Genomic DNA, 141083 nt, shown 5'->3' on the forward strand with positions numbered 1-141083 from the left:
CCAATTTTTAATTGCTATATATACTCAGGCCCTGTACAGTCCAAGGGCAACTATAAAGCAATTTTTAACTACTAAGGTATGTATAGTGATTATTTACAAAAAGAACTATTAAATAGATTTGGCAATTTTTGTTTCAATGAACCATTGACCAAACTATAGTGGAATTTTTCCTAAATAACTGGTAAATAGTTTCACAATATTTCATGGTTATTTACAAAAAATATTAAATAGTTTTGCCCAATTTTAATCAATTTTCACACCTGGTTGTCCAAAAACTATTTCATGATTTTTTTAAAATAATCGTTAAACAGTTGTGTCTATATTAGGATTGAAATAGTCGCTATATAATTCAATTTTTTTTAATAGGGACTTGTATTCAAGTAGTTCCTGTGAAACAAATTATAGACATCCCATAAATGCACTAGTAATAGAATATTCCAATTTCAACTAAAATTCGTATACAATTGAATCCAAAAATATTCAATCCTATAATAACTTTTAAAATTTATTAAAAATATTTTAAAATTCTCAAACAATGCCTATACACTAATGTAATTACAAAGAAAAATTTGTCAAGTAAAATCTATTGCAAGTTTATAAGGCTAGAGTTAATTGAAAAATCATCAGACCCTAGGTCTTCTGCCTTTTCTTTATAATATTTGAAAAAAAAATTTAAACTCATGCAAAACCAATAATTTTAATAAAAATTTGATAGTATAATGATATAAAAATAAATTTTATCAGGTATAACAATGGCCTATTTTCTACAACACAAAACAGAGCAATACACTACAACACATTTTTCAGATAATAAAATCAAAGGCAGCAACAAATAGAGGAATTAAATTCAAAAAAGCAAGTAAATTTAACAAATAAAACAAGAGTATTCAACAAAGTATAATCAGATTCATGTGTGTATGTGTGTAACATTTTTTATAAAGATTCAACAAAGAAATAAAGAAACATAAACAGAGGCATAAATAAAGCACAATGGAAGACATACACAATGCACAAGCATAGAGTCACAAAATAATCAAAATGGAGACACTCAATATGCAAATGGTGAAAGACGATAATCAAACCATCCAACAAATAAGAGTGGACGAGAGAAGGGAGAGAAATATCAATCTAAGAGAAGAGAACCACAATGAAGGCAAGAGCTGTGACTAAACAAGCAAAAATGACCACAGCGACAACCAACAAATGATGGTAACAATGTTTTCCAAACATTCAATGGCCAAAAAAAGGGATTTGAGATGATTGGGAGTGGTTCCATGGAGAACGGGAGAGGTTTTGTGGGAGAGAAGGGTGTTTTTCAATTTTCCAAAATAAACTACTTATGAAAGCTAGAGACATTCAAAAAGTTTTTAAATGAGACTATTTAATTGTTATTTACACAAATAACTGCTAAATAGTCTCAGACTATATAATGGTTAATTCATATATAGTTTTAAAAATATTTAATGGTTTTTTACCATTTAAAAATAACTATTAAATAGTCTCTTGAAAAGAAAAATTTTAGAAAGATATAGGATTGTATAGCGAGTTTTCATTTTGACCGCTATATAGACCTGGTGATTATATAACGATTATATATATTGTAAATAACCTTTAACTGTTATGTAGCCCCTAAAATAATATCCCCCCTGCTTTATATAAATAACCATTGTATAAAAGATGCCATATATTTTAGGTGGCGCCTGTGAGTAGTGTTGTGTTAATACATTGCTAGATTAGAGCTCCAATGAAACAATCATAAGGCCAAAAATAAAAGCCCAAAATCTTCTGCTTTGGGCTTAATCTCAATTGCTGCTTTTGTGGACAGAGAATAAAAACTTGGCAAGCTAGTTTTTGTGAATAGGGATATATTTATATTTTATATATTTAAGGTTTTCATTTTTAATTAAATGAAGATATTTTGAATTTTTATATATTATTTATTTCATAATAAATTATTTTTATCAATATTATTAATACGTTGAAATCTACTTTTTTTTTGATTTGATTGAATAAGTGTACATTAATATATAAAAGTAACTATGTAAGTCTTACCTGTATAAATATTATTACATGGGCATTTCTCTGAACGCTACACCTTTGGATTTACATTAATTAATTAATTAATATAAGGAGAAGAAAGAACTCGAAAAAATTAGAGTACCAAATTATGCGACCCACTTAAAAAAAAGTTCGCACTTAAGATATTATTAAATAACACATCTGAAAGATCTGCCAATAAAGACGGGTCCTTTGGCAAAGAAAAAGGTCATGATTTATTTTATAACTTACCAGTTTATGGGTTTAAATCTCTCGTTACTGAAATGAAAATCTTGTTGGTAGATAATAAGATTTGGAAAAAATGAATGGCATAAATCTATTCACACAATAAGTATCTCACATAATATGATAGAAATTTTAATATATGATATTCAGAAAGTTTTCAATCTGAAATTTTTTGAGATTGTATGAGTGAGAAGTGTTGATTATGAAAGTTGTTTTGATTTTTGAAGGAAAATATATTTTGAAAATTTTTAAATGTTGATTCAAATTAATAGCTATAATTGATACACTCATTAAACGTATGGATTTAAAACATACATTATTTATAGATACGTATAAGTACTTGTCATACTTCTGAGTTGAGCCACCACACACCTAACTCTCCAAATTTTGTTAATAAAACTGAAAAAGATGTTGTTAAATATGTTTGTAAAATTCCATACTCAGCTTCTTTGCCATCTGGAGGCAGCCAAAGTGAATGAACACAAATAACGTTTAAGAATTTAGAAGAGAATGGAAACCTCATGACAGTTGGATGTGAATTATTCAAAGAAATTTAATGTACTGCTTAATGGGTATCTATTATCTAACTTTTGATGCCTAAGAGTGGTTTAAGTAATTGTGATTAGATAAAAGTATGCAGTAATGCAAGCGCCTTTTTGGGCTGGGTTGGGAGTGTTTTCCCCACCCTACACAATATGAACAAGTTCAAGAAACTGCCTGACTTTGATATATTTCTTTTCATGTTGCCCAGTCTACTAATATAATTGGCCTCAAAAATCAAGTGCCATTAATATTATATTATAATGTGCCATGATTACTTCAAGGAATCTGACAGCCTGTTTGGTTTAATAGGAAAAAGGAGAATGGAAAGAAAAAAAATTGTCGCCTTCATAAAGATGCCCTTGTCTGGTTTAAATGAAACTTATTCCCTTGCCCATCTCTTCTCTCTTTGACTTGGCTTTAACCATTCCGTTGTTAGTTAAATTGGGCAAGTAAAAAATAAGTATGAAACTAATGGACTAGGTGACTAACGGGTGTTGATGGGTATCTTAAAAGGGTTATACTCCCTCTTATTTTTTTATATAAAACAAAGTGAAAAATTTTTTTAGTCTTGAATATAAGATAAAGTTAGAGTAATTGATTTTTTTTTTTAAATTTTATCCCTTGTATATTTATTACCATTTTAATTCATGAACAATTTATTACAATTATTAATTACTAAGAAGGGTAAGAATAGAAAGTTACAATTTTTTAAATTTTAAGATTATAACTAATATTTCTCAATATACGTGAAGCTTTAAAATTATACTTCCTATGTGGATATACCGGTTTTTTAACAATAACTTTTGGAAAAAAATTTATTTATATGTTTATTTTAAAATTTTAAAAAATATTAATTACTATTTTCCAAATATACTGATATTCCAAAGCAGCGTTGATAATAAATAATGGTTATTACTTATTATGAAAGTTTAGAAAATTGACATATTAATTATATTTCCAAACTTAAATTCTGAAATGTTAAATGATAAACAAAAAGAAACAAGGGAAGTGTTATTAACCATCAACTTTAAGCACATATTACAAGCACTTTACGTTCAATTTTAGGAGTTGTGTCAACTTTGTTTATAATAGGATGTATTTCACTGAGACTAACAATCAAAATTTCTATCTCATGAATCTTGAAAAAACCATAAGATAACTATGTTTAATACTTTCATTTCATTGATTGATTCAAGGGTTTATATACTTTTTATTCCTTCCATTAAAATGTAAAGCATTTTTAATTTTTTGATGTATAATCATTGCTTTTTTTTATAAATGCCTTTATTGATGAATGACTTTATATTTATTGTAGGATGTTTGATAGAAGTAAATATAAAAAGATAATGCTAGTTTGAAAGTAGTCAATTACTTCATTGGGAGGTGAAATTCGATTAAAATATCTTATATTTGTAAATGTGGAGAGTACATATTTACATCCTTAATTGTTTATTACATGATATTAATTGGAGTGATAATTGAGTGGTTTCAATACATTGGTAATTCATAATGGAATATCAGATAGCCAATTTTAGAGGATTTTAATCCATTTACCGAAGAGCAAATAACCCTTTTTGTAAAGCTAAACCTCCGCTAATATATGTTCAGTGTAAAAAACAGTTGAATACTAGTGAATTTTGGGATGTTTTATTGAAAAAAATTAGGATATTTTCTTTTGAAGGGTCCGATCAATCTATGATATTTCAATATAAGAAGATCTCATCATTTTATTTGCAAGATCATAGCTTCATTCCTACCTTAAGATATGTTTAGAAATACGTTTCTCAAAGCAAAACTATAACCATTATGATTTTTTTTTTTTTTGCCAAACGTATTAATTTCCTGGTATTTATAATCAAATTTCAATTGGAAATGTGCGACTGAGATCGTTTGTGGATTGTAACTTGGAAGATGGGAGGATCATCTGTCACCTAATCTAGCAAGTTATCCTAACAACATCGTTCATTGTATATGAAGCAGTAAAATTCTCAATGTTGTTTAACGACATGCATGGTATTTTTTTTTTTTTTGGTAAAGTATCTAATTTTATGTTTCTTACATCTGAACAAGACTATTTTATGCAAAGAATAATTCTTTTAAAGTAACAGGAACGACAATTATAATTTATCAATATCAATACCCGTATATTATTGCTATAAAATATACAGTATTTTTACCTTATTAATGATATTACTTCTTGTTTTTTTGCAAATAATATATGGGTGCAGATTCGCTTTTACCTCTTATACTTCATACGAAAACCCATCCAATTTATATTTAAGAAGTGATCTGAAGAATTTGGTGTCTTTGCAAGTTTTTCATTTTATTTCAAAAAGAGCTCATCAAATCAAACATTTAATTTTTTTATTGAAACATATATGCAACTTTAGTCTTTTAATTTTATATCAAATTTTAATTTAATATTTTAATTTTATAAAATATTTTTTTAGTTGTTTAACTCTAATACCATTAAAACATTAATGTCAAACAATGATTTTTTTTTTTTGTCTGGCAACGACTGCTACTTTAAAAAATTCACCTTATCATGACAACATTCAAGTTCAATGATGACATTTTTTTTTCTATTAACGAAACTAACAATATAAGGATTTGAAGATTGAAAGGACATAAAGGATTGACATGAAAATTGGTGTAAAATTAAAGGATCAAAATATACTTTTACCTTTTTATTTTAATAATGAAAATTAAGCACACCATTCATCCATGACTCGCTTTAAGAACAAAGTTTGTCACCATGGTTTGTATGTCAGATCAGAACAAGATGTTTTGGCACATTTTCCTCACTAAAAAAGTGTGCGTGTGTGTGAGAGTAAATGAGAATATTTATTGTTCAGGAATGGCTTGAGATCTAAGACAATGAACAGTTATCCCCGGAAGAACGTAATAAATGAGCACTTTAATTTGATCCACAATCCGTCTTTAACTGTACGGCCTCCCTCCTCCTCCCTCGACCTAATAGTCTAATACCCAACCCTATCACACGTGGCTTGCATAGATTTTTTGGGTCAATGCCTTCTTCATTGACAATATGCATCCCTCGTGGCGTTTATGTTTGGTATGTAGAAAATAGACTACAAGGGAATGAGAGTGGGAATGCGAACAGAAGTAGAAATAAGGATGTTAATAAGATGGAATGCTATTGCTATTCACCTTGTTTGGCAATTGGTAGGTTGGGGTAAGAGTAGATATGATTATATATGATACACAATATAATATAACAACTAACCATTCTCATAATCTAGTGAAAGGGATTAATTTCTCTGACAAACTTATATTTTAATTTTTATTAGGAGAGATGTCTTAATTATATTTAATACTTGATTTTACTTTGAACGATATTATTTTCAATAGGAAATACTCATGACAAGCAAAAAAAATAATAAAAATAAGATTAGTTTTAATGGGAGGATGCACATACGCAATAAAGAATATAATAAAAACAGAAAAATATAGAATGAAAAATTATGAATGACAAAATTGCCCTTAATGTGAAAATAAGAGCTTCAATAAAATTGCTTTTGAAGGGTAAATCTAACATTTCATATTTATTTTTTATTATAACATGTACCATTTATTAGATGTAATTATTTTCAAGATACAAACAGACACTAATATAAAATGTTTAAGAGCCTACAATCTTTTTTTTATTTTTGTACTTTTAATGCTTGTTTTGTGCTTTGTTTATTTCCTGTTCTGTCATTCCTTTTCTCATTTGAACCCTGTATCTTTGTTCGCCTCTGCTTAATATATTGAGCATTTTCGCTGGTTGAACAAAAAAAAAAAAGGGTTTTTTTTTTGGATGAAAACGGAAATTAAAGGCAAAACCAAAGCAAAACTGAGAGCCTACAATCTACGTTACTAATTAACTGCTCCAATTCATCGATAGCTAGAGTTTTGACAATTTAATATTTTTGAAAGTCAAATTAATTATGGAAATTCAATGGATAATTAATCCTACATGATAGTGTCAATCACAATATTGATTGGGAAGTTTTGTAAAATAAATCGTTATTTGAGATGTGAAAAAAGAACTTAATGTGATATTGAATTTCTGCCTCTTTATCTTGGTGTTGGAAAATGAAAATTGTGAATGGGAGATGACCTCATATTTTCAGTTTTATGTTTTTAATTGTAGACGTCTGTATATATATAATTTAATAATTAATAATTAATCCCTTCATTAGATATTTTTTGATAAGTTAGATATTCAAAAATATAAAATATTTTTAATCTTTTAAGGTATAATTATTACTTTTTTTTTCAAAGTACTTCTATTGATAATGATTTTATATTTATTGTAAGGTATATAATATGAGTAAATAAAAAAGATAAATTAATTTGAAAGTAGATAATTATTTTATAAGGGTAAAATTTAATTAAAAATATTTTATATTTTTAAATGAAGGGAGTAAATACAAAATATGTGGATTGCAAGTTGTATTAAGCTGTCTAGATGGAAATATGTATAGTTAAAAGTTTTCCAAATATGTATGTGCCCTGTGGAGTTGGCTGTACATATTAACATTTTCCCCAAGGAAAAAAAAATTTCCAAAAAAATAAAATTCGAAAAAAACAAGTCACCTGTTCCCAGATTCCTATGTGCCTAAAATTTTTTTTTTGAACAAATTCACGATAAAAAAGTTTTTGCTCAATGTCGTTATGGTTTTATCTATATTCTGAAATTTTTAGAATTTTTAAACTACTTCCCTCACATTTCGAACTCATAGTTTGCTGGCCAAAGTAAGTCGGCATGAATTAATAAGTCGCGCGTTCGATTCAGCATAACCGAAAATTTCTAATATGTACAATTTTGGTACCTATGTCAATTTTTTAAATTATTCGTTTGAAAAATTTCTCCAATTATATTTCATCTGTTTCAGTGATAAATTTCAAATCTTCCAGCAAAAAAAAAAAGATAATTTTAAAATGTTCTATATTTGATTATAGGTAAAATAAAATAAAATAAATAATTTATTATGACCTGATTAGGTTGGTTATCTTTTTTTAGTTGGGAAGCATATTCTAATTATATTATTATCTCTTTTTGTCTAATTGCCAAAGAAAAAGGTAAATAGCCTCCTTCCTAGAGTAAAAATTTTATGATGTACCCAAACAAGAAATCAATTTAATACCACGAATGAAATTAAAGAGGGCTGGGCAAAAGACATTGTACTGCTAAAATATGAACAATTGATAAATCCTCTGGTTAAACAAATACACACGCAAGGATGTTTGCACACGAGTTTGTTTAATGTCAGGACACAAAAAATTGAAGCATAATGTGATAGATATTTTTTCACAAAAGTTTAGATGATCAGTTAGATTCAAAAGCTTACGCAGAATTGCTTTTCAATTTTTTTTTTCTAAATTTACCAAAACAAGTCCTACTCCAAATGTTCCCAAAAGATGAGTTTGTTTAATTTCTTAAAAGATTAAAAATGACATTAAAAATTTGGAAAATACTAACTATCTTTTTCATTTAAACGAGTAAATTAAGCTCTCATTTTTTCCCTTTCTTATTTCATGTCTTAATCATTTTTTAATATCTATGGGATTTTCTGGCTCAAAGTAATATCTGGTAATTGATTTTCAAATTTAAATTAAAACTCCATTAAATGAGTTGTACTGCAGGCACCCGTGTATTATGAGTTTCTGACTTGTGAAGCAAAACGTACGTTCTCCCACAACTTTCACTTGTTCCACTATTTGGTGTTTATGTGTGCCAGTCCATATATATATATATATATGAGATGAACATTTTGTTTATTGTCATCATTCTTTTTGAACCTCGTCTCCACTTTCCCTTCCTATTCAAAAAAATGTCTTCTTCCACAGCTCAAAATCCTCTGAAAGTATGGAAATCCCTCGTCTTCTTCCCCACCACCATCAAACTCAGCGATATACTCTCTCTCCTCCTCAAAGCCGGTCTCGGCGTTTGCTCTTTTGGCATCGTCTTCTTCTTCTTTTACCTCTCTTCCTCCTACCACCCCCCTCACTACGGCCATAAAACCCTCACGCGTTACTTCCTTCAACGTGATGTCCTTGCCATCGCCGGCGACGACCCCACCAATATATCTCATATTCTGTTTGGAATCGGTGGCTCCGTCCAGACCTGGCGCACTCGCCGTCAGTACTCCAAGCTATGGTGGCAGCCGAATGTCGCCAGGGGTTTGTTTGGCTGGAACGGAATCCTCTGGAAAACGAGACATGGCCCGAGCCGGAGACAACGCCGCCGTATAAGGTATCAGAGGATACGTCGTCTTTCAAGTACACTTGCTGGTACGGTTCACGGTCGGCGATTCGGATTGCTCGCATTGTGAAGGAGAGCTTCGAATTGGGGTTGAACAATGTAAGGTGGTTCGTGTTGGGAGATGATGATACGGTGTTCTTCACGGAGAATCTAGTGACGGTATTGCAGAAGTACGATCACAATCAAATGTATTATATCGGCGGGAATTCTGAGAGTGTAGAACAGAATATGATCCACTCTTACGCCATGGCCTACGGCGGCGGCGGGTTTGCCATCAGCTACCCACTAGCAGCAGAACTTGTAAAGATTCTCGACAGTTGTATTGATCGGTACTCTCAATTTTACGGTTCCGATCAGAAAATTCAGGGTTGCATCAGTGAAATAGGAGTTCAAATTACCAAAGAGCCTGGTTTTCATCAGGTCGCTCCCTGCTCTTCCCCTGTTTCTCACTTTCTCTCTTTGCCTTATTTAGCTCTGAAACGTTGCCGTTTAACATCTCTATTCAAAATTGCCTGTTCACCTGTAACTAAGACATTTCATCTCTGCATCTCAACCCCAACTTCTGTTCATATTGTCATTTAATAATGGAGGCATTCTGATTATCTACGAATGTCATTTCAAGTTTAAATTTTCATGGTATTCCAGGTCGATATTCGGGGGAGCCCGTATGGGTTACTGGCGGCGCACCCGGTGGCGCCGCTGGTGTCGTTGCACCACCTAGACTACGTGGAGCCGATATTTCCGAACATAGACCGGGTCGAAGCGGTGGCAAAACTGGTTGAGGCCTACAAAATGGATCCGGGTCGAACACTGCAACACAGTTTCTGCTACGACCTACGTCGGAATTGGTCCGTATCGGTGGCGTGGGGTTACAGCTTACAGCTATATCCTTGGATGCCGACGGCGAAGGAGCTGGAAACGGCTTTCAGAACGTTCCTGACATGGAGGAGCTGGAACGAGGAACCGTTCCTGATGAACACCCGACCCATGAGCAACGAGCCTTGTGAGCGGCCGTTGGTGTATTTCCTGAATCGGGTCGACAATGTGGTGGGCGAGGGACATACCCGATCCACGTACGTAAGACACGTGGAAGATGATGAGAAAAGATGCGACCGGGTTGACTACTTGGCCGCTCAAGGCGTTCAGTTGGTCAACGTCACTGCAGCGCACCTCTTGCCAGACTTGTGGAAAAAGGTGAGAGAATAGTCCCATCATGTTCATCTGTTTGTTGATTTTCAGCCGTTGGATTTTTTGTTCTTTTGAGAATTTTGATTTCCAATATTTCATCCGCAATATGCGCTTCTGAATATGCTGGGCCGCGATTTTGATTTGAACTCATATAAAATTGGTGGTTTTTCTTTTCGCCAGTATCTAAAACAAAAGTAGTTGTGCGGAATCAATGCGAAATTTGAAAAACTAATCATTTTTGTTTGGGAAATTAAGTAAATTTTAATTTTGTGGGATGTTGTAAATTTAAAATTTAAATGATGAAATGTTGTAAATTTGTTGGGAACGTTAGTTATCCATTATTTAATTTTGTGGAATTATTTATGGTAGTTCAAAATTTAAAAATGCTGTTCGAGAGCACGGCATTTTTTGGATTTGTTGTCGATGTAACAAAATTGAGGATGTGATTGAATGAGCAGGCGCCACGTAGACAATGCTGCGATGTTATCAGCGGCGATGATGAAGTGGGTGGGGTCCGAGTGAAGATCAGAGGGTGTCATCCATTTGAGAGCGTGACCCCTCCGTAGGTCAGGCGTGATATGATGAGTTTCAGAATCTACGCGGCAAGCCACGATACGATAGTCGATGAAACTTCAGAGATGATGACCGTGTCAAACGGGGTGCCGTTTTGCATTATTTCAAATTCTTCCAGACTTGCCTAGAATGGAGAGAAAAAAAATACTTGTTATTTGTACAAAGTATTTTTTTTCCTTTTTTAATTTAATCAAATGATTTGATCCCCGGCATGGACCGATCCTTTAAATTTTATTAACCATTAATTTTATAGCGATGAATAAGGACTTTCATATTGCAAATAATAGTGATACTAAATAAGTGTGAGAAACTGACATATTAAAAAAAAATTACGTATTCATTATATTATTTGATGCTATGGGCAGTTTGGCACAATGGCACTTCGGAAGCAGGAAAGGCATAATAAACAATCTGAAAGGGGAAAATATTTTATTTTAAAAAAATGTTGTAGGGTTAAAAAGTTGATAGGAGGGGTTGGCCTAAACAAGAAGGTGGACACGCGGCATTTAGGAGTGGAATGGTTCAACAACAAAAGATAACATGTCCTCCTTTATTAATTGTAATCTCACCAAACACAGTACAATTGTTCATTCATGTCATGTGCTCTCCATGCGGGGCGCACCTTCATAATTAAATTTGACAGCATTATTTCCATTCCTTTTTAATCTGTCTTCTTGTTTATAATTACAAGGGACATTTTAAACAATGACCATCCCTTATTATAAATCAATTAATAAGATATTAAATGTTTTAATATTATTTATTATTTTAAATAAGAATGTAATATAAATTTAAGGTTTTTAGTAAATTTAAAAAATTATTCTATTTGATATTCTATAACAAAATTAAACTTAGTATGGAATGAAGTATGCTTTTAGTTGTCATTTTTTTCGTTATCTCTGCCCTAAAAAAGAAATTTTATTTAAAGAAAAAGTTCCGGTGTCTATTTGCAATTATATGTGTAATTTGTGTATGTTGCTAATTCATCTTTAAATGGATGCGCCAATGCCTGACCACTTACCATAACTTCTTTCGTTTACAGTTGTCCAGGATTTAAGAAAATAATTTATTTTTAAACTGACTCAAGTCATAAGGTCCTAAAGATGCTGGTAAGAAAAAAAATAAGTCATAAGGATGATCTAAGGGAGAATGATAAGGACCTTGTAAAAAAATTAATGCCAAATCAAGAATTTTAGTACTGAAACAAAGGAGAAAAGGTACTGATTTTGAAAATGTTAGTGTTAAAAAATATTAATTGGATATTAATATTTTTGTGGGGCCCTTACTTGTCATTCTCCCATATAAGGGATCAATGTATAATTTATATATGTATTAGGGATTAAGGATTTAGATTCATCTGATGCAGGAAAAAAAAAACAGAGAGAAAGCGAAATATTTTTATAATTGGTGCAGATTTATAATTGGAAAATATGATTTCTTTGCAAAATAATTATTTTGGGTACACTTCTAATTAAAAGTCTCTTGGACCTCTTAACGGCCCTTGGTCTTGGACAATTTTATGTAATCCACTTACTACCTTCATTCTTAACTTTTATTGTTAGGCCCAAATTCAATCGAAATAAATTAGATTCATAATCATACTATTGACCCCTTGTTTTTTTATTTTACTTCCTTTGGTTATCAATATTAGTTATATATTTTGAAGGATTTTTGGGTCCCAACCATAAATCACTTTGGGAAATATTGAAATAGACAAATTTAATGATTTAACCCACTTTTTTTGGTTAAAAACTATGTATTGTTAAAAGTGACTCATATTAAAAATCTGAGTAGTGTACAAGATGGCCTGAAGTGACTTTAATATCCTGACTGATCATTTTATATTTATTTTTCCCCAATCAACCCATACTCTCCTGTCGCATTTATGAGACCCTGCCTTTTAGCCCTCATCCTTAATACAAGACCTCTTACAAAATTTAGTGAACATCAGTGGCATAAAAAAACTTTCACTGGCTTCAGTTTAATTACGGGTAATTTTGAAAAACAATAAACATGTTTAACATTTAAGTAACTTTAATTAATTCTGTTGATCTTAGGAAGACAGTTTAACAAGGCCTTGTAAAAAGAATGACAGGAAGTAATATGAATCCAAAGTTCACATACATGTCCCTTATCCCCACCCCAACTCGCCGGTAAATTTGTATTCGACATTAATTAAACATTGTTTTATCGACTAATTCCGTTCTTTCTTTTTTACTCGCGCGTATTATCAGTAATTATTTGATAAGTTATTTAATTACATGCAGTTTTAATTTCCGTTATCCAAGAGTAATTCCTGTCAGTGATCTGATATGGAGGGACCATTTTCTTTAAACACTATAGTACTTCAAGTCAGATAATTAAAACAAAACAAAGTATATTAAGATAAACAGTTAAACACACACGGAGTCTGGTCGATGAATCCGCCACGAGTTTGTTTGGTGGATATCATTGATAAAAGGCCTCAACTGCGTCTCTTACAAATAATCACAAAGTCGTCCTAATCCCATTGCTCTGCTTCATCTCATACATTATTATTATTAATGGAAAATGACACTACCCCACGTGAATATATTATATAAAGCTCAGTACTTCAATGATACCAGGGATGAATTGGTCCACATACTGCACTAAGACCTCTTTGACCGTTTATTGTACGCTCCTATGCCAACTCATCAGACTCTTCTTCCCCTTTCTCTACGCTTGCCAATGGGATCCACAATTCACCCAAGCCGCAAATATGTGATGAGAACTATCTCAAGTCTTCAGATGCTCCTGTTTTAGCGAAGATCAATGAATATGCTTCAGTGCTGCATATCCAATACTTTGTCATCAGAGTCATTCGACTCCACACACATTAATGTCAAACTCTAGTTTTCATCCTCCAATCCAAACACTTTCTCATCCCAGCGACTGCATTGTCTTCATTCCCATTTCCCATGTCTTCTTCCACAGTTCTGCAACGTCTCAAATCATGGAAACTTCCTCCATCTCTTTGCCTCAAAATCTGTCTGTCCCTTTCCACCTTCGTCATCGTCTTCTTCCTCGTCCACAAAGCTAATCTTTACAATCCTACTGCAGAATTCAACTTCAGCCATGCCGTTCGGCACTATACCACGACCACCGCTTCTGTCGTGGGCGATGGAGAACCCACCAATATCTCTCATATTCTATTCGGCCTTGGTGGCTCCGGCAAGACCTGGCCCAAGCGACGGCCCTACGTCGAGCTTTATTGGCAGCCTAATGTTACCAGAGGCTTCGTGTGGATGGACCAGAAGCCTCCAGAAAATGAGACATGGCCGGAGACTTCGCCGCCCTACAAAGTCTCCGCCGATACATCGTCCTTCAACTACACCTGCTGGTACGGTGACCGCTCCGCGATTCGTCTCACGCGCATCATTAAGGAGAGCTTCGAACTTGGCTTGAAAAACGTGAGGTGGTTTGTCATGGGTGATGACGACACTTTGTTTTTCCCCGAGAATTTAGTGACGGTATTGGCCAAGTATGACCACAACGATTTGTACTATATAGGAGTCGATTCGGAGAGTGTGGAGCAAGATGTTACATTCTCTTACAAGACCGCGTTCGGCGCCGGCGGATACGCCATCAGCTATCCCCTGGCGGAGGAGCTTGTGCAGATTCTAGACGGCTGCGTCAACCGGTACGCTCAGTTGTACGGAGGTGATCAGAAGATCCAAGCCTGCGTCAGTGAGATTGGGGTTCAAACGACGAAAGAGCGTGGTTTTCATCAGGTCATCCTCCTCTTCCTTCATTTCATGAAACACTACTTGAATTTGAACACTAATACATTACATGTAATTTTGTTCCAGGTTGATATAAGAGGAAGTTCATACGGCTTGCTCGCGGCGCACCCGGTGGCGCCGCTGGTGTCACTGCACCACATCGAAGCAGTGGACCAACTGTTTCCGAGCTCGACCCGGGTTGAGTCATACAAGAAGCTAGTGAAGGCGTATAAAATGGATTCGGGTCGGATCCTGCAACAGAGCATCTGTTATGACCTGCGACGGAACTGGTCCATATCGGTGTCGTGGGGCTACAGTGTACAGTTGTATCCTTCATTGTTGACGGCCAAAGAACTGGAAACGGCGTTGGGGACGTTTCAGACATGGAACAGTTGGAGTGATCAGCCATTCGTGTTCAACATCCGATCCGTGAGCGACCCGTGCCGGAGGCCGGTGGTGTATTTCATGGATCGGGTCGAGAGCGTGAGCAGAGAGGAGACCCGATCCACGTACGTCAGATATGGGGACGTATTGGAAAAGAAATGTAATGGAGATAACTACACGGCGACCATGCGGGTTGACTTTGTCAACATCACTGCACCTCAGTTTTCTCAAGACCTGTGGAATAAGGTAAGGGAGGTTGAATATTCAGATCCTGCTTTTATTCACACGAAGCGCATATATAATGTATATTTGAGGGAAAATAATTTTAATAATGTTTTTGGTTGGTATGCTTTGGACATGACGACATTGAAAACGTGGGGGAATGAGAAGGCGCCACGTAGACAATTTTGCGAGGTGATGAGTAACAGTAACGTTGGGGAGAGTACAGTAGAGATCAAAGTCAGAGGTTGTCATCGATTCGAGAGTGTGACTCCACCAAAGTGAAAGTGGGAGGCATCAATGTCGGCCAAGAAAATCGATCAATGAGGTAATATAAAAAAAATAAAATAATTATTATTTCTAGTCATTCAGACTGAAGACTGTCAATTCAATGACTCACGTGGCATGGTAGAATAGGCATGATGAACAAATATTTTAAAACTGAAGCAAGTGCACACTGGGCTATGAATGTTAGACACGTATCTTATTGCGTGCGAGTATTCTGTTATGAGTGTGAATACTTGCATGCAAGTGGCTGAGGGCTATATATATCCAGCCCAAACATTATTGTATTGGACTCTTTGGTTTCAATATTTTTTGACTTTTCCATGGGATTGTGACGATGTTCACATGGTGCCAGAGCATTGGTTCACTTTCCTTCGGCCCATGATGCCAATTGAATCCATCTTTTTATTGAAGTCCTATCAATGTCTTGTGTGGCTTCGTTCGTTCAAAGATTAATCATGACACAGCTCTATGTTCATCAAGAACAGTCGAAGACCAAAGATTCTGCTTGTGCGTCTTTTTTTTTTTTTCCTTGATTTAACGCCATGTCTTTAACTACTTTCTAGATTCTAGAACCTTGTGTTCCTTTGCCCTAGCTCTTCTATGTCAATCACATCCACTCACCCAAAGCTCATCACCATCGTCTTCCATCTAGACAACAATTCCGATTAGCCACCTCAATGACAAGTGATGAAAAAGGTACGTCGTCATCTTCCCTTTTTATCGATTTCAATCATTCCCTCTATCTTCATCCATCCGATACGCGAATTTCAACCCTAGTCTCGGAAGTTTTGACGGGTTCAAGCACTACATTGTTTGGAGTCGCATCATTCATCTTGCAATTCATGGAAAGAATAAGTTAGGATTTCCAGATGGGTCTTGCACTAGGAAACGACAAGATCCCAAGCTACGTGACCAATGGGGTCGATATAATGCTGTGGTGATCTCTTGGCTCCTAAACTCAGTGGATAAGCAGATAGCCAATGGGATTTTTTTTTTTTTTTTGAGATTGCTCATCTTGTCTCAGTCAACTTGCAATAATGTTTTCGCAAGGTTGATGGTACGCAAATCTACCCTCTGCATCAGGCTTTATCTTCTTGCACACAAGGTTTGCTTAGTTTTTTTGAGTATTTCACCAAATGAAAGGAGATATGGGATGAATAGAGTCTACTCGTACCACTTCCATCTCGTCAATGTGTCATATCTAAGGAGTCTGTCACCGTCGTCCAACAATGATGCCTATTCCAAATTATCGGCGTATTTTTGACAAAAAAATTTCAACATATTTTGTTTAAATAAAAAAATGTATAATTTTATTTATATTATTATATTTTTGTCTAATGTAATTGATTTTAAAAAGTTAGAATATTATTTGTTTAATTGTTAATTTTTAAATTATATCATCCTGCACTCCTCACTTAATTTCCTGACTTCGCCATTAAGTGTGCATATTTGACAGTGGCTAAAGTATATATTCAACCCAAACAGTATTGCATTTGACTCTTTTGGTTTATAATTTTTTTTTTATTCTTTTCACGGGATTGTGACGATGTTCACGATGAGTTTGGTCATAAATTTATGTCCTTCATCGTTGGGCTGTAATATGAATAGTCCTAACCATAACAACTCACAAGTCACAACTGCCTAATTAATTTTTGTAATGTACTACTTTTTAAAAAAGTAAAATATAAATAAAGAAAGGTATAGTTAAAAAAAAATTAATAAAAACTATTTAATATTTTATATTGTGAGCCAAACAAAACTTTAAAAAAATGTTTATATTTTACTATGAAAAAGAAGTAATATAAATAGAAGGATTAATATGTAAAATGGACCTTGAAGTATGGCACAAAAAGTGCTTTAAACCCTAAATTTTTAAAATATACAAAATAGATCCTAAATTTTTAAATTCATAATAAATTAAACCATATCATTAACTCACCATTAACACTGTTATCATTCACTTAGTGGCGCCCAGTCAAAATGCTGATGTGACAGTCTCTTGTTGATGTGCCATTTTTAATTAATACCACAGACCTTAAATTATTGTGCGAGTAACATCCTGGACCTTAAACTTTAAAATTTAAAGCAAATTATCCATACCGTTTATGTATAGAATGTTAATTATTATATAGATAAGATTAGCCTTAGTATGGTTCGCCACAATAATTTCATCGTTGGTCGTGGTGAATGACTCATAATTTTGTGAAATAATATTTTTTACTCCTTTTTTGCAATATTTTTCAAACAATTAGTATTTGATGCTTTCATATATTCTATAACTTTGATTTAGTCTTATTTTGAATAATGTTTATTTATTTAATGGTGAAAACTTAGGATTTCATTTGAAAAGAAGTTTAATATTTTAATTAGCCAGCTAATTTGAGTTTGAAATTCGTTCATAAAATTATTGGCTTTTACATCCATCATCTGTAAAATCTTCTAATACTTAAACTTCTTTTCAAATGGGATCCCAAATTTTTACCATTAAATAAATAAATACTATTTAAAATAAAATTAAATCAGAGTTATAGAATATATGAAAATATTAGATACCAATCTTTTAAAAAATATTGTAAAAAAAGGGACAGAAAATGTCATTTCATAAAATCATGGGTTCACTATGGCCAACAATGTATTCACAACGGTGAACACATTGAAGCTAATTTGGTCTATATAATAGTCATCATTTTGCATATAAATGATAGAGGTAATTTGTTCTGAATTTCATTAAAGGTCCATGATGCTGCTTGCGCAATAATTTAGGGTTTATGGTGCTAATTAAAAATGATATATGAACAAGGAACTACCATATCATCATTTTGACCAGGCCCCATTAAGTGAATGGTAATAGCATTAATAGTGAGTTAACAGTAAGGTTTAATTTGCTATGAATTTAAAAATTTAGAGTCTATTTTACATATTTTAAAAGTTTAGAGTTTAAAACACTTTTCGAGCCATGCTTCAGGTTCTTTTTACACGTTAACCCTAAATAGAATTATTGTGACAAATTTTTCAGAACAATTTGTTTTATGAATTGTATTTATGTAGAAAAAGGAGATAAAAAGCAATCAAACGTATATTCAAAGCCCATAATGTTTATAGGAACTATATATGGAAATTAGGTTAAAATTGTGCTTTCAATTAAATTAACACTAACGTGCATGAGTTTGAATCTGAAAGAGGAAAGAGGAAATAGGAATAGGGGTGTTCATGGGACAGAATGAGATCGAGACATCCTTATCCCAAAAAAAATATCAAGGCTGAATTTTGATCTCATGTCCTGTCTCGTCCTGTTAGGATTCAGGATGGGACCAGGATATCCCGTCGTCTTGATAAATCGGATAATATCATAAAAGATTTAGATAATAACATTCATTAAAATTTTAAATTATATAATTTATTAAGTTTAAAATCAAAACAACACAAGTACATAAATCACAATAATTTAAAGTCAATTATTAAATTACATTAATTACAACTACACATTATAATAGTAAATACAAGTGATCTTTAAGTTATAAGAGTAGCAATAACAGGCAAGTTAAGCACAATATCAAATCATTTTTTTTTACTTTAATTGAAATATGCTAAGCTAATTACTTTTCTGAAAATAAAATAAAAAATACAATATAAATAAAAGTTATTAAATAGATAGATATGAGAATAAATTATATTAATATAATTAACGTATTATAAAAAAAGATATCGCTATGTTTACTCCATGTTATTAAAATTATAAATATAAAAAAATTTTAGTTTTAAATAATAATTACAAATATTAAAATTATAATTGATATAATTAATATAAATATAAATTATATTAATATATTTAATATATTTAAAATAAAAATAATACATAATAATATTTGGGATGAGACGGGATGATAATCTCATGTCCTGTCCTGATTATTTTCAAGATGGGATAAAACTCATTATGAGATGATTGGAATGATACTAAATTAATTGAGATAGATTCAAATTGAATACCCCTAGGTCATGTTTGGTATATTAGAATTGGATCCAAGAGAAATGAAATTAGAATTGGAATCATGCTTTCAATTGTTTGGTATGCATGAATCTAATTCCTTATGGATTCCAATTCTACCAAAATACCTAGAATTCAATTCCATCTCCATCATGATGGAATTGCCACAATTCCATGGAATTGTCATAAGTGCTCCACATACACACTCCATCATGATGGCTAAGTTTTTTTTTAATAAGGGCATTTTGGTCTTTATTTATTTTAAATATATATATTTATTAATATTATATTCAGATTCCATCTTCATACCAAACATACATTTATAACTCAATTCTATTCTGATTCTAATTCCGATTTCAATTTCAATTTCGATTCCGATTCTATCAAAAACTCTTTCATCATACCAAACGAAGCCCTAAATAAAAATAGCTAATAAGGTTTGGTGATTGTTTATTTATATTTGATAGGTCATGGTGTCGTCATCAACTCATCGTGAGTGGCCGCAAATTGCTTACCCCTCGCCGTTACAAAATGTACAGAAAAAATAACACTTAAGTCCTGATTAATAAAATTAATATTAAGACTTGCAAATTTCATTAATTTCAAAAATATCTTAACAGTAACTTTTTTAATATTTACATCTCCTCTCCCCCTCACAAATATATAAAGCTCTTTTAAAAGTTAAAAGTTAAAACAACATTGATATTATGAATGATATATCATATATTCATATATCTCCGTTCTTTTCTTAAATTTATGTATATATTCTATGCAATTCACTTGAATAAAAGTTTTAATATTTTCTATAATGCGTTTATAGCTAGGAAAGGGGTCAGCTAAAACCATGTGAACTTTCATAATATTTTTTTTTTTGACCTAATATGAACTTTTATAATATGGGCTTAGCCATTTAGGGCATGTTCGTAAGTACATATTTATTGTATAGGCTCACTTCAATGAATCTAGTTTTAGAAATTTGTTAAAAAAATTTTTAAATATAAAATTAATAATAAAAGGATAGCACATAAATTATAAATTGTAACATCAAAGGTATAATGGTCTGAATCTCAATTATACATGTAATGATCTTTTACAAATATAAAATTATAAGAATAAATATTCAAGAAAAAAAAAATTACAGACAGACTTGTGTCATGGAGCCCCCCAACCACATAGGCTTATGTAGCGCTTTACAAAAATCCTCCAATCCAATTTGATTTAATCCAACTCGAGACAAACTCGATACTGTCTAGTCTAAATAAAATTGGTCTTTTAAAACCAAAAAGACTAGACTCGTCCTTCGAGTTAAACTGGACAAGTGATCGAGCATCTATACCATTTGATATTGTCCGATCCTATAAATTTAATTGATTAATTAATTATTATTATTATAATAAGTTAATTTATAATAATAATTAGTACTTTTTATGTTTTATATTTGTGAATTTATAAATATTAAATAAAATTTCAGCATTGACCAATATCAATCTTCTCATTTTATTGGTGAAATTTATTGTTAACTTGATGTAATGAATTTTAAATATGTTAAAGGTTGTTTAATATTGTTTTAATTTGAATCATTTATATTGCAACTAAAATATTTTTTGTTATTGTTAGATATTGCTGTGAATTTATAATTGTTATTGTTGTGATAAATTTTATGTGACTGTAAGTAATTTTATTATGTAAATTGAATTTATTATGTTAAAATAAATTACTATCTCTCGTAAATGAAAAAGAAAAAAAAATAAAGTGAGATGTTAGATAAGATCAGAATCAATTTCTTAATCCTACTAAACTAATCCAATTTTGTTCAGTTTCGGATTATACTAAAATCAGATCAACTCATGGATTACTTAACTTATCCTTTTCATGGTTTTTGTTCCGCTCATGGCCTCGTTTCTTTATTTGGGAATTGGGATAGATTTTTTCAAGCCTGGCCTTTTATAATTTCATGGACTCTAAATGGATCTCATATACACACCTATGTGCTTGATCCGTGCCCCAAAAAAAAAAAAAAGCAAAAACAATATATATATGATTATATATATTATAAAGTGTTATGGACGGAAAAAGCATGGTAGTATTATGCATAGTTTTGCATGCTATGCAATGTATTCAATTATTCAACCAATATTAAGATTATTGGCCGAAAAAGGTCAATTTCTTTTTTCTTTTTATCCAAAAGGTCATTTTCTTAAGAGAAGCTTCCCGACATAAGAAGAGGTACCACAAATTTGATTAGCTAATTAAAATTAGCTTATTTGAAAAAAAAATACTATCGGAAAATTATACTGAATATCTTTAAAATATTATATTATATTTGTTGTTGGAGATCATAAAATTATAACGAGTCATGAGGATCTAAAGACTAAACACGATATACAACTTGACACAAAACACCTATAAATTCCTTAATATTATATAACCATGATCAGTGTTAAAAATCAATTGATTTGAACCGAAAAAAATATTTCAAACTTAACAAAGTCAAACAAAATGGATTAAAAAAGAAGTTCAAGTTATAGTATATACAAGTTAATTAAAAAACGTTTATACAAGTTTTCATAGAGAAATTATATATCTAACATTAACTCATTATTATATCTTATTATCTTTATTTGCGTAATAATTTGTAGGGAAATAAAAAAATAAAATTTTTGAGTGGTGAAGGTTGAAGCTTAGACAAAAACCTCTAATGAGCACAGTTCCGAGAAGCCTCGATTTTGTTTGTAAATGAAGTTTGGTCCGTCCTCAAAGTGAACGTTCAAAGGCCAAAACAAAAACCAAGGGCCACGTTTGAAGGCAGCCAAATCCACTGCTATTTTGTGTGGCTGTTAGTTTTTCTCTCCCCAAATATCCCATCTCTTGTTCTCTACTCTTTAGCTTTCGCTTTCGCTTCTCTCTATCCATCCCAGTCCAAGTATAAAGTTGTCCCTCTCACCTCTCTCTTTCCTTCACACCAAACACTTTGAAACTCTTCTCTATTTCGTCTTCTTCATCTTCCCTTCAATTCAACTCTCCTACCTGATACCACCTTTTTTGATTTGTATACAAAAATGGCAGCTTCAGTGTCCACCGTCGGAGCTGTTAACAGAGCACCGGTATTATGTTTTTTCCGCCTTTTTCTCTTAGCACATCAACTGTTTGAGCTGTTGTTGCATCCGTTCAATGTGTTTTCTTTCACACTTCGTTTCATACTGTTGGTTGTGCTCTGTTTTTTTTATGCTCTACGTTGAAATTTGGCTTGTTTTATTCTCTCTGTCTGCTCAAGTTTTGCTGGTAAAGATGGGATCATGCAATTCAACTAGTGAAGCTCTTGTTTCCATTAATGTGTTAAAAATTATGCTAAAGTAATACATGTTTCTTCACTTTGTGGTTTAACCTTATCAGCCTCTTTGATATTTGTCACTCTCTGTTCTATTAATTAAAATCAACCACAAACATTTTCTGTATTTGGATGTTCTGACTTCTGAGTTGAGACTTGAGATCTTGGGTTTTTCTCTCAGCTATCTAGACTGTTCGGATTTGTTGTGAAAAAACGTGTCTTTAGCTATCCAATTAATAGCTTCTGAGTTTTAAAAAAGTATAGCGCCTCTTTGACCACGTGATTAGTAATACCATTCTGGATCCCACTCTCTTAATTAAAATGAACCCTTGTTGTTATCTTGGATGTTGTGAGTTGGGATTTTGGCTTCTTGCAGTCTGGGTGTCTTCACATTTGTTCTTAAAAATGTATCTTGGTATTCATTTGGAAGCTATTGATGCAGTTGAACTTGAGCGGCTCCGCTGGAGCTCCGGTGACAAGCTCAGCGTTCTTTGGAACTAGCTTGAGGAAGATCAGCTCTAGGGTTACCAGCCAGAAGAATTTGTGTGGGAATTTAAGGTTTCTGCAGCAATAGAGTATGATGAAGAGAAGCAGACAGACAAGGACAGATGGGGAGGGCTTGCCCATGACACTTCAGATGACCAGCAAGATATCACTAGAGGAAAGGGAATGGTGGACACTCTCTTCCAAGCTCCCATGGGTACTGGTACTCACTATGCTGTCATGAGTTCCTACGATTACATCAGTGCTGGTCTTCGCCAGTAAGTAAATATGATGATCCGTAGTTTAGAAGTTTTGTAACATAGATACTCTTGGATAGGCCTCGATTTTTTTCATTCTAAGAACTTGTAAGAGCATAATGCTAATGTCTAATGTCGAACTTGAAAATGATGTAAGGTACAATCTGGATAACACTATGGATGGCTTCTATATTGCTCCTGCATTTATGGACAAGGTGGTTGTTCACATCACCAAGAACTTCCTGACTTTGCCAAACATCAAGGTTCCTCTTATTTTGGGTATCTGGGGAGGAAAAGGTCAGGGAAAGTCATTCCAGTGTGAGCTTGTCTTTGCCAAGATGGGAATCAAGTAAGTTCAATTCTTTTTGCTGTAAGGAATTCTTCGTTCTTGGAACAAAATAGTTTTCAAGTCATAGGAACAAAGTGTTGATGTTTTAGACTTGGGAACATATAAGAAAAGAATTGCTTGATTGCTACTCAACTGTTTGATCTGATACCCTTAATGAATTCTTTCAGCCCCATAATGATGAGTGCTGGAGAATTGGAAAGTGGAAATGCTGGAGAGCCGGCGAAATTGATCAGGCAAAGGTACCGAGAGGCAGCCGACATCATCAGGAAAGGGAAAATGTGCTGCCTCTTCATCAATGATCTTGATGCAGGGGCTGGTAGGCTTGGTGGAACCACACAGTACACGGTGAACAACCAGATGGTTAATGCAACCCTCATGAACATAGCTGACAACCCAACCAGTGTCCAGCTTCCTGGCATGTACAACAAAGAAGAGAATCCTCGTGTGCCAATCATTGTTACCGGTAACGATTTCTCAACTCTGTATGCACCTCTCATTCGTGATGGTCGAATGGAGAAGTTCTACTGGGCGCCCACTAGGGAAGACCGTATTGGTGTCTGCCAAGGCATCTTCAGAACAGACAATGTTCCCAAGGAAGATATTGTCAAGCTTGTCGACACCTTCCCTGGCCAATCAATTGGTGTGTTTCTATTCCCCTCTGCTAGTCACTTATCATCACAATTCAGAAATCTGAAAAGCACTGAAATGTAAACAAGATCAGATGTCAGGCTATACGTATGAAATGCAAATGATGACTTTTTGTATACAATTTTGTGCAGACTTCTTTGGTGCGTTGAGGGCTAGAGTGTATGATGATGAAGTAAGGAACTGGATTGCTGGTGTCGGGGTAGAGAATGTTGGGAAAAGGCTTGTGAACTCAAAAGAAGGTCCTCCAACATTTGAGCAGCCAAAGATGAGTCTGGATAAGCTGCTTGAGTATGGAAACATGCTTGTGCAAGAGCAGGAGAATGTGAAGAGGGTTCAATTGTCTGACAAGTACCTCAAAGAGGCAGCCCTAGGAGACGCGAACGAAGATGCCATCAAGTCCGGAAACTTCTACGGTAAGATCCTTCATCCTAATGTCCTTTGAAGCAGAGTTATAAGATGCAGACCAGCTTAACTGGTTTGTTTAACCTGCGGTTCAGGATTGAGACAGGATTAAGATTTGGACCAAATATGACGTAGAATAGGGTTGCCTAAATGTTTGTGGATGCAGGACAAGGAGCTCAACAGGTTCATGTTCCTGTCCCTGAAGGTTGCACAGATCCTTCTGCTGAAAACTATGATCCAACAGCTGGGAGTGACGATGGAAGCTGCACTTACAAATTTTAAGTGATTCCTTTTGTATTTCTGGGAAGGTATAAAAAATTTTTTTTGGGGGGGGGGGGGGATGGTGGAGGGACAGTGATAATAGCAACAAGTTTCTCACAATTGTCACTGTGTGTGCCAATATTCTACAGGCTTGTACATTTAAGGTGGCATCTATCTGAACTGGCACGACGTGTCTGTTTGCCGCTGCTGTAACTGGAACTAATGTCTATTGGACAAGTGAACATATATTATCTAATTGGTTGCATGGCGACAGACTAACTAATTGGTCCTTATAAACCCTACAAATGTATAAAATAGTATAACATTATAATAAAATATAGTTTTTTGAAATCATATAGATGATTTATTTCTTAAATTCATGTACAATGCGGATTATAAATAGTTTGCAAAAAAGAAAATTGCGATTATATGTAAGTACATAAGCGGATAAATGGTTTTTTTTTTTAAAAATTGATGTTACAGTGTTAGACTATGTTTGGTAGGTTAAAATTTTAAAGGTGGAAATAAGAAGAATTTGAATAACAGGAAAGAATGGATTCCGGGGAGGCATTTGTGGCCCCACGGTCAATGTGTGTTGTAAAGTCTGGTTGCACCGTTAAGCATTTAATGTTATTGTTTCTTTTCCATATTTATACACTGGCTGTATGTTCAGAATGAGCAAAAAATCCTTGATTTCACGTGACACAGAGCCCATCGCCACTTGGAAGAATTGTGACAATAACATAAACTCAAACCAAACGCAACTTTATAAACAGATATGTAATAATAGCCTTGATACTTGAACTTCATTTGCAAATGGCGGAAGCCAACCCTTAACTTTGTCACCCAAAAGTATTATATTTGTATAACATATGAAATTTACAGAATGCGGGACAGTTACTTGGTTTAAATTTAATTGTAATATTTTGCATAAACTACAGTTTGCAAACTAAAGTTAGACTAAAATTCAGTTATTATAATGTAATTTATGTTTTAAATATTTTTTTTAAAAAAGTTAATTTAAAATTGAAAATTGTGTAGATAATATAATTAAAAAGATAATTTTAATATAGGAAGAATCACATTCAAGGACCCTTTGAGAAAATTATTCAAAGATAATGACTAAAAATAAATCTCATTCGAGAATAGTCAATGTAATTAAGGTAAAAATTTTAAAATATGGCTTTTGGTCTAACCATAATTAAAAAAAAATCATTTACCAGCTACTTTTATCTAAAGATATTTTTTTTTACTCCTAATTAATTTTTAAACTTTCAAATTATAGTTTAAGCCAATTAAATCTTTAAAAAAGGGACCCCGTGGTCCGTGGCGCTGTGGAGGCGAATCCAAATATGATGAGTTATTTTCAAGGCTGAAGGTTGAGGATAGATAGGAAATAGAATAACGATGGAGGGAGGGATAAGATTGAAAGGCATCGTTAATGGGTTGCTTTTTTTTTTTTTTTGTTTTTTTGTTTGAGCCAAAGATCGTCAGTGGGTTGAAACTCTGGAGACAGAATTTATTCTAATTTTCAAGAATTTAAGAATGAGGCGTCTCTGTGTGAAGGCACATGGTATTAATATTTAAAACATGCGGCTGCGTTGCGTTCATTGTGTCTAAAAATTCTAGCTGATGAGCCGCAGGCTAGCAGCCACCAAATCTTCCAATTTTCTTCTTGTCAAATTTTTTTAAAAAAGATATTTCTTTCATTTTAAATTATAAAATATTTTTAAATAAAATCTCACATATTAATAAATATCATTAAATATACTTAATAATTTTATCTTTTAAGAATAAAGATATAAAATTTTAAAAGTACCTATTATTTTATATATTACAAAAAGATAAAAATTAATTATAGAGAGAAAGGATAATATTAAAATTGATGCATTTAATAAAACTTTAATCTATCATAAATATTTTATATTTTAGGACAGAAAAACTCTTTTAAAAATATCATATAATTTAAGATGAAGGTAACATTAATCATGCACTGTTATAGCGATTTATCACAGTCTCTCAATTCTTGCCTGATATTAATCTTAAAATAATTAAATTATTCATAAAATATAAAATAAAAATAAAAGCCATCCTCATTGTCAATTCTGTTGGACACACGACCATCGCCAGAGGGGTCATCGGCCACTAAGCTAATGTGATCATTTAATAGTATACAGTAAATATATATATATATATATATAGTCACAAAGTTTGTAAATTACTTTTATATTATAAATATAAAACGGTGTATTGTTAATTTTAAAATAGTAATTATTATTCTACTAATATTATTTTTTGATCTGACATAATTAATTATAAATTAAAAATTTTAAAATTTCATGTATTTTATTTATTAAAATCTGAATGCATTATTGTTAATCACAAAATAATTATTGTCAAAATATGAATAAATATTTAATAATAAATGATTAACACTTTTATAATTATGCCCATTTTATTATCTTTTTTATTAAAATTTAAATTAATATTTATTGATAAAAGATCGATAATAAAATTTTTTAAAATTTTTGATAATAAAAATAATTTTTTCCATAGTAAAATTTTATTTCAAGTCATCTTTATTAATTTAAAATTTATTTTTACCTAAAATTTAAGATTTATTTAATCTTTTCCATTGAAATAAATAAATATAATAAATATTCCCCCACCAAAAATATAATAATATTTTATTAATATATTTAATGTACATGAAATTGAAATGATAGCACCTACTAGACTACCGCTAGGTTGTTCTCGACCGTCACGTGCTCTAATCTTTAAACAAAATTAAAATCTCACTTGTAAATCCCCTCAATCCTCGCCAAGCAGCTGAAGCATTAATTTTAAAATTTGTAAGACCCCATTCCATCTTCTCTGTATTTTCCCCGCCGTCGTGGCTCACAAGATCCTGCCTCCTCATTCTCTTTGTGCTTCGTTCATTCCCGTGTTCCAATCCCTATCATAATTGTTTCCTCACACACACACACACACACATTTGTTGCTGTCTTTCCCACTTCCTCTCCATCTTTTCTGTTCATGTTTTTTTTTTTTAACAAACCAGCTGAACCATTCAAACCGCCTGTTCAGCTGGGTTTTACCGGTTCAGTACCGGTTTAGGCAGTTTGCCACCAGTTCTTACATTTTTTATTTTTTGTTTATCTCCAGACCAGACACCAAGTCAGTTCCAGTTGAACTGACCGGTCCAATTCAATTCTGATGACCTTGCCAAAAATAATATTTCATATCCAATAAGAACAATAATTAAATCGTGTCCGTTTAATTAAATAGTTTGATGAATATTTCACTGTTGATTCTTTCCTTATGCACACTGGAATCCTATTAGACTATATTCTTGTTTGGTATGATTAAATAGTTTTTATAAAATAATTTTAAAATTAAAATTAAAATCAAAATAGAATTAAGTTTTAAAATATATTTGATATGGTTAAAAAAATAGATGTAATTCTTATATTACTTTTGTTTGGTGTGTAAGATATGAAAATAAAATTATACTTCAAAGACAAAATTACTCATAAAAATAAAAGTAAAAATATATTAAAAGTTTGATTGTGTTTTAATTTCCTTATTTATTTAATATATAAATAAAATATTACATATAAGTAAAGAATTTTATAAAACAAATATTTAAATATATAAATATATACAATACTATATTGTCTATATATACTCCCCTCATTTAAAATGTAAGATATTTTTTTAGGAATTAGATGTTAAAAAATATAAAATATTTTTAGTCTTTCAAGATGTAATTATTGTCTTTTTTTTTTAAAGTGCCTCTATTAATGAATAACTTTATATTTATTGAAGGGTGTTTAATAGGAATACATATGAGAGGATATAATTAATTTAAAAGTATGTAACAACTTTATTAAAATAAAATTTGGTTAAAATATTTTATATTTTTAATAGAGAAAATATATAATAATAATTTATATAAAGATTTCTGTGCCTATAATGACCCCAAAATAGAGAAGAACATAGACGGCAGGTTAAAAAAAAAAAAAAGCTAAAAAGAAAAACTCAACTACCATCATTTGAAAGACTAGAAGTTTCTAAAGGCACAAGACTTACGCTTATATGATTTATAGGGTAAAATTATCTTTTTAATTTTTTTATAAAGATAAAATTGTCTTGAAAAATAAAATTCTTGAAATTAAATTTCATAGTTTTAAACAAAAAATTTAATTCAGGATTTTTTAATGAAATTACCATTCATGAAAATTCTAATTCATATATACCAAAGGTCAAGATTTCTATCCCAATTTTATTTTTATCTTTAAAATTTAGCTCTATCAAATAAGGTTTTAGTGATTTTACAATTTTTCAAGTCTTTGATGTAGCTGGCTTTTGCCTCTACACTGTACAGTTTCCTTCAATGAAATTTCACTTTCCATTTCAAAAACAAAAAAAAATTGGTCCTTTTTCTTTTTACTAAACAAGGATAGGTATAACTACTTACTGTCCGTTTGGATTGAGGATTTAATCGATTTTAGGGGCAAAAAAAATTGATTAAGCCATAATTTACCCAACATCCACTTTTTTTCAAAATCGATTTTTTTCTAAAAAATTGATTTTTTCCCAACGCTCCAAATCTCAGCTTCTCCGCTTTTGCATTTTTTTGTTACAAAGTTATATGAGCAAATTACATAAAAAGTCCAAAAAAAATCACAAAAAAAGCACAAAATTTAATAAAACTAAAACAAAATTTTTTCTCTTCTTTTTTTTCTTAATAAAATTTGAATCTTTAAAAAAATTACTAACATGAGTATCCAAACAGATTGCGTTATAACATGATCAATTATGATTAAAATCTACCACTTAATCATTATTTTCATAATCTATTATACCCAACTATCAAACGGACCTTAAAAGACAAAACAAAGCAAGGCTGCTTGACTCATAGGCTGACAGCTGGATTTCTCCCTAAAGTAAATATCCTCATAAATGTTGGGAACTTCAAAACAAATATGCAAAGAGTCATCTCCAGCATGCGCCCCTCTTGCCATCTGATCAGTACAGAAAGTGGCTTCACACAAAGCACGCAACACTGCATAATTAGTCTTACTAAATAATGTAGACCGCACATGGAGAATCTCTTCCATAAAAGGATGATCGGGTGATGTCCCTCTTGCAATTAGATTAATTGCTTCCAGTGAATTCGAGTGTATTTAGACCTTATCAAGATTAAGCATAGCAAACACTTGGATGCCTTTTCGTATAGCCATAAGTTCCGCAATTGTAACAGGGATTTGCCCAAGCTTCATCCTGAAACCAGCTAACCATTCACCTTTGGAGTCCCTTAATAACACCCCCACATGTAGCTTGGGAGTTCTGTAAGACCGATGCATCCACATCTACATGAAAGACTCCTTACTCATGACTAATCTTCCTGATCTAACGAGCTTTGAGACCCACAATCCTCAAGGAGCCCAAATTCTTTTCTTCCAACAGTTGTTGTTGGCACAAGAAAATAGTATTACTAACAAAAGGGTAATAACCCCAAAAAATTCTTCAACTGCCACCTGTCCACAAAAGCTAGCATATATGGCAAAAAACTTTAATTCATAGAAAGCCAATCCATCGATTTGAACCTGCTTTGTGGAAAGCAATCTAGTAGATCTAATCTTGCAACTTGCAAGAAAAAAAGGAATCATAATATAAAGGGTTAATATTGGCCTCCCAAATCTCTCTAGCTATTTTACAGTCTCTTAGAATATCTATAATAGTCTCATCTCTCACATTCAAAAAGACATGATTCACTCAGCACAAGACCTCTATGGGCTCTAATGCTTTGTTTGGATGGGAAGAAAATATGAGAGAAAAGAAAATATATAAAAAAAAAATTTTTCCCTATTTATATGAGGAGGAAAAAGTCAGAGAAAAAAAAATTGGAAAAAAAATGAGGTGTGGCTCATTACATTTTGCCCCAATTTTTTTTTTTTATAAGTGAAGAGATTTTAAAAGTAAAATATTTTTTTCATCGTCTACCCTCCCATCCGCCTCTTTGTTTTTGCGCTAGACCCCATCTTCTACCAAGCAGTGGCTCGTCTTCAGCAGCTTTGACCTCAATGAAGAAGACGATGAATGGCGAGCTTGTTTATTATATTTTCATTTTGTTTATCTAAATATATGATAATATATACTTTTATGTTATTATATTTAATTTTAAAGAGTGCCCACTTTTGATTTTAAAAATATAAAATGACATATTTTTACTAATTATTTGATTTTAAATATAATATGAAATAAATTTTTAAATATAATTTTTGCTTTTATTTTATTTTTTAAAGATAATGAAACATGTGGTAAAAAAAAAAGATAATGAAACATGATATGTAGAGGCATATAGACATTATGATATCCATTCATTATTTTTTACTCTCTATTTTCTCTTATCCATTCAAATAAAAAGAGTGATAATATTTTTTTTGTTTTATCTTCTTTTCATTTTTTTCCTTTCAACTTTTTTTTGAAGAATCTAAATGAAGCCTCTCATGTAATACTTACCAAAAGAAGCATCTTAATGTCTCAGGAATGTGCCACTTCCATAGGCCTTTCCAAAGGCTACTCGTTTGCTGGTTATTTCTTGTGTGAAGGAATTTGTAAACTGAACTCACCATGAATCATCCATCATTAGATGATTTCCACCAAAAGGTATCGTCTACAAGCATATTTAGTGGTTTCATCATGATGATAGTATCAACAATCTCCATTGGGAGGAAGCTAGCCAACTTAACAACATCCCAATTCCCATCCGAAAGAATAAACTCATTCACCTTGGCTTGAGAGTTGAACGAGTCAACACCAGTTTTACCAAAAGATTATGAGAGGTTGGTTAGTTGGAGACCTAATATCCTACCAAAATGTTGTTGTCATACCATTATTCACTTTCCTACTAACTCCTTGAAGGAATAAATCCCATAATTTAGTACCAGTCTCACCTTCGGCTTTCGGACATGTTTTCGTCTTGAACATTCCATGATGTCGTAGATTCTGGACTGCGTATTCGCAGATATATAAATCCCACAATTTAGTAACACTGTTCCAGATATGGGAATTCCTTCTTCTTTTGATGACCGTGGGTGACATGATATCACCACATTTATATTTACAACTGAGGCATTTAATCCAGAGTGCTTCTTTGCTGGACCGGATCCCCTGAAAGCCTTGCTCTGATTATGAAGATCCTTAAAACCTAAAATCTGCCCTCATTCTCACATCTCTTCACCTTATCCCAAGCACTAAATGCATATTTTTCCCCTCACCGTAGATTCATTTCCCATCGGAGTCAGACCCCCTGAAAGTGACAGCACAGGGAAAGAGCACCACAGGGAGCGAAACAATCCAAATCTATCAAAATAGGACCAAAAACAGTTCAGATCAAATAAGAACAGTAATTAAGTTCCTTACCCCCCCCGCCCCAAAAAAAAGTAATTAAATTGTTCAACTTAGATAGTATCCCGAGTCGTGTTAATATTTTTTGGGAGAGCTTTATTGTTAATATGATTTTACCCGAATAATGAGTAATTATGTCTTAAGAAAACCTTGATCCTCATTTAACATTTTAAAAATTAATTAACTAAAATGCCCGAATTTGTATCAAGAAGATTTTTTTTTTTGTAAAACTTTCAAATCATGACTCATAATCCAATTGAAAATCCTTAAAAAAGGGTCTTGCTGGAAATGATTTCGTACTTGTTTTTCATGTTCTAATTGTTATGTCTAGAATAGAAGATTGAATAAAAAATATGGAAAAACACTGGTTCCAGTTCCCACACTTTACTTAAATTTTAATATATATTTTAATACTTTATTTTCGATGTTCTAATTTCATATAAGCTTTAAAAAACAATTTTTATTAAAAATTTTATGTTAACATCAGTTTAATATATAAATATAAAATTAATATTCTCAATTGATATGTTGGTATTTATTAATACCATTTGTGACATATTAATGTCCCTTTAAAAATGTAGAGATATTTATTAATACCATTTGTGACATGTTAATGCTCTTTTAAAAATGTAGAGATTATTGTTGTAGACAGAAAAAAGTGTATGAACCTGACACATTGAAAATAAAAATATAAGAACTTATATCAAAATTTGAGTAAAGTGTAGAGATACAAAATATTTAGCTGAAAATGATTCAAACCAAGGTTCTATAAATTCAACTTTTATTTGGCCAAAAATAAATAAATTTTAACTTGCATGCATTGTGTTTTCAATTTATTTTTTGAAATTTTTATTTTATAAAATTTTTGCCGGTGAATTGGATTGAGGAGAATTTTTGGCATTTTTAAAATTAAAGAAGAAATTTAAAAAAATACTTAATTGAAAATCATACTAATTAAGCTTTCAAGATCTCTAACTTTTATATATTGTCTTCCACTTTAACTATTGTTAGTTTTAAAATTCAAGATTGAATATTAAAAAAATATTGCATTAAAAATAGTTTCTACTAATTTTAAAGATTTTCCACATATGATTTGTCCAGCTTAGTTTCTGGAATTTTAAAATTGGTATAAAAAATAATTAAACATAACATTTTAAGTTTTTTCAACTTTTATATTAGTTTTTCAATTAAACTATATAATATAAATAAAAAAAATTTAAAGCAGCTTTTCTCTGTTATAAACGTGAGGATATTTTAGTCAAATATTTAATATTAGATTAATATTAGATTGTATATTGAATATATAATTACCTTTATTAAAAGCACATCTATGCATGATGAAAAAAATGTCTTTGACAGAAAAAGCTCCGAGTTTGAGATTGTACACTGAAAACGCACGTCATTCATTGATCGCCCTTCTTTCCATCGGTCCTCATGAAAGTCAAGCAAAACCATTATCATCATTATTTTCTATTAAGGGCTGCTTCTCTTTCTCATCTCTCTGGCTCTTCACCGTCACAGGCAAGCACGAGCTCATAGCGAAGCTCCTTCTCTTATTCTCACGGGCACCAAACGCCACTTTTACCCTCGCCACCTTTCCCTTTCTTGCTTATCTACTTCATGTAACCCCCTATTCCTTTTCTTCATATTCCTTAATTCATTCGTATTATAATGGCCACCCTGTTTCTCTTACTCTCCTCTGTTTTCCTCTTCCTTCTGATTCCTTCGTCTTCCCAGCTCGACGAAGTTTTCTTCCCGGGATTTAAGGGCGCCGGAGCCAACATAACCCTGAACGGAGTAGCAGCAATCGAGAAAAACGGAATCTTGCGGTTGACGAACCAGACAAATAGGTTGATGGGTCATGCTTTTTATTCGTCTCCATTCCAGCTCAGGAACTCCTCTACTGGTCAAGCTTTCTCCTTCTCTGCTTCCTTTGCTCTCGTCACTGTCCCTGTGTTCTTCAAGCTCGGTGGCCATGGCCTGGCTTTCACGATAGCAACTTCCAAAGATCTCAAAGCCTTGCCAAGTCAGTATCTTGGCCTCCTTAATTCCTCCGATATCGGAAATTTCTCCAACCATTTACTCGCCGTCGAGTTCGACACTGTCCAGGACTTCGAGTTCGGGGACAAGAACGATAACCATGTTGGAATCGACATCAACAGCTTGGTCTCTAACGCATCTGAGACTGCTGGGTATTACACCGACGATTCGGGCTTGAAGAAGCAAGATCTCAATATCTCCGGTGGGACGCCGATTATGGCTTGGGTAGATTACGATTCGGCTGCAAATCTCTTGAGCGTTACTCTTTCTCCTTTCTCGACAAAACCCAGAAAGCCGCTCTTGTCGTTCCCTGTGGATCTCTCACCGATTCTTAAAGATTATATGTATGTTGGGTTCTCTGCTTCCACGGGACTTCTCGCTAGCTCCCACTACATCTTGGGTTGGAGCTTCAAAATCAATGGTCCAGCTCGATCCCTCGATCTCTCTTCTCTCCCACATCTTCCTGGTCCGAAGAAGCAACCGACAAAGCTCATCATCGGCGTGACGGTGCCGGTTATATTTATTGCGTTATCCGCGATAGTAATCGGTGTTTATTTGTTCAGGAAAATAAAAAACGCCGACATAATAGAAGCGTGGGAGCTAGAAATCGGACCCCATCGATATTCCTACCAAGAGCTCAAGAAAGCGACAAGAGGTTTCAAGGACAAGGAGCTTCTCGGACAAGGTGGGTTTGGTCGAGTGTACAAAGGAACACTCCCGAGTTCGAAAACCCTGGTGGCAGTCAAACGAGTTTCCCACGAATCCAAACAGGGCCTTAGGGAGTTCGTCTCTGAAATCGCCAGCATTGGGCGTCTCCGTCACCGGAATCTCGTTCAACTCCTGGGCTGGTGTCGCCGGCGAGGCGACCTCCTCCTCGTGTACGATTACATGGCCAATGGTAGCTTAGACAAGTACCTATTCGACCAGCCGCAAATATTCTCACTTGGGAACAAAGGTTCAAGATCATAAAAGGTGTTGCTTCGGGTCTCCTATATCTCCACGAAGGATACGAACAAGTCGTTATTCACAGAGACGTTTAAAGCAAGCAACGTCTTGCTAGACAACGAGCTCAACGGGAGGTTAGGAGATTTCGGTTTGGCTAGATTATACGAGCACGGGGCCAACCCAAGCACGACCAGAGTGGTGGGCACATTGGGCTATTTAGCTCCTGAGCTACCTCGAACTGGTCGAGCCACCACGAGCTCCGATGTTTATGCTTTTGGTGCTCTGATGCTGGAAGTGGTCTGCGGAAGAAGACCTATTGAACCAAAAGCTTTACCAGAAGAGCTGGTTTTAGTGGATTGGGTGTGGGACAATTACAGAGAAGGGAAGTTGCTGGACGTGGTGGATCCAAAGTTGAACGGTGAATATGATGAGACGGAGGTAGTGATGGTGTTGAAACTGGGTTTGATTTGTTCCAACGATGTTCCTAATAACAGGCCAAGTATGAAGCAATTGATGATGTTTTTGGATGGAGAAGTGGAAGTGCCAGAGAGTTTGAGAGAAGCCAGGTGGAGGAGGGAATCATAGCCGTGAAGGGTTCGATGAGTTCTTGTTCAATTCGTTTGCGTCTTCTTCGTTTGGTGATAAGATGAGTGCGAGTTCTTATACTGGACACAGGGAGACATATGGTACTCATTTTGCTTCTTTTAATACTACTTCAGCTCTGTCTCTTCTCTGTGCCAGAGGAGAAACAAGGTGATGATTGATGATATATTGATACATACAATTTGTCATGTACTCAGATTTCTGGTTTTGATTTGAATTCGTTTGTTGTACAATTGTATCACGTCTCATTGTAGAGAGAAAATTTTGATGCTGCTGCTGATTGGACCAGAGTTGCATACAGTGACTCTGTTAGATTTTAGCCTGGATTCTTGAGGCTGGCAGATGTTTTGCTTATTGGATGAAGAATTTTGTTCATTTGCTTATATGTGCTTTTGGTCACATGATTCTGTTTATGAAGAGAAAAGAAAGACAGACCAATTCTGCAATTATGCTGCTTGAGTTCTGTATTAGATTGTCCCAGGAGCTCGATGAAAACTGCTAAATGAGAAATGGTTTTGTGTGCAGTTCCATTCCCATAATCAAAAAGTCCATTAATCGTTTCTCATTTTGGTAGACCCGCACTACAATTAACGGGCTTTTTTACTAACATGCTATAAACAGTAAACAAAATTACTTAAAATGTTGTACCATCAGAAATATTTACCAAAATATTATATCAAAATGTGTTCACAGTAAATGAGTTTTCGTATGTGAAAAACCATTCACACACACAACAATTTTATAGTAAAAAAATTTGACATCTACTTTTTTTCTAATGAATATTGAAGTTGTTTACTGAGTGAATGAGTTCAATTTTTTTATTGATAAGATATAATGTTCACTGTGAAGTTGTGACTTGTCTCTGCAAGAATTATTCTACATGCTTTTCTTTCCCTATTCTCCTTGTAATATTCCCTATAATTTAATTTTATTGAAGTGTTAATTATATAATGTAATATTTGAAAAGTAGAATGAATTATAAGAGTTTGTGTGTATATTTGCAAATGGACAAATTTGTCATGGTTTAGCCGGTGCAACATTTGAGTGAAATATTGTTTAAATAATGAAAGTTGATCCAAATATTATCTTAGATAGATTAAAGCAATTTAATGGACAAAAGCTACTGTTTCTTCCTAATTAAATGGTGACAGATCTAGCATACAGATGTTCTACAAGCATAGATATACCACGTTACCAAGCATGCAATTTAAAGGATGATTCATATATGGACGATCTATCCATTTATAAATGTACAAATGAATTCTACTTTTTAAATATTACGTTATATAATTAACATCACAATAAAATTAAATTATAGGGAATATTAAAAAGATAAGAGGGAGAGAAAACATGCAAAAAGATTCTCGCAAAGGGAGGGGGCATTTTCAAAATGAATATTATGTGTTATCCATAAAAAAAAAGTTGAACTTGTAAGTGAACACTTCTACTTTTCATAACAAAAATCAAATGTCAGATTTTCCGACAACAAAATTATTCTCTATGTAAATGAGCTTTTCACAAATGTAACATCATTTTTTGTCACATCCCAAGATTTGATTATTGAGTATTAACTGGGGAGGTATCTAATTAATTTTCTAAAAAAATAAATAATAAAGAAATTATCCCAAAAAAAAACTAAGAACATGTTTTGTATAATATTATGATCATTTTTTAAATCCATTGGAGCATATTTAAAATTAATTAGCAATGGGGTCTATTAATGTAATTTTAACCCACTAACTTATTATATTTTTTTTATTGTAATTCATAAAAAACCTTGACTCTTCCATTACCTTTTGCATATTAGAGGCGGAGGTGAAAATGGATTGTGGCTTTCATTTCCTTTCCCTTTCCCTCGCATGGCGTGGCATTCGGGGCTGAAATATTTTTAAGTATGTTTTTCGAAATTTTGCCTTATCACCTTCCCTACTATTTCCGTAACGCACAAGGGGGAAAAATTGATTCAAGGCTTTTTAGGATTTTCAAAATTCTGGACAGTACTTTGCCTTTGTTCTTAGTAGGAAATGAAGGGTTCTAAGGTTTCTATTTAAAATTATTTTTTAAAAAATAAAATGCTTAGATTTTGGGGTGAAGGGTCTTGCATTTTTCCCCTTTTTACTTTGTCTGGAGTTACTTTAAAATTATATTGAAGAATGAAAGAGCGAAATCATAATTGGAAATATAGGTGGATAGAATATTAGATTGAGTGCTTATATTAAGTGATTTTTAACTTGGAATTTCGGTAGAAAAAAAGCTATATATTTTGTGCTTGTTTGTTTTGTTACTTGTGAGATTATTTCCTTAGGATGTTTTTTTTTAATTATTGTTTTTTCCTTCTTTACTGTGTTAGCTAATAGCAAAGTAAATGGGCAAGAAATAGTGCCATGTGTTGCCCATAATGTTTGCATGTAAAATTTCTCGTTTGCTTTCTATACTTGAGGTTTTGCTGTATCTAGGAATTGATAATTTTCTCTTATAGTTGGTATTATGTTGTGGTAAATTTAAAAAACACTAAAGTATGAGCATTAATTGGTTAATCAAGGTGGCTAATATTGATATATTTGAGTGGCTATATTGAGGAATGCAAGAAGAAATTTGGCAGGTAATAAAAAATTTGGGGAGGCATTACTATCACAATAAATCCGGATGATATTTCAAATATGATAAGGTTTTTAAATGATTTTGCAAAATTCTGTCTTAGGAATTGAACATCATAAAAACTTGGTTATTTACTTTTATCATTTTTGCTGTCATTGCTCTAGTTCTTGATCAGGTGCTAACATTAATATTGTTTCAACTTGAAATTTTAAAGCTCTCTCAATTAAGTAATAGTAGACATTTTCTTATATATTTTTAAAGTTATTAATATCTTAAATGATTCCTTGTTTATTTATGCGTTACCAAACTCATTTTCTAAGATAGCAAGATTAGTGGATTGCTGGGAAGGTGATAAAGTATTTAAAAAAAAGATAATAAGCTTTATTATTGAATCTTTTAATTTTGATGATTGTTTACCAAACTTATTGCAACAGTATATGTTTACATTATATTCATGAGAATTGCTTGCATTCATTGAATGTGAAGTTATAAATATATGTATTTAGTTTATAATAAATAGTTAGATAATGTTAATATATGGGACTTATCTAGTAATAAGAACCTTTGTTTGATGTTAGGTTGTAGAAATAGTTTATGTGATTTAGTTGAATCATTGATTTGATTCTATTAGCAAGATTGTTGATACAATCCATTTTATATATAAATAGTTTTTCTTTTGTACTTGCTTACTTATTTCTTATAAGTAACTGTGTTATAATGTTAGTTATATGTGAACAATTCAATTTATTAAAATATTAAAATTTTCATCTCACTTATATTTTGTTTTTAATAATTTCATGTTACAGGTTAAATAGTAGACTGTCAAGGAAAGGAAAAGCAAAGAATAAGATTATATATATATAAATATATATATATATATATATTTATATATTTATATATATAATCCTTGTATGTTTTCTTTTGATGGAATGTAAATATTAGTTATCAAATAATAATGTAAGAGTTTTTCTTTTATTTAAGTTATACACACACACTCACTTATATACTTTCAATATTATTTTTCCTTCATTTTAAGGTGATTGCACTAGCTAATAACTCCCTAATGAAAACTCTATAGAATTTGGGTGTTTTACATTTCTTGTCTGAACAATTTCTGATATAGTATTTGAATAAATACATATCACAGTGTAAATTTAGATAATTTTGTTTACTATTTATAACATATTGGTAAAAAGCCGCAATTAACATGTTCAGACCACACCTCAATCAAATCTTTCTAGTGAATGACAGTTACGTAATCTTGAATTAGAAAATGAATTACAATTAAATAACCAATAAAATTTAAAAATAATATTTTGTAAATATTAATTTAAGTGGTTGTAAATTCTTTATTTTTAATTATAAATAAGATATTTAAATTTTAAATATTATAGTTAATATTCTTGTATGCAATTTACAATTAGTATTTTTGTTTGCAATGATCCAAATTAGTATTTGTAATTTGTTTTTCTAAATATTTTGATGATATCATGAATTCCATCTCCTGACTTTATTGTCATTCTTGCAATTTTATTGTCATAAAATTTGGCTCGTTTTCTGGTAAAATTAATATTTATTTATTTATTTAAAAGAAAAGAGTCTTGGTAGTGGTCTAATATGGTTGAAATAATTTAATTTTATATGGTCAATTTTTTTGAAGAATTATCTTAATTTATAGAGTAAAGTATACTTTTAATCTTCTAACTTTATATAAAATTTTAATTTAATCATTTAATTTTAAAAAATATTTTTTTAATCTTTTATCCCTAATATCATTAGTTTAAATGATTATTTTAAAAAAATTAAATTTAGTATATTAACATTTAAAAATAATTTATTAATATTTAAAAATTTAATGTAAAAAATTGTTTGGATAAAGTTAATCATATTATAATTAAAAAATACTTTATAAAATTAAGAAGTTAAAATAAAACGTCATATGAAATTAAAAAAATTAAATATATATTTTAACCTAATTTTTACGCTTTTTAGTTGTTACTTCACTTTTTCGCCCCGCTCATGATCGCAGAGACGAGAGATGATAGCTTAAAAGATTTTTTTTCCCCTTTCTATAAAGATCGTAACTATCTGTCTAGCATTAAATTCTATTTAACAAATAAAATAATTGCATGATTTATGGTTAGTAAACAGAATTCTGTACAGGTTTTTATTTTACATAGGTATTGACTTTTTTTGTTCAAATAATCATGTGGTCTTGTTAAAATAATTTTGATGATAATAATTAAAAGAATAATTTTTTGTCTTTTTTTAACAAAAAGACAAATATATTAACAAATAAGAAGAAAATGCAACTACAAAGATAATATTAAAGCAGAATTAATAATACTACTAGGTAAAGTAAAAGCAGAAAAAACAAAGGTCTCAAAGCCACACTTCTGAGTTCTATAGTTGGTAAAGTTTTGCAAGATTCTGAGGATATCCTGATCAAAGAGATTGTTTCATGCAGAGTAGAAGCAGGTTCCCTTGTTATGCCAAGCATGCAAGATTTCTAGATTTGGTCAATCTGGGAATCATTATCTATACAGATTTGGTTCAACTTTGTTTTAATAAGGAATCATAATAAATCAGACAAACGTAAAATTTTTTTGAGGTCATCAAACTTTAATTTCCAACATAATCTATACAGCTTAACGGTAACTCCTGATTTGAAACAAAGCCACTTTCTATAGAAAAGATTGTTATATAGTGATGCACAGGTGTTTCTTATAATTTTATGTATGATTAACATTAAAAATGAGAAAACAAAGAGATATGTTATTCGATACATATAAAATAATTATACCATAGTTGCTACGTTGATGATATGTTGCATATAAAACAATATGACTAATAAACCTTGGTGATGAAAATTAATCAGGGGTAGTCAACCACGTATGAGGAGTGTTTTCTTGGGCATCTTATATTTCTCCAACTATGAGCATCCTTGTGCCCGAATTATAAGAATATTAAAAAAAGGGAGATATAATTAATTAATTAATAACAATGAAGCTTGGAAATGACGATAATAGAATATAGCTAGGCACTGACGGACACAGTATATATGTTGTGCTCTTAGCACGCCACTCCGTTTTCTTCGCTGCTCATGTAATTGATTATTGAATGTTATGCTTGGTAAGTCTTAAGTTTTGTGGACCCGTGTGCCCAATATTTTAATATTTTATATAACTTTCCCCTTCCACCCACTGATTTTTTATTTTATTTTTTCCTTTCCCCTGTTGGGTGAGCATGAAGATTCTCACGCGTTGCACTGTCCTTGTCAGGTTGACATACTTTGTGTTTGTGTCTAACTAGATTTTAACTCAATTATTGATGATTATTGATCATATCAGATAGTTAAATATGATAAGAATAGCATCCTTGAAGGTCAGGCTTGCCCTAGTGATGGAACTTTTACTTTTCACTATTTTCATAAAATATATATCGATGATGTTTATGCATAATATGTTTGAAGAATGAACATTAATGTCCCGCATGTACATTAAATTAAATAAAATAAAAAAACTTCCTAATGTGCATATAGAGAACAATTTAGATTGAATCTTTCATAGAGTTGATTAAAATTATAATTGAAGTTGATTAAATCTACCTAAGAACAATAACAACTTGATTGGATTTGATGATTGGAATTAAAACAAGCTAAGGTTAAAAAGTACTTCATCCGTTTAAAAATATAAGACATTTTTTGAGGAGTTAAATGTTCAAAAATGTAAGATATTTTTAATTTTTTGAGATGTAATCATTAATTTTTTTTTAAAAATGTTCCTATTAATTAATGATTTTATATTTATTATAGAGTGTTTCATAGGGATAAATATAAAAAGATAGGGATAGTTAGAAAGTAAGTAATTACTTTATTGGGGGGTAAAATTCAGTTAAAAATATCTTTTATTTTTTAACGAATGGAGTACTAATTTCTTTTTTTTTGGTATTTTTCAAGATTAGATAGATTTGGAATTGGTTGGTTTATGTAAGGAAGATGCAATGTGATGATCTTCCTAGATACATGAACTCCCTCTACTGCATTTGCTTTTTAAAGACATCTCAGTAACCATTAGAAATTAACGCTCTTAGATTTTTTAGATTAACTATAACCCTAAATTAAAGCTTAGAACTAATTGTGCTTAAAGATGGTCAAGTGATTATGTAGTTAATTACTAAGTACTCCAACACTTACCCTAATCAATTGAGACCTCAAATTAATTAAGAAAAATGATTAGTCAAGCTCAAGTGTGCCTAATGCACAACTATATCTTACAAGCTCACAATAGATGACTAGCAAGCAATGTAACAAGGGATAGAATAAAATATAAATTTAGATTGCACTGAATTCAAAATGACAACACTTCAATTGACGAATAAACAATATAACAACCTAATATAATACTTAACCAAGAATCACAAACTCTATTTCTAACAACTATTGTTACTACAATATCATAGTCATTCAAATTCAAAGAATTAAATAAGAGGTAAAATATAAGAAAAACTCTTAAAATCTAAGAGCTCATCCATGCATCCTAGGAAGGTTGAGCATGTCTAGCCACTCTTCATTAGCATTCCGATAGTTCCTCCTTGAAGACCATCAAAGGAAAACTCTATGGAAGAGTGATAATGCTGTTATTTAGGGTTTTATGCGGACATTAGAGAGAAGGGAATGTTGTGATTGATCTAAGGTGGAGGAAAGGTGGAATAGAGGCTAAGGTTTAAGGGTATTTTTTAGAGAAAAAGATGAAGATAAATTGATGAAGAAGATATTGAAATTCAGCCAATTGGTATGTGATTGATCTGTCCAGCTACGAAATCAAATTATTTAAGGGTGTATGAGGCTCATTTAGATTAATCTAATGACTAGGAATCATGATCACCAAGTGTCCTAAAGTGATGTGAGAGTTATGTGCATCTAAGGGTCCTTTTAAATGGTATTTTATATATGACCATGAGTTTTAGGAATTAATTATTTAAATGATAGTAAATAAAAATTAAAGGCATCTAATAATATGAAAATGGATAGAGAGATTTGAAACCAACATGATGGAAATGATGAAAAAATGTATAACAAAAAATAAAAAAAAGGAAATTAAAATTGAAAAGTGAAATTATTACAGCTATCCTTATTTGAAATTTCATCTATCATTTGTGACTTTTTAACCATCAAAATAGCTCATCCAAGGACTTCAATTTCTCACAAGGGATTGCCATCATCATCCAATAGCTTCTCATGGTCTAAAACACACATGGAACCAATTAATAAAAGTTGTGCACAATTAATTTAATGTGTCTTATGAATTTATTTAACTTAGGTGCGAATTATGAAAATATATGAGATGAAAAATTAGGAGATGTAATTAGTTGTTGGAAGTTTCCTAGAAGTTCTTGGTTATAAAAACTAAACATATAACACTTTAAAAGTGCCATTAAAATACAAAAAGTTTGTTCTTTAAATAATATTTTAGTAAATAATTCATAATCTAAGTTGAATTAAGTTAAATTAAACCCATGGGATTAATGAAGAACTCAAAATTAGCAAGTGATGAAATTTTTTAATTTTCAGAAATTATTTTCAAAAATTACAGTTTTGCCCATCAAATTTCAGAATTTTCATTTTGGCCCCAAATTTTTTTGAAATTAAAAAATAACCTAAAAATCTTAAAGGCTTTTAATATGTATGAAATAGCCATATAAGTGTTAAAAGTTAGGAAAAATGACATGTACAAATGGTAATTATCAAATATATGTGTGCGCGCTCGCGTAAAAATAAAAAGTCCAGATATCAATGGACAAAGTAAATTATTCCACCCTCTCTCTCTGTTTTTTTCTTTTACAAAAAAAAAAATTTATGATGTTTTTAAACAGCCTTAAATGGCAAAAACACCATGTTATAGTCACTAGATGTATATGTGATAATTATAAAAGAAAGAGTAAAAAGTACTCGAGAAGTGATTTTTGGTTTTTGTTTTAATGTAAACCATTAACCTCTTTATGTATCATCCTATGCTCCTGCAATCCTAATTATATGGCAAAGTTAATTAATTTTATAATTTTTAAAGAGTGACGGTCAATATTTAAAGCAAAAAGTTGCATGACTTTTTAATATTACTCTTCATTGAAACTAATGCGTAAAAGTGTTGCATAGAAATTACGCCAAAATTTTTTGCAATTGCAATTGGACAAAAAAAAAAAAACCGCCTCATCATTAGATTTAGGACCAAAGTAGGGTACGGTTTGAAAACTTTGCTTTATAAATTATAGTTAAGGCCGGAGAATACTTTCTCTAGAATTAAGAGTGTCATTTGCCAAAAATATAAAATGATTTTCCTTGAGATACAAAGGACAAATAATAGATTCCTCCCAACTAGATTTGTTTTGTGTTCAAGAGTTGCATTCAAACTCCTAATTAATTTCTCAAGGAACGAAAATCTCTGGTGATTCATGCATCACCCATCAATACTTCAATTATTTGAATTCTTGTTGCAGATATTTTTGTGGAAGAGACTTAAAAGAGAAGGTATATAGGCGGAGAATTGTTAATTGATGATCATTAGAATGAGATTAGGTTTAATTAATGAGGCAGGGAGGGAGCTAGCTAGGTCGTTATCATGGAATGTTTGATAGATGAATATGATTGTATGCCATTCATCAGCTGTATTTAAAGTCAAATATGTAATGCCGTATTACGGTCCATAGCTTATGGAATTAATCTGAAGTCAAAGATGTGATACAAGAGTCTTGTTTCTTGCATTTACTTGGGAAAGAAAACAAATTGCAGAAGCCGATGGAAGATAATGCAGTTCATGAAGGGTTTGACCCTTTTGTGACCAAACCGTATGACATGACGAAATGGCACTATTGACAATTTGCCATTCGTGTCGGCCAATACATATCTTTCTCAAGCCGTGAGTCTTGGGATAACGCACACTCCCTCTTTTATTTCCTTTTTTTAAAATATTAATTCATGTGCCCGATTTTTTTTTTTTTAATTGCATTGGAATGTTTGAATCATTTATATCCTGGTTATATTAATTATAATACTCTTGATAATGAATGTTTTTACTTTGTACTTAGTTAGTATGACCTCTATATTTGTCGAAGTCCTTTTTCCCCTCTTTTTGGACAAGGCTAAAGAGTAAAACTCCAACAGAATCAAAATTTGAGTGTAATATGATTCATTTCGTCTTTGATATCAATTTTTTAATTAATTAAAGTATAGCAACTATCTTTGCTAACTCTTGTAATGCTCCACTACTAACTAACCCGCGTTTGGCCACAACTTTTTGATTTGTTGAGAAGTATTGGTCATGGAAGAGCCCTCCTTTTCTAGTTCTTTTCATGAACTTTTCTTTGAATATAGATCCTTTATGATTGTAATCCATATCCATAATCCATAATATTAAAAAAACATGTGTACAAGATAAATGGTTTTGGCTTCCATTATTATTTTTTATAAATAATTTTGTTGAATTTCATCCCAAAATGTGGCCGGAGATGATCGGATTTCTTTTTCAAATATGAGAATATTTGAAATGTGAGGAAACGGGCGGCAAAGTCTTGATGGAATAATGCAATGCGGAGACTGATCATGTTTCAAGTTGTAAAATACATGTATATCTTTATATACCTAATTAATGAGTTATAAAGTGTGCAACTTTAAACTTTATAAAAAATGACATAAAAAATTTCATTAAAGAATCAGATGAGAAAATTAATATATGTTAAGTTACTTAAATTATAAATAAATTTCAAGAAATTGATGTTATTTTTTAATCATATAAAGACAAAATTATTATTTTAATCAGCCATTTTAACCAACAACCGGTTAATTATTGGATTATCATTGCTTGTAATAGTATCAGTAAAAATGATTAAAGTGTTAAAGTTTTAATGAGATATTATTAAAATAAATATATTATTTTTTAATTAATTATCAGTGTTGTTATCAATAATAATGATCTAATAATTATCCAATGGCATGTCAAAGTAGTTGGTCAAAATAGTATTTTTGATCTTTTAAATAATAAATAATAACATGTGTCTCATGGTTTTTATTTGTAATTTAAAAAATTTAATCGATATTAATTTTTTTACAGGGTATGTATTTAAAATTTTTGTATTATTTAAAATTAACATTTGTTAATAGTAAAAGTCACATTGTACCATTTTTAATTGTTAAAAGAGAATATTGCATTATAAAAAATACCAAATGTTTTTGCGTGAATAATTGAAAAACAAAAATATCTTTTAAGTCTCTTAAAATCTCAAAAATATATTTCATCAAAAGGAGAGACTAATCTTTTCAAGAGCATTCAGAGGTACACATGAGTGGTAATAATTAATGGTACAAGTTGTGTAGGGAAACAGAAATGGTGGCATCACCAACACCAACTTGACACCAAAGTGTCTCTTAAGAATATAAATTTTGAAACAATTGACTCATCCTACTCCACCACCAATCACTCTTACCTTCCCCCCCCCCTTTTTTTCTTTTTTTCCTTCGTAGCTGCAACGCAGTTTCACACTTTGATTAAACAAGTTTATATGTATTTTTTAATAATTTTTTAAATATATCACATTTTCTCTTGGCTCATTCTGATGAAAAAAACACACACACACAAATACATGCTTAACAAAGCCCCCCCCCAAAAAAAACCTTTTGTATATTACTAATTTTAAGCTAACTTGAACCATTAGTGTATGCTTTAATAATGGTAGATATCTAATTGAATTAGATTCAAACATGGTCAGGCATAATTAGGGGCAATTTTCTCAAACCCAATTTTTTACATTCATATGAACTCAAATCCAAAAACTTGTACTTCAATAGCCATAATGTCTTCTATGAGGACTTGTTTGGGTATTGAAACTAAATTACATATTGTAGTGGAACTTACGACCAGGCCCAAGCTACATTCTGGACTGTAAGGGGAGGCTCAATTAAAAAAGAACAATTGGGCTATTGGTTTCGCAGCTTAAGAGAACCCTTTAACATATGTTTTCAAACACCGTATCCAAGAGACTGAGAATGGGCCTCCAGTATCCTTAATATAGTATAATGCAATTTTGTAGCAAAATTGACGATATTTCAGAACATTTTTTGCAGCAAAAAGAAAAAAAGAAAAGGAATCCTGCATATTTCGCCAAAAAAAAAAGTGTTGTGCATTACAAATCAATATTTACCGTTTCAATAAATCAATATGATATTCTTTCAAGCTTAAATGTATTGTTTATTTATCATGTGACGAATTGTTAATCACAATAGGTATTTGAATAAAGGGAAACGATGATGTACGACCTCAAATATTCAATATATTAAGGATCAATGCCAGTTTTTGTTTTTTAAAAAAGCTGTCAATTGAGTAGAAATATTCAGGTAAAAAAAAAATCAGCAGCACTATTTATTCATCTTATTCCTTCAATTTTCACCAATCAATTTTCTTTTCTTTCTTTTAAAATTTATATTTTTGAATGTCCCCAAATCAAAGCCAAATAGGATCAGTGAGTCAATAAAGCATTGTAGATTACCATGGAACATAAATTGAACGTATGGGAACAAATCTCAAGTTTCAGATCTTATTCTATCTTTCCTTTACCTTTTCTTTATTCTCTATCTTTCTTTTATTTTGCCACCTTACTTTCGATTTGAATCGGCTTTGCCTGATGAAGTTATGAATCATGAACAAATAATATAAACTTTATATGTGACTTTTTTGTCTTAATAAATAAATAAGCATAATGAGTGGTCTAGTTAACTTAACTATATTGTTATATATGTGTGTGTGTATATTCAAATTCTATTGACGATAACTGGGGCATGTTGCTAATGTATGCCAGATAGTAGTAGAACTATGTTGTTTGGTTAAATAAAGTATATTTGAATATCATAGATCATAATATATTATTGAACAGTCAACAATGGAAACGGAAACTATCTTTCCTGTAAAGAATATGCTTCTCTTATTCTCTCAACTAAGTTGTTACATGTGCTAGTGATTAAATTCAAATTTTCAACCATGACAAGAGTATTCCACTAACAAAAAGAAGACGATTTAGTTAACGATTTAGTTGTTACATTTTTTATTAGTTTATATTAAATTTAATGTGATAATAAAATTTTTAATCATTTAAGTTTGATTTACTCAACGATTTGATTCCTTAAATTTATCTTAATTATTAATTTAGTCATTATTATTTAAAAAAGTAGGTAATACTATTACAGTTTGCTGACATGAATAATGAAATGTTGATGATAGCCATATGGATTAATAAAAAATGTAATTGAAAAAAATATATTAATAAATTTTTAAAAATAAAAAACAAAAGATGATATAAGGGATTAAATTAATAAAAATTAAATTAATTTAACAGAAAACTTATTCTCATTTAGTTACATAAATATGTCAAGTGATTAACATATTCTTCATACTAGATTAATTTGTGATTCAATTTGCGCTTTAAAATTTAAAGAACTGACATGATAATTTAAAAGAATATTAGAGACTTAATTAATAAAAATTAAATGTGATAGATGAAATTAATTATAGAGATAAATTTATAGCAGTGATTTAAAAATCAGACTAGATCGGTCTGACCATTGATTAGTCCGGTTCAATCAATATATGAAAACTATTTTGGAGTTTGAGCTGAGTTAAGCCATTTCGGACCGAGAATTGGATCAATTGGTCCAGATTTTTTTTAAAGTTATGTAATAATTTTATATTTATTTTTTATATTTAAGTTATTATATACATATATAATTTTTCAATTTAATTATTATTTCATCAATTTGATCATTAATTCAACCTGATTGAATTATGCGAACTATGAATCGTTGACCTTTTCGATTCAATATCTGATTCGATTTTGAAAACATTAATTTAAAGGATAAAAAATTTCACTATCTAAATTTACAACATGCTTACATGGGGGTGGGGGGATTTTTCCCCACGAAAAATGTTGAATGTTTTAACAAGTATTTTATTCATCACTTTATTAAAGCATTAATAAACTCATAATCACTGATATTGGCGCATTTTGACTAATTATATAGACGTTTTCAATTGCATCAAGAAATGTAAATCTTTTATATATTATTTATTTTTATAACAAACTCTTATTATTAATATTATTAGCATGTTAAAATATAATTATAGAGATAAATTTATAGCAGTGATTTAAAAATCAGACTAGATCGGTCTGACCATTGATTGGTCCAGATTCCGGTTCAATCAATATATGAAAACTATTTTGGAGGTTGAGCTGGGTTGAGCTATTTCGGATCGAGAATTGGATCTGGTTTTTAAGAACTATATTGTTCAATTTTTTTATTTGTTGTTGATTTTTTTGAAAATGATCAATTTTTTTAATCATTTAATGTTATGTTATATCATGTGGCTTGTTTCATGATAAACTTAAAATATTTAATTTTTTTTAAAGTTAAGTAATAATTTTATATTTATTTTTTATATTTAAGTTATTATATACATATATAATTTTTTAATTTAATTATTACGTCATGGATTTGATCATTAGTTCAACCTGATTGAATCATGCGAATCATAAATCGTTAACCTTTTTGATTCAATATTTAGTCCAATTTTAAAAACATTGACTTAAAGGACAAAAAATTTCACAATCTAAATTTACAACATGCTTACATGGGGGTGGGGGGATTTTTCCCCGGAAAAAAATGTTGAATGTTTTAACAAGTATTTTATTCATCACTTTATTAAAGCATTAATAAACTCATAAACACTGATATTGGCACATTTTGACTAATTATATACTTAGTCACATATAGTTACGATACCCGTTTTCAATTAGATTAAAAAATGTAAATCTTTTATATATTATTTATTTTTATAACAATTTTTTATTATTAATATTATTAGCATATTAAAATCTTCTTGTTTTGATTTGACGGATAAATGTATATTAAATATATAATATTAAATACTTAAGTCTTACCTTAAATTTAAAAAGAAAATATGTTAGGAGTTCAGAAATTTTGCTTTATTTTAGAAATAAACAATAAATAATGCTATTCGTTTTTCAGAAATTTTGCTCTTATCCCTTTATCTCATAACTAATTTTTTTTTTTTAAAATGTGAAAGTATATTGATTGTGATAGTGAATGTAAATACGAGTTATCAGTATCAAATGAATGAATAATAGTAAGTAAATTAATTAATAAATTTGATGTAAAAAAACTGACTTTTTACGTGAAGAATGCCTCCTTTGCTCACAGCAGCTTTATAAAGCTCAGAAAAAAGCACCAAATTTGTACAAAAGAAGAATCAAACATCAGAAAATATGAAACAAGAAGCATTTATTCCTTTGTTATTTTACTTTTCTCTTTTCCCAGTATCATGTTACGATCCAAAAGCTTTTAAAACAAAAATTTGGAAAGACGTTTTGTATGCTGGATGAGACAATTATACCCCAAAAATAGTATTTATAGAAAAATAAAAAGAGAAAAATAGCAGGAGGCGAAATTTGAGTTCAAATAGTGCTATCTCAACATTATTAAAATATTAATCTTCTGGATTTTTTCTTCCTCACCGCCTTTAATATGCTTGGGGAGAAAGAAAAGATTTATCCAGAAAATAATAGAAGAATCTAGAGATAGGGACGAGGAAAATTATGGGGTGGGAAAGAGAGTCGGAGATAATTTAATAATAGAAAGGGAAAGAGATATCATAATAACTACATGGTTGTTTTATAATAATTACAATAAATGAAATAATTAATATGGGAATTTAGTCAATACTTACCCTATGAAAGTTAGGGTAAATAATACAAGACATATCAATTCATAATGATAATTAACTTATACAATTTAGTAGGCATTTGAAAACATATTTTCTTCATACTATAATATAAGATATTAATAATTAATTTACAGTTTTCAAAAATATTACTTGAAACCTGAATTTTTTAAAAAAATTATACATTTTTAATTATGCCCTTATCAAATATATTATATAAGTATATTCATAATGCTAGTTAAAATTTCAATACATTATTTTTTTAAGAAGAATAATAAATGAAATAGAATTATAGTTAAACAATTAATTATAAAAATTACTCAATACTCTATATTTTAAATTAAGTAAGATTATTAAAAAAAATTTATATTAAAATATGGAGGGAGTATTTCCTAGTTTTGCAGGAAAGACTTCTACTATATTAGCGATGAAAATGTAAATGAAAATGACAGTGGAAAAGTGATATTAGGTATGCAAGTGAAAAAATAAAATATTTAACAAGCAATATTTGGTATATAAAAATTAACCACAAAAAAAAAAGGAGAGAAATTGAGAATGATTGATGGCTCACTCTGGGTTTTCGCTCGGAATTCCATGCTTCTTTGAGGCAATTGGAAATGGAAGCATTTGGGGACGACTTTTTTCTCGCTGGAATGGAATTAATAAAAAACTTCAATGCATCTTGCCAAATTTAAATTTTTATAAATTTATTACCAATTTGAATAGTTTTTCAATAGCTCATATTAATGAAAAATTATATGATTATGTATTTATAAAATTTATAACAAGTTTTAAGGTTTTTAAAGGATAAATTATTTGAAGCAAACTTCTCTTTGGTTTAATTTGAATTGAAACAAAAGATTAAATTCCATGCAAATTTTGTTTTTTTTAAATAATTCTTACAAACTGAAGTTCAGATCCTATTTTTTTTCCTTGTTTCTTTTCTTTCCCATCATAAAGAACTATCTCTTCAAAGAAAAAAAATAAAAAAATATAATTATTAATCTTTATAGTTTTAATATTGTTTCATGTCCCTCTAATTATTTGGCATATAACATCAGTTCTTATATTTTTTTAATATGTCAAAATAAAATGATGAGATGAAACTATCAATATTAAACATGCTCCATCGTGGCTAAGGTCATCATATTTTTTTGATAAAGTAGAATTATGTTTCAACAAATTGAAATATGAAATTTGAAATGGAATAGGGGTAGGCACTGTTGTTAATTTATTGAATCATAATTTTACCTGGTACAAATTAGCCACGTTAGTCATAAGTCAGTATATTTATCTTATTAGTGCCATGTTACCATCCTTTTAGGCATATTTAAAAGTAAAGGAATTAATATTGCATATCAAACAAACTAAAAGGATTAGGAGCAACACAAAAAACTATAGAGATCTATATCAAAACGTGTTGAAATTAGAAGGATTAATAGTTCTATTTTCCAAAAAATAAATCTGTGAGCTTTTTTATTTTGGAAGTGAAAAAGAGGCCATTGGCGGGATTGATTTTGGTAGTTTAACGTTGATAATTTCTTAAAAAACACTGTAACGCGTAAATATAATTTAAACGATGATTACCAAAAAGAAACAATGGAAAGGAAATAAAAGAGTGAAGAGAAATAAAAGGAGGAAGTTAGACGTCCTTTTACTTTGAACGAAAGCAGAAGCTGCTCTGTGGTAGTTTGGTTCCTTTCTCGGAAGCCCCACCGGTCAGTCCCCTCTCTTCCATTTCCTTCCCTTTCTACTTTCTTACATTTCCCATCTCACCTTCATTGCCTTCTCTCTCAAGCTTTTATATTCTCCTCACTCATTCAAATTAAAGCTATTGCCATTTGATCAAATTATCAAATCACTGGCTCAAGATTTAATAACTAAATTATATTTAAATAATAAATTATAATCAAATTGATTATAAATAAATTATTTTATTTTTAATATTTAAATTATTTCTCAATTTATGTATGTCTTCCTTGTATAGGGCCATATTAATTTATTGATTAATTGACCCAATTAACCCAATCTTCAATAGTAAAAATAGGGAAAATCATATAGAGGTCTCATGAAAGAATTCTAATCACCAAACACTCCCACAAAATCTAAAAATAGCTCTGAAACTCTCTAGGCTTTAATTGCTAATAAGTTTTAAAATGAATTTACTAAAATGTTCTTATTTTAAAAATTTCTTCCTATGGTTGCTAGTGTTGGTCAGTGGTCGGGAAGCAACTGGCGGTAATGGCAGCCGAACGACAAGGGTACTTCTGATGCTCCGTCAATCGACAATCATGAGAAGAGATTTTTTGTATTTTTAAAATAAGAGAATTTTGTTAAACACGCTCCAAAATTTATTTGCAATTGAAACCTAGAGGATTTCAGAGCTATTGTGGGACCTTTTGGTTTACATATATATATATATATATATATTTTGGGACCTCTATGTGATTTTTCCAAACATATATTCCCTTGAGGAGGAAGACTGCCGCAGGGAGCTCGAGTTTTTACGACGAAACTACCAGGATCTTTCTAGGAAAGCCCAAATCAAATTTCTTTTTTTGTGTATTGTTGCTAAAATGGTATTTTCCTTCTCAACTAATTTCTCACTTGAAATATTTTTATTCATTTCTTCTATCGAACCCTTTTCCATATATGGACCACCTTAACACTTCGGCTTATTTCAAAATAATTTTGAACTCATGCTTCTCAGTTCTCACTTCGAGGCATATCAAACATCAGACACAGAAAGCATAGCAGGCAGAAGCAAAGCCAGCCATGTCCACCATCAAGCTCGTGACGATGCTGCTCTTGGTAGTGACAGTATTTGCAAGTAAGGAAGACACAAGCTTCATCTACAATGGCTTCCAATCGGCTGATTTAACCATTGACGGAGTTTCTTCTCTCAGCTCCGACGGCCTTCTCCGACTCACCAACGGCATCAAGCAACAAAAAGGTCACGCCTTCTACCCCAACCCTATAGCTTTCGTCAAAATTCGTCTTTCTCTACCACTTTCGTTTTCGCCATTAGATCTGAATACCCAACTCTGAGTGGTCATGGAATAGCTTTCGTAATTTCTCCCACAAAGGCTTTCCCAGGTGCTCTGCCCAGTCAGTTCCTCGGCCTCTTCAACGAAACCAACAATGGCCACCCCACAAACCGTATACTCGCAGTAGAACTCGATACCATTCAGAATAGCGAGTTCGAGGATGTCAACGATAACCATGTCGGAATCGACGTTAACGACTTGAATTCAGCGAAATCTGCTCCCGCTGGATATTATGTTGATGGGTTTCATTTTGAGAACTTGAGCCTTATCAGTGGACTTCCAATGCAGGCTTGGGTGGACTATGATGGAGGCAAGAATCAAATTAGTGTAACCTTAGCTCCAGTCAACGTTAGAAAACCAGAAACCCCATTGTTAACGTTATCCCATGACCTTTCCCGGATACTAAGCCAGCATAGTTATGTCGGATTCTCATCTTCCACAGGGTCAGTCTCAACTTCTCATTATGTTCTTGGCTGGAGCTTTAAGCTCAATGGGAAGGCTGAAAACCTTGTCATCACTGAACTCCCAAAGCTCCCTGAACTTGGTGGTGGTAAAAACGAACAATCTCTGATTTTGCTGGTTGGGATACCTCTGATTTCTGTCTGTTTAATTTTCCTGCTAAGCTTAGCCGTAGTTCATTTTATAAAGAGAAAAAGGAAGTTTTCTGAGGCGCTTGAAGATTGGGAGCAAGACCATGGTCCTCACAGGTTCAAATACAAGGATCTGTATATAGCCACAAAGGGATTCAGGGAGAAAGAGCTTCTGGGCAGTGGTGGTTTTGGTAGAGTCTACAAAGGGATAATGCCAATTTCGAAGATCGAGGTTGCTGTGAAAAGAGTGTCCCATGAATCTCGACAAGGTATGAGAGAATTTGTAGCAGAGATTGTAAGTATTGGTCGTCTTCGTCATCGGAACCTTGTACCTCTTTTAGGGTATTGCAGGAGAAAAGGAGAGCTTCTTTTAGTTTACGATTTCATGCCAAATGGAAGCTTAGATAGATATCTCTATAATCAACCCAGAGTGACATTGAATTGGACACAAAGATTTCGAATCATCAAAGGGATAGCTTCAGGATTATGTTATTTACATGAAGAATGGGAGCAAGTGGTTGTTCATAGAGACATAAAAGCCAGCAATATTCTTCTAGATTCAGAATTAAATGGAAGGTTGGGAGATTTTGGCCTTGCAAGATTATATGACCATGGCAGTGATCCTCAGACTACGCATGTTGTCGGAACTCTCGGGTATCTCGCACCAGAACAGACAAGATTAAGGAAGGCCACAACAAGCTCGGATGTTTTTGCTTTTGGTGCTTTCACGCTTGAGGTGGTGTGTGGAAGAAGGCCTATAGAGCAAGGAGGAGGAAGTGACGGTGTCGTTTTGGTGGATTGGGTTTATGGTTTCTTCACTAGGGGTGAGATTGTTGAGGCAAAGGATCAGAATTTGCCTTTGGGAAGAGAGTATAGGGAAGAAGAGGTAGAATTGGCATTAAAACTTGGCCTCTTGTGTTCAAATTCTGAGCCTCTGAGGAGGCCAAGCATGCGTCAAGTTGTGCAGTATTTAAATGGGGACGCACCTTTACCTGATTTGTCTTCACTGAGCTTATCATCTTCTGGGTTAACATTTGGGCACCGTCAAGAGATTCATCATCACTCTGCCTTGTCCTTCCCATCTTCCATGGACGGCTCATTTTCTCAGAGTTCTTCGATAGCTGAATCACTTTTATCTGGAGGACGGTGACTTCGGTTTTCCAAATGCATATACTATTGATTTGTTTTGGTGCTTCCTTGCCCTGTTTTTTTTTTTTTTTCATTTTAATTTTCAATAGGATTTTGGTTTTGTTGGTTGGTTTTTGTATTACATGCTTGTTGGAAAGAAAATGCGATGATTTATCAAAGTATTGATGCTTGGAAACCAAATTTTAGTGAACGGAAATCTATAGCCTTGTTTGTAAAATTCTACCATAGCTGCCTACAATTGCGCATGGACCAATTGTTCGCTAAAACCAGAAGAACAAAAAGCACTTTCAATAAAAATTATATTAAAAAAAATTTAACAAAAGAAAGAATAATACAACATAAATAAGTGCTTTCTGGACGTTACTCATTGGCGTTAATTTTAGAAAACACAACTCTTGTTCATCGCAGCGTCATCAGAGAAGAAAAGTTGTTAATCCACTATCTATGACTTGAATAGCTTACGCGCAATTACAAATGTACATATTCCATATGTAGCAAAACAGTAAATAGTTGATAGGGTTGGACCACTTCATACAGCTCTCAAGCAAATATCAGCATTTCAAATGTACACACTTGGTTAAGAAATTAGAACCACCTCAATGCCATTTTGCCACTAATTTCTCTTTGACATGACACAGTCCTAATATCCGCCATGCAAAGCAAATCTTCTTCACGTAGTCTTCCAGCAGTCTTCTTCATAACGATCTCCAACTCAATTTATTGTAACTCGTATGATGAAAAACTGAAACCCAATCTTCCATCGTTTGTGGATTTCAACTCAAGCTTCTGAAAAGGGCTGCAACGGGTCCATGTATTATACTTAAAAGCCTTCATAACGTACTAAGCCAGTAAATTAACAGAATAACAGGGGAAACATTGATTTGAATCATCCTTGTTTAAGTGTTAAGATTCACATCAATATATATATCTATACATACATACATACATATTGTAAAATAAAATTTATCGCAAGCCGTACAATTCAAAGTTATAAACCATATGGCTCATTTCTTATAAACAGATTTACTTAGGTATCCTTAAAGGCCTGGCTGACTGGCTTGATTAAACATGAAAAGACAATTAGGGTTGAACTTCATCAAAGCAGCCACTTTTAATTTAGGTTTTGGCCCCAATCCATTCAGCCATTGGCCCAGGTAGAGGTAGCTAAATCTGTTCCTGGCTCCTTAACTCTAAAAAGTAGTGTCCCTTCGCAAAACCCTTGCAATATGCATTGAATGACAATTGTCAAAGGAATCGAATACGAATTTTCAAGTAAAGAGAGGCATCAAGCGCATTTTAGGCAAACCTCAGGGAAGTTAGCATAATTTTCCCAGAAGTTTAAAATAAAAAGCTTTCTTCTATTTTCATGGTGTTATATAGACAATAATATTAAGATAGCTGTAGTTAGTTAAAAGTGAAAGGTTATTGGGCAGTTTTTTTTTTTTCTTTCTTTTTTTCTTTTTGCTTTCGCACTCCGTATCTTGAAGGATTTGGGTATATTGGGTTCATTGCCCACCCAGTCCACTCTAGACTAATTCAGATTCCCGCTTAGGTAGGCCTTTTTGAGGAGATTTCATAGGTATTAGTGGCGATACATGCTTTGCATGTTCGACTGTGCTGTTGCATATCCTGAGACTCGAACATGAGACTTTAGGTTAAGCTGCCCAAATCCCTAACCATTTGGACAAAGCCTGCTGGTAGGTTATTGGGGTTTTATTAGTGAAAAGGGATAAAACTTAAAAGCCCTATGTGGACAAGTGGACTAATATTCAAACCAATTGTGTAGGGCTTGCACTGCCCAGCCTTAAAAATAACTTTCGGTGCTAAAGCCAGGCTAAAAGGGTAAAGGCAAAATTAAACAGAAGGGTAAAAGTATAAGAAAAGCACCTGCTATTGGGATCATAATAGAACCCGCTGATAGAGCCATCGCTACAAAAAAACAGACATAGTAAAAGCCAGCTATAGTTAACCCACAATCTGTTCCAACATTCACAAAGTACTGTTCTTTCCATCTCTGCAATAACGAGTCAAGAAAAGTAAAGATTGGTTCAGATAAAGTAAATTTATTTTTTGAAAAATTGATCATTCTTTGCACAATCAAAATCAAGTTACCATAAAAATGTAAGGATAGTTGCTCAGGTCCAAAGACTTGCCACCATCAGCTTCCACTTGGGCCTGAAAAGAATGAAATTCACTAACAAAAAGCATACTATTCCATGATGAAACATACGTTTGCTTCCATTTGCCATAAAGAAGAAAGTATAATTCTTGGTATCAACAATCTCCCCTTCCCAGAATGTTACTACCTGAGTAAACAATTCAAGACAAAGCGAATGAAATGGATATCGTTCTTGGATGCTTATTAATAAGGACCAATAATATGCTTTTTTCTAATAGATAACCATTAGGACAAATTTGAAGCGGGAAAAGTACAAGGATACAGCCGTCTCAACTTAAATTGCAACTAGATAAATCCTACTGGACATGTGATAATCTGTAATGCTACCAACTTGCTATAACCTGAAGGTTTATAATATAAACACATATAGACAAGAGAAGTAAAGAACGGAATACAGATAGAAAATTCTACCAGATCACATTGGTCTGGTCACTTCTGCAATGTAACATGAGAGAAAAGTGACTTCTAATTAAGGATATTAACAATCAAAAGATTTAATGTCCTAGCCTGCAGTCAATAAAAAAGACCTAAACATTCAAAACACAAGTTGGCTAGCTCACCAGTAATATCAGTTATTGCTAACAGAAAATGAAATTGCAAACCTGTTGCCAAAAATGTTCATAGAATAATCATAAACATGTCTATGAACAGATTGTTAAGCACATACAGAAATGGTTGCTTAATCTGTCAAAAAAAAAAAAAAAAAGAAACTAGAGTCCAAATTGTGGCAAACAATAATTGACACAATAAATAATTCCAATCATTTGATCGAAAAATCAAGCATAACTGCAAAAGGAATAAACTGGTCAATCATGTGGCTAGTAGTAGCCTTCAACCTTGACTTCTTTCATGTATTCCTGTTAAAAAAGGAAGGAACATTTAAAAAAAAAAATGCTTACTGGCGTATCTGCCATAGGAACATTCAGAGCTTCCATGGTACCACATAGATACCCATGTTCAAGGTCACATCCCTGTATACGCACATTTACTCTCCATGCTTCGTCCTTTTGTAGGCTAGAAACATTCTGGGTGCCTGAAAAAGCCTGCAAAATATAAGTGACTTTAGTACATGTTTGAACTTTCAACTTATGCCAAAATAACATACCAGCTGAAAGATGTAAATCATAATTCAATGGCCTACAAATTGCTTCACCAAGATATCTCTTAATTACATACATTTGAGACTTTTTAATCAGAAATTGACTCTTAATCATAGCCATGAAAGAATTCAAGTAAACAACAAAAGAAACCAATTTTATCTGATGCAAAAGAATGAAGTTTGTAGTCATTGTAGCAAAAGAACTTTACAGCATCCTAAGCACCACAGCATCCATGAGATAAGCATATTTTCCCCATATGCACATAGATCATAAATGCCATAACGAAATATAGGTTATCACCAACCCAAAACCCCGCCATTCTGATTTACAAATTGAAACCGGTGTGCTTAGCTAATGACAATTGGGTAATATGAAATTGAGGAATCAGAAAATTCTAACTTGCTAAGAACTTCAACAACAACAACAACAACAACAAGCCTTTATCCCACTAGGTGGGGTCGGCTACATGGATTGCAAGACGCCATTGTGCTCTATCATTTATCAAACTTTTAGGAATATTATAATTAAGAGATCGCGTTCAACAACTTCCAAAAGTGTTCTCTTAGGCCTTCCTCTACCTCTCTTAATCGGACTTAAAGTTATATGTTCTACTCTTCTCACTGGTGCCTCCCTTGGTCTTCTTTGTACATGCCCAAACCATCTCAACCGATTTTCTACCATTTTTTCCTCAATAGGTGCCACCCTCACTTTTTCGCGTACATGCTCATTTCGAATTTTATCTTTACGTGTATGTCCGCACATCCATCGTAACATTCTCATCTCTGCTACTCCAACTTTATGCTCTTACTGTCCCGTTAGAGCCCAGCATTCACTACTATATAACATTGCCGGTCTGATAGCAGTGCGATAAAACTTTCCTTTAAGTTTATTAGGCACCTTACGGTCGCAAATAACTCCTTTAGCTTTTCTCCAATTAAACCACCCAGCTTGAATTCTATGTGAAATATCTCCACTGATTTCGCCATCATTTTGAATAATGGCTCCCAAATATCTAAACTTTTCCACTTGAGGTATAATTTGATCTCCCAATTTCACTTCCAAATTATTGTCGAATAGTCTTTTACCAAATTTACAATATAAATATTCCGTCTTACTTCTACTCAGACGAAAACCTTTCGACTCCAATGTCCTCCTCCATAACTCAAGTTTGCAATTAACCTCTTCTCTTGTCTCTGCTATAAGAACTATATCATCCGTGAAGAGCATACATTTCGGAATTTCCTCTTGAATATGTTCCGTCAAAACATTTAAGATCAAGTTGAACAAATAAGGACTCAGAGATGATCCCTGATGTAGTCCAATCTTTATAGGAAAATCCTTTGTTTGACCATTAGGCGTTCTTATACTAGTTTTTAACCCCCTCATGCATATCTTGTATGGCTTTAATATAAGCAATCCGTACTCCCCTTTTTTTCCAACGCTTTCCAAAGCACTTCTCTTGGTATACGGTCATAAGCTTTTTCCAAATCAATAAAACCATGTGTAGATCTTTATCTTTACAACGATACTTTTCCATTAATCCTCTTAGTAGATAAATCGCCTCTGTAGTTGATCTACCTGGTATAAAACCAAATTGATTCTCAGAAATACTTGTCTCCAATCTCAACCTGTGCTCAATTACCTTCTCCCACACAATTCATTGTGTGGCTCATGAGTTTAATCCCTCTATAGTTAGTACAATTCTGAATATCTTCTTTATTTTTATAAATAGGAATTAATGTACTTCTCCTCCACTCATCAGGCATTTTCTTGGACCGTAAAATCACATTAAATAACTTAGTTAACCATCTCACCTCTTCTTCACCTAAACATTTCCACGCTTGATAGATATACAATCAGGTCCATTGGCTCTACCATTTGCCATTTTCTAAAGAGTTTCCTTTACCTCCTTATCACGTATTATTCGATAGAATGACAAATTTTGTTCTCCTTCACCAGTTACTAAATCCTCCAAGTTCCTAGATGAATCCTCTCCATCATTGAAAAGTTTAGAAAAAGTCTCCTATCTATTTTTTAATTTCAATCATCATCTGTAACTAAAATTCTTCCCTTTTCATCCTTAATACACCTTACCTGTTCTAGATCTCTTGATTTTCTTTCCCTACTCTTGGCAATCTTATAAATATTTCGCTCTCCTTCCTTCGTCTCAAGGCTCTTATAAAATTCTTCAAAAGCTTTAGAACGAGCTTCACCCACAGCTCTCTTAGTTTCCTTCTTAGCCATACGGTACCTCTCCCCCAATTTTTTCTCATTGTTACACAAATGTATGGCTTTAAAACAGTTCTTCTTATACTTGATTTTGTCCTGTACACTATTATTCCACCACCAAGACTCCTTATCTCTCGGACCAGAACCTTTTGATTCTCCCAAAACTACTTTTGCAACCTCCCGTATCTTTTTAGCCATATCCTCCCATATGATGTTAGCACTTCCCTGAGATTCCCAAATTCCTTTATCCAAAAGATTTCGCTTGAAAATATCTTGCTTCTCACCTTTTAATTGCCACCACCTAATCTTTGGTGTTATTACTTGTCGACGTTTTTGGATTTTACTCATAATACACACATCAAGGACGTTTTTGAAATATCAAGAACTTGCTAAGAACTTCAATACGCAAAAAAAGTTCCATGCCACATATTTGATATTCCACCCTTCATCCTTCATGCCTTTAAGTACATACAGAAATGGTTGCTTAATCTGTCAGCCCACGTCTTTTACTTCCTCTATTTGCCTCTCCATAAGAGGGGCTCAGTTTACACAAATAAAAGTTCAGCTAGGGAACCTAAGAATCAGCTCTCTTATATAAGCATTAGAAATCTTCGCTGATATCCAACAATAAAGTAACAAGATATCCCAGCTATACGTGCCAATCAATGCTATGCAGTGGACTCTATGCACCCATATAATTTGTCATCGCCACATGAAAGTCCCAGTTTCCATATTGAGCAGATCAATATTTTGTTTAAATCAAGTACCTAGTTCATGACCTGGACCCTGGAGTAAAAGAACATAGAAAAGTGCTATTGACCTTAAACAAATGAACCGAGATCCTTGAGAAGCTTGTTTGATTTCTGGTAATTCATACTGATTTTCCGTATGATTCAAAGGGGCCATCAAAAGATAAAAATGAAATTAATGAACTTACCTGGCCAACACCCAAAAGTGTACAGGCTTGGAATGATGTCTGGCCTGAATTTGCACCTTCAGAAACGATCAAATGAAAACGAAAATATTACCACGGACAATAGTCTTCATAATTCCCAAAAGAGAAACGAAAAGAAACATAGTAACAATAATAAACAGACAATGCATTCATAAATGCCAATTTTGAGCGCCAAAAAAATGAATTGGGAGGAAAGGCAGATACCTGAAACCTGAGAAGGAGTCGAACTCTCCAGTACCCTCACGGGCATTTCTTAAACCGATCCAATTTCCTTGAAAATGGAGAGAATTGCACACTGCAGCTCCACCAACAGCAGAAAGAGACAATTTCAATGGAGGTCAGGTCTTCGACCCTTCGTTCTCATTCGTGACTATCTCTCTTTCCTTATTTTTTTCTTTCCCTTTACTAACTCAACAGTAAAGAAGGAGAAGCAAATTCCCACCCCCCTGCCCCTTTTTTGGTGATAGTATTAAGAAGAAATTTGGAAGCATTTATGATATTCTAGCACCCAAAGTCCAAACACACCCATTCTTTGGGCCGGATCAAGCCCAAACCTTATGCTTTTGTGCACCGTCGATTATAAATAATATAAATATTTTATTTTTCAAGCATAATCAACGATCTTCACCCTTTTTAGGCCAACAACTATCTTCATTCTTGGTGAATATAATTTATAAAATATATTTATTAATTATTAATTTGAACCCTTACAAATAAACTTATTATCAATAGTAAATAGACATTGGTTCATTTATAAAAATTTGACTAATGATCTACAAAATTAAGTTGTAAGATTAAATTTCATTGTCAAGGTAAGAACCTTGTTAATAAACAATTTATAAGAGGCACATTCTAATATTGATAAGCCACCTGATCCTATTTATCTAAACTTTCGAATGCACACAAAAAAAAAAAGCTCTATCAATAAAATCATTATGTTAAAATCAACACCAGGGAACTATTTAAATAAAAAATTAATCTATATATACTTTATAATGGTTAATTAAATCATAAAATAAAAAATTATAATTAACTCAGTATTTGTTTTTATGAAACAAAATTTAGACAAATAGGATTCCAAGAATCAAGCAATGGTTGACCACTTGACCTCATAATCTAAAATGCAGTTACAAGCTGCGCATAATATCCTCACATTGATTTTCTTTTTTTGGAGCAAAATATCCTCACATTGAATTATAATTAAATCATAAAATAAAAATTATAATTAACTCAGTATTTGTTTTTATGAAACAAAATTTAGACAAATAGGATTCCAAGAATCAAACAATGGTTGACCACTTGACCTCATAATCTAAAATGCAGTTACGAGCTACGCATAATATCCTCACATTGATTTTTTTTTTTGGAGCAAAATATCCTCACATTGAATTGTTAATTCAGTGACAGCAGAGTACTGTTGTAATACTTGTACAGACGTGTATTCCTTTTTTGGTAATATTGTATGGACATGTATTAATTTGACCCCTTACGAATAAATGCATTATCAGTGAAACTAATAATAATGACTATTAATATCTACTTATTATACAGTTGTTACCAGTTAAAAAAAATGTTTTTCCCCCCAACAACAGAATAAGTTTATAAGTCATCATAATATTATTGTTTATTATGAAATGCCAAGGGTAGTCAAGTCTTCAACTCATTTGAAGAAGGAAAATATCATTCATTAAAGAACGTTTATAAATATATTTATATTTTATAAATCATCTATTAACAAAATTATTATGTCATATTATTAATGATAGTTATATCAAATTGATATAAAAAGTAATACTCCCTCCATCTCAAATCATAGAATATTTTTAAAGGATTTTTTTTGCTTTAAAATATAAGACGCTTTGAGTAAATTAAAGTTTCATTACACGCATCAATTTTGATATTATCCTTTCTCTCTCTATAATTAACTTTTAGCCGTTCTCTTTTCAATATATTAAATGATGGGCATTCTTAAAAGTTTTATTTTTGTATTAGAAAAATAAGATTGTTAAATATATTTAATGAGATTTATTGGTATGTAAAATTTTATCTAAAAGTATTTTATAATTTGAAATGGGGGGAGTATTAGTAAAATTATATTTTTAAGTTTTAAATTAAAAAATAAAATTTCAAAATAAATTAATAATTTTATCAGGACCAAATGAAAATATATTTTATTTACATGACTAAATTAAAATTTCATTTTTTGGTCAAAAAAGAAAAAAATTAAATTTCATTTCAATCACTATAACGTTTTTCCAAACAAAATCACTAACGTAACAAATTTAGATTACTTTTTTTAAAAAAGAAAATGAATAAATTATTTTTTAAAATTTAGATTCAGTAATATTATAAATTTTAAACTAGTTTGTTATGTAAATTATTTTATCAACATTTAAATTGGTGTAATTTGACCTGTGTCATTAAATAAAAGTAATTTTAATTGTTAGTTAATTATACAATGAAAAAAAATTATAAAAAGGACAAAAATTTATAATAAATGATTCAAAAATTACATATAAGGATCAAAATTATTTTGACTTTTTTTATAATTTTTGATATCTTTATCTGAAAAAATTAATAATTAAAATTATTTTTATTAATGTTAATGATTATATTATACTATTTTTAAAAATTGAGTGAATAATTTATATACAAGTGAGGTGAAACATGAACGAATTCCATCATGAAAAATATCTTTATATAAATATGTGTGTTAGCGTAAAAAATATCTGAAGACAAAATTAATGAAAGAAGAGAAGAGATATGAGATGATGAGGTGGGAAGTGGAGAGAACATTAAGAAAGCAGAGAGTGAGTGAGTAAGAGAGCCACCATCGTCCTCGTGGGCTCACGCACTTCGTCACGGCGGTCAACCCCTTTCCTCCTCCCTTCATTTACGCCTTTTCATGAGAGACGTGTCCCTCTTTTATTTCACGTTATCACTTTCCTTCTTCCATTAACCTCCCCACCATCCCCTCCTCCTCCTCCTCCTCTCTCTCCCCCCCCCCTCTCTCATATATATATATATATAGAACTACACTTCGCTTTCGGGCGCGTCTTACCATCTAATGATTCATTGTTCAGGTTTATAAATTCTTATCCTCTACTTGCCCTCCAAGTGTTCGATAAATTTCCCCACTGGTTTCTGGTTTCATACCTTATGGACGATTTGCTGTGCCATGAGACATGGCTTTCGAGACCCCTGAACGCCCATGACTTCCATGATGATGATTCTTCTAATGTTGAACTACCCTTGTTCAGATATAGTGGTTGTGATTATAAGTATGAGAATGAAGAGTTTGAGTGGGCTTTTTGTGTGTGCATCGAGAAGGAGGTCTCTCTCATGCCTGAACCTAATTATGTCCACTATCTCTATTCCAACAATTTGATTCCTGCTAGGGTAAGAGTCATTCAATGGTTTCTCAAGGTCAGTTTCTGATTTTTCAGGGTCTCAATTCTGAAGAAGCTGACCTTTTTCATTGTTGTTGTGTGTAGTAGGTATATAGTAGGACCACAGTACATGCATATTTATATATACCCGTAAGTTGACACCCTTAATGAAATTTCTCAGTCTATTAACTTTTACTGTGTTTGCAGTGTAGAAGTCGCCTTAATCTTTCTTTTGGAACAGTCTTCTATGCGGCCAATTACCTAGACCGATTTATATCTATTTGTCAATGCAATGTAAGGATTCCTTAATTATCTGCTGAATTAATGTCAGTTTATGTTTTTGGTTGATCTAACTAACAATGTTTTAACTTTTAAATATGAACTCGTTCACTAACTCAATTTGAAGATTAAAGTTAATATTGTAACTGACATTTTGGTGGCTTATGTGATTAATTTTGCTGAGAATAAGGATAAGATTTTTGAACAATGTTTATGCCTGCAGGATTGGAAATATTGGATGGTTGAATTGCTGTCGATTACGTGTCTATCAACTGCGATAAAGTTTAATGAGACATCAGCATTCAGCTTGCATGAAGTTCAGGTGATTGTCGTAACTGCTATTGTATGCTTCATACCTATTAATTAGATATTAGTACTAATTAATAACCTTAATTTCTAGAGCTATTCACACTGGAGTTTTCAAAGAGAAACCGCACGACTGATTATTAGGAACCCCATATTCAAGAAAGAAGTACTACGTACTGTCGTGTCTTTTTTCTATGAAATTGTAATGCAATGATTTCTTGAACTTGGAAGCATGCCAATTCCAGATACTCAAATTAATGGATATTGTTTTTGATTGCAACTCGAGTTTGTGTGGCTTTATATACTTGAATGATGTCATATATAGATGGAGAGCTTGGATCATTCGTATGAATCAAACACAATCCTGAGAATGGAGCTGATACTGTTACAAGCAGTAGGGTGGCGCCTTAACACTGTGACACCTTATTCCATCGTAGAAACCGTAGTCTGCTATGTTCCCTCGTCCTTGAGACCCAATCTTCATGAGAATATCATGTCACGAGTCACCAAACTGCTTCTTCAAGCTACTTTAGGTATGCCTCAAATTGCATATAATTTATTGCTTTGCTTTTGCCCCGTTGGCATGTGACCTAATAAACGATATTATTTGTTTCTATATAATGTAAGTCAAATATGAAACAATGAGATATATATATATATATATATATCACAGACTAATCATAGCGTTCATCATGAGATTGATATGCACTTGTATATATAGTAACTGTTCATATAATGATGTCTCGTGTGCTATATATATATATATATATATAGGTAGACAGGGATATTTTGCTTGTTAATGTTGGATGCTACATGTGGCAGATCTGAGAATGATGGGGTTTAGGCAAAGCGTTGTTGGAATATCAGCACTATGGTGCAGTTTAGAGGAGTTATATCCCGCTGTGTCTGATGCTTTCATTGCTTACATAATGAAATTACTCAGTCAAAGTCAGAAGGTAATTAAGGGATACTAATTTAATACTCTCCTAATGGTGCTGTTTAGTTGAATGTAAAATTTAGAGTTGGGAATACGGGCGGGCCCGGCCCTTAAGGGCCTAAGCCCTAAAGCCCGGTTTCCTATTTTGAACTCCATTTTTCAAGCCCAGCCTTATGTGAAGGGCTCAGGGTCAGCCTCTCAAGCTCTTTTTAAAAAAAAAAAAAAAAATAAAAAAAACATTATAAATTAATTAAAATATTTTAAAATTAAAAAAATAAAATCCTCATAATTTTTTAAAAATTAAACAACACACAATTAGAAGTCTATTAATAAAATTTAAATATTGGTTAAAAAATAATTCATTTTTTATAAATACACAAACATAATAATTATAGAAAAATAAAAAATATCAGGAATTTTATACTATATATTGATATTTATTAAATTATATTAAATTAAGTTTAAAATAAATTAAAATTAACAATAATATAATGCGTATAGGATTAGGTGAGCATGTCTTAGCTTCAAATATATGTTCTACCATAAAAAAAAAATATATAACAGGGCTTGAAGGGTTACTCGAGCCCGAGCCCTTTTTTTACAGGGCTTATTAGGGCCAAGTTCTCAAACCCAATTATTTTAAAAAAAATTTATTTTCAAAGCCTAAACCCTTATTTAAATAGGGCCTCCAAGCCCAGCCCTTCAGGCCGGCTCTTATTCCCGGTTCTAGTAAAATTTATAACTTATGGTATTTATTCCCTTTTTTCTTTTTCTTTTTTGGGTTACAGGAGGATCTCATTAAGTGTCACAAGATTATGGACATTATTTCAACAACTTTAGAGGACAGTTATGGCCATCACTATTGCAGCCTTTCTAAGAGCCCAACCACTGTTCTTTGATTAAACATAATTAAAATGGAGATTATGATTCCATTGTTGGAAGGTCGAGATAATATATTGTTATAGCGGGGCACGAAATAATCTTCAAATAACATGAATGTATTTAAGCTTACGGTCCACACTTTAGTCTCAAGTAGTCCCTTGTTTTATTTATAAGTTAATTATCTAATTCTCACATTTTTGTGTGTGCACACGTTAAAAGCATGTAATTAAGAGCCATGTTGGAATAAATCAGTATTCTATTGCTCCTTTTGTTTTATGAATATTTCTAGGGCAGACTAATTCAAAATATCACTGGTGCCAAAATGTAATAGATCTAATTCTATTACCGTTTTTTTTTTTCTTTTTTTGCCTAAAAATTAAACTGTCTTAAGAGTGGAGAATATATAAAAAGAAATAAGAATAGAACCCTTTCGTTACAGTTTAGTTTAACCTTGGCAATTGAAACTGATGGTGCTATTTGAGCTCTGCCTTCTTTGTATAAAATCATTTCTTGAGCGGCCATCTGCATGACTTTGACCAATATTCATCTATATTAGGCATTTCTTTTTATAAATTGTACAATACTCATCCATTAACTTATGGATAATACCATTTCATGTAATTTTTTATATTTATTGATGATATTGATAAGACTTGCATTGACAAGAAATCAATGAATGAGAATTTGGATATGCCAATATTAATTATAAGTTTTTTTAAATAATTTAATCTTTCTAGAAAATCACCAACGTAATTTCTCCGCGTATTATTCAATTTTGTTTTAATCTGTGACCTTTCTGTCAATTCATATTTATATTTGGGGGAAAATTTTTTACTTGATATTCTTTCTCTGACAAATTTCCGCTGGAGCTTCTTCCATTGAACCAAAAAAAGAGTCATTTCATGTTCCCTTGATGGGCCTGTGGTATGTGATCAACGGCCCATTAAGACTCTCGCTCATGGTGGGAACTGAGAAGCGTACCTAAGCTCCCCTCCCAATTCGAATCTCCACCACACAAAATTAAAAAGAAAATTAAAAAAAAAAAAAAAAACACTATATAAGTTGCGCTGTTGCAGGGTGAAGCAGAAGCAGAAGAGATTGAGGAAGAAAAGGGAGGAAAAAGAAACAGGAAAAAAAACAGGAAAAAAAAAAGCCATGGCTGCTTCGTCAGCTATAGAATCATCTTCTCTTCTCCCATCTGGAATTCTACCGCTTAATATTAATACTTATCAGCATCAGAAGCTCTTCTTCCTCCCAAATTCGTGCCTTAATCGCGGAGGCCACCTCAACAAAACTCGAAATTCCTTTAGAGTCGAAGCAGTGAAGTCCCCGCCCGGTGTATGTTCTTCATCTTTCTCATTCTTGCTTATATTTTTGCTCTTTCTGTCTCCTTATTTTTCAGTTAAGTCATTCATACGTCATTTTCTTTTCTGAAATTTTGTAAATCATGCTTTTATCCCGTTCCCAATTAGGTCATTCATAATACCTCATTTATCTTGTATTGCTTGCTTAACATGCCGGGAATTTCAGATATCTGGGCTTTAAGTGAAAGATTGTTAAGTAACTTAGAACTTGGGTCTCTTCAGGTAGAATTGCCCAAAGTAGAGCCACAGTTTAAAGCTCCATTTCTGGGGTTCACAAAGACAGCTGAAATATGGAACTCTAGAGCTTGCATGATTGGAATAATTGGTGTTTTCATTTTAGAATTGGTGAGTATTGTTATTTTTTGGCAGATGGTGCAAAACAGGTAAGCATGTTTTCTGAGTTTGGTTATTGTGTGATTGTTATGGTATTCGCTTACAGATAATCAACAAAGGAATACTTCAGGTGATTGGAGTTGATGTTGGAAAAGGACTAAATCTTCCTCTCTGAGAGCATTTGTTTTTGCTTTCCATGAACTAATTTTTGAATTTCTCACTCAGCAAAATCAATTGTTTATGCTGTAAGTTGTATACTCCCTCTTTGTGTATTGCTATTACATTTAACATGAGATTTGTCATTACTTACCGCTCTTTGGGGGGAAAAGGTTATATTTTTATTCTTTTAACCTCTCTCTTTTCAATTTGGATCTTATCATTTAATGATCTGTGGAGCAACTTCTATTTAAAAAAAAAAAAAAATCTTGTGCCCTGAAATCTCTCTCTCTCTTTTTTTTTTTTTTTTACCAACGAAGATTAATTATTGGAAGTGAAGCTACTGGGTAATTAGACCCTTGTACAGTTGAAAGATTTTAGGATATATAATTACCTATTACAGTACTTAAGTGCATGTTTGGCATCTAAATCACGATCTTGACCAGAAAAGATGACTGAACTCATGCAAGATATATCCGATATGGCCTAAACGATAGCAACAGTCCGAAAAGTGCAAACTGAACAATAAAATAAAGAGCATTACAAAAAGATAAGGCAAATCAGCCGCTGCCATCGTAATCTCTTTCGATGTCCAACCCAGAAGAGACTATCTTGCACCACTGTCTAGACTGGATTCCACATATAAGATGATAAGATGTTTGCATAGTGGAGGTGGAAGAGCCTATTTAAAGATAAACTGAAAAAGATAAGTAATTTTAATTTTTTTTTTAAAAAATAGATGAACTTTTATTTGGTAAAAAAAAAAAAAATGAAAGAAGCATAACCAAAAAAGAGAGCCAGTGCAGTCAATGTGATGCGAAATATAAGTTAGGAGACCTTGATGCTTTCACAAGTAGGAATCCTCTTAGACTCCGTTAGAGTGGAAGAGTTCCGCACAGTCCTATTCTATCACTTTTTGCGAACTCAAAAGCAATGTTTACGGCTCTTTTGCGAACTCAAAATCTCTGCTGTCCTCATGGATTTATCGAGTCAGAGTATCTCAATGGACATAGATCCAAAACCCCCCCACCTCTTTTTTTTTCTTTTCGGGAGAATTACAGATAACTCCTCATGACGCATTTTAATGTCACAAGTTTTATTGAGAACTCAATAAAAAATGACAATTATTTTAATCGTTCAATAAATTGTGTGGAATTTAAATGTATTGGAAGAGATTTCAAAGTAATTTTAACCTTTTTCCCCTATCCTCCTACCAAACAAGACATTATATTTTGCAAATGGCCCTATTCATTTATTAATGATAAAAATTTACAAGCATTACTCAAACCAATGAGGGTGCTTTACCGAAGAAGAATTTTGAAAATTTGAATATTATTAATTTTGAGGTTAAAATCACATCCATAATTGAAATCTTACACTACAATGCGGAACTAAAGCATAAAGAACAATCATATTGTATCATATGCTTATCTATGCTAACAGGGAAACACACTCAGGATTATAATTAAATATTGTCATAAAGCAAAATGTTCTGAGCACAACATAATTTTCGTCTAGGCAAAGATAAGGATTGGATACTAACCATCAAAAACCATATATCTACTTAATGTAAAGTAGAAAGACTGTAACCAAAGTTAAAAGTAGAAGCAGCAGCAATATATTTTTATATAGGATCCTTACAGTAAAAAGATGTCGGCCACCTCTTAAATATAAAAAATCGAGCTCCCTATAATTTAATCAAACGACTCTGTAGTGAGGAATCCTGAGTTACGAAGCAATGCATATATGCTGAATTTAAGGAGTGGAGAGTTCCAGATTGGAAGTGGATAAAATCAAGTAAAAGATTAGTAGGAGTAACACTGAGTGTGAGAAAGGCAGTGTTTTAATCTTAAAAAACCTCACCTCCTGCCAACTATATAGCAGCTTTCATCCACCACTCGAACTTTCAATCCTACATTGAAAAATTAATTAAACTTCAACAACTAATGGCAACAACTTCTTCCTCTGCTCTCCTTCCTCTTCTCTTTTTATACCTCACCACCTTTTGCTCTCTCATAGGTGATTTCTCATCTCTAATCCCTTGATTCCATCTCCTTTACATCAAATTAATCTATCAGTTTTATTTAATTATCCTTCTCACTTACTTACTTGACAAAATGTAATTTATATTTGCATATACTATAATACAATCCTGCATTTAGTTGACCAGTTAAACAAATCTTTTGCGCGCATGTGTTGTTGTCCAAAAATGTTGACACGAGATTTTTGCAGATGGAGCTCAACTCATAGTTGTGAACAACTGCACGGAAAGTGTGTGGCCTGGAATACTGGGTAGCGCCGGCCAACCAACACCAAGGAAGGGAGGGTTTCACCTCGGAAGCGGAGAAGAAGTAATACTCGACGTCCAGGAGAAATGGTCCGGTCGAATTTGGGGAAGGCAACACTGCGCGTTCAACAACACCGGCGACGGATCATGCCTCACCGGCGATTGCGCCGGGAAACTCCATTGCAGAGGCAGGTCAGGTAATCCTCCTACAACAGTAATCGAAATGACGCTTGGATCGTCCTCTTCTCCGCTGCATTTCTACGATGTGAGTCTGGTGGACGGATTCAACTTGCCTGTTTCGATGAAACCAATGGGAGGCGGAATCGGCTGCGGCGTGGCGGCGTGCGAGGTGGATCTGAACTTCTGCTGTCCGTCGGCGTTGGAGGTGAAGATCGGAGGAAAAGTTGTAGGGTGTAAGAGTGCTTGTCTGGCTACTAAATCGGCAAGGCATTGTTGTACTGGGAAATTTGCAGATCCAAAGGCATGCAAGCCAACTCTGTCGGCTCATATCTTCAAGGCAATATGCCCAAAGGCTTATAGTTATGCTTATGATGATTCTGGAAGCCTCCATACATGCAGAGCTTCCAGGTATCTCATCACTTTCTGCCCTACAATGTAGAAGCAATGCTGAAGTGATACGCTATCCAATTCAGCATCGTATAGTTTCAACGTTTGTAATTAATATATAGTTCACATAATTTTGTAAGTATTTTGAATTTGGTTTGTTATCAGACCTTGTGCTTTTAAATTTGGTTGATGTATTCTACTATTCTAGTGTTGCAGTGAAACTTCCTGTTACTTTATAGCTTATATCGGACACCTATAGATACAATATATATATATATATATATTGAACAGCACTCATCCAATACTATTTTTTCTTTTAAAATTAAATGAATTACAAAATGACTATTTAAAATTTAAAAAAAAATAATCTTTTTAATCCAACAATTAAAATTGAGTCTTTTAACTATGATTGAATATAACTCAATCATTCAACTTCAGTGTTTTGCGCCGTTCATAGGTTGGCCCTTTTTCTTCATAACTCATCCCACGAGGCGGTGATTGTGCATCATCAACTAAACTAGCTCTCTAATCTTGCTGATCTATCAGGCTCTCCGTGCATTGTTGCATATATGTTCTTCCAATGGGCCATTTCTCCTACAACTAAGTTTAGAATTCCTACAACCGTGTTTCACGGGACTAGTTTCTCCTCTTTGTGTGCTTCTAAATGTATCAGACTCTACAAGCCACACTACCATGTTTCTTCATATTCAAAGTCATTATTTATTCATAACCTTCATACATGCAAAATGCAGTCAAGAAGGGACTACTGCAAAACTTGCATAATGACTGCTGAATTATTAGTGACAAAGAGTGGAGAAAAACAGAATGTCAATGTGCTTTGCCTAATTTTGTCTCTATTGATAATAATGTATTGCTTAAGCAACTTCTAAATCAATTTATATAACATAGAAGTTTTCACACCCTAGAATAGGGAGAAGAGATATCCAAGAGTGACTTCGATGTGCGGATACCAACGAAGCTGTGTCATTCGTATAAAGCAACCACCTAGTGATTATTAGTTACTTTATACAATAACTACCCATGTGATCTTCATATTCAAAACTTGCTTTGTATTCTTCCTTCTCGCTGCTTAAATCTGTACTCGCTAAACTTCGTCCTCGCGGCAAAGTTGTATTTTTTCTTCCTCATCAAACCCCCAGCCTAGTACTTTTTTGTTTGTTTGTTTTTTTAAAACTCTCTCTCAATATCTGAACCTACAGGGAGGCCAAATCATTTACATTTAACAGCATTAATAATATTAACTGACAAGTAGGATGACTCGGTGACAATTCAGCAATGAGCCAAAAAGGAAAGGAACCAACTTATAAAAGTTAGAAGATTAAGGACAGAGTTATAGATAGATGAATTGAGAGACTAAGTTATAAAGAGTTATAATTTAGGGATTGAGTTTTAATCAGGCAATATTTAAAAAGATTACAGAATTAGTTTTTCCAAATTTTTATATTGATGAATAATGTATATAGATATTATCAAATTAATTGATTGTGAATTAATATTTTCATTAATTGATTTTTTTTGTATGTCAGTATATTTCCACTAGTTCAACAATTTGTTCAATTTAAAAGGTCAAAACTAAGATTTTTCATAAATTTTTTTATTTTTGTTTCAAGAAAAGCTTCCCCCCGTTTTTGGTATTTTTTTAGTATAAACCATCCGATATCCTAGGGTATTTTGGGTTTATTGCCCGCCCTAAACTAATCCGGACGCCCCACGAGGAGATCTTACAGTGGTAGCGAAATATTGATAGGACAACCTCTTTGAAGTCGTGTTAATTATCGCGTCTGTCACTCTTCAGGGTTTGAACCCTCACCTTGAGGAATGCCGGTAGTAGCTCTTGCCAACTCTACCGAGCATCCATCGGTTCCCATTTTTGGTATTGCTAAAAGAAAAGTTTGACATCACATTACAATGAGTATGTTGGGCTTCTAATTTTAGGGCCAACACCGTAATTTTGCCAAAGTCCAATTAATTTTCAAGCCCAATAGTTAATTTGAAGTAAGCATATGCCCAAATTAACTAGCCTAGGTGATAGTGGGCAATTTTGCGTATTTCTTTACATGTGGCCTTGTGAATCTTATGGAGCATGTTGCTTGCTGTTCCCTTCCAGTTGTTTTCATAGAGTTCTATTAACTAGTCTTCTTAGATAGAAAAAATTAGTTAAATGTTAAAAAATTTTACAATGTTTTAAATGGTTAAAAGATAATTTGACCTCTAAATTATACGTCCTAAAGTGTTTGGAATCCTAAATTTATTTTTTGTACAATATTTTTTTTAATTTTTAAAAAGGTGCAATGTAGCTTTAGAAAACAATAGACAAGAAACTCAAAAATTATAAAAAAAATAACTAATAAAATTGTAAAAAATATCTAAAAATTACAAACATGAACCCAAAAAATTTCATGATAGAACCGATAATTTTCTTGGTCATTTTTTATAATTTTTATAATTTTTATTATTTTTAAATCAACTAACGATTAAATTAACTTTTGTTAATGGTTAAATTGAACTATTTTCAAAAGTTAAATGAAAATATTATATAAAAAATGAGTTCAAAGTTCTAGATGCTCCTAGAGCTATAGTTTAGGAGATCAAATTATTATTTAATCCTTTTTTGAAATTATTTTTTGGCTAGTAAAAATCAATAGAGAGAAATCAGAAATGTAAAAGCCATTACAAAGAAACAAGAGTGTCTTTTGGAGATTAGTTATAAATGTAATTTTATTAAACTTTATAAAGGGTCTTATATTAAGGACTATCAGCCTAATGAGTAACTTCTTATGAAAACTAGTATTATAAGGATTGGACTAGATCAAGCGGTTCAATTAGTTGGACTGGAAACTTGTCCTAAGTTTGGTCCAGCTATAGCATAAAATTGCTTATTATGAGGACCGGTAAAAACCAGCGAAATCAGTGGACAAACTAGTTGAACCGATTTTGTTAATTTTTTTTATTTTAAAAATTTTAATTCATATTTATAACTAAAATTTATGAATATTTATATCCAATAAGCATTGATAAATGGAGAAAAATGAATAAAAATGCAATAAAAATGTATAGAATATGTATATATGTATATATTTTAAAGTTATAAATTATAAAGGGAAAATTAATCTTTTAGTCCTTCAACTTTTAACTCACTTGTAACTCAATCCCTTAACTATGACTCGCTGCGACTCCGTCCCTCAACTATAACTCGCTGTAACTTAGTCCCTCAACTTTTAATTTACTTATAAATCGGTCCTTATTTTTTAATTTTTTTAAAATTTTTTTATCAAATAAGAGGAATAAAAAAATGCTTATATATTATTTTAAAATATCCTCTTCTTATTCATTAATGTGAGATATAAGCTAACATGAAAAAAAAATTAACAAAAGTTAAGGGACTAATTTGTAAGTGATTCAAAAGTTGAGGGATTGAGTCATAGGCGAGTTACAGTTGAGGGACTGAGTCACAACGAGTCATAGTTGAGGAACTGAGTTATAAGTGATTTAAAAGTTGGAGGACTAAAAGATTAATTTTTTCAATTATAAATTATAAAATAAGTATATATATTTTGGAGTAAAACGATGAAATATTGATGGATATATCTTTTTTATTTTATATTATTTTGTTAAAATTTAAAAATTTATTTTTATTATATATAATTATTTCCTTTTATTTTAAGCATATATTATTTAAAATATATTAATTTATTTATGATTAGTTGAACTACACTTCATATCATGGTTTGACTATTCAACCGTAACTTAATATTTTGTCCAATTCAATGATTAATTTGGTTTCATAACATTAATAAACAGAACTCAAAAGAGTATCATTTTATCACATTTTGGAGAATTGTAGTAAAGAATCCAAAATAACCACATCATTACAAATCAGGTTTATCCAAGTATTTGAGGTTTATCTTTGGTAAGCTTGCATTATATGACTTAGGTTGTTAGAAAAGAGGCCAACAGACATATGTTTAATAATTAAGGATTTTTTTTTTCAAAAAAGTAATTGATAATCATTTAAACTATGATTGAAAATTAAGTAAAATTTTGAACATTAACAAAATAATTTAAATTAATCGATATGGTTGGTGAAAATTGACTTGCCTACTGGATGTTTCAGAATTGTCATTCCTGCAAAGAAAATGGGGAGTTTACTTTTCATTCTATCATACTTTAGAAAATGTGTGAAGGAAAGTGTTAGAAACAATGGATGGGAAATTAAATTCAGTTCAGTAGTCAAGAGCCATGCAAATCAAACTGATTTAAATTATAAGTCATTGATGTCATTTCATTTTTTTTAAGCAAGTCCTTTGACTATAATTCGATACATTGAAATTTACGTCTCATTTTTCATGTAAAAATTATTAATTATATATCTGATACACAGTTGTCTTGGTTCTAGAAGGATAACGACGAGGCAAAATGGGCAAATGGCGTTAGTATATACTCCCTCCATTAAAAAATATAAAATATTTTTAAAAAATTGAATGTTCAAAAATATAAAATATTTTTAATTTTTTGAGAAGTAATCATTTTTTTTCAAAAGTTCCCATATTGATAATAATTTTATATTTATTATAGGGTGTTTAATAGGTGTAACCATATAAGAAGTGATAGATTAAAAATACTTTAATTTTTGAATAGAGAGAGTATAATATTTGCAGGAAAAAATGATGGAATATTTAATTATAAATCAGTACAATTATTAAATATTAAATTAATCAATTATTAAATATCCCAAATTATATAAAATACTTTTCACTGAATTATTAGAAAAAACAAAACAAAACAAAAGTGGAATAAGTGGTCATCTTGTATTAATGAAAGAGAAAAACTTTATTATTCAACCTTGTATTATTATTTGAAATTAATAAATTAATATATGTAAGTCATTTATATATTAATTATTCTATAACAAGTTGTTATTATTGATATTATTGACATTTTAAAATTTATTTGTTTTGATTTGATTGGATATAAATTAGACACAATATAAAACGTTTTCAAAAAATTCCACTCTAAAATATAAGACATTAGATATGTTCTATATATATTTTTAGAGAAAATATATTTTTATATTCTTGTAATTTCTCTTAATTTTAAATTAAATCTCTGTAATTTATTTTATTTTAATAGAATCTTTATAGTTTAATCTATTAAATTTTTAACTCCTTGAATGTTAAAATCTTTACTTTTTTCCTTTAAAAAAATTAAGAACTTTATATTTTTACTAAAATATTATATAAATTTATAATTAATTATATATTTTTATAAATCAAAATTTATATAATTGGGTTGTCTTATAAATAATTTTTATACATGTAGAATTTTCAAAAAAAAAAATTAATAAATGGGTAAACAGTGTTTTAAATCAAATTTTCTTTTACAATTTTAGCCAAAAATACTTGTTTTTTGGATAATTTAAAAAATTTATTATTACTTTTAATCTCAAGGATTAACAAATCTAATGAATAAAACTGGGATTGATTAAAGCAAATTAATTCTACAATTTACAGACTCTGAGGAAACGCGAGCACATGCACAAACAGCAGTGGAACCATTGGTTTAATTTATGCAATACGTTAACAGCAACACCTTGGCAATGGCGCCAACGAGCCCGGATTCATGTGAGTTTCAATTTAACTGAAAATAAGACAAAAAGAGAAAGACAAGAGATAACATAAGCAGCTCTAACATATCATGTATGCATGGAATGAATCAACGACCTCCAGAGAGAAGCGATTCAGCTACTGAAGAACTGTGAGAGAGAGACTGATCAACAAATGATGGAAAGGACATAGTAGAGTCAGGAAACTCTTGATGATGCCCAAACGATAAGCCTGGAGAAGCAGAATCTAAGCTTAGAGACGACAAATCAGGCAAAGATACCTCCCCATTCAGACACTGCACTACTTGACGCATGCTTGGCCTACTCAATGCTTGGCTGTTTGAACACAAAAGACCCAGTTTCAACACTAACTCTACCTCTTCTATGCAATACTCTATTCCCATATTCTGATCCTTTGCCATAATAATCTCACCCCTATTCCACAACTCATAGACCCAATCTACTAAAATCACACTCTCTTCTTCATTCACTTGCTCTATGGGCCTTCTTCCACACACAACTCAAGTAAAAATGCACCAAAAGCAAAAACATCTGACCTTGTTGTCGCTTTCCCTGTTCTTGTCTGCTCCGGCGCTAGATAACCAACGTCCCGACCACATGTGTAGTTTGAGGATCACTCCCATGATCATATAATCTTGCAAGACCAAAATCTCCTAATCTTCCATTCAGTTCTGAATCAAGGAGAACATTGCTTGCTTTTATGTCTCTGTGCACAACCACTTTTTCACACTCTCCATGTAGATAGCACAATGCCGAAGCTACTCCTTTGATGATTTTAAATCTTTGTCTCCAGTTCAGTGTCACTCTTGGTTGGTTATAGAGATATTTATCTAAGCTTCCATTTGGCATGAAGTCGTAGACTAGAAGAAGCTCTCGTTTTCGTCTACAATATCCCAAAAGAGGTACGACGTTTCGGTGGCGAAGACGACCGATACTAACAATTTCTGCTACAAATTCCCTCATGCCTTGTCGAGATTCATGCGACACTTTCTTCACAGCAACCCCAACTTTTGAAGTTGGCATTGTTCCTTTGTATACTCTACCAAATCCACCAGCTCCTAGAAGCTCTTTATCCTTGAATCCCTTCGTGGCAACGTAGAGGTCTTTGTATTTGAACCTGTGAGCACCATATTCTTGCTCCCACTCTTCCTGAATCTCAGAAAACTTCCTTTTCCTGTATATGTAATAAACTATCGATAAACTCACCAGAAAAATCAAACAGAGTGAAAACAGAGGTAACCCAATTGGCAAAATCATAGATCGTTTTCTTCCACCAAGTCGTGGTAGCTTCGGCAGTTTAGAGACAGCAAGGTTTTGAGCCTCCCCATTGAGCTTGAAGCTCCAGCCAAGAACATAATGAGAAGTTAAGACAGACCCAGTGGAAGATGAGAATCCGACATAACTGGGATTGTCTATAATCTGAGAAAGATCTTGGGACAACGTTAGCAGTGGAGTTTTGGGTTTTGTTAACGTTGATCGGAGCTAGGGTGACACTGATTTGCTTTTTTCCGCCATCGTATTCCACCCAGACCTGCATTGGAAGGCCACTAATGAGACTCAGATTCTGAAACTGAGACTTGTTCATATAATATCCTGCAGGAGCAGATAGCAGACTTCAAGCTATTAATGTCGATTCCAACATGGTTATCATTGATATCGTCAAACTCACTGCTGAGGATGGTGTCCAGTTCTACGGCGAAAACTTGGTTTGTACGATTGCCATTATTGGTGTTATTGAAGAGGCCTAAGTACTGACTGGGTAAAGCACCTGGAAGTGCTTTTTCTGGGGAAATTAGAAAAGCGATTCCATGACCACTCAAAGTTCTGTATTCTGATTTAATTGCGAAGACGAAAGTGGTAGAGAAAGAAGAGTTATTCAAAACCATTGGATGGGGTAAAAAGCATGACCTTTTTCTTGCCTGGTTTCATTGGTGAGTCGGAGCAAGCCATTGGAGGTGATCTCAGAAATACCATCCATGGTTAAATTAGCTGATGGAATCCATTGTTAAAGATGAAGCTTGTATCTTCACCACTAACTTGTACCGTTGATATCACCACCACCAAAAGCATCATCGCCATCAGCTTCTTCACAGACATGGCTTCGAAACGAAAGGTTTTCTTCTTTCTCTGATTTTTGCTAGATAGCTCAGATAGAATAACTAGTAATATAGACCCCAGAAGGATGACGTTGTCTATAGAGTTATTTGATTTACCAATAAATATTTAATGGAAAAAAATCAGGGATTAATTAAAGTATTATTATTTGTTCAGCCACCATTGAAAGTCATCTTGAGTGGGGGCGCGCAACTGGGGAAGGTGTGTGCCCCTCGCTGGCTGCTTTGAACTATGAAGATATGATTGAGGTTGAAATTATGACACTTGATTTGTTATTATGTGAAAACATGTGAACTCAATCTATGGTCAAATGATCTATGACGTATGGAAAGCGAAACAATTTGGATCAAATGGATGGCTTGAATTTTTGAAAAATTACTATTTTTCAAACAGATTTCAAAAAAAAAAAAATTGATAATTAATCCTTTAAGTGTCATCACTTGTATATGAAGAAGCAGCGACAACTATAACAACTATAATTTAAACTTTTACTTAGGATATTTGGCTTTCCCGTGCTGCACTAAAAGCTTTCTTGTATGGTTACGTAGCCGGTAGCAAGTCTACTTCTTTATCCCAAAATAAATAAATAAATAGTTTTATTAATTTAAAATTAATATTTGTACTAAATTTTAACATAATTTTAATTTTAAAAATAAAAGGAAAAAATTTTAAATGGCTAATTAAAACTATAAGAATTGAGTTATAAAAGTTACAGTAAAAGAGTAATAAATTAAATCAAAACTATAAAAATCGAGTTATAACGAGTCAAAAAACTGAGTTACACAAGATGATTAAACTATAAGGATAAATGATTAATTTTTTTCATATTTTAAATATAATGAATTTTTTAATTTTAAACTTATATGATCTTTGATTAACATTGTAATTCACCCAAGTCTTTAAGCTTATGTTCAATTCTCCAGAGATGATGAGAGCCGCCATTGAAGGCCTCTGAATTGTGGCAAATGGGGTGTGTAATTGTGTATTTGGACTTTGGCGCCTACTTGCTAGTTGCCAAGTAGGAATAAATTAAAAAAAAATAAGAAGAAGTGAGGTTTGTGTTAATTATTTTATTAATTATGCATAGTTTATTTTATCAAAATAAAATAATATACATCCAAACATTACATATTCTAATATATATTTTAATTTCCGAAATAAGACTTCTTTAATTTTTTTATTTTAATATTTTTTTACTATTTTTTCCTTTTTATTTTCTTATTTTTACCTGTAGTTATACTTTTTTTTTTTTAAGAATAAGAAGCCTTAGGCCAATTCAATTTTTTTCTGCTTCTTTTCTCTCTTTCCTTTTTATCAGTCTCTTATTTTTTTCCTTCATCTTTCCTTCTCTATTTCTTTCTTTCTTATTTTTTTTGGTCTACAATTGAATGGCTCTTGATATTATGTTAAATTTTTTAATATAAGCATGTTGAAGATATTATTTTATTAAAATAACTTAAGTTATTTGGTTGAATACATTTCAAATTTTATATATTTTTAATATATATTTATTTTTAGATGTGAGATTTCTTTAACTTTTTTATTTTTAATAGTTAGAATTTGGACAACTATGCTTATGTCAAATAATTTTTTACGGGAAAATAATTTTGCTATCGGTGAAGCCTACTCCTTCCACTATAAAAAAAAATTTAAATAATTAGAAATTAGATATATGGTTCTGATTTATAAAAGATTGTTATTTTTTAATGTTTTTAGAAGATTTTTTTACTTAAATCTTGAAGTGTCACTTTTCTAGATTTATGTGAACTTTTTAGATTGAGGACCCATTTGTTTTTACTTATTTCATGAAAAAAATTACCTATTTTTTTAAAAATTATTTTGTGAGTTTGTAAGGTGTTTGTTTGAAGTTTTAAAAAAAATCAGAATTCAAAAAAGCATATTTTGATTATTTTAAAAAGCTACTCATAATCTAATATGATAGATAGAAAAAAATATTTTAAAAAGGAGGGATATGCAAATATATAATAAATTTTTTAAATAATATAACAATAAATTATTTTTATAAAATAAAAATCAAGGAAGATATTATAAAATTTAAAAAACTAATTAATAATTACTTTTTTATTATTATAACTAAACATAAAATATTATATTTTTTTATAAAGTCTCTAAAAAATAAATCTCTTTTCATCAAATCTCTAAACTATCTAAAAATAATTTATTTTTTAATCTTAAACAAACAACCTCTAAGACTTAAAACGTTACTCTAGCTAATTAAAAAATCGAATTCCAATTGACCCTTTTATTTTCAAGGTTTAGTTCAATTGTAACTTTTTTTGAATTAGTTCAATCATAACTTCAAACAACTTAATTTGATGATATGTGATTAATAAATTATATTAATATGATACTCTCTCCGTTCAAAAATATATGGCATTTTTAACTAAATTTTATCCCAATAAAGTAGTTATCTATTTTCCAACTAATCATATCTTTTTTATATTTATTCCTATTAAACACTTTATAATAGATATAAAGTCATTATCAATAAAACATTTTTAAAAAAAAAGGCAATGATTACATCTGAAAAGATTAAAAATACCTTTATATTTTTTAATATATTTTTTAAAAAATATCTTATATTTTTGTGGAGGGAGTATACAATTTCTTTATTTGCTCACTAGAAAAAAAATCCTTTCGTTCCTGGTCATAACATGATGTCATAACATGATGCCTTTTCAAAATAATTGTCTAAAATTATAAGCTCATAGGCACAGGCAGGGCTGTGTAAATTATCTATGCATGGTTTTGGGGTAGTTAGTGGTTGAAAGAGTTGAATTAACTTATTTTAAAATTTTAAATTTAAATATTAAGATAACTATACATTAAATAAAAATATTAAAAGCATTTTCAAAATATTTATAAGATCATCATTGATAATAACAATTTAAAAAATAGAATTTAAATCAGTCTAGACGAGTGGTGGTAACATGTCAAGTTGCCTATATATATCAGCCAATAAAAATTTAAGAAAAAATTATACATGGTGTTCCGATCAAGGCTTCCTCGTAATCAACTTACTATGAGATTTAACCATTAAGTTCTCATTCTCCACGCTAAGCCATCAACCAGCGTGCATTGATGGGTCTGATTCGGTGCGAGGAGCTATGCCACGCATGAAGTTACGTGGACACATCCTGACCAGTCAAAAGATCTACGCACAAACACTCTTAGAAGGTCAGGGGTTCAACGAAACGCTGCGGCGAAGGAAAGGATTTCCGGTGGTGGTTGTGGTGGGATTCGGCGGCTTGAAGTTTTGTGTGGAGGAGGGTTTATGTATAAATACAATTTGCCGACAAACTACAATTATTTTGGCCCAATTAGACATTGTTCTCGCATATCGAATGAGAAGATGATGATTGTCTAATGTCCATCAGGGATCTTGGATTGTATTCATTTTGTATATAAATTTTTTAGTTAATTTTTTTTTTCCTTTTCATCGCTGACAAAACTAACTATGGGCTATTTCTACTACTAATCAAAGCAATACAGATAGTTTCACCAATACAACGCCGGGAATTCAACTTGCTGAAAATGAAACCCAAAAAAAAAAAAAACCATAGGAAAAAACAGGAATAGAAAGCTCCAACAAAATCACATGCCAAGGCATTAACGACCTCCAGAGAGAAGTGATTCAGCATTGGAACATTGAGAAAGAGATTGGTCAACACACGATGGAAGGAACGACGTTGTAGAGCCAAAAAAGCCTTGGTGATTCTCAAATGACAACCCTGGCGAAGTAGAACATAAGCTTAAAGATGATGATATGTCTGTGTTGAGAAAATGATGAGAAAACTAATCAAATATTCATTAATAGAAGTGAAACAATATGATAGAAATTGATTTTTCACTTGAAGGATTTACCATACTAATCTATCCATTTGCGTGATTCTCAAACTCCACTTCGGGCTAACTTGAGGTGAAGGCCTTTGTTAACTTCCCTCTTAAAGGTGGCATGAAACCCCCTTAGTTAATACAATGATATGATCCCCTTATATAGATTTAGGAATATCAACTAACTAGGTGATTAACACTAATCACCCCTAATATTCCAACACCCCCCTCAAGTTGACACCTCTTTTAACTCTAGGTGCTCAACTTGCCAACAACAATTACAAGGAGGGAACAAAAATATAATTGGAATATAAACAACTCATTGGTCAATTAGAACAATACAAATTAAACCATTCCTTTTGAGGAGCTTTACTAGCTTGCCTTGTTACATTCCTCTCTCTTCAAGTCTTCTCAACTTCATCTTTGACCTTCACAAAGTTCTTACACTGAAACTTCGATATGCCCAACACAACACTTCTTGTAGACTCCTCAATTCACGTCCACATGACAACTTTTCATTCATTTCCAAATGAGAAGCCTGAGGCAACTGAGCTTGCCATCCCATTCATATATTTCTGTAGAAGTATACATGCATCTATGTACTCTTTGTGTCATTAGGAAAGGCCAAATATAATACTGGTGGTAGCACCAGTTCTGCAGAATCTACAACATCTTGCATAGGGCTACAAAAATTGCTGGCATAGAACTTAGTCACAAACCTATAATTATCCTTATCTAAAGACCAACAACATCACACAAAAAATTGCTGCCAATTCTTGATCTTTCTAATCATTTGAAAGCATCATTGCCTTCATTGTTCCTCGATCTCAAATCAATACCACTATCATGAAACTTTAATTGTCAAAAATAGACTTAGCTTGTCCAATATCTCGATCATGAAAGAGGAATTGACGGCTTAGGTTGCTCTTCTTAATGACATCATCATTAGTACTTGCCAGTATCCTATTGACTTCTATGAGAAACACCCATTAGCGCAAGAATCTTTAGGAACTCACATCCCAAAGCACCAAATCTGACAATAAACACTTTAGCTTCTTCTAATTTCTTTTGTACCATAGCTGGGTTTACATTGAGAACCTAGGCTCAGAACATTTGACTATCCTTTGAACACAGTAGCAAGAAATTACAACAAACCTAAAATAGAATTTGAGATGTAGAATCCCAGTTTTGATCATCCCTCTCTGTTTACAAATTCAAAAAACCATGCATCCTCTAATCTAGAAAAATAAGCATTTGCAGAGAAGAGATGTCATTCATTCTCTCTTTCAAAGTGACCGTAAATAACAATCTTGGAGAGTCAGATCTTAATTTGCTGATTCAAAGCGCTTAACATATCTAGAACACTTAACAAGCCAAAATGTGGAAGAAAACTAACTTGTGACATTTAATCTTAGCCTACCCTCCTCAATCTCAGATTCGTTTCCTCCATACCACTAAAGCCATGACTAAATTGCCACCACCATCTTGCCACAATGGGGTAAGGAATCTTGGACACTTGCCTCTGATGACAATATGATCTGTCCCAATCATATCCTTAGTTTTTTGAGGGCGAGCTAATGACGAGCAACCTCCCACAAGGATGCATCCTTCTTTTTGTTGTTGAAATGGGTATTGGACAATGCCAAGGTTGTTTTCTTGAAAAGAAAGAGAGAAACAATAGAATGAAGGACTATAGATTTTGCTTTTGAACCATGCCTTTGACAAAGAGAAACGACAGAGAGAGTGATTTGACTTATAACAGACTCATCCATCTAGCCCAGATCTTGAAAACACATTGTTTCGTGCGCCTGGAAGTCATCTTGAAAATGGACCATTTTAGTGCATCTTGGACTGAATGCTTGATTCTTGATTTTCAAAGCCCAAAACCAGCCTGCTCATGATACCATGTTGAGAAAATGATGAAGAGAAAACTAATCAAATATTCATTAATAGAAATGAAACACTTATAGGAAATTAATCTTTCACTTGAAGGATTTATCATACTAATCTACCCATTTGGTGATTCTCAAACTCTACTTTGGACTAACTTGAGGTGAAGGCCTATGTTAACTTCCTCTTGAAGGTGCAATGAAACCCCCTTAATTAATACAATCATATGATCCTCTTATATAGATTTAGGATATCAACTAACTAGGTGATTAACACTAATCACCCCCTATATTTCAACAGTCTGGTAAGGAAACTTCCTAATTCAGATACTGCACAACTTGACGCATTGTTGGTCGACTCAATGGTTGGACGTTTGAACACACAAGCCCTAACTTCAATACTAACTCTTACCTCTTCTGCCTGAATACTCTGTCCTAAATTCTTCATCCTTTGCTTCCATAATCTCAGCCCTATCCATAACTCATAAACCCAATCTACCAAAATCACACTCTTCTTCATTCACTTGCTCTATGGGCCTTTCCCATACACTACCTCAAGTATAAAAAGACCAAAAGTAAAAACATCTGACCTTGTCATAAACTCTCCTGTTCTTGTTTGCTCCGGTACTAAATAACCTAATGTCCCGATCACATATGTGGTTTGAGGATCACTGCCATGGTCGTATAATCTTGCAAGACCAAAATCTCCTAATCTTCCATTTAATTGAATCTATGAGAACATTGCTTGCTTTATGTTCTGTAGATTACCGCTTTTTCACATTCTTCATGTAGATAGTGCAATCTCAAAGTTACTCCTTTGATGATTTTGAATCTTTGTGTCCAGTTTAGTGGTCCATCGGGCTGTTATGGAGATATTTTTCTAAAACTTCCATTTGGCATGAAGTCATAGACTAGAAGAAGCTCTCCTTTTCGTCTAAATATCCCAAAAGAGATACGAGATTTCTGTGCCGAAAATGACCATAACTAACAATTTCTGCAACGAATTCTCTCATGCCTTGCTGCGATTCATGCGACACTTTCTTCACAGCAATGTCAACTTTTGATTTTGGCATTGTTCCTTTATCTACTCTACCAAATCCACTGGCTCCTAGAAGCTCCTTATCCTTGAATCCCTAGTGGCAACGTAGAGGTCTTTGTATTCAAACCTGTGAGCACCAATTTCTTGCTCCCACTTCTTCCTGAATCTTAAAAAACTCCTTTTCTTGTATATATAATAAACTATAGATATACTCACAAGAAAAATCAAATAGAGTGAAAGCAAAGGTAACCCAATTAGCAGGCTTATAAATAGTAATTTTCTCCCACCAAGTCATGGTAACTTGGGGAGTTAAGAAATAACAAGGTTTTGAGCCTCCCCAATGAGCTTAAAACCCCAGCGACGAACATAATGAGAAGTTAAAATAGACCCAGTTGAGGAAGAGAATCCTACATAACTGGGATTGTTTATAATCTGAGAAGATCTTAGGACAACGTTAATAATGGGAGTTCAGGTTTTTCAATGTTGATTGGAGCTAAGGTGACACTAATTCCTTGTTACCTCCTCATAGGCCACCTAGACCTGCATTGGAAGGCTACTGATAAGATCAGGTTCTAAAACTGAGACCCTTACCATAATATCCTGCAAGAGTAGAATTGGTGGACTTCAAGCTGTTAATGTCAATTCCAACATGGTTTATCATTGATATCATCGAACTCTCTGTCTGGTTGGATGTGTGAGTTCTACCACAAACACATGGTTTTTTTAGGTTGCCATTGCTGGTGTCATTGAAGAGACCCAAGTATTGATTGGGTAAAACACCTAGACGTGCTTCTGTAGGAGAAATTAGAAAAACATTCCATGACCACTCAAAGTTGGGTATTCAGATCTAATGGCGAAAACAAAATTATAGAGAAAGAAGATGTGTCAGTGAATGCTATTGGATTGGAGTAGAAAGCATGAGCTGCCTTGTGTGTTTCATTTGTGAGTTAGAGTAAAGCCACTGGGGGTGATCTCAGGATGCCCATCCATAGTTAAATGAGCTGATTAGAACCCAGTGTTGAAAATGAAACTTGTATCTTCACCATTCACTTGTGCCATGGATGTCAACAGCAAAAACACCAGAGCCACAAGCTTCACGATCACAGATATATTTCTGGAATTATCTGCTGTCTGTATATTCCTTGTACAAATAGAATCAAAGTTTCTTCCTTTTGCAGGCAATGATTGCTTTGAAGGGCAAGAAACAAAGGGCTGGTTTTGGTCCATTTCATGATTAAGATAAGATTCTTGAGAAGGATCTTATAGACTCGGTCTTTTGAATTTAATTGGCATCCTCTCTTCAAACTCCAAAGTTGTGATGAATTGGGATAGATGGGCAGTTATGTGAAATTGGTGTGAATTCTCATGGTGGTTTCATGGAAATGGAGTTGGGAGACTCTGTACGATAGTATGTGTCACGACTCAAAATGATGAAGAGGGGCCCACAATGCACATCTATCCCATTCAGTCAAGGAATAAAATAAAATTGAGAGACTGATTACATAAGTCAGTCCTCCTTCCAAGTTCCCACCGCCAAAGGCTCAGAATTGAACTCTTTTACGTAATTCATGAATGTTGATCCCAAGTTTTCTTATGCCTTGATTTAAAAATAATTTGCAAGATCGGATGATAAATCATCTCCTTCATTCTTGGGAATATAGTTCAACTTACTGTAACAAGGATTTGTTCCATATATATATATATATATTAGGTTTGATACGTGAATCTGTTGGGTTAATATCTATCCTTGGTGGATGAAGTTAAAAGATAAGCTTACATTAAAGAATGTGGCTTTACTAGAAATATGGAAAGGTCTGGGATTAAAATAGTAATATGCACAGGGTCGTGTGCAATTTTCCCCATTTCTTTGAAATTAGTGTGACGACAGTTATTGTTACTGTATGCATGCAGGATGAGTTAACTCCCGCGGATGTAGGCAATTTAGAAGCGAAAAACAAAAGTGTGAAACAGATTCACCTCCCTGTGTTCTTCAGCATTAAGTCTTTTCCTCTGTTTTTTTCTTTTTTCTCCTGTCTCTCCCATGGTGAATTTGCGATGAGTCTGAATTGAGTTTGCACAGTAACTCCGTTCACGTATAGAGATGTATCATCTAGTGCAACTAACAGGCACGCTATTGGACTTTATAAATCTACAGGATCACACACAACGGGCATTCAAATTAATTTGGAGAGGGTGATGATGATATTTGTGATGGAATAAAAAAACTATAAAATCCAGCTTTCACTGCAGAAAACTGGGAGTGAAAAATTGATTTTTGCCTTTTACTTTCCAGCATACAAAAAGTTGTTCTCTTTTTAATATTATGAACGACTCATCTCTTCTACTATTCATTTTCCATGACCTCAATATATAGGAAGGAGTTATGTACAAATTACAAGGCCCATTTTCTTTTTGTTGGGCTAACACATCAGAACCTACTATTTTTTTGGGCCTCACTAGTCCATGCTATTCAAGGAAAGAAAACAACAAAACTGAGATCAGTCATTCCCCCGAGAAATATCTGCTCTCTAAAAATTCGCCGAGAGGACTAGTTCTACCTTGAATTCATGCCTTAAAATATTGAGAGAATGACAAATAAAGATTTTATAAAATTATTAATATTAAATTAAGAGTTTTAGTACTAAAACATGATAGAAAGAGTACTAAAATTTATGAATGTCAGTATTAAAAAGATCATAACTTGATAACAACAACAACAACAACAAGCATTATCTTACTAGTGAGGTTGGTTACATGATTATGTGACGCATTGTGCTCTATTATTTATTAAATTTTTAAAAATATATTAATTAAAAAGTATCGCTCAACAACTTTCAGAAGTGTTCTCTTCGGTCTTCTTTTACCTTTCTTAACAGGGCTCAAGGTCATCTATTCCACTTTCCTCATAGATGCCTCCCGGTTTTTTTTATACATGTCCGAACCACCTCAAACAATTTTTTACCATTTTTTTCAATAAGTGCCACACCTACTTTTTCCCGTATTTGCTCATTTGGAATTTTGTCTCTATGTGTGTATCCATGCATCCATCTCAACATTTTTATCTCTGCTACTCTAACTTTATACTTTTGTTATTCCGTCAAAGCTCAACATTCACTATCATATAAAATTGGTAGTGTATAACAATTCGATAAAACTTTCCATTAAGTTGAAAAATCTTAACTTGACATTAATATTTTAACAATGTCCTTATTTGTCATTCTCCCAAAAATATTTAGTTTTCACGTAATCTCAATTTTTTATTGATATATACAAAATATTCATTTTAGTGTAAATTGATTGAATAAATAAATAAAGATATAAGAGTTAATTAACTGTAGAGCTTATCTAATAACTTGTCAAGTTCGTGACAGACACCCCCATTAGGACTCGAAAATTTCCAATTTAAAAGCAAAACGTGTTGATACATATACATACATATACATACACATGCATGCATGCATGCATGCATATATATATATATATATATATACTTAAAAACAAACAAACAATGTTGATGTAGTTGTGAGATTTGGCTTATAACTTACTGAGATCTAGAGCCAGTTTTTTTAAATTAAACAATAAGTGATTTTTATATAGTTTAAAAATTTTATAAAAAGAAATTTATTCTGCAGAGATATTAAAAAAATATATTTATTTTTTATTACAATAATTAAAAATTTCTTATTAATTAGTTATCTTTAAATTTTATGATATATTTTTTATTTTCATTTTATAAAAATGATTTATTATTTAATTATGTTAAATTTTTTTGATACTTTTATGTATCCTACCTTTTTTAAAACATTATCTTCTATCTATCATATTAGATTATTTTTAAAAACTACTTAAACTATCTTACTAAATAATAAAAAATCTGTTTTTTTCATATTCTGCTTATTTTCAAAAGTTTAAAAAAATATTATTAAAAATTATAAAATATTTTTTTCCAAAAGACATTTTTTATGAATTAAATAAAAAAAATAAAACTTTTTTATTCTTTTAAAGTGTAATCATTGCCTTTTTTTTAAGTGCTCCTATTAATAAATGACTTTATATTTATTATAAGGTGTTTAATAGGGATAAATATGAAAAGATATGATTAGTTTAAAAGTAAATAACTACTTTATTGAAAGGTAAAATTTGATTAAAAATATTTTATATTTTTAAACGGAATGAGTAATTTTTTTTTCATAAAATAAGTTGAAAACAAACGTCCCCCAAATCCCTCATATGCAATGCCCAAAAGATTCTAATTATACATACAACTTATTAGCAAATTGTTCTAGCAAAAAATTAATCAATTGATATGTAATTTTTGACAAGTTTATTTAATATATGTGTTGTTTGATGATTTATTCTTTTTTTAAATAGCAATAACTTTTTATAATAACTGAAAAAACCTAGCATATATTGGCTAAAAAATATACTATATCATGTTCTCCTTCAATTTAAAAATATAAGGTATTTTTTATCGAATCTCATTCTCAGTAAGGTAGTTATTTATTTTCAAACTAACCCTATCTTTTCATATTTACCCTTATTTAATAGGGTGTTTCATCCTAAAATAAATATAAAGTGATTTATTCAATGAGCATACTTTAAAAAAAAAGTAATGATTGTACAATTAAAAATACTTTACATTTATTTAACATTAAATTCTTAAAAAAAGTGTTATATTTTTGTACAGACGGAGTATAATGTTTATGAAATGCATAAAATACAAACAATCAAAAACAAATAATACAGCCAAGATGCGCTCTACGGTCACGCAATTCTAGAGCCATGGCTAGCTGATTTTACATATCAAATGATCACGAGTCCTTTTGTAAGGAATCAACGACCTCCAGAGAGTAAAGACTCGACAACTGAACAATGAGAGACAGATTTATCAAAGTAAGATGGAACGCAGGCAGTGGAATCACAAAAGCCATGAGAGCCAAATGATAACCCTCGAGAAGAATACAAGCTAAAGCAAGACATATCAGGTAAAGGCACTTCCCAGTTCAGATACAGCACCACTTGACGCATGCTTGGCCTCCTCAATGGTTCTGAACTTGAACACAAAAGTCCAAGTTTCAACACCAACTCTACCTCTTCTGCCGAATATTCTCTTCCTAAATTCCCATCCTTTGCTTCAATAATCTCACCCTTACTCCATAACCCATAGACCCAATCTACTAAAATCACTCTCTCTTCCTCACTTTCTCGTTCTATGGGTTTCCTTCCGCACGCAACCTCTAGCAGAAAAGCACCAAAAGCATAAACATCTGACCTTGTCCTGGCCCTCCCTGTTCTTGCCTGCTCTGGTGCCAGATACCCGAAAGTTCCCACCACACGTGTAGCTTGAGGATCACTGCCATGATCGTATAATCTTGCCAGACCAAAATCTCCTAATCTTCCATTTAATTCTGAATCTAGCATGATATTGCTGGCCTTTATGTCTCTGTGAACCACCACTTTTTCACATTCTTCGTGTAGATAGCGTAGCACTAAAGCCACGCCTTTGATGATTTTAAATCTTTGTGCCCAATTCAATATCACGCTGGGTTGGTTATGGATATATTTATCTAAGCTTCCATTTGGCATGTAATCGTAGACCAGAAGAAGCTCACCTCTTCGCCTGCAATATCCCAAAAGAGGTACGAGGTTTCGGTGGCGAAGTCGACCGATGCTCACAATCTCTGCAACGAATTCCCTCACGCCTTGTCGGGATTCATTGGATACTTTCTTCACCGCAACCTCGATTTTCGAACCTGGCATTGTCCCTCTGTACACCTTCCCAAACCCACCACAACCCAAAAGCTCTTTCTCCCCGAATCCTTTTGTGGCAATGTAAAGATCTTTGTATTTGAACCTGTGAGGACCATACTCTTGCTCCCACTCTTCGACAACCTCTGAAAATTTCCTTTTCCTGTACCTGTAATAAAATACAGATGAAATTACAAGAAAAAGTAAACAGTGTGATAGCAGAGACAACCCAATTGACAAAATCACGGATTGTTTTGTTCCTCCAATGATACGTGGTAGCTTTGGGAGTTGGGAGACATCAAGGTTTTGAGCGACCCCATTGAGCTTGAAGCTCCAACCGAGAACATAATGAGAAGTTAAGAGCGACCCCGCCGAAGATGAGAATCCAACATAACTGGAATAGGTTAGGACGTGAGAAAGATCTAGGGACAACTTTAACAATGGAGTTTCAGGCTTTTTAACATTGATTGGAGCTAGGGTGACATTAATTTGCTTGCTGCCTCCATCATAGTCCACCCAAGCCTGCATCGGAAGGCCACTGATAAGGCTCAAATTTTGAAAGTGAGACCCATTAATACAATAACTGGCAGGAGCAGATATGGTTGAATTCAAGCCGTTAATATCAATTCCGACATGATTGTTATCAATATCCCCGAACTCGCTGGTCTGCATGGTGTCGAATTCCGCTGCGAACACATGGTTTGTTGGGTCACCATTGGTGGTTTCATTAAAGAGGCCTATGTACTGGCCGGGACGGGCTCCTGGAAATGCTTTGGTTGGAGAAATTACAAAAGCAATCCCGTGACCACTCACAGCTGGATAAAAAGGTCTAATGGCGAAAACAAAAGTGGTAGAGAAAGAAGAAGTGTTGGTGAAAACAAGTGGACTGGGATAAAATGCATGGCCCACATGCATCTTGGTTTCGTTAGTGAGTTGGAGGAGGCCATTGGAGTTAACAGAAGCATCGCCACCCATGGTTAAATTAGCTGATCGGAATCCATTGAAGACGAAACTTGTATCATCGCCACTCACTAGTACCATTATTGCCGTCGTCATCGCCAACAAAAACAGTACCACCGTCGCCATGAGGTTCGCAGACATATGGGCTATGGCTGCCTCTAGATGATCAATGTCTTCTTTTAAGTTCTCTGCTATTTGTATCTGTTCATAGCCTATAGGTGTAAGGTATAAACACGTTCAGGGTTTCTGCGTTTTCTTGCGACGAACATTGAAGATCATGAAGAATCTTTTGGTCTCGTGCATGGCGTGGCTGGGGTCCAATGGTCGGTGACTAGGGAGACTTCTTGGTTGGTTCTTGCTGGCTTGCTATCTCTCACCATTCAGTGAACGGTCAGAATTTCATCTGAACCAAAGTTAGAATTGTCTGCTTGTATACGTGTCAGTGTCGTATTGTGAAAAACGTTCGGCCATCTTAAAGTTTAATATTAATCCATTTAACCAGTTTTCGTATTGGTCCATCCCTGCTTCATTTTGACCGGGTAGGACCGGACCCGGCCAAGAGACATCCTAAACATTCATAATTATGTAGCGGACTAACGTAGAAAAAGATGGAATTGGATTTAAAATTTCTTTGTGTGGGGACCCTCTCCAAATCACTGAACAAAGTTTGAATTTTCTCTGTTGTTTTTTTTTCAATTCTTTTTCTGGATCATTAAATGTTTTATAAGTCTTGGATGAATCTTATTTTTAAATAATATATAAATACAAAGTTTATTATCACTATAAAATGTAAAATCTATAGCAAGATTAATCATGCATAAGTTATCGATATATTCAATAATTTTTCTAAAGGCATAAAGAGAAAAAGATAATAGAAAAATGAATATCATGTCAATAGAATGTATTAATTCATAAATTATTAATTAGAAACAAAGATCAATTTGAGCGTTTGAGGTCTTTCAAAATTCGAAGCGTCATAGATATAGGGGATATTCTGATAATATATATATATATATATATAGGGGATATAATTAGTGATTCGCTCAATTCCTTTCCTCCACTCTCAATTTCTGAAATGTGAGTCAATTCGAATTGCAATATTTAAGCAATCTTTAATCCCTAAATTATCTCATAAAAAGTCTTAAGAAATTATATTTACATTTTAAATATTAAAAAGTGGCACTTAATAGAGGGGAAGAGAGATTTTAATGGAAAAGATGGGAAGGGAGGTAAGAAGAGAGATTTTATTCTTACCCAATTCAATGAAATTTATAATGGAAACTGGAAAGATCCGGAGGAGAATGATTTTAATACGAGTTTTCGTTTAGTTTTAAAAGAAAGGTTGGTATTCTATAAGAACGTTTTATGAGTCTAGAAAATTTTCTAATTTTGTAAGTTTCAACCCACTTAATTTTTAAAAAAAAACAAATGACAAATAATTAAAATGTATCCTTCTCTTTAGAAACCCCAATCCCCCTTTCAATTTTATTATTCAAACTCCTTCCCTTCATGTTCAAAACACCCAACCAAAAAAAGGGGAAATTATTACATTTAAAAAAAATAATCTTATTTTTAGTAATTCATCTGAAAAACAATATAATACCTCTTTAAAAAAAATTGAAGCCCTCCATTTTATGTAAATTGAAAGTTGACTGTGATTCACTTTTTTTTTTCCCTTTGTAATCTCCCTTTCATATTTCTTCATAGCAACATGTGAAGATGAAAGGATGCTTTTGTCGGATAAATTACAAAAGCCATTCCATGACCAACCAGAGTTCGGTAGATAGAAAGGTCTAATGGCGAAAACGAAGGCGGTAGAGAAAGAACAAGTGTTAGTGAAAACAAATGACCTATATATATGCAGCTTGGCTTCATGAGAGAGTTGTAGGAGGACATTAGAGGACGCAGAACCAAGACCATCTACAGTTAAGTTTGCTGATCGGAATCCATTAAAGACGAAACTTGAATCTTCGCTACTGATCACAACCACCATTACCATCACCACCAAGAAAAGCACCATCATCGCCATGAGGTTCTCAGACATATAGCTCTGTGCCTGTAGATCGATGTCTTCTTTTAAGTTCTCTACTATTTGTATCTGCCAGCTCATAGTTATAGTTTATTAACACATTCAGAGTTTCTGCATTTTTTTTGCGGCGATCATTGAAGATGATGAAGAATCTTTATGCCTCGTGCATGGCGTTGCAGACATTTATGTTAGGAAAAATTTCAGGGAAGATCCCTCGACTAAACTTAATTTTAATCAAAATCTTTAAAATTCTGAAATTTCATTACACATACAAAGGATTGAAATGAAGTTGGTAGGTCTGGCCAAAAAAAAGAAAATGAAGTTGGTAGGGGGTGTCCTCCAATCTTGTGATTCTTTTGGCATGACAATAACTTATTTTTTCGGCCAAAACACGACAATAATTTATGAAGAATTGAATCTTTATGTTAATTAGAAAAATCTCAAAATGACATTAAAAATATAAATAGAAGTGGGAGATATAAAGATGTTATGAACATGCATACATGTGGTGGTGACATTACTTAAAACTAGACTGGATCTCGTGCATAAGAAAATTGTAAGAAGTAATATAGATACCATTTAAGAAATTCCAGTTCATTTAATAATGTTGTCTTGTACATATTCATTTCTTAGGGTGAAAAAAAGGAACTAACATTATATTAATATTTTTAAAAAATTAAACACCTTTTGTTGAGGAATGATAGATTTTCTGGTTATGACTCATGTTACAATTTTGAAAAAAATATTTAATGTGATTAATATTAGATTTACTTGGAATGGCTAGTAGTTGGGTGGGGGCATGTGTGAGAGAAATTAAGTAGAGATTGATGCTTGTCGGATGGGTCCCCTCAACTTGGAGGTTGAATGGAACAAGTCGTCTTCTTCAGCCCAGAAAAGCCCGACTTCCCCACACGCCTTACGCGGGCTCGACGCTCCCATGTCACCTCCCCGTCAACACTCTCCCAGCCAGGCTGTGAGGGGGAGAGGAATGAAAATTAACATAGGATTAAAAACAAAATGAGGTAAGAATTATTTATTTAATCCTACATATTTAATATACTTAAATAATGTCTCCTTATATATTTCTCAAGATACAAACAATAGAATAAAAAAGGAAAAATTTATATACTTAGTATTAGCATTATGTATTTAGTGTGCTTATTTTTAATTTTATCCTTATATATATTTAGTATTATTCTTATTTATTTATAATAAATTCTTATTATTAATTTTATTAACACATTAAAATTATCATGATTTGATTGAATATAAATATATTAAGTATAAGTATATAAGACTAAATATATAAGTCTTACCCATATATTATTTTTCTCTTTAGCAATTCAATTATTTGTTTTTTAAAACACCAGAACTTCAACTATAGTTTGAAGAACTTGATTTGTGATATATAAATTAATTAATAATAAAAAATGTAATAGCTTATTTTGTATGCTATATTATTCATTTAGTAACATTAAAGTTTTTTACCAAAATTTAAAAATTATGAATAATTCTAAAAAATTTATTTAAGAGTGATGTCTAATTAAAACTCTTAAAAATCTTTACCTCGAAAAATAATTCCAAATAGAATCTGCTTTCTCATTGTGTTCGGAATTCGTGCTTCAATATTAATTTCCATTTAACGTTTGACTAGACCTTTTTAAGTTCTATATAATTACGTGATAACCATTTTCTATTACTTCAAAGCTTCCTGACACATTGGATGAGTGGATGACAAGAATTAGATGTATTGGAGCATATCGTTGATACTTCTCAAAGCCTCCACTAAGTTGTTGGTTGTTTATCATTATTTTTTTCCTATTAAACTTTCAAGAAATTTAATAGCTTTGTCAACCATTTGTATACTTCATTTCACAAAAACGACCGTATTCTTTTTTGCTTTCTAAGCCAATATCCCTAAAACAAAATACTTCCTGGCCTCCAAAATTAAAAATCTTATCGTCCTTTCTTTTTCTGTCCCAACAAAAATCCTACAATCTTTTAAGGAATATAATTCTTCAATAACACAAAAAAAAACTATAAAAATATAACAAAAAATAAGAAAAATACACTAATAAATCCTTACACTTTGATTGCATTTTGTTTTTAATCCTTATAGATTTATTTCATTGTTCTCAATCCTTTTGTTTGACCCATTTGCAATGTTAGCCTCTGTATAGTTTTAAAAATGCACACAAGAATTATGAACTGGCATGAACAAAGTTAATTTTGCTTACATGTATTTAATTCCGTTAACACATTTGTTAACATGTGCCTAATCTCACTTTTATCTCCCACATTCTCTCTAAGCAAAATATATATAATAAAAAAAATTTCATTTTCATTTTATTTTTAATCATTTCTGGCTAATTTATTTTCATGCCATCGACATATATTTTTACTATGTTAGCAAAGATGTTAGTATAAATTATTTCCATCAGTATTATCTCATGATTTTTATGTGCATTTTTAAAACCACAGGACAAATATTGCATGTTGAGTGTTGACCGAACTAAAAGGACTAAAAATAATAATATAATTAATGTGCGTGTACCTATTACTGTGTTTCGTAAAAAATATATATACATATGAAAAAAGATAAATCCAAGCATGATGGTACAAAGGTAATGCAACAAGCCGAAGAGTGCATATTCAAGTGAGACTGAGAGCTTGAGTAACTCTTCATAGGAATTCAACGACCTCCAGTGAGGAGCGATTCTTCGGATACTGAAGTGCGAGAGAAGTAGGCATCCACACTAGACGATGGAAAGGTTATTATAATGTCATCTTCAAACTCTCTATCACTCTCAAATGTAAATCCACAGAATGAAGCAGATGACATTAGTGACCACAAATCAGGCAAAGCCACCTCTCTATTCAAATATTGCACAACTTACGCATGCTTGGCCTATACTTGGCCTTGGAATTTGAACACAAAAGCCCCAATTTCAACACTAATTCTACCTCCTCTGTCCTATACTCTGTTTCTAAAATTTGATCCATTGCCTCCATGATTTTACCTTTCTTACATAACCTATAAACCCAATCCACCAAAATCACGCTCTCGCCATCACTTCCTCGCTCTATAGGCCTTCTTCCACATGCAACCTCAAGCAAAAATGCACCGAAAGCAAAAACATCAGATTTTGTCGTGGCTCGTCCTGTTCTTACGTTTTCTGGTGCAAGATATCCCAAAGTCCCCGCCACATGTGTAGTTGTAGGATCAACCCCATGATCATATAGTCTTGCAAGACCGAAGTCCCCCAACCTTCCATTGAACTCTGAATCTAGCATAACATTGCTTGCTTTTACGTCTCTGTGAACCACAACTTGCTCCCATTCTTCATGCAGATAACATAACCCCAGAGCTACCCCTTTGATGATTTTAAATCTTTGCTCCCAATTTAGTGTTACACTAGTCTGGTTATAGAGGTATTTATCTAAGCTTCCATTTGGCATGAAATCATAAACTAAAAGAAGCTCACCCTTGCGCCGACAATATCCCAAGAGAGATACGAGGTTTCGGTGGCGAAGACGACCGATGCTTACAATTTCTGCAACGAATTCTCTCATGCCTTGTTGGGAACTTCCTTTTCTTTTTCATGTAACAAACTACAAATAAAGTCACAAAAACAATTAAACAGAGTGAAAGGATCAGAGGTAACACAACTGGCAAAATCATAGAATTTTTCCTCCCAAGTCGTGGTAGTTTTGGCAGTTTTGAGATGTCAAGGTTTTGAGCCTCCCCCTTGACCTGGAAACTCCAACCAAGAACATAAATTGAAGCTATCAGTGTCCCGGTAGAAGCTGAGAATCCGACATAACTGGGATGGATTAGAATTTGAGAAAGATCTTGGGAAAACGTTAACAATGGAGTTTCGGGCTTGTTAACATTGATTGGAGCTAGGGTTACGTTGATTTGCTTGTTGCCCCATTCATAGTCCACCCAGACCTGCATGGGAAGGCCGCTGGCAAGACTGAGGTTCTGAAACCGAGACCCTTTACCATAATATCCCGCAGGAGTAGAATTGGCGGACTTCAAGCTGTTAATGTCAATTCCGACATGGTTATCATTGATATCACCGTGCTCGCTAGATTGAACGATGTCGAGTTCCACTGCGATCACATGGTTTGTTGGGTCACCGTTGCTGGTTCCATTGAAGATGCCTAGGTATTGAGTGAAAAAAGCACCCGGAAATGCTTTCGTTGGAGAAATTACAAAAGCCATGCCATGACCGCCATTCGAAGTTGGTGGTCTAATGGCGAAAACAAAAGTGGTAGAGAAAGAAGTCGTGTTTGTGAAAACAACTGGAATGGAGTAGAAAGCACTACTCTTTTGTAGCCTGGTTTCATTGGTGAGTTGGAGGAGGCCATTGGAAGTGATCTCAGAAATACCATCCATGGTTAAATTAGCAGATTGGAACCCATTATTAAAGATGAAACTCGTATCTGCACCACTCACTACTTGTGCCATTGTTGTGGCCAACAAAAGCAGGAACGCCATGATAAGCTCCACACACTTTGGCTGTCTCAAAATCAATGTCTTGTTTGTCCTCTACTGTTTATATGTTAATATATACACAACAATCAGAGTTTGTCCGGTTTTTTGTGTGCCAGTCATTGAAGGGGAAGAAAAATATAGGGTGGCATGTTTTTGAAATTTTGATGCATTCTCTAATAAGATTCGTAAGACTGAAATATGTTGGAATGGTCCCGCGCTTGTTGAGGGATGCCATATTTTTCAATGGCGGCTACAGAGAAAAATAAGATCTTAGTTAGCTTGTACCATCATGCAGTCGTATCAATGGAACGTGGTTGTCTATGCAATATATGGCGTCACGCTCAGCCAAGGGTTGGCTTCCCTGCTCCGCAATGGATCCAGGTCTCTCCACTTTTTTTCCTTCCTTTTTCTTTCTACTTTTTCCATCCTCACTGTTTACATTATTTTATTAAATAATTTTTATTATAAATTAATAAAGAATAAGAACTGGGAAAGTGCAGGGAAAATGAGGGAAAAAGGTAGGGAGGCTGAGGTGAGCAATATGTTAAGCACTAAACACGTTCAACTTGTACCTGTTTTAATTAGTTTAATTTTATCTTGTTCATTTTAAAACACGTCTTATCTTGATCGAAAAATAATCGAAATAAAACTTTGCAAGAAATGATAGAAAAATAGTTCGGGATGAAATGGGATACAAGATTGCCTTCGGAACGTCTCGTTTCATCTCAAATATTATATAGATATATATATAGATATATATATATATTATTTTTTATTTTAAAAATATATATTAAATTTATTAATTATGTTAATATAATTTATACTTATATTAATTATGATTTTAATAATTGCTATTCTTATTTAAAATTAAATTTTTTATATTGAAAAGTTTAATGATATAGAATAAGCAGTGATGTTAATATCTTTTTTATAATATATTAATTATATTAATATAATTTATTTTATATCTAATCTATTTAATAACTTTTATTTACATTGTATATCTTACTTTATTTTAAGAAGAGTCACTAGTTTATATATTTCAATTAAAGAAAAAAATAATGACTTGCTGTTGTGCCGGGCTTGTTTGTTATTGTTATTGTTATAGCTTAGAGATCACTTGTAAGTATTATTATGATATATTATGTCTCATGTATACTTAACTTTAAGTTATACATTTGTAGTTGTGATTGATGTGTTTCAATAATTGTTATGATTTATATAGTCATGTTATTTTGGTTTTAAACTTAATAAGTTATATGATTTAAAATTTTAATTAATGAATGTTATTATTTAGGTTTTTCTCTCACATTGTCCGCTTTATCAGGATGGCAGGACGTCCCAGTTCTATCTCGATTCCTAATGAGATAGAACAGGATACGGAATAAAAATTTAGTCTCTTTTTCTGAACGAGATAAGAGTGTCCTGATCCTATCCCGTGAACACCCCTAATAAATGCATGTATAAACGGTACCTCATTTGCCACCTTGATTGGGCAACATGAGGAGAGTAGGAAATCAAACTACACTTTTTCTCTCATTTTAATTTCTCTCGTAACTAAAGGTGTCAATTAAGGCCTAAATGAGGTGGCCCTATAAAGCTTGATTATACCTCAAGGCTTTATTTTGGTCAACCCAGCCTTGGCCCTCAGGGTTGAAGGACCAACTCTTAAGACCTTAACTCTATATTTTTTTTATTTTTAATTTAAAAATCTAAAAATATATATTTAAAATTTCAAAAAAATTATTACACATAACATTAAATATATAAAAAAATTAATTCTAATAAAAAAACACCACAAAAATTAACACCGATAACAATCAAACTTTACTATCATTATTAAACTTTACTATTATCATTAGCAAAATTTTAATAATTTTCATTATCATTAACATCAATATAATTTTATATTTCTTTTTGTGGAGCCTCAATAGTGGCAAAGATATTAAGCTTGTTATATACTTCTTCTTCATCCTTTGAGGGATGAGGGTAGGGTTTTAAAATTAATATAGCATTTTAATTTTTTTAATATTAAAAATTTAAAAAATTATAAAAGAACTTAAAAGGGCTAGCTCTTTATTTTATGGTTTAAAAAGACTGACTTTTTTAAACTTAAATTATCATTTTATACTCTAAAGTAGAGGCTCAATCTTAAATTTTTTTTAGCTGGCTGACATGACAAGCTTGATTGTAATTGATGACTCTACTTATAATAGTTAGTTGACTTCCATATACTTGCATGACATACACCTAAGGCTTCCACATCATTTGTTTAAAATAAAATAAAAATAATACATTTATGGGTAGGATGAGCATCAGCTAATTCAATTCAATGCCAAAATATATATAATTAATTGATTGAATAGTACTAAAAATATAAATTGAATCAAACTAAATAAGGATCAGATCAAAATTTAAAAATTTGATTCATTCAGTTAATTCAGTTTTTGGCCTTCATGTTGAGTTGCCTAAAGTTGGGCTAATTTTGTTATTTTTTACTAAAACTGATAAGGCTTATATATAAATTAAATTTATCATATCATATATTTAGGTCTAAAATTAAGAAGAATAAAATAAAATAAAGTAATTACTAAACTAAATATAATTAATAAATTAATAAAAAATATGTATGTATATATGATAATTTGACCCATTCAATCTATTTAATTTTAAATTTTATCAACCATATCGAATCAATCAATTAAAATGGTTTTAAAACAAACTGAATCAAATTAAAAAAAAATTAAATAGATAAAATCAAATGATAAAAATTCGATGAAATTCTATTCTACTTTCCGTTTTTTATTACAAAATGACAGGACTAATCTTAAAATAGAATTACATTATCTTATCGGACCAAAATAGATCATAACATTCTACTTTCGGTTTTGATTTGGTTTTATTCACCCCCACTTGCGGGTCCCACCTTCATCCTCTTCCTCCCCCACTCCTCGTTCTTCTGCCACCACCAGCCATGTTCTCCTTCTCCTTCTCCTTCTCCACTCCTCTTTAATTGCCACCGTCGCCTTCTTCTTCTTCTTCTTCTTCTTCTTCTAATAAAGGTTTGGCGGGATGACATCATTGGGTTTGCTCCCCTAATCCATCCCCCATCTCTATCTCCCTCCGCGCCGACCATGGTCCATCGTCAGCAACTTTACAGGTGTCCATTCTTCTATATCTAACCGTCAGGTCGTTGCTTTTGCTCCTCTCCACCACCGGCAACTTTACCGGTCTTGGGTTTTGATGGAGGCACGAAGGTCGCCAGTGACAAGGTTTGAAGTTTTTGAAGATCCTCGTCTCCATTTGGGTTGCAAATCAAAGGTTCCAAGGTTCTAGGGTCGAAAGTCTTAGTTCTGGGAATATTGATCGGTGTCTATGAAGCTCCATGCTTTTTGGATTTATTTATTTATTTTATTTGTTGTAAAATATGAATATGAATTCCTTTTACTGGAAATGTTAATTGTCGTACTTGGCTGTGAATCCAAGAGGGAGGGAGTGAAAGATTTAACTGTTCATCAGTGATGAGAGATGAAGATATGGGAGGGAAAGAGGGTCCAAATTCTCTCATGGTCCTCCCCCCCCCCTCTCCTTCCTCATCTCATTGATGCCGTTGAATAATAAAATAAATATTTAAAATTTAATTATTTTTAATCAATAAATTTAATTGTTTTGTAAAATATTCATCATTTAAAAAATAAATAAATATAAAATGTTAAAATTTAACCTGCACAATTTATAATTATATATTTTTATTAAAAAATTATAAATTAAATTTATTTTTTTATTGTAATTATAAATTGTGTGTGTTTAAATTTTATTTGTTTACTTTATCGAGCAGCACTTGATTAAATTAATCGAGAGTGTTATATATCATTTATGGTTTTGAGTTTGAATTTTAAAATATACAATTATATTAAATAAATATATTAAATATATATTTAAGTAAGTTATGAGAGTGTTATTAGTAATCATCTAATTGTGAAGATGAGATGATGACAAAAAAAAAAAAAAAAAAGCACTGAGAGGGATGCCAATGAGATCTTCTTCCGAGGAAAGATGGGCTCAGCTTTTGGTTGAGGGCAAGAAAAGTTGAGGTGCATGCCACCCGAGCATATTAGGATATCGTCAACATCTATGATTTGACAATTCGGGTAATATTATATTATTTTAAAAATTGTTAGGGCAATATTATCCATTCAAACAATTCGAGTTTCTTCTTTTTGTAGGAAATGGTTACTTTTGAAGGGTAAGAAACGAGGGGCTGGTTCAGGTCCATTTCATGATTAAGATAAGATTCTTGAGAAGATTCTTATAGACTCGGTCTTTTGAATTTAATTGGCATCCTCTCTTCAAACTCTAAAGTTGTGATGAATTGGGATAGATGGGTAGTTATATGTGAAATTGGTGTGAATTCTCATGGTGGTTTCGTGGAAATGGAGTTGGGAGACTCTGTACACTAGTACATGTCATGACTCAAAATGATGAAGAGGGGCCCACAATGCACATTTATCCCATTCATTCCAGGCAAGGAATAAAACAAAATTGAGAGACTGACTAAACAAATCAGTCCTCCTTCCACGTTCCACCACCAGAGGCTCAGAATTGAACTCTTTTACGTAATTCATGAATGCTAATCTCAAGTTTTCTCATGCCTTGATTTAAAAATAATTTGTAAGATCGGATGATAAATCATCTCCTTCATTTCTGGGGATATAGTTAAACTTACTGTAACAAGGATTTGTTATATATATATATATATATTAGGTTTGATAAATGCATCTGTTGGGTTAATATCTATCCTTGGTAGATGATGTTAAAAGATAAGCTCACATTAAAGATTGTGGCCTTACCAGAAATATAGAAAGGTTTGGGACTGTAATAGTAATATGCGCAGGGTCGTGAGCAATTTTCCCCATTTGTTTGAAATTAGTGTGACAATAATTATTGTTACTGTATGCATGCAGGATGAGTTAACTCCCGCGGATGTAGGCAATTTAGATGTGAAAACGAAAGAGTGAAACAGATTCACCCTCCCTGTGTTCTTCAGCATTAAGTCTTTTCCTCTTGTTTTTCCCCTTTTTCTCTTCTCTTCCCGTGGCGAATTTGCTTTATTAAAAGAAAAATGGAAAAAGGAAATAAAATAATTTTTTGTTGTTGGATGAAAGAAAAGAATGATTTTATGATCTGTTTGATTCTATTCAAATCTACTTTTTATTGTAATTTTGTTCGTGAACAATAAATATGAAAGATGTCAGAGACGCTGAGTCTCAATTGATAACAAAAAAGGTCCAGAGCTCTCTTACCACAGTTCATTTGGATGTAAAAGATAAAAGGTTTTGGTAGAATAAGTGTTTGATTTTATTGAAATACAAGAAATTACAAGTCTAAACTAAAAAATTAACTGATAAACTAAAGGTTAAAATGTGTAAAATGCGAGTCTTTGATTGAGTGTTAGCTACTTTCTTCTGTGTCTTCGTTTTCTATTTATAGTGTCAAAGTAGTGGTAACCTCTCCCTTAAAGCCTAGCATGTTCTGTCAAAGAATCAGGAATCTCGCAAAATTCATAGCACGGTTTTTATTCTATGCTCTCAATTTTAATAATCAACCCATTTCACCGAGATACTTGGATGTAAAGTTTGTTGATTTTGATATTACTTGAGATCATGTCTTTTCATGCTAATGATCCAATGTTTGTAATTGACGAAATTTTGATATGTTTATTTATTGTGGCTTTTATCGAGCTTTAGGGCTGGCCTTTTTGTTTATATTGGGCCTAACGCTTTAGTTACTTAGCCCAATTAGCCCTGCGATCTATGTGAGCGATGTTTCATATTTTAGCCTAAACAACGCCCCTCGCGTGCTAGTGAAAAAACTGAAACATCGGTTCATTTCTAAACATTTTTTGTTAATATAAACTCATTTCTTTTTCTAGTCACTTCTCTTGTCCTTTCTGCTATTTTTTGACATTCAAGTATTTGCTCCCTCGCTCCAATCTCCCTTTCACTCTCAAATGGCTTCCTCTACTTCTACTCTACCACTGTTGCCACTCCATCTTCCATATCCATTGAAAGTCTACTTAATTCTCTGGCAACTATCCAAAATCCTATTACCCCACTTGGCAAATTTATGGTGGTACGTATTCAGTGGTTGGAATCCTTATTTTTCCCAGATTGGTTCCTCATTCTAATAGTTAGTTTTTCTTTACAGGAGGATTCTTCATTCCATGATTCTGTCGCTTTTTGGTAAGCCTTTTTACTTTTCTTGTTCAGCCTTTCTGTTTTATTGGGGAAATATGCTAATTGTTCTTTGTTTTTTTCTCCAGTACTTCTCCTTGGAGTTTTCAAATCTCTAATAAGAGTGACATTGGGTACCTGACTATATCTCTTGACTTATTTGAAGTGATAGCCCTAACTCAACCAAATCCATGGCCACTGACCTCTGTACGCAACTTGGTCTTGGCCCAGATGACCTCACCTTTCCCCAAGTCATCCTATTAAAAGCTCAGAAACTAGCACCGATCTCCTCGCGCTTGGGTCAACTGGGTGAGGCGCTTGAAGCAGACGTACGCGCTTTAATGGAAGAAAATGGGTCTTTACGACCTGATTGAATTGTCCTTGGCTGATGTCGACATCCTGGTCGATCTTTTGATGGCCCTTTTAAGTTTCTAGGCTTCGGGCTACAATACCTTCATATTTGAGCTCAGCCCCATGTCCTTCACGTTATGGGATGTCTTCATGTACCTGGGGTTGCCCATTATTGGGGAGGAGAACTTCTACGCAATCCCCAACAAGTATGACTCCTTCAACACTCTCCCAACTGATATGGAAAGCAAGATTAGGAGCGTGGGCTCCTATACAAAGATTATAGAGCTGTTCTTTGAGAAGCCAGTCGACGAGCCTGTCACCCCCACAGAGCACCTGGTCTTCATTTGGATCTTGTTGAGCCAATAGATCCTGGCCTTGGGGGAGGGAAGCTCATACAACTATATCTGAGGATTGCCCAGTCTTTTCTTTGTGGCAATTAGATAGCCATGCGGACGATATTTTTGTGCTGCCTCTATGACGGCATGAGGGAGTCGTTGATGAAGAAGCCCTTTAGCAATTTTCATGAGCCCATCTGGTTTCTGAAGCTATGAACAACGGCCTATTTTCCCCCTCTTCGGTGGGAGTCCTTTCCTAATGATTCTCACGCCAACCACTTCTTCACTTGCCTTCTGTGTGGTCATCCGCTAACTAACTTAAAGAACTTCTCCGAGTTCTTAAGTCAACAGAGTTGGTCCTTGGGAAGGACCTTGAAGGCTTTCAACATTATGGACTATCGTCTTCTATTTGGTATAAATATCTGATGGACCAGAAGAATATGCCTGCCAAACTACAAAAGGATGAGGTTTTCCTCTCAGCCATTACTCCTAGAAAAATGTGGCTGCTACACACTGATTTTTCTTCCAAGTCTCTGAAGGTCTACTTAGAGTCATATCATCCTCAACTGGTGGTGGGCTAGTTTGGATTGAACTAATGCATTCCTCAACTGTTGTCCCCCCAGATCAATATGGAGCTACTAGATCGGGAGGCCATTGACCAGATAACCATTCCACATACCACCCAAAGGCAGTGCAAGGTAGAGCTTGTAGATAGAGATGCCTACCTTCGCTTCAATAAATGATGGCCCTAGCGCTTTAGGCACATAATAAAGAGCCATACTAATAAGTATTATCTTATGTGTTTAATTTATCTTCTCTTCTTTTCCCTTATACTAAAGTCTAATTTGTTTTTACTTTTTGTAGGCTGTGATTGGATACAATCTCACACGCTGATGACATTTTTAAGGGAAAATATTAACGCTCTCGCTGAGGATCGTGGTCTAAGGGATGGATCAAGACGACGCATCCTCCCAAGTCTCCATCTCAAAGAAGCTTAAGGCTAAGAAGATTCTCTCCTCAAGTTTCCCAGATAAAGGAGATGGTCTTAACAAGAGGAAGTAAGCTCTATCTCCTTTTCCCAATGCTAAGAGAGGAAAAAGATAATGCCTCATCTGTTCGATCAACCTTCCTCCACTCCTCTTTCAACTGGTCCTACTCCCTAGAAGGGAAAGCGCACGCACAAGCGCCAATGAATAGTGATCATGTTGGCAAAATCTGATGATGGTAGGGTGAGTCCCCTTCAACACGAAGGGATGGAGACCCAGTTTCTAGACCCCTAAGTGGTCGCTTCCTCTACCTCTACTATCCTTGAGTCAATCCCTATGGATCCAATTGAAGTTGCTCAAGATGTAGCCCGGGAGGTGATGGGGCACGCTGAGGATCCAGGGGCTACCATGTCTGCTACGGCCCCAGGTGGTACCGATGGTCTAGAAGACCTCAGGGCTGATGTTAGCTAGGGAGAAGTTTTCACTGCAACCTTAAAGGTCTATTTAGTTCAAGGGGAGGTGAGGGAAGGGGAGGAGGCTCCCCCAATTTGGGAGGGGAGGTTTTGGAGGCCCCTTCCCCTCCCTCCCAACCAAACATACCCTAAGTAGTGAGTTGGAGCTTGAGGCCAATGAAGTTCAAGGTCTTGCTTTTACTGAGGCCCCAAGGATGTTCCTCCTATCATTTCGGTCCCGCCCATCAACTCAATAAGTACTTTAAGATTAGGAGCTCTAGGAGGCCCTTGGAAGGACTTTAGGTGGTGACTGTGGTGAATACAATAGATACCCTGGCTTCTACTCAAGGCATCTCAATACAAGGTCAGATTGACTCCTCCATACTTGCAGGCCATATAGAGAAGACCCTACGATCAGTTGCGTGGTCCGCACGTACCCCTCCACCTTTCACAAGTAAAGACAAAGCACTTATGGACTCAATTCAGGTATTAGCTTATTCTGCTCTTTTCCTTAGTCTTTCTAGTCCATTTCTTTTTCTCTCATCATTAACCTTACTTCTTTTTCTTCAGCTTGCTTCGTCAAAGGCAGTTCCTACTGACGCCTTTCTAGCTTGTATCTGTGTCCCTGAAACGGACGTGGTGTTGGATGCTTGGAGGATGTACAATTTCAACTCAGCCGAGACCCACTCCTCATTCCTGAGAAAAATTATGAGGAGATGATTTGAGCTCTTGAGGCTGTGGAGAAGGTAGTCTTCATGCTTGAGCTTGTACTTCTTCGAGCTTAAGTCCCAACATGCTACAGCATCATCAGTTGGTGTCATAAAGAACTTTCCCTTCTTTCAGACTATTTGAAAAATAATTGGTCTATGAGGAATGAGTACCTTACCACCAAGACCCGGACGACTGTTGCTATTAATTGAGTCCAGGAGATTGCCCTTTATGTGGATCACCTCCGCTATAAGCTAAGGTGGCAGACTTGAAGTGCCAGCTAGCAACGGCTGAAGAGGAACTGGCACAGGCTGAAGCTAAAGACGGTCCAGCTAAGTCCGAACTAAAGATCACGACTAAAGCTCTAGACGACGCACAAGCCATTTTGGATGAAAAGCTTCATTCCATGCTTGAATTCGAGATGGCCCTTAGTCGCCATCAGACAGTATCTGAAGAGTTGAGCTCTACTTTGGTGACGTGGGAGACCATGTATACTATTTGTAAATAATGGGCATATGTACTTTACTCTTCATTCTTATTCTTTATTCTTTAATCTGTACTGTACGTCCCTTGTAACATAATTCATATATAATAAAGAGCAAAATTATTTTTTTATTATTGTGTGCCATTTGTATGCCCTAAGGCCATTCTAGGCCTCGAGTCCTTTATTTCTTTAGACTTTAATATAATGACGACCAATATTTCTTTAAATATTTTTCGTTTATAACTTGTCTGTATGGAGTCTTGTTAATGCTACCTAGCATATACGCCTTTCTTTTAAGTACTTCGTTTATCCTAAACGATCCTTCCCAGTTAGGTGAAAATTTATCAAGCGTCTAGTATTTGAAACTAGGTGGTAATACAAGTTTTCACACGAGCTCGTCCACCTAAAAGTGTTTCCTTTTGGACAATCATGTGATCCAGTGCTTGTAAACAAATTTTATCTAACTGAATTAACTTGTTCATCATAGCCTTGTTGTAGTCCTTAAACAATCTTTCTAGACTTCTCACAACGCATAAAGAAGGGACTGCTATTTCCATAGGCAAAACGGTTTATGCCCATATGTCAACACACACGAGCTCATGCCTGTAGCCTCTCTCCTTAATCTGATATGCCCATAGTGTCTCAGGAAATTATACGTGCCATTCTTTAGGGTTCTCTTTGATTGTCTTCTTTAGAATTTTGAGGATTATCTTATTAGAAGCCTTAGCTTCTTCATTTGCTTGAGGGTGATATGGTGAGGATGTTAATAATATAATCTTACTTTCCTCGACGAAGGCTTTTAAGTCTCTTCCAGTGAACATTGTTCCTTAATCTGTTGTAATTATTTGAGGAATCCCAAACTGAAACACAATTTGCTCACGCACGAAGTTAATGACGTCGTCCTATTTTACCTTCTTCATAGGGCGGCCTCCACCCACTTGTGAAATAATCCATGGCCATTAAGATGAATAAGTGGCCCTTAGATGAGGTCAGATATATCTTCTCTATCACATCCATAGCCCATCCTTAAAAAGGCCATAGTTTGATAATTGGATGCATGTTTGATGCTGGTACTTATTGGGTTAGCCCGTGAGTCTAGCACTTCTTGCGTCTTCTAGCATATTCGATGCAATCTTTAGTCATTGATAGCCAATAATATCCATGCCTATGTACCTAACACTACATCTTTAGCTCTGACTGATGGGCCCCACATACTCCCTCGTGCACATGTTTAAGACCTCCATATAGTTAGTAAAGGTCAAACACTTAAGTAATAACTTGTCAAGGCCTTTTCTGTATAATTCATCTCTAATTAGAATAAATTATTGAGTGCATATCCTCATTCCGTAAGGATATCGTTGGTTGAGATTTTGTAGATAACTCTTAAAATCATCTCGCCAATCTCGAGCTAACCCTTATGAGACTACGCCACATTGTACTTCAAACCACGCTGAGCAACTAAGGGATATTCTTTTCATTCCACCACAATTATCTTCTTGGTGAGTTCAGGCGACAGCCTTAACCCTGATGCTATTTGAGCCAGTTCATTGGCCTCCCAATTCTGAGCTCGAGGAACATAAGTTAACGTTACCGTCTTAAACTCTTTTAAGATCTGAGAAGCCCCAGGGTAATACATTACTAGAGTTGGGCTCATAAACTTATATTTGACAGTTAATTGTTTGATGACTAACTGAGAATCTCCTTTTAGGACCATATCACGAGCTCTTATTTCTTGAAGAATTTTGAGCCCTGTGAGTAGTGCTTCATACTCTGCCTAATTATTAGTACATTCAAAATTTAATTGAAGAGATAATATTATTTTTACCCCAATAGAAGAGGTTATTACTATTTTGGCCCTTGAGGCTTGTTTAGTATTAGACTCGTGAACTTAAGCACAGAGGGCCTTAGATCTATTACAATCACAGATAGTTTATATATATCCTGGATGATGTCCCTTAAGGCCTCCATGTTCACCAGTTAGTTTTGAGGCTTGTTATGATGCTCCAGGATCATTGCTATGCGCCCCGGGCTACTCGTATTAGGCTCTTATAAATAATATAAAGGATTACTTAAAAGATTAGTGTGAGCAAATATTTAGTGGGTTAAGGATGTCCCTTACAAGTGGGTGGCCCCTAAGGCCAGCGCCTATATTGATTTTTTCTTGTTGCCCTCCAAGCGACCCTAAACTTGAGCATGCTTCTAGAGGAGTGCTTCTCAATGATACGGCTATGTTCTTCATGCCGTCATGCATAGCTTGCATCATGATCTACTATCGTTCCTTCTCCCTGCTTTCTGACTTTTCTAGGGATAGTGCAAATAACCTTTGGTTCTCCTCTAATTGTTTATCCATCTGGTCTTGAATTTTTCGCTGCACTTTTGCCATAGGTCAGTTGGATATGTTCAATAGGTTAACTTGTCCACTTCTTAGCTTTGAGCCAGGACTTATGCTGTTGCTACCTGTTGACATTGGCATTATGTGCTCATGATGTTCAACTACTTCAGTATCAGGCGTTAAGTGTTTTAACCCTGCGTGTGTAGAGGTCTCTTCTGTTTCGTGAGAACCAGCACTTGTTTCATCAGTCCTTTTGTCTTTTCGCGTCCTTACCATCTTTGTTACACAAGTTCCACCAGGCATGCAAAAATTGTTCGTGTGTGAACAACAAATACCAAGTGTGTTAAAGACACTGAGTCTAATTGATAACAAAAAGGGTTTTAAGCTCCCTTACCACAGTTCACTCGAATGTAAAAAGATACAAGGCTTTGGTAGAATAAGTATTTAATTTTATTGAAATACAAGAAATTACAAGTCTAAACTGAAAAATTAATTGATAAATTAAAGGCTATAAGGTGTAAAATGTGAATCTTTGATTGAGTGTTGGCTACTTTCTTCTGTGTCTTCATTTTCTATTTATAGTGTCAAAGTGGTGATAACCTCTCCCTTAAGACCTAGCACGTTCTGTCGAAAAATCAAGAATCTCGTGAAATTCATGGCACAGTCTTTATTCCATACTCTCCATTTTGGCAATCAGTCCATTTCACTGAGATACTTAGGCGTGAAGTTTGTAAATTTTGGCATTACTTGAGATCATGTCTTTTCTTGCCAATGATCCAATGTTTGCAGCTGACGGGATTTCGACATATTTATTTATTGTGACCTTTATCGAGCTTAGGTGCCAGCCCTTTTATTTATATTGGGCTTGAGGTTTTAGTTACTCAGCTTAACTAGCCTTGTGACCTATCTGAGCGACGTTTCATATTTTAACCCAAATAAATTTCTTTATAATTTTAAGTATGCCTTAATTATTTGAAAATTCAAACATTTTAACCCCACTCATTCTTTTTGCATTTGTTTTTATTACTGCCTTTGTCACTTTTATCTCTGCTTTTATCTCTCATTCTCATCTCTTGTTGAGGTAAAGTGGTCACTCTCAATATTTTATTTTCACTATGATTTACAACTTGTCTCTTGTTCAATTTTTTTTATTGTACATATATACTCTCCTATTAGATGTAATCATATTCAAGATAGGATTGATACTAAATATGATCATCTTTTCTAATAAAAATTTAAATATTAATTTATTATATTATAAGTGACTAATCTCTTCTACTATCCATTTGTCATGACCTTAATTTATAGGAAGGAGTTTATTTACAAATTACAAGGCCCATTGTCGTTTCTTCGGCCTAACACATCCGAACCTACTATGTTTTTTTTTGGGCTTCACTAGTCCAAGCCATTCAAGGAAAGAAAACAACAAAACTAAGATCAGTCATTCCCCTGAGAAATATCTGCTCTCTAAAACAAAAATTCGCCCAAAAGGATTAGTTCTACCTTGAATTCATGCCTTAAAATATTGAGAGAATGACAAGTATGAATCTTATGAAAACATTAATATCAAATTAAGAGTTTTAGTACTGAAACATGATAGAAAGAATACTGAAATTTAAAAATGTCAGTGTTGAAAAATCCTAACTTGATATTAATGTTCATATAATGTCCTTATTTGTCATTTTCTCTAAAATATATATTTTTCATTTTTTAATTTCTCACGTAATCTCAATTTTTTATTGATATATACAAAGTATTCATTTTAGTGTAAATTGATTGAATAAATAAATAAATAAATAAAAATATAGGAGTTAATTAACGGTAGAGCTTATCTTATAACTTGTTAAGTTCGTGACAGTCAACCCCATTAGGACTCGAAAATTTTCCAATTTAACTCAATAATCTTAGGTATTACCGTATGACACGCACATAAAGCATAACTTGTTGATACATGTATACATAAACTTAAAACCAAACAAATGTTGGCGCAGTTTGTGAGATTTTGGCTTATAACTTACTGAGATCAAGAGCCAGTTTATTTAATACTAAAAATTAAGTGATTTTTATATAGTTTAGAGATTTTATAAAAAGAGATTTATTCTCCAGAGATTTTATAAAAAAACACTATTTTATGTTTGATTATAATAATTAAAAAAGTGATTATTCATTAGTTATTTTTAAATTTTTATAATATATTTTTATTTTTGCTTTATAAAAATTATTTATTATTTAATTATGTTAAAAATTTTTAATATTTTTATGTATCCTTCCTTTCTAAAACATTATCTTTCATCTATCGTAGTAGATTATTTTTAAAAACTACTTAAAGTATCTTATTAAAATAATCAAAAATCTGTTTTTATCCATATTCTGCTTATTTTCAAAATTTTAAAAAAATATTATTAAAAATTATAAAATATATTTTTCCCAAAAAAAATAAGTTCATAAAATAAGCTGAAAACAAACGTCCCCCAAATCTTGTCCCTATATGCAATGCCCAAAAGATTCTAATTATACATTCAACTTATTAGCATAATGTTCTGTCAAACAATTAATTAATTGATATGTAATATTTGACAAGTTTATTTAATATACGTGTTGTTTGATGATTTATTCTTTTTTTAAATAACATTAGCTTTTTATAATAATTGAAAAAACCTAGCATAAATTGGCTATTTTTAACGATATAGTATATCAAGTTCTCTCTCAATTTAAGAATGTAAAGCATTTTTAATCAAATTTCATTCTCAATAAAGTAGTTATTTATTTTCAAATTAATATTATTTTTTTATATTTTTTCTTATTTAATAGGATGTTTTACCCTAAAATAAATATAAAGTGATTTATTCAACAAAAAAAACTTTTAAAAAAAAGATAATAATTATATTAAAAATATTTTATATTTTTTAATATTAAATCCTTAAAGAATGCATAAAATACAAACAACCAAAAACAAATAATACAACCAAGAGGCGCTTTACAGCTACGCAATTCTAGATCCACGGCTAGCTGCTTGTACATATCAAATAATCACAAGCCCTTTTGTAAGGAATCAACGACATCCAGAGAGTAAAGATTCGACAACTGAACAATGAGAGACAGATTTATCAATGTAAGATGGAACGCAGGCAGTGGAATCACAAAAGCCATGAGAGCCAAATGATAACCCTCGAGAAGAAGAATACAAGCTTAAGCATGACATACCAGGTAAAGGCACTTCCCGGTTCAGATACTGCACCACTTGACGCATGCTTGGCCTCCTCAATGGTTCTGAACTTGAACACAAAAGTTCGAGTTTCAACACCAACTCTTCCTCTTCTGCCGAATATTCTCTTCCTAAATTCCCATCCTCTGCTTCAATATTCTCACCCTTACTCCACAACCCATAGACCCAATCTACTAAAATCACTCTCTCTTCCTCACTTGCTCGTTCTATGGGCTTCCTTCCGCACGCAACCTCTAGCAGAAAAGCACCAAAAGCATAAACATCTGACCTTGTCGTGGCCCTCCCTGTTCTTGCCTGCTCTGGTGCCAGATACCCAAAAGTTCCCACCACATGTGTAGTTTGAGGATCACTGCCATGATCGTATAATCTTGCCAGACCAAAATCTCCTAATCTTCCATTTAAATCTCAATTTAGCATGATATTGCTGGCTTTTATGTCTCTGTGAATCACCACTTTTTCACATTCTTCGTGTAGATAGCGTAGCACTAAAGCCACGCCTTTGATGATTTTAAATCTTTGTGCCCAATTCAATATCACGCTGGGTTGGTTATGGATATATTTATCTAAGCTTCCATTTGGCATGTAATCGTAGACCAGAAGAAGCTCACCTCTTCGCCTGCAATATCCCAAAAGAGGTACGAGGTTTCGGTGGCGAAGTCGACCGATGCTCACAATCTCTGCAACGAATTCCCTCACGCCTTGTCGGGATTCATTGGATACTTTCTTCACCGCAACCTCGATTTTCGAACCTGGCATTGTCCCTCTGTACACCTTCCCAAACCCACCACAACCCAAAAGCTCTTTCTCCCCGAATCCTTTTGTGGCAATGTAAAGATCTTTGTATTTGAACCTGTGAGGACCATACTCTTGCTCCCACTCTTCGACAACCTCTGAAAATTTCCTTTTCCTGTACCTGTAATAAAATACAGCTGAAATTACAAGAAAAAGTAAACAGTGTGATAGCAGAGACAACCCAATTGACAAAATCACGGATTGTTTTGTTCCTCCAATGATACGTGGTAGCTTTGGGAGTTGGGAGACATCAAGGTTTTGAGCGACCCCATTGAGCTTGAAGCTCCAACCGAGAACATAATGAGAAGTTAAGAGCGACCCCGCCGAAGATGAGAATCCAACATAACTGGAATAGGTTAGGACGTGAGAAAGATCTTGGGACAACGTTAACAATGGAGTTTCAGACTTGTTAACATTGATTGGGGCTAGGGTGACGTTAATTTGCTTGCTGCCTTCATCATAGTCCACCCAAGCCTGCATCGGAAGGCCACTGATAAGGCTCAAATTTTGAAAGTGAGACCCATTAATACAATAACTGGCAGGAGCAGATATTGTTGAATTCAAGCCGTTAATATCAATTCCGACATGATTGTTATCAATGTCCCCGAACTCGCTGGTCTGCATGGTGTCGAATTCCGCTGCGAACACATGGTTTGTTGGGTCACCATTGGTGGTTTCATTAAAGAGGCCTATGTACTGGCCGGGACAGGCTCCTGGAAATGCGTTGGTTGGAGAAATTACAAAAGCAATCCCGTGACCACTCACAGCTGGATAAAAAGGTCTAATGGCGAAAACAAAAGTGGTAGAGAAAGAAGAAGTGTTGGTGAAAACAAGTGGACTGGGATAAAATGCATGGCCCACATGCATCTTGGTTTCGTTAGTGAGTTGGAGGAGGCCATTGGAGTTAACAGAATCATCGCCACCCATGGTTAAATTAGCTGATCGGAATCCATTGAAGACGAAACTTGTATCATCGCCACTCACTAGTACCGTTACTGCCGTCGTCACCGCCAACAAAAACAGTACCACCGTCGCCATGAGGTTCGCAGACATATAGCTTCCTCTAGATCAATGTCTTCTTTGAAGTTCTCTACTATTTATATCTGTGACTATTGGTATAAAACACGTTAAGAGTTTCTCCTTTTTCTCCTTTTTTTTTTTTTTTTTTTGCCGCGATCATCGAACAGGATGAATCTTTTTGACTCGTGCATGGCGGGGCTGGGAATTTGGATCATGATCATCATGTTTGTGGGGTCCTATGTTCGTTCACTTGGGAGACTACAATGAACGGTCAGGATTTCATCTGATCCGAAGGTGGAAAACCTTGTTCAGGGTCATATTGTGTTGGTCAATTAAATAACTTGCAGAGACCTGCTGTGGCCTACAATGAAGGTTCAAACTTCAAAATAGCTTTTAGTGGTGACCGTCACCTTCCTTCACTCATCTTGCCAGTTCAGTATCGCCAGAAGAGAATCAGCTTGCCGCCATACTCTGTTTCTGTCATTGATCATAATGGAAAACTAAAAATCTCATCTAATTTCCGTCTGCTTTCTTTGAACTTCTAATAGAGGAAGGTTCCTAAATTTTGAAGTTCAGAATTGGAAAAAATATGACCTCTTTTATCTCTGTTTTGAGGACAGAAAACAGAGATAAAGAAGTATAAGACAAACAGAAGAATGAGGAATAAGGAAAACAGAGGATTAAAAGAAGGGTTAATGAGTAAATAGAGTTATGAATTATTGCTGAAAAATTATTTTGAACCTAGAACTCTTAAAATATAAAAAATAAATCTTAGATTTTTAAATTTAAAGTAAAATAAATTTTAATTGTTAACTTTTTAACACCGTTATTGTTCACATAGATATTGTTTAGGATTTATTTTTTTATGAATTTAACTTAACTATTACAGTACCTGCATTTTTAATAGTTAATCGTTACTATTTACATAGATACTGTTTGGGTTTATTTTTTATGAATATAATCTGATTATTACAGTGCCTGCATGGATAGTATCAGTATTAAAAAAGTTAACGGTCTACTTTATTTAACAAACATGAAGATTAGATCTAAGGGAAGGGATCTTAATTTCAATAATTTTATTTAGATCTCAGAGAAGAGAGAGAGAGAGAGAGATGATGCTATGTGTTTAATTAGCTTAATATGCTGCATGCAATCTTTACCATATTCACGAACGAATGCAAATGGAATTCTATGGCAAAGCATGCATGTTTGGAATTCTTTTACACAATGAACTATTCCATTTCACACAATATGGTCATTCTCATTCTCATTCTTATTAAAAGAACATTATAGCAGCCATAACAGCTATGAGATTTTTCTGTCATTCTATGTTACAAGTAAATCCGTCCCGCATAGAGCCCAAAAATAAAATATATATAACAACCTTAAATATTTTATTTGCTTCCTTTTAAAAATTTCATCTACCTCTACCCCCTCAAAAAAGAAAATAAAATTAATGTGGTTTCATTAAAAATTTCGCTAATTTCCTAAAAAGTTTATTTAACCAAAGTCTTATTTATGTGTTTTAACCTTAAATAAATAGAGTTTTAAAAAGAAGGGAACCATAGTTTAGAAAAAAAAATTTATTTGATTGTTTAAATTGAAAATTTTATCACAAAAAATTTACATTATACAAAAGAGTTAAATTTTGTTGGCACAAAAAAGTATAAATGAGACTGATTTTAGGAGATCATAAACTAAATCCTCATTAATTGAACTCACTTTTATTGATTAAAACTTAAGAGAGTTAAGTTTTATTTATTAAAATGAAAAGCAGAATTTTAATAGATATATAATTTTTATGTCATGATAATTTTACATTTTATATATAGTTCTTTAATAGCATTTAATTTTAATAAATTTTATATTTAATATAATTTAATAAAAAATATAAATAATTTATCAATAATATTGATATTTATCTTATGTACAAATTTTGTCCTCACAAACTAATCCTTTTGGATCTGTAACTGGATGAAGGAGAGCCGGACTGTATGATTTAGGAGGACCCACGCAGGAACTTCCTTGAGTTTATCTTCTCTAAGAGAATGAAGAGAAGGTTGTATAAGGCTTGGAAGAACGATCTGTAATCATGAAGCTGCCAGGACGTAGTATCGGTTCACGGCACTGGAATCGAGACTACAAGCTATGTGGGCAAAATGTGGAGTACTGAACTTGATCGATATTGGGTATGGCTTCAATATTGTGAAGTTCATCAATTGCGTTGAATATACGAGGGCACTTAAAGGGGGGTCCATGGATGATCTACACCACATTGTTCAGCCATGGGAGCCAGAATTTAAGGCAAGCTGCCCAAAGGTTGATAAAGTAGCGGCGTGGGTTCGATCTCCGAGAATCTTTCTGGAATACTATAATGAAACAATGTTATTTTTAATAGGTAACCGAATAGGAAAAAAAACATCAAGATTGATGTCAACACGCCAGGGCATCTGAGACAACACTATGGTAGAGTATGCGCACTGGATGGACCTTGACAAACAGTTCATGTCGGGGTTCACATTGGATGGAGAAGAAGACCTACTTGAGTATAAAAGGCTTCATTTACTGTGCTCTAAATGAGGAATGTGTCGGCATTGTTTTGAGACATGTTCTAAGAATAACAACTGCCATTCAAATTCGGTGAACTTCGCTATAGGAAACAGAGAGGGTAAAGGGGCTGTAGCACAAGGGACTGCAAAAACACAGTCATTGGAATGTGGTTCAAAACCACGCCGTCAACGGAAACCTAAGGCTGCCAGGAGTGAATCGTTGAATAACCAACAATATGGTTCTAGGTATGATGTACTGGCTGGTACGGAAGAGAAGATGCAAGACGGTGTGACAAGCATCGACGTACAAGTAGTGGAGGCCGCAAGAGGTGAGGACTTGAGTGATACGGTGGAAAGAGAGGTGGTGAATCACGATGAGGAAAGGCCGAGGACCACCCAAAGAAAAAAAAAAAAAAAAAAAGGGAAGGGTATAAAGGGTCATGACGAGGCCAATAACAAGAGGGAGAAAGGGAAAGCAGGCGCCTCTTCCCCGAAGACAGTAGAGTCCATCGGTGCACTATGAGAGGACAAAACAGAGGATGGAAGGATAGCTAGGACAAAAGCTGATTAAAGGGCGCAAAAGCAGGCGCTAGACGTGGATTTGTCACTTGGGCAATGGGGCCGTGCAAAGGCTATACTTTTAACAATGGGATCTCATCAAGAGGATAATGACATGCAAGTCCTTTGGAGCAATGGCGCTAATAAGGAGAACAATATCTCCTTATCAGGATCCAAATATTATTGGGTCTTCGGATTTGGATCCAGGGAATGTTAATCTTGGGACTGAAAGTCCAACTGTGAATTTCTCATAGGATCATGTGGGTGAAGATGTAATGGACTCAACAGGTCCTCACACTCCTGCGTCTCGATAGTGCTGAGCCTTTAGGCTTTCTTTGGGTTGACCACTAAATTATTGTTAGTTTTTTTTTAAAGAAAACATATATTTAAATTCTTACGCTTTGCTTAAATTTTATTACAATTATTTATATTTTTTTTTTAATATTTTAAGTCTTTATTTTTTTATTTTTTTAATATTCTACGACCTTCCATTAGATTTAAAGTTATGTTTTTTTAATTTTTTTTAATGAATTGTGTCTTTTATTGGAATTCATAAGGAGCTTGTGGTCGAAGCCTTATCTATAACCTGAAACTTGTTTTGGGTGGGTTAAAACCTAATATATTTATAGAGTTTTAGTAAGTGGGATATTTTTTTTTCCTAAACTATTTTTCAAATGAGCAAAATTCCTTCTCCATTAGTTATCTATTAACAAAGGATGATTTTTGCTCTTCTAGAAAATAGTTTAAGAGGGAATGTTCTACTTACTAGTACAAGGTGCCCGTGCTCCTTGAAGCAAAGTGAAGGAAAAAATGCACTTTAACACCTTAAAATATGTAGATAACAATTAGATCTTGCAAAATGTCATGATTCTTCTTAAGTTTCTATAGATCTTTCAGACATTAATATTTTTTGTGAAATAATTAAAATACCCCTAGTTTAAAAAAAATAAATAATAATGAATACTTTAGTTTAAGCAGTAATTACTTTTCTTCTAGTAATAACTAAAATGAAACAATTAATTATAACTTTCCTTATGCAAACTTTTGATTCATTGGAGTCCAAATATCATAAATATCTATGGCCACGTTAGTATGCAAAAGGGAAGTTGTATTTGGTTGTTTCATTTTGGTCATTGCTAGAAGAAAACTAGTTAGTGGTCAAAATAAAATTACTCATTAATATTTACTTTTAGATTAAAGTGCATTTTGACCCTATACTTTCCTTTTAGGAATGTTGGGTATCTTATAATAATAAGTGGGGCATTTTTATCCTAAATCATTTTTCAGAGAAAAAAAAATCCCCCTTCATTAATGAATCACTAACAGAGAAAGATTTTCATTTCTCTAAAAAATTGTTTGGAAGAAAAAGGCCCCACTTATTAGTAAAGGGAGTCCAGCACTCTTTAAAAGAAATTGCAATGGCAAAATGCACTTTAACACTGTACCTATATTAATTGAAACCTGTAATGAAGACCGAAATCATTGTGTCATTCTTTAGTCTTGGTTTTGATTTGTGCATGTAATTCCTAGCGTGGGAAGGTTGGGAGGCATGGTTGTGATTAGAGTCGAGAATAAAGGCCGAGCCTGGAGAATCGGGCTTGGAGACCCTATTTAAATAAGGGTTTGGGCTTTTTCTTTGAGTCTATTTATATCTAATTTAATCAATATTTATCTATTTGACAAGTTAAAAAATTATAATTTATAACATTATTAATTTATAGTCATGTTATATCATTTTATTAACATATTATAGATTTTTTTATTACTTTATATATATATAATATTATTTTTATTTAATTACTATGTCACCGATTCAATCATTGATCCAACCCGATTGGACCATGTGAATTATAAATCACTAGCATTTTTAATTCAATATTCGATATGGTTCTAAAAACGTTGCAGGAAGGTCTGGAATCTTCACCCTCATGGTACATTTACTCCTAAAAGTGTTTATTTTCTTATTGAAGACTATGAAATTTCCCCATTCACTAAAATTTTTAAAGAAGTTTTGAGATAGGGAGGTTTGGAAAGAATACATATTTCTCTAGTTTGTAACTCACGACAAACTTTCCACTAACATTAGGTGGAGTAGTTGGAGTTGTTGTATTGCCCTTTGTTCACTGCTATAAAAAAAAGCTATTCAAAGTGTTTTGTTTTAAGCATTTAGAACGTTTTGCAAATGCTTCTATAGAGGAGACCTACAAGAGCATTTATAGAATGAAAAGCCCCTGTAGGTATATATCTTGTCAAAAAAGCTCCCATAAGTACCTACAGGAGCTTTTCTTCCACAAAACACTTCAATAGGTATTTTATTTTTTTGAATAATTTTTCATTTTCTCTTTTCCGTTCCATTTGCATTATATATCATAATCAATATTTCAGACAAAACCCAACTGCACAGCAATCTAAAAAGACAATACAAAATTGAACAAAGCAACTATCATTTAATTTTAAAGAACAACTACAACTAAGATCAAAGTATTTCTTTTACATACCAAAACTCATAAGTAACTAAACAATATAATTTTCATAATATTTCTACCTGTATACCTAAACTATAAATTCTAACAACTATGAATACTTTGCAAACATCTCATAACATATTCTGAATACTCCTCTATCAACTCATCTAATTCTTTCATCTTGTAAAACTTGCATGGAGCGTCTTCAAAGAGCTGTAAGATAAAATAACCTATAACTAATCAAATTAGTTAATTAAATTTAATAAAACTGATTTTAAAATACTTACATTTTTTAAAATGACTATTTCTCCACGTTTGATAACATCTTTCATAAATTTCATGGTGTAGTATTTGCATTCCTTTATTTTGGTCCCTTAAAAAACAATAAAAGAAAAAAAATGAATGTCCAAGTTTCACGATACATACCTTTATTCTTATTCACTTATAGCAATTAGCTGAATTAGGTTTTCCAATTTGGTGCTGGAGTCCCTTATTTCCTCACAACATTACCGCAGCCTTTAAATAATGCTTGATTGTTATATCACACATATATCACAAACAAAGATTATGATTCCTACTGATTATATAATCTCTTCATAGGTTTGCAAATGATCAAAATTACCATGAGCCAGGTCAATATAATAAAACACAAGAATGTAAGGATTGATACATATTAGCATCCAATGATCCCTAAAAATTTAAACATTATATTAAATATATTCAACAACTTAGAATTCTAATAAATTTTGACAAAATTTCAATAGAGTCTTATCTAAAATATTGACATTCCAATCATACAACAACAGCCAAATTCAACAAAAATAAAGTTAAAAAAAAAATCCACAATTGCAATCCAAGTGACGTATATAAATCCTTACAACAAGAAGAACCATAATCAAAAGGCAATCAAAATTTCATGACACGCGTATATTGCAATAGAGATTGGAAAAAAGATGCAAGATGGGCGAATGTCTAAGGCGTGAAGAAGTGACACCTAATGGATCTGTTGATCATATGTCAAAACTAACCAGTGAACCTGAAGTAGCACACTTAGCCTCTGGGTAGGCAGAGCTGACGTAGGAAATTGGAGTCCAATCTAGATCTCCTGGTGTTGTTAACAATGAAACTCCCAGAACTGAACTGAGTCGAAGAAATTGGAAAGCAAAAGCTAGAAAAAAGAAAAACTAGTATTTGCCCCCTTTTTAAAAAGATTCATGCTTCCCAGTGGTCTCTTATTGTATAATAGACATTATACAATGTAAAATAATTCTGCATTAAGAAATATAATATCACATTACCACTGATTACATAATGTGCTAAATACTTGATGAATTTAACTGTAGTTCGTGAGAGGAAGTTATTCCGTGCAATTCTGCCAACTTGTTTCTGCTACAGATGGAGAAGAGCATTGGAAGACATGCCTAGCTTAGTTCAAAATCTGTGATCTTTTTCTAGCAAGAACTATCTCAGAATACCATTTTTACAGAAAGTTGTGGAACGTTCATTAAACTTCCCTTTGTGATAAGCGTATAAGGTTTGATGCTGCATTAACCATTACGAGCAATCATCAGGTCATCGAGAAACAAAAGAATCTAGATACATGTGTCTGCCTCTGCCATTTATCTGTTTCTTCCAAATCCAATGCACCCTAACTTGCTCTCTTAACAACCACATGTAATGTCATTTGTGTCCATTAATTTGTATTGGCTTACTCATGGATGCTACTCTCTTAAATAAAATTTACACATATAATGCAGTTTTCATTGCAAAAAACTAAAAAATGAAATGCGGAAATAGCTCTGATATCAAAATGATTAGTTGGTAACACCAAATAGATTTAACATTATCGATGTACTAGCGTCAAACTTTCAATTTCGAATAAAGGTAAAATCAAAAAGAACATTACATAATGGAACCACAACCAGCCAATTAAAGCCCTAATTCAAGGTGAGATTTGATAATAGTTCCTTGATTAATCTTGAATCACAAACTCGCGCACGGAACCCAAACCCAGACTCAAGCACGTGCAGACGCTGACAGCTGACCACTTAGAATCAAGCAGCATGCAGATAATGGGCGATGGACCTCGAGATCTAGAAACTCTAGTGCTGAACCCAGACTCGAGCACTTCGAGCAAGCAACCCAGACTCCAGATCTGAACTGGTATTTGAAGACTGAGCTAGGTATTCAAAGAAATAGAGGAAGAAATACAGAAGACGGAGCCAAGGATGAAACACAGAAGACGACTAGAGTTGATACAAAAGAGACGTGGAGTCGAAAAAATGGAGGAGAAATGTGATCTGCACAAATGAATTTTTTTTTTTTAAAAAAAGGATATGGGAGCTTTTCAAGGCAAAACGTTCCCGTATTCTCTAACCTATAGGAGCTTTTTTCATTGGAAAAGCTCCTGTAGGCATTTAAAAATTTTAAAAAAATAAAATAAAAATAAAAATATAGTATATAGAGCTTTTGAAAAAAAAAAAGCTCCCATTCTCTCATCCTACTGGAGCTTTTTCTATAAGAAAACCTCCCGTAAATGTTAAAAAATTAAATATAAAAAATAAAATGAAAGTAAAGGTATAAGAGCTTTTTCAATTATTAAACATTCCATACGTGTATTTTATTTTTATAAATAATTTAAAATTTTATGATAGTTATTATTTTTGTATAAGAATTTCAATTTTGCAATAGTGTTTAACATTTTAATATATACTAAAATATTAAAGATAATATTTTGAAAGTACTTTATATTTTATAAAAATAATTTATTTTTCAAAAAAATTAATCATATAATATAAATTTATTTTGTAAAAATAATAATTTATATTTCATAAGTATTTAAAATTCTTAATACTTTATTTAATTGTTTTAATTTAAAAACTTTATGGGAGCCTTTTCATGTAAAAATGTTCCCGTTTAACATATGGGAACTTTTTATTGACCAAAAAGCTCCTATAATTCTAAACTTACCGATGCATTTGCTTTTAAAAAAGCTATGATATGTTCCACCTTTCTATATCAGAACTTTTTTATTAGAAACGCTTCGATATATGTGTTCCGGTAGACTTTATTTGTAGTGGTGGTGGTGTAATGAACATAATGAGGATCTTTTTGCGTATTTTGCATGATTATAAGTATGTCAGAGATATGTGGTTAGAGTTGGGAATACGGGCAAGCCCGACTCTTAAAGGGTCGGCCCTTAAGGACCTAAGCTTTAAAGTTCGGTTCTCTATTTTGAACCTTGTTTCTCAAGCCCAACCCTTATGTAAAGGGCTTAGGGCTAGACCTGTAAGCCCTTTTTTAAAAAAATAAAAAAAAAAAAAAAAATTAAACTTATAAATTAATTTAAATATTTTAAAATTAAAAAAAAAATAAAATTTTCATAATTTTTTAAAAATTAAACAATACACATTTAGAAGTCTAGTAATAAAATTTAAATCTTGGTTAAAAAATAATTTATTTTTTATTAATATATAAACATAATAATTATAGAAAAATAAAAAATATCAAAAATTTTATACTATACACTGATATTTATTAAATTATATTAAATTAATTTTAGAAGAAATTAAAATTAATAATAATATAATGTGTGTAGAATCAGGTAAGCAGATCATTGGCTTCAAACACGTGTTTCACCAAAGGAAATAATAATAATAATAATAGTAATAATAATAATAATAATAATAATAATATAACAGGACTTGAAGGGCTACCCGAGCCTGAGCCTTTTTTACAGGGCTTATCAGGGCTAAGCTCTCAAGCCCGATTACTTTAAAAAAATTTATTTTCAAAGCCCGAACCTTTATTTAAACAAGGTCTCCAAACCCGGCTCTCCAGGCTCGGCCCTTATTCTCGACTCTATATGTGTTACTTGTAATCAAGCCATGTGCTTTTCCTGAATTCTTGACCGCTACTATACGGCCATGGATGATAAATAATAGATTTTATATGTTTTATCACACATTTTTCCTATATTTTAATAATAATTTTGGGCTAATTTAAATTTATTAGATATTATTTTAAAGAATAATATATTTTTAAATTAATTATAAAAATTTTGAAGTTAAAATGTAAATATTTTATTTTTTATTCTTAACCTGGTTTAATTTTGCTAATCTTCAGTTGAACTTAATTTAAATTGTTATAAATTATTTGAGTTGTTGGCCATTTTGTGGGGAAATTGCAATTGTTGAAAAAGGTAATTTCTAATTTTTTTTAGAGATGAAATTTATTTTGGATATAACATACACTAATTGGCACATTTAATTTTTTAAGTTATGAAAATAAAATTAATGAAGTTTAATAGTAAAGCTTAAATCTTGTTAATAGAAAAAGTATTTAAAAGTTATGAAGAAGTAAGACAAGAAAAAAATTTTCAAGATTTTTTAACGATACAATGAGAATTTTGAGTCAAAGAAAATTAGAAAACTTTTGTATCTTTTTTTTTATTTATTTTTTTTTGTTGATTCTTTTTAAATTTAATGGTTGGGAGTTTTTTAAAACTCCCCATTTAATCATTTTTCCCTAACCCTTTCTCACTCTCACATTATTGCAGCCGCAAAAAAAATTTGTTGCGATCTCTTTCTCTTGAGTTCTCATCATCTGAATTTTTACTTTTTATTTTTTGAGTTCTCCAGATCGTTTCGCATCATCCATTTTCTCCCATTCACACGCCAAACGGACACCAATTAATCACCAATTAACATCTTCATTCTCTCCGTTAAATCTCTCACCGCTGCATACCCATACCACTATAATTAATTCCCATATCCAATCCTTAAAACCAATGTCCACCTTTGTCAGTTCACAGTGTCAGCCCTTCACTTCTCCACTTCATTCAAGAAATCATTCACACACGCCACTTCCCGAAAATCCCTCACCCACTCATTTTTTCATTTTCGATTGCTTCCCATGGCGTCATTTGGTTGGAGCTTGGAGGAAGAGCATCGTCCGTTGGCACTTGAGTTAACTTGAGAGACAACTTGAGACAAGCATGCATGAAACTAGACTTGAAGATTATAGAGGAGTGATTTTCCATTTATTTTTTCACTTCAAAATTTTAGGATTATTTAGTTTTAAATAATTTTAAGTTGTAATATTGGAAGTCAATTTAGTTTTGGATTGTAAATATTTTGATTCTTGAATTAGATTGATATTTGGATTGATTTTATGTTATATGAATTTCTGAAATTTATATTTATATGAGCTTGCTTTGCGAATTAAATTAATAATTGAGTTCTCACTATTGATTTAATTATCATTGTGGTGTTTGTTACAAATTTGGATTCCTTTTGCCTCTTAATTATTCAATTAAGTTGGTAATTTATTTAATTATTCAATTAGATAATTTAAACATATTTTTCAGATTTATTTTTTTAAAATTAATTGTCATTAGTTTTAATGGGTTTAATTTACCTAATTCATAAATGTAGGATTTGATTCACTATGAGTTCTCTAATGGATTATGTGTTAAACTTTGTACTTATGAGTTTTCTTTGCTTTAATTAGGTAATTGAATTTATTAATTCCACTATCTTATCATTTTCTTTGGGCTAGGAAAGTTAACTTCATGTGAAGTCCTAAGTTGTCTCCTTTACTACATTTAAATCAAACTTTCCTTAATTTTTGGTTAATTAATCCTTTTTGTCACTTAGTTAATTTGTCTAGTTTATATTTCATTTTTTTCTTGAAACAAAAGCCCCGATCATAATTTTGGACTTATGCATTGTATAACAGAATTTAGGTGTTCAACATAAGTATCAGCATCCATCTAGATAGTTAATTGCAATTTTTCATTTTCACTTTAGAGTATAAATCTTGCATTTAGCTTTAGATCTTTTTTGCATTAGCATTTAAATACCTAAAATCAACTTAAGATAACTTTTGAATTGTGAATGACATAGGGTTAGCCGATGCTATATTACATCAACCTTAGTTTAATTTAGTATTGACACGATTAAGGCAATCATCAATGGATATATATGAATCTGACTTTATGAGATAGGGAGAGGTGCCCCTTCAAATGGGATCTGTGGTGGGGTGTTGCAGTGTGAAAATTTTGGAATTGGCGAAATCAATTCATTTACCATGATAATTTTGACAAGCCGAGGAATCCTAGTATTGTTATCTCCTTGATTGGTAAAAGCGACATTAAGTTGTGAGATGGTAGAGTTGGGATCAATGGCAATGGTTCCAGTGTTGACAGGGTTAATTGTAAATGGGTGCCACCTCTTACAAATTAAGTCGAATGTAACATGGATGGAGCTGTTTGTGAAGGCTCTGAACGTCCGACATGTAATGGGGTTCTACATGATTCTGATGGGAGGTGGGTTGCTGGTTTTGCTCAATTTTTGGGGATCTGTCTTCTCCACAAATTAGAAGAATGTGTGGTGCTTAAGGGCCTTGAAATAGCCTGGGATTTATAGGCTAGCGTGCAGTAATTGTGGAGTCTGATTCAAAAATGACTATAGACCTTTTAAACTCCAACTTTAGAGACAGAACGCAGAGCTCAGTAATGCTAAGGATCAACGATCTCAGAGCAAGGAATTGGCAGCTTAGGTTCCAGTTTATCCATAGGGAAATAAATAGAATAGCTGATCATCTTGCCAAAAATAGTTTTAATTAGTAGGGAGGATGATTTTCTTTTTATCGATTCTACTCCAAGCCATTTAGTGGCTCTGATGGAAACTGATTGTATGGGATGTCATTCCCCGCAGGATTTTACGTTTATGCAATTAATGATCAGGGACCAGTGCCCTCCTTCATTACCAAAAAAGATAATAATGATAATAATGGATCTGTTTGTTCCTTTTAAAAAAATCCCAAATATTATTTGATTTCAAAACATGCACTGCACACATAAAATTTTGCTTTTTAACTAAGTACTCTAATCAATTAAAATTGACATGAGTAGTAAAAACTCTCATTATTTAAATAAGTGGTTAGGTGTTCGAATTCTAATCCTTATGTATGTCCCAGTTTAGTGAGGAAAGATATATCAATTATTATTAGTACCTTGAGAACAATATTATTTGCTGTTGAGAGAGCATGCTCCTTGTACTTTCAGGGGAAAAAAAAACTCTTTTTATTAGTTAGTATATATCATTTTTAACTAATTCATACATAATTAAAAAATGGTCTTAAAAATATAGTTAACCCTCATAATGTCATAATCCACCATAAATTATAGTATATCATTGATTCCGCACACTTACTAGCAGTATTTTTAGAAATAAATCATGAGAAAATCACTTTAAAGTCCCTCATAGGGATTCTAACTATAAAAAAAAAATCTTATGAAATGCATAAATTACTCTCAAATCTCAAATCTTTATTTTAAATATATTTTATATTTACTTACTAAAATAACTTTATTTTCTTTTATTAAAAAAATTTTGTGTGTTTTGCATGCGTGTGTGTAACTTGATGAGACAAGATCAATGAAATGGAATTTAGTATTCACTAATATATAAGATACATATTATTCATGCTAGGTCACTTATAAATTGAGTAAATAATCATTTAACAGTCACTAATATGTAAGGTATTTGTTATTCATGTGGGTGACTTGTTAACAAAGAATATACTTATTTAGTAGTAATTGATGTATAAGTAATGACTATTCACATTAAATGACCAATTCCAATTGAGTCACTCTTCAAATATAGATTTAAAGACCTCAAATTGATTTTGATTATTCATTAATAATTGAGATAATGAATCTTTTACACTTTCAAGTTTATCTTGAATATTCATTTGATATTTTAAATTTAATTTTTATCGATTTGATCCTTAAGTTTGACTTATTTATTGGTTCGGTCTTTATTATTTAAAAAGAATGTAACACTTAAAATATGTTGACATGAATAATAGAATATGATAATAATGTAAATTAATAAAAAAATGTAATTATTTATGTGGGAAAAATAAATTTCAGTTATTGAAGTGCAAGAGGAGGAATAGATCCATCCTTGTTCAAGTCAAATTTTAACAATTTAAATTTATTTATTCAATATTTAATATTGTAATGATTGAGAAAAGAAAGATGAGAGGAGGGTAGGAGGCATTAAGGAAGCCAACTCCTTCAAAACTATTCTATGAATATCAATGCAGAAAATATTTAGTTATATAGCATTCATCTTAGTCAAAATTTCCATTAATTAAAGATTTTTTTTCCTCAAATCAGTCAAGTTCAATTGCGTTTGATAATTTTATAAATATTTTTTATAAAAAAATTAATTTTAATTATTTATATGTAATTTTCATTAAGTATATATATATATATATATATAAAGAGAAGTAAAATAATATAAAAAAGTCGCCCTGATCATGAGTGGCGAATAATATAATTTACCATAGGAGATATGATTTTTTTCTATTTTGTAGAAAAATAAATATCTAACATTTAGTACTTGACAGTGTTTTGAATAGTATTGCCTTTAATATAAAAATACGCTAACCAAAAAAAAAAAATAGCATGAATTTTTTATAACTGAACAACCTTCTATTGACTATTTTTAATATCAATCATTTACAAGTAATTTCATTTTTATTTTTAACTATACCTTGAAATTCACAATAACTGGGTGAAGTTTTAGATCCTCAAACTTGCATACTTCAAATACTTTTTTGCAACAAAATTAGTGGGTAAGCTTTTAAATTAAAATAGTAAAGCACAATCTGCTCTATGACTCCATCACCGTTCTAGGCAGTGAAACGGAGACTATCTTCAAAAAATAAATGACAGCGCACTCCACTGCAAATCATACATACCAATAAGAAAGAAATGTTGGAATGAAATTTAACATATTATTAAAAATGTGTGGCCATTATTATAATTTAGTCTAATTAAAATAATCTATTTAGAAAAGTTTTAAGGCTTAGGTGGTGTACTTGTTATGAAATTAATGTGTAGGGATCGAAGTGATATTTATAATTTTTTGTGAAGTCAAATTGCAAATGTCAAAAACTTAAGTCAATAAATAGGGATCGTGATCATGAAGTTAGCTGAATGTTGGATATGTTGTCTTTCCCCTTTTTAGAGACATTTAGATATATCTCATGGTAACAACCAGAAAATACACCTGTAGATGAATTGAGGAGAATCAAAGCATAATGGAATTGGGTATAATTTCACAATCAAATTTTTTCTATTCCTCTAAATTGATATGAAACTTTATTTATGTTTATGAATTTATTTGCAGTTGGATCTATGATTTAAGTATAAATATAAACTCGATTGATTAGAAATGATTGATTCCAACACAGATATGTGACAAGAAGACATAAATCAAATTCATATAACTTGTAATCCCTGTATATGAACATAAATTATATTTCCTTCATATTAAGAAAGAGATGTAACATGTCAAAAACAGAAATCAAAGCGTAAAATACATGCAAAATGCAACCAATCCGATAGCAAATATACTTAAATAACTACCATGTTCCTTTGGACATATATGTGTCATCACAGGAAATCAACGACCACCAGAAAGCTGTGATTCAGGTATTGAACTATGAGAGAAATAATCGTCCATAATAGGAGATGAAAAGGACACTCCGTCAATGTTGTCAAACATTTTATGACTGGACAAATTAGGCAAAGTTACATCTCCATTTAAATACTGCACAACTTGACGCATGCTTGGCCTATTTGACGGCTGAGAATTTGAACACAAGAGTCCAAGCTTCAACACTAATTCAACCTCTTCTGCAATGTAATCTCTTCTTAAATTTTCGTCTTTTGCCTCAATGATCTCTCCCCTTTGCCAGTATCCATAAACCCAATCCACCAAAACCACACTCTCACCTTCACTTCCTTGCTCTATAGGTCTGCTTCCACATACAACCTCTAATAAAAATGCACCAAAAGAAAAAACATCTGATTTTGTCGTGGCTCTCCCTGTTCTTGTGGTCTCTGGTGCGAGATACCCAAGAGTCCCGACCACATGTGTAGTTGTAGGATCATTACCATGATCGTATAATCTTGCAAGACCAAAATCTCCTAACCTTCCGTTAAAATCAGAATCTAATAGAACATTGCTTGCTTTTATGTCTCTGTGAACCACTAATTGATCCCATTCTTCATGTAGATAACACAATCCTGAAGCTACACCTTTGATGATCCTGAATCTTTGCAACCAACTTAATGTCACTGCCATGGGTTGGTTATAAAGATATTTATCTAAGCTTCCATTAGGCATGAAATCGTAGACTAGAAGAAGCTCACCTTTTCGCCTACAATACCCTAGAAGGGATACGAGATTTCGGTGGCGAAGACGACCAATGCTCACGATTTCTGCTATAAATTCTCTCATGCCTTGTCGGGATTCATGGGACACTTTCTTCACAGCAACCTCAATTTTCGAACTCGGCATTGTCCCTTTGTACACTTTTCCAAATCCACCACTTCCCAGAAGCTCCTTCTCTCTGAATCCTTTTGTGGCAAGGTAGATATCTTTGTATTTGAACCTTTGAGAAACATAATCCTTCTCCCACTCTTCAACGATCTCAGAAAACTTCCTTTTCCTGTATATGTAATAAACTATATATAAACTCACAAGAATAATTAAACATAGTGAAAACAAAGGTAACCCAATTGGCAAAATCATGGATTGTTTTTTCCCTCCAAGTCCTGGTAGCTTTGGGAGATCAGAGATTACGAGATTCTGAGCTTCCCCATTAACTTGGAAACTCCATCCAAGAACATAGTGAGAAGCTAAGAGTTGTGAACCAGTGGAAGATGAGAATCCGACATAACTGGGATTAGTTAGAATATGAGAAAGATCTCGAGACAAAGCTAATAATGGAGTTTGGGGCTTTGTAATATTGATTGGACCTAGGACAACACTAATGTGCTTCTTGACTCCATCATAGTCCACCCACACTTGCATCGGAAGGCCACTTATCAGGGTCAAATTGTGAAACTGAGATTCGTTACCATAATATCCAGCAGGAGCAGATCTTGTCGAATTCAAGCCATTAATATCAATTCCAACATGATTATCATTGATATCATCGAACTCGATGTTTTGTACTGGGTCGAGTTCTATTGCAAGCATGTGGTTTGTGGAGTCACCGTTGTTGGTTTCATTGAAGAGGCCAAGGTACTGAGAGGGAATAGCATTTGGCAATGCTTTTGTTGGAGAAATTACAAAAGCTAATCCATGACCACTGAGAGTTGGATATTGAGGTCTAATGGCGAAGACGAAAGTGGTGGAGAAAGAAGAAGTGTTTGAGAAAACAACTGGATTAGGATAAAAAGCATGGCCCTTTTGCAGCCTAGTTTCATTGGTGAGCTGGAGGAGGCCATTGGAAGTGATGGAAGACCGACCATCCATGGTTAAGTTAGCAGAGTGGAAACCAGTATTAAAGATGAAACTGGTTTCTTCACCACTCCTCAGACTCACCAGCACCAACAAAAACACCAACGTTGGAAGTCTCAAAAACATGGCGGCCACAATATCTGTCTCTTTACTGCACACATAAAAAGTAGAGTTTCTGTAGGCTTTAATTTTGTGGGTGGACATTGAAGGACTGGAAGAACATAATAAGATGGTTTAAGTAGGTCGGTCATTCATTGATAACATTGATAATGGTGGCCACTCATGCACGGGGGTTTGGCAGACATGAAAGTGAGATACGTAAAAGGCGTGAATGGTGGCCGTGAATGTTAGCTACTGATTATTAATGATATCTGTGAGCGCCACTGGCTCTACGCACAAGTAACTTGAATCTAAGCGCTACGCAGAACGCATCTCACCCTCAGCTTCAAGGCATGCAATCACACACACACACTTCATCTCATTTTATACGATATTTTTGGAGATAATTTGGTTACCCAAACTATAAGATATTTTGAAAAAAAAAAAGTTTCATTAATAATGATTATTTTAATATTATCCTTTATTATTTAACTCTTTCCATAAATTTACTTCCCTCTCTATTACTAATGAAAAGTAATTTTGGAAATTTATAAAAAATTAAGATTATAAACTACTAATGAATTTTGTTAAAAAAAATATCTTATAAATTGGGATGGAAGAAGTATAGCAAAAACAATATTAAAACTATGTTTTCTTATAAATGTTCACCTGACCTCTGTGTTCTTATTGCAGACGGTTGTGAAGTTGATGCTCTGTTTTTTTTTTTTTTTTTGGATATGCTTTATTAAGACTATGTGATGTTTTAAACAGTTATATGCAATTAAATTTGTGATTGGGGACTGTGTTAAACTTGTGCCCTCTTATTATAATCCGTCCTGTCTTATTTATAAAACAATTTCTCATTAGTCTTTACCTTTTGTAGTGAAACTAAAAGTCTCTTATTATTTTTTAATATAAGACTTTTTATAAAATTCATTCTAATATTTATAACTCATTTATAAGAATGCAACTTTAACCATTTCATTAGGGTGAGAAAAGAGTAATTATTTTTTAATTTGTTTTGTGTCTTAATTATTGTTTTAGTGCAACTTTAATCATTTATAAGATGTATTTAATTAGTTATTTAGGATTATTCTTTTTTCACTAAATTTGACAGTTTTGTCAAATACTTATCTATGTGAGTTCATTACATGACCAGAATTTATGGAGCCCCAATATCCAAAAAAAACCATAATATTTCCTTAATTATACTTTTCCACAAGGCATCTAATTTACCAATACCATAACAAACATACGTAATGCTAGTGCCCAACAAACACTAATGCATGTCCTTACTAAATAAACTACTTTATACTTTGGACACGTCTGACTCCTTACCAAATCAACGACCACCAGAGAGAACCGATTCAGGCATTGAACTACGAGAAAAACAGCCTCCCGTGCTAGAAGATGGAAAGGACATTCCGATGTCATCAAAATCTTTATGAATCCCAAATTTGAACTCAAAACAAGAAGGAGTTGAGATTATCAAAGACAAATCAGGCAAAGGCACATCCCTGTTCAAATACTGCATAACTTGACGCATGCTTGGCCTACTTAAAGGCTGAGAATTTGAACACAAAAGTCCAAGCTTCAACACCAATTCAACCTCCTCTGCTCTGTAATCTCTTCCTAAATTTTGATCTATTGCCTCAATGATCTCACCCCTCTTCCACAGCCCATGAACCCAATCCACCAAAATCACGCTCTCACCATCACTTCCTTGCTCAATAGGCCTTCTTCCACAAGCAACCTCGAGCAAAAACGCACCAAAAGCAAAAACATCAGTCTTTGTCGTCGCTTTCCCTGTTCTTGTGTTCTCCGGTGCAAGATACCCAAAAGTCCCGACCACATGTGTAGTTGCAGGATCACTCCCATGATCATATAACCTTGCTAGACCAAAATCTCCTAGCCTTCCATTGTGCTCTGAATCTAGCAAAACATTGCTTGCTTTTATGTCCCTGTGAACCACGACCTGCTCCCATTCTTCATGTAGATAACACAAACCTGAAGCTATGCCTTTGATGATTGTGAATCTTTGCATCCAATTTAGTGTCTCCTTGGGTTGGTTAAAGAGATATTTATCTAAACTTCCATTGGGCATGAAGTCATAGACTAAAAGGAGCTCACCTTTTCGCCTGCAATATCCCAAAAGAGATACGAGGTTTCGATGACGAACGCGACCGATACTCACAATTTCTGCTATGAATTCCTTCATTCCCTGTCGGGATTCGTGGGATACTTTCTTCACAGCAACCTCCATTGTCGAACCAGGCATTGTACCTTTATACACCTTTCCAAATCCACCACTTCCCAAAAGCTCTGTCTCCCCAAATTCTTTTGTGGCCAAGTAGAGATCTTTGTATTTAAACCTATGACCACCATAGTCTTCCTCCCACTTCTCCACAATCTCAGAAAACTTCCTTCTCTTGTTTATGTAATAAACTATAGATAAACTCGCCAAAATAATTAAACAGAGAAAAAACAAAGGTAACCCAATTAACAAAATCATAGATTGTTTTTTTCCTCCAAGTCGTGGTAGCTTTGGGAGTTCAGAGGTTACAAGGTTTTGAGCTTCCCCATTGACCTTGAAACTCCAACCAAGAACATAGTGAGAAGCTACGAGTGACCCTGTCGAAGATGAGAATCCGACATAACTAGGATTTTTTAGAATGTGAGAAAGATCTTGGGACAACATTAACAATGGTGTTTGGGGTTTGTTCAAGTTGATCGGAGCTAGTGTGACATTGATTTGCTTGTTGGCTCCATCATAATCCACCCACACCTGCATCGGAAGGCCACTGATGAGGCTCAAATTATGAAACTCCAACCCATTAACATAATATCCTACAGGAGCAGATTTTGTTGAGTTCAAGCCGTTAATATCAATTCCAACATGGTTATCATTGATATCCCCAAGCTCGTTGTTCTGAACAGGGTCAAACTCCACTGCGAGCACATGATTTTTGGGGTTGCCATTGTTGGTTCCATTGAAGAGGCCGAGGTATTGACTGCCCAGAGCACCTGGAAATGCTTTTGCTGGAGAAACTACAAGAGCTAATCCATGACCACTCAGAGTTGGATATTGAGGTCTAATGGCGAAAACGAAAGTGGTGGAGAAAGATGAAGTGTTTGAGAAACCTATTGGATTTGGGTAAAAAGCATGACACTTTTGCAGCCTGGTTTCATTGGTGAGTTGGAGGAGGCCATTGGAAGTGATGGAACAAAGACCGTCCATAGTTAAATTAGCAGACAGGAAGCCATTGTTAAAGGTGAAACTTGTATCTTCACCTCTCACTGGTACTATTGCTGTAACCAACAAAAACGCCAACGCCATAATCTTCACAAACATGAGTGGCCTCAAAGCAATATAATGTAATCTTTCGTTTTGTGTTCTCTGGTTTTTGTCGGCGGCCGTACGTTGAAGGGCAAGAAGCCAGGAACAATAATAGGTTGGTTGTTTAATGTGAGGAAAAATATCATCTAAGAACCCATGTAACATTTTAATATCGAACGATGATCCTAAATATATGGAATATCACTGCGCCCACTGACACATCTAAAAAGAAGATTTAGGGGGACCTAATTATGCTTATAGCGTTTTACAAGTCTCACTCTATTATAAACAGTCGTAAAGTATTTGATTATTCACAAGTTATCATATGTAATTAGCAGGTGAACATTTGTTCATGAACAGGTTAAAAAAACTTATAGACTTGGTTTATTGTAACTAAGGGTTTCAAGGGGTGCAGTGATATTATAAATTTTTAGGATACTTTTTTATATTAAAATTCTACAGGAGTTCTTAGATGATATTTTCACTTAATTTAATTATATAGTTAGCTACATTTTTGGCCTGAAAGTGAATGTTAGCTACTTGATTAACTACTAGTGATGTTAAAGTGAGTAATAGACACTAATGGTTCTTGAGTTAGGTTGCGATAATAATCATATTATTGTTTTAAAATTACATTCAATTTCATCAATAAAGTTACTACTCTATGTAGGGATGAAAATAGGTTAGGTCGAGTTAAGTTTTAGCTAAATACATTTGAATTTATGTGATAAATTAAAGATTTGAGTTTGATTTGAAGCTCGTATAAAGCTTTTCTCACGACTCAAGCTTGAGCTTACATAAAGTATATCTTAACCTAAAAGCCTACTTAAAAAAAAAAAACCTTTTAAATATATTTACTTAAGTAGGGGTCAGTGTTATGATAGATTTGGATATAATGAATGATTTAAGTTTACTCATTCAATGAGTGTCACGTGACACAACAACAACAATTCAATTTGACCAAATGACTATTAAAAATTTTGTCATATAATATTCAAAAAATATCAAATTTCAAATTTTAGGAGAGGACAAGAGGTAGAACCATAATGGGAAAGTTGGGTGGCCAAATTTAAATAAAAGTCATTTCAGATTTATTCTTTAATTTTTTTAATATCTAGAATAAAAACTTAATTGAATTTTTTTTACAATATAAAAGAAGTCATAAGATAAGAATCAATTAAAATTATATCATATTTAAAAGATTAAAAAATCAAAAATTAAGTCATAGATTTAATTTATACATATGATAGAAACTCTAAAAAACTACATGTTTGATGTACTGAAATCAATATTAATCAATAATATATACAAATTAAAGAATAAAAATGAATTCATTAAAGTAATTACTCAATTTTCATAATAATAATTTATTTAAGAAAAATGTGAACAATCTAGTGAAAAATAACATATATAGCATATAAATATTAAATTTCACTCTTTTTTATTGATAAAAAATAATATTCATCATGCATCAATAATAAAAGTATTTTTATATGTTGAAGTTTCACACACACATCCGATCTACATAATATATCGCACAACAACCCAGACACACATTTTTCCCTTCAATCATAATGGGAAAGATCTTGCTACAAGAGGGGAGGATCATAAGAATGTCAAGGAACATAATATACATTTTATGTCTATTTATTTGATTTTCAAATAAGAAATTAGAATTATAGATGGGTGTGCTGTTTTGTATAAATGCATTTGTGTGTGAGAGGGAAAGGGAATAGTGTTTTTTTAAAAAACAAAAAAAAAATGAAGGGATATATGGAGCCACTCAACCCCATACTGTCATACTCATACACAAACGCGAGCCACACACACTAAACGTTACACCAATGAAATGGCCATGGGGATAGCCCTTCCTCAACGTGCAAGTAGGCCTGCTCTTGTATGAAAAGTGTTTTGACCATGTAGATTATTTTAAATTTATAAAAACAATATATCTCAATAATTTTTAAATATTAATAAAATTTAATAATTATAATTGAGCTGTACACCCCAAACATATGTTTATGCATCATTGAAAGAATATGCCTCCACGTGATAGAGGCTGGTAATAATATCAAAACCAAATAGGCTGGTAATAATATATGATCATGACAAGAATCATATTGGCTATTGACTCGTCATGCATGGCGTGGCTGCTGGGCATTGGCATTTACAAGGGAAAATCACAATCAAGTACCCCTAAAAATAATTAATTACGTTACAAAATTAAATGATTCTGATATTACTCTATAAGATTAGAGAATCTAAATGTAATTAAAATTTATTATTAAAAGGTAAAATTACCTTTGATGTATTTTTATTGTAAAGGGCGAATTTAATTGTTGTTATAATGAGAATGAGATTTATTTTTTCTCTAATGAAGACTTATTCACTAGATTACAACAATAATTCTTTTATTAAATTAATATTTTGTAGTTGTTAATAATAGAATTAATTATTATTAGAATAAAAATGAAACTTTTTTCTTGAATGGATATTTGTTAAGTGAATCACAATACTTGTTTCTTGTAACACCATAGCTTTATTGACTAAAAAACTTAACTAAATACCATGGTCATAAAAAGATTAAACTAATTAAAATAATTACTATGGTAAAAAAATGTTAAAAGAAATTCTCAAATTTATTTTTAAAAGATAATCATGGTAGAAAAGAGTTGATTTAAATCTCAAAGAGCTATCATGTTCATGGAAAG

General features: G+C 32.7%; 10 protein-coding genes and 6 pseudogenes across 12 annotated transcripts; 8 read left to right on the forward strand and 8 right to left on the reverse strand.

Annotated features, from left to right (window-relative positions):
• Positions 1-8630: 8630 nt before the first annotated feature.
• LOC129288942 (uncharacterized) lies at positions 8631-11142 on the forward strand (annotated as a pseudogene).
• A 2259-nt stretch (positions 11143-13401) lies between these two features.
• LOC129289589 (uncharacterized) lies at positions 13402-15868 on the forward strand. The gene is made up of 3 exons (XM_054926384.1): positions 13402-14610; positions 14689-15231; positions 15376-15868. The coding sequence occupies exons 1-3, from the start codon at positions 13798-13800 to the stop codon at positions 15487-15489; spliced, it is 1470 nt and encodes a 489-aa protein (XP_054782359.1). The 5' UTR covers positions 13402-13797; the 3' UTR covers positions 15490-15868.
• A 6653-nt stretch (positions 15869-22521) lies between these two features.
• Positions 22522-25510, forward strand: LOC129288913 (ribulose bisphosphate carboxylase/oxygenase activase, chloroplastic-like; annotated as a pseudogene).
• An 8595-nt stretch (positions 25511-34105) lies between these two features.
• LOC129289576 (L-type lectin-domain containing receptor kinase S.4-like) lies at positions 34106-36733 on the forward strand. Its single transcript, XM_054926365.1, is given in 4 exon segments — positions 34106-35592; positions 35595-35698; positions 35700-36164; positions 36166-36733. Coding segments are annotated over 4 exon segments (2067 nt in total). The 5' UTR covers positions 34106-34292; the 3' UTR covers positions 36364-36733.
• A 17411-nt stretch (positions 36734-54144) lies between these two features.
• Positions 54145-56559, forward strand: LOC129288434 (L-type lectin-domain containing receptor kinase IV.1-like; annotated as a pseudogene).
• A 152-nt stretch (positions 56560-56711) lies between these two features.
• Positions 56712-63280, reverse strand: LOC129288435 (uncharacterized). Its single transcript, XM_054925000.1, is given in 8 exon segments — positions 56712-57168; positions 58260-58308; positions 58311-58386; positions 58485-58622; positions 58625-58678; positions 59451-59594; positions 62818-62873; positions 63040-63280. Coding segments are annotated over 8 exon segments (642 nt in total). The 5' UTR covers positions 63086-63280; the 3' UTR covers positions 56712-57089.
• Positions 63281-65583: 2303 nt separating this feature from the next.
• On the forward strand, positions 65584-69426 carry LOC129287410 (putative cyclin-D7-1). Of its 3 annotated transcripts, XM_054923558.1 has the most exons (7): positions 65606-65702; positions 65919-66261; positions 66432-66518; positions 66727-66825; positions 67135-67342; positions 67632-67765; positions 68535-69426. In XM_054923558.1, the coding sequence occupies exons 2-7, from the start codon at positions 65995-65997 to the stop codon at positions 68643-68645; spliced, it is 906 nt and encodes a 301-aa protein (XP_054779533.1). In that variant the 5' UTR covers positions 65606-65702; positions 65919-65994; the 3' UTR covers positions 68646-69426. The 3 variants fall into 3 exon arrangements, with proteins under 3 accessions (XP_054779532.1, XP_054779534.1, XP_054779533.1); XM_054923557.1 differs by having other exon boundaries at positions 65584-66261; XM_054923559.1 differs by having other exon boundaries at positions 65585-66234; positions 68535-69425.
• A 304-nt stretch (positions 69427-69730) lies between these two features.
• On the forward strand, positions 69731-70675 carry LOC129289471 (light-harvesting complex-like protein OHP1, chloroplastic). The gene is made up of 3 exons (XM_054926240.1): positions 69731-69966; positions 70215-70337; positions 70432-70675. The coding sequence occupies exons 1-3, from the start codon at positions 69784-69786 to the stop codon at positions 70498-70500; spliced, it is 375 nt and encodes a 124-aa protein (XP_054782215.1). The 5' UTR covers positions 69731-69783; the 3' UTR covers positions 70501-70675.
• A 1538-nt stretch (positions 70676-72213) lies between these two features.
• On the forward strand, positions 72214-73580 carry LOC129289696 (thaumatin-like protein). The gene is made up of 2 exons (XM_054926509.1): positions 72214-72500; positions 72714-73580. Exons 1-2 carry the CDS (start codon positions 72428-72430, stop codon positions 73385-73387), a joined length of 747 nt encoding a protein of 248 aa, XP_054782484.1. The 5' UTR covers positions 72214-72427; the 3' UTR covers positions 73388-73580.
• Positions 73581-78888: 5308 nt separating this feature from the next.
• LOC129287965 (L-type lectin-domain containing receptor kinase IV.1-like) lies at positions 78889-81110 on the reverse strand. The gene is given in 7 exon segments (XM_054924264.1): positions 78889-79472; positions 79475-79564; positions 79567-80443; positions 80445-80586; positions 80588-80870; positions 80873-80974; positions 80977-81110. Coding segments are annotated over 7 exon segments (1998 nt in total). The 5' UTR covers positions 81077-81110; the 3' UTR covers positions 78889-79068.
• Positions 81111-87367: 6257 nt separating this feature from the next.
• LOC129288283 (L-type lectin-domain containing receptor kinase IV.1-like) lies at positions 87368-89104 on the reverse strand (annotated as a pseudogene).
• Positions 89105-92565: 3461 nt separating this feature from the next.
• Positions 92566-94726, reverse strand: LOC129289664 (L-type lectin-domain containing receptor kinase IV.1-like). Its single transcript, XM_054926472.1, has one exon. It carries the CDS (start codon positions 94724-94726, stop codon positions 92711-92713), a length of 2016 nt encoding a protein of 671 aa, XP_054782447.1. The 3' UTR covers positions 92566-92710.
• A 4438-nt stretch (positions 94727-99164) lies between these two features.
• Positions 99165-101208, reverse strand: LOC129289465 (L-type lectin-domain containing receptor kinase IV.2-like; annotated as a pseudogene).
• Positions 101209-115964: 14756 nt separating this feature from the next.
• On the reverse strand, positions 115965-118027 carry LOC129289452 (L-type lectin-domain containing receptor kinase IV.1-like; annotated as a pseudogene).
• Positions 118028-132892: 14865 nt separating this feature from the next.
• On the reverse strand, positions 132893-135119 carry LOC129288975 (L-type lectin-domain containing receptor kinase IV.1-like). The gene has a single exon (XM_054925804.1). It carries the CDS (start codon positions 135060-135062, stop codon positions 133089-133091), a length of 1974 nt encoding a protein of 657 aa, XP_054781779.1. The 5' UTR covers positions 135063-135119; the 3' UTR covers positions 132893-133088.
• Positions 135120-136213: 1094 nt separating this feature from the next.
• Positions 136214-138436, reverse strand: LOC129288908 (L-type lectin-domain containing receptor kinase IV.1-like). The gene has a single exon (XM_054925724.1). It carries the CDS (start codon positions 138385-138387, stop codon positions 136378-136380), a length of 2010 nt encoding a protein of 669 aa, XP_054781699.1. The 5' UTR covers positions 138388-138436; the 3' UTR covers positions 136214-136377.
• Between the last annotated feature and the right edge of the window lie 2647 nt (positions 138437-141083).

The sequence above is a fragment of the Prosopis cineraria genome, unplaced genomic scaffold (assembly GCF_029017545.1).
Source record: "Prosopis cineraria cultivar Desert tree isolate PC_DT_omini unplaced genomic scaffold, ASM2901754v1 PC12, whole genome shotgun sequence".
NCBI classification, from domain to species: domain Eukaryota; kingdom Viridiplantae; phylum Streptophyta; class Magnoliopsida; order Fabales; family Fabaceae; genus Prosopis; species Prosopis cineraria.

Coding starts and splice junctions, on each gene's coding strand:
- LOC129289696 (XM_054926509.1), top strand. CDS start 72,428: ATGGCAACAACTTCTTCCTCTGCTCTCCTTCCTCTTCTCTTTTTATAC. Junction 72,501..72,713: donor CACCTTTTGCTCTCTCATAG/GTGATTTCTCAT, acceptor AGATTTTTGCAG/ATGGAGCTCAACTCATAGTT.
- LOC129289471 (XM_054926240.1), top strand. CDS start 69,784: ATGGCTGCTTCGTCAGCTATAGAATCATCTTCTCTTCTCCCATCTGGA. Junction 69,967..70,214: donor CAGTGAAGTCCCCGCCCGGT/GTATGTTCTTCA, acceptor GGGTCTCTTCAG/GTAGAATTGCCCAAAGTAGA. Junction 70,338..70,431: donor GTGTTTTCATTTTAGAATTG/GTGAGTATTGTT, acceptor ATTCGCTTACAG/ATAATCAACAAAGGAATACT.
- LOC129289589 (XM_054926384.1), top strand. CDS start 13,798: ATGTCTTCTTCCACAGTTCTGCAACGTCTCAAATCATGGAAACTTCCT. Junction 14,611..14,688: donor AAGAGCGTGGTTTTCATCAG/GTCATCCTCCTC, acceptor ATTTTGTTCCAG/GTTGATATAAGAGGAAGTTC. Junction 15,232..15,375: donor CTCAAGACCTGTGGAATAAG/GTAAGGGAGGTT, acceptor GGGAATGAGAAG/GCGCCACGTAGACAATTTTG.
- LOC129287410 (XM_054923557.1), top strand. CDS start 65,995: ATGGACGATTTGCTGTGCCATGAGACATGGCTTTCGAGACCCCTGAAC. Junction 66,262..66,431: donor TCATTCAATGGTTTCTCAAG/GTCAGTTTCTGA, acceptor CTGTGTTTGCAG/TGTAGAAGTCGCCTTAATCT. Junction 66,519..66,726: donor TATCTATTTGTCAATGCAAT/GTAAGGATTCCT, acceptor TTATGCCTGCAG/GATTGGAAATATTGGATGGT.
- LOC129288975 (XM_054925804.1), bottom strand. CDS start 135,062: ATGTTTTTGAGACTTCCAACGTTGGTGTTTTTGTTGGTGCTGGTGAGT.
- LOC129288908 (XM_054925724.1), bottom strand. CDS start 138,387: ATGTTTGTGAAGATTATGGCGTTGGCGTTTTTGTTGGTTACAGCAATA.
- LOC129289664 (XM_054926472.1), bottom strand. CDS start 94,726: ATGTCTGCGAACCTCATGGCGACGGTGGTACTGTTTTTGTTGGCGATG.